The sequence below is a fragment of the Pezoporus wallicus genome, unplaced genomic scaffold (genome assembly GCF_028554395.1).
Source record: "Pezoporus wallicus isolate ANWC-B61680 ecotype Strahan unplaced genomic scaffold, APGP_CSIRO_Pwel_v1 scaffold_2584, whole genome shotgun sequence".
Lineage (NCBI taxonomy): Eukaryota > Metazoa > Chordata > Aves > Psittaciformes > Psittacidae > Pezoporus > Pezoporus wallicus.
Genome location: NW_026642851.1, coordinates 2,697,657 through 2,841,835, shown reverse-complemented (window position 1 = coordinate 2,841,835; position 144,179 = coordinate 2,697,657). Strand labels below are relative to the sequence as shown.

Genomic DNA, 144,179 nt, shown 5'->3' with positions numbered 1-144,179 from the left:
ATGAAGTTTAACCATGACAAGTGCACGGTCCTACACCTGGGTGGGAGCAATCCCAGGCACAGCTACAGGTTGGGCAGAGAAGAGATTCAGAGCAGCCCTGCAGAGAAGGACTTGGGGGTGTTGGTCGATGAGAAACTGAACATGAGCCGGCTTCAGTGTGTGCTTGCAGCCCAGAAAGCCAACCGTATCCTGGGCTGCATCAAAAGGAGCGTGACCAGCAGGTCAAAGGAGGTGATCCTGCCCCTCTACTCTGCTCTTGTGAGACCTCACTTGGAGTATTGTGTGCAGTTCTGGTGTCCTCAACATAAAAAGGACATGGAACTGTTGGACCAAGTCCAGAGGAGGGCCAAGAGGATGATCAGGGGACTGGAGCACCTCCCGTATGAAGACAGACTGAAGAAGGTGGGGCTGTTCAGCCTGGAGAAGAGAAGACTGCGTGGAGTCCCTGTGTGGGACTCTTCATTAGGGACTGTAGTGATAGGACAAGGGGTAACGGGTTAAAACTTGAATAGGGGAAGTTTAGATTGGATATAAGGAGGAAGTTCTTTACTGTGAGGATGGTGAAGCACTGGAATGGGTTGCCCAGGGAAGTTGGGAATGCTCCATCCCTGGCAGCATTCAAGGCCAGGTTGGACAGAGCCTTGGGTGACATGGTTTATTGTGAAGGTGTCCCTGCCTGAAGCAGGGGGGTTGGAACTAGATGATCTTAAGGTCCTTTCCAACCCTAACTATTCTATGTTTCTATGATTAACACAGGTGAAGTCCCCATGCCACAGTGGACCAGAAAGATAGCTTTCCATTTTTCTTCCTATATAGACAACATCTCCCAGACTTTGAAATCTCAGCTGGGATATACATGAAATAATGTTTTTCCCCTTGTGATTTCACTCAGGGCTCTGTTTCAGGCTCTCAGTAATGCACAGTACTTCAGCAAGTCACAGTGTATACAACTGAATAGAATGAAAGTCATGACATTACATGCAGTCTAAGAAAGTAAGATAGCATCTGTGTTACGAGTTGCTGGCCATTTCAAGCAACATAAGCTTCATAAGTAGTCCCAACATATACTGATAATGAGGTTTGTGTAGAAGTCATAAGGCAGAGGCAGAAACAAAAAAAAAGAATTATGTTGCTGCAGCTGCATGCAAGCTGAAATAGCTGTAGTATTTTCACTTCACTTTGAGCAAGCCTCACTCAGGACTGCTGCAGAGAAAGGATTCCAAGAACCCAAGCACCTGTTGGCAGAAGAAATGGGAAGTTTAGCTTGTCAACAGAGGATCTAGCTTGCTTTTTCTGTTCTTCTAGCATGCACTAGTGGAAGGACTTTGGCAGCACTGTGTATCAGTGTAAAACAGCACAGTACCTGACACTACACATTTACAACAACCTGTCTAGATGCTGTTTCCTTATCACTCCTGGCTAAAAAGCTTTGGACCTTTTAGATATATGTGTGGAGAAAATCATCATCACTTTGTCGCTGAATATCTGAAAAAAGGAAGAAAATTGTACTAGAAGTACAGGGTGAATGTAATTTGTTAGTGGCCAGGTTTTTAAACAACTTGTGAGCTGAAAATCAGACCTCATTATGGTAGTGCTGTTGCTCCAACCTGGAAAAAGTGAAGTTTTTTTCTGGCAAAAGTTTTTGATCCTCCAATTGAAAAAGCCCTACCAAAACAAAACAAAAACCCCTAACAACCAAAAACCCCACCAACCTAAATTCAGAGCAGAGGAAAGAAAAGGTGACAAACAAAAGGAGAAAAGAAAACTGAGGGAACAATCAAAGGACTTGAAGATATAACAATAAGAGGAGAAAGAAAAATAACTTCAGAAAAATTGAGTCAGAAGATAAGGAGGGGAATACTGAGCAAAGGGAACAGAGAAGAGAACAGAACCGAAAGTAATATAGCATTTGTGCAATTTAAATTTGCCTTTAAATCCAGAATCTATTTAAAACTTTGCCAGATCTAGAAATATAACAGAGAGAAATTTGTCTTTCTGAAAACAGTTTGAAAAAAATCCTGAACAACCTCAAGTAGATTTTTTGAACAAACAAGACTATAATACTGCAGAGGGTAAGTAACAGGCCTTCCAAAAAGCATTTTTTTCCCCTCTGACTACAGTTGTCTAGAAAGCACCCAGTACTTTATAAGAAAAGACATACTTCCTTCTCTCTTGATGTTTTTTTACTGCAAATTTTAAAATCTGCAACTGGGAAAATTAAGAAGTTTGATGGAAACAGTCCAGAAGTTACTAACCCTGGGAAAGAGACAAATTCTATTAAACTAAAATCAAAGCTCCAGTATGACCAGAGAGTTTCAAATATTTTGAATATCAATGTTTTGTCTTGGTATTATCATCTCAAGTAAGTTTCTTCTGTATCTAACCTTCACTTGCACTGGTGTGATAAATTTATATATACTCCCAGTTGACTAAATATTTCTTAATAGTAAAAAAATCTGTAAAGAAAACATAACCTTCAGACTGCACGTTACACACCACCTACTATCTATTTGAAAACGGGTGTAAAGTTCCTGATGCACAGTTGGCACTGATCACTTACTAAGTACAATTGCAAATGATTTCATGCAAATACCTTTACAGTGAGTCTGCAACGTACCTGCACCATCAATGGTAAGGTTTTCAAAGCCTTCAGTCGTTCAGTATCCCCACACTGGAATGACATCCCGAAAAAGCCAGTCTGATTGTACAAACCTGGATTTCCAAAGTGATTCTTCACCAGATACTTAGAAATCCCATTCCTTAACGCTATGCTATTTCACAATTTATCCCAACACTGTTCTGATGTATGCTGCATGTTCAAAAGCACGCATTCTTTTAATGCATGCTGTTTTCAGGGCAATCACACTGACACAGAAAGAAATGGAACCACTTAAAACATGGTGTTGACACTGAGGTAATCAACATTGTCTGGGATTTATTATTCTCGATACAAAAACAAACTAAAAGGCAGAAATCTTGTGAACATGACTTGATAAGCATTTTGCATGTAGAATTCCCTTTGAAAAGCACCCTCTGAAAGAGGGGCTCATCTTGTACCTTTGTGCATTAACTGGTGAAACATGTCAAAGGTGGTGACTCTCAATTAGAAATCAGTTACAAGACCACCTTAAAATTAATTGAAATATGCCTTCATGTGTAAAGAATTGCCTTGCTTTCTACAGACATCAATTGTAAAATTGCATTGAATGATCCAGTATTTCCTACAGCCATAAATTATGTGGACACTGTGTGCAAGCTGTGTAAGTGAGCCTGTAAGATTCCAGTTCAAATGCTGAAAAGAAAAGGACTCCCTGTGTTTGTGGAGGATCTCATGTAGCAACAGTCTGTATCTGACTTTCTCTCAAATGGAGAGTATCCAAAAGTTAAACCATCTGCTAGGGCCTATATTTAAGATTAAGCACTCAGCCTGTAAGCTAAGAGGCATGATTGATTCTTAGTTTTAGGACACAAAAATGCTAATGTGATATACATTTTTTGTTATGCTCTTGGTGAACATTTCCCCTTTTAACCTGAGCCCTCTTAGAACTAATGAAATCAGCATGGTTTGTTACACTTGAAGTACTTGTCCTGTCTGCAGGCATCTGAGACTGTTCTCCTCTATATGGCATGTTCAGAAAGAATCTTTGTGAAAAATGGAAAAATGGTGGGAATAGTATGTTTGCACAGAAGATAGAACTATCAAATAACATGCAAACCTGAGTTAGCTTCTTTTCAGGTGTAAACAGGTCCTTCTAGTGCAGCCTGACTAACATTTATGCACAGAGGCTATTACATACCTCTCAAAGATTGCCGCAGTATACTTTTCAGTTTTAGGAATATTAGGAAAATTCCACTTCTTAACCAGGCATACTATTAATCTTGTTTGCTTGGGAAACAAAACCTACATATCTAATCTTTCTGTAGAATAGTCAACACCCTGTTCTAGAAACAAGTGATTCTGCAATAATAAGGGCTTTCTGTCTCTACAGAGGTACTCAGGTCCTTATTATTGCTTTTGGATAATGGTCGCCTTCTGTTTGGATTTGCTGAATGCATTTATCCTGGCTGACAGGCCCTCTGATTCCCATAGAGTTGACTGCAGCATCGTGTGCATGAAAGCGCACACTGATTCTAACAGAACACCTTGTTTACATGGCCTGTCTCTAACCAGCAATGTGCTATTTTCTTTCTTTTGTTCAAACAATCACCACAATGAGCCATTAGACTAAACAACCTTACACTGCTGATAACAAACCGGCTGAAGGAGTATTGACCAGAAATACAAACCCTGATATTTGTCAGTCTCTGTGGAGCTTTCCAGAGCACGCTATTTCCTGCTACAGGAGTATCAGCTTTGCACTGATGTGACTGTGTGGAGCTGTGACTGACTCTCCCACAAGCCACCAACGACCTTGCCAAAGCCAGTGCTCAGACATCTGCTTATCACAGATTCGTGTTTTTCTTGTCATAAGCAAGAACTAGATGAGAGGAGAGGATTTAGAAGCTGATCACAGCAGGACCTTGACTGAAATGCATGTGTTGACTTCCCCTCTGAGGGAGCCTGTGTCTCTTCACTGCTCGCTAGGAAGCCCTGAGAGACCAGCCAAGTACCTAAGCAACTGGCGCTGGAGAATTTAAAGTCCAACCTCCCCATCATGAGTGAGGTGGAGTACTGGGTCCTCCATCCTGCCAGCTGATTTTTGTGGGAGACTCCTGAAAAATTACTAATATTTGTCACTGTGTATGGTGATCCTGTGTAACTGAGTTCTCTATAAAACACATTTTAAAGGTGTTTTGTGCAGTTAGAACTACCGCAGCCTACCTGTTACTAAAATAGCACTATAGTAATATAGGCCTCCCTGTAGGGACAGTGACTGAAGAAGAAAGCACTTCAGGCTGACTTACAGGATTAAGAAGCGATGAAGCATTTTGCATGAGAGCACAATGCAGTTTGTGTGTGTGTGTGTATTTGATTTTTTTTTCCCCACACCCCAAAAGGAATGTATAAAATTAGGTATCAAAGATATCTCTGCAAAGGCATGTTTTATATTCATTATTCTAAACACAGGCTACAGACTATTTTAAAATATGGTGTAAATTAACTTTCACCATTTACTTACACCTAAAACCAAGACCAGTCATAAGGATAGTTTCTAAAGATCTTTGATGTGGAAATCACTACAGATAGGTAGTGAAAGAATGCATGCCCTCTAAAGTTTTAGTTCGAAAGCTCAGTTACATATATAAATGCAGATATATGTATGTATCAGGTACATATATGCCTACATAAATATACAGAAAGAAATTATACGTTAAATAAAAAGTGGCAGTAAGGAGTTATTGAAAAGCCAGAACTCTTTAGGCAGTTTAATACAAAGATTGAGTTCTAAAATACAAGTAAAATTTTTGATGTGTGTTGCACAAAATGCAGAAATACTCAACAAATGTTTCTGTCCTATATCTGGAAAGAAGCTAGATCACACATTTCTCATGCACTGATGATGGAGATTAGTAACTACGGAGGATTTTCAACAACATCTACTACAAATAAACATTTTTAAATCAGCAAGCTAGATAATTAGCCTCCAAAAGTCCCTTAAAGAACTGGTTGAGGAAATGTCTGGTATGCCAATGCTGTTTGTTAGTAAAGCCTGGAATAGTGAGGAAAGTCCAGAAGAGCAGAAATGAGCTAACATTGATTCAATATTAAAAAGAAGGACATAAAGGAAGGCCTGAGTAATTATGCTGCTATGAGATTAGGCCCAGATAGAATAATAGGAAATAGGGCATGCAATTCAGTTAAGAGAGTGAATGGATGGGAATGGAATTCAAGTTTTTCAGTAAAGTTCTATGGTCTTTAAATTGAGGATTGTAAACTAAAGTGTTGTCATATTTAAATAAAATTCCAAGTTTGCTTGATGAAGGTAACTGGAGAGGTAAAACAGTATAATTCATAAGATGTTTAAGTCTCATCTAGAACTCTGTTGGGCATTGCCACTGCTCACACATTAAAAAGTATGAAAAAATTTGCCAAGAGTTTTAAAAAGTAATTGACAAATCAGATCATTTTTCCCTAGGGACTCATTCTGTCATTTTCAAGCCTCATGCTATTCAGCAGTTTTGCAAATGATCTGGGGGTAAATATGAAACTACTTGTGCTAAAGCTATCAGGCAAAGAAATGGTTGCTGGAATAACACAGAAGAAATAATCTGATCCCATTCCAGCAAGTCACATTTTAACACAGATAAATAGAGGACATACATGAAAGAAAAAGACACAATGACAACTTCTGACTGTGTAACAGAAAAGGTTACTTGAGTTGTCCTAATAAAAAGACAATACTTTTCCCTGTACCTTATCTTCCTCATATCCTTAACAAAATCAGGACTGCAAAACTACAGCACCTGTTCACACTGAAACACTCGAAGTTACAGGTCATGCTGCAGATGATATTTCTTATGTACACCTAGTGTGATATATACATACTTGGCTGTATTTATCTGGAGTACTGAGCAGCACAAGATGATGGCACCTCTGTGAATTGTGATGATGTGTCCAACATTACAGTACTACACACAGTCCTGCAATGGAATTTGTCTCACTTAATCACACACATTCACTGAGTAGACTTCTGCTTGTGTTAATCTCTAGATGGCTTTCATAATTAATGGAAACAAGTTTACTTAAGGAGATGCTCTTTTCATTGCAAAAGACGTAAAATAGCTTGGACATGGATGTCTGTGGCACACAGTAGGTGCCAGATACTTTAAAAATATCTGAGAAACAGGGAGAGCATGCAAAGTTATGCCAAGCTGCCTGAGAATCATGTACGAGAAGACCCCGCAATTGTTTTTGTTATAAGAAGTCTAAAAACTCCTTAGAATAAGGGAGAAACAGAATAATGAAAGTATAAATTGGTGGTAGGTAAACAGGGAGTAAAATACTAAAGGGAAATGGAAAAATCTTCTGTCTGAAGAACAATCGGGTATCTTAGAATACACGGTTTATCTGAAGACAAGATAAAGTGTAATAGCAGCGACGAACAAAAAGCAATTGCCTATGATGTATCAATTAGACTGGCTGATCTAAGGATTTCTTGCCATCTTAACCTTGATGAGACAATGAATTGTTCAGTTTAACTGCAGGAAGGATGACGTTCTGATGTAGAAATGCCCTCAGTATACAAGTGGAGGCATGCTTATCGGCAAATAAACTTAGTTAAGACAAGTTGCAAACCTGTGATTTAAAGTTTATTACATGTTAGTTAACAGCATTTTTCTTTCCCATAGAGTTAAATCTCACAGCTTTTTTGTTGTTCTGTTTGGTACTAAAGCTATGGCACAAACAGGGTTTTATTATGAGGTAGGGACCATATAGAAGAAAAATATATGAGTTTTTTAGAATGCAGGTGGAAGACAAGCAATAATAAAAGGCAGGTAATTCCCGCATTGGCCTGTTTTAAATAATTATGACTAGTAACCCCTTGCCTGCATTCTGGAAAAGTTTGATTAAAGGTAAGCAGTCTTTTTTGTTGCGAATGCATCAAATAATGTATTACCAAGGCACAGCTTTGTCAAGTGCCCCTAGACAGCTATAGCTGTACCTCTTCAGACTTGTCTTATGATGCAGGTCAGGATGTGTATGTCCATGCAGACCTCTATACTGGGCTGAAGTCCACTGCTGTTAGCTCTCTGACCTTACAATGGGGCAGTTCAATTGATTTGGTTGCTTTACTGCTTTAACCTCCTAAGGATCAGCTCTTTCTACAAAACTGCAGCTAGTACTATTCATACCACAGTGCTCATTAAAGTAGTAAGAAAACGTATGGTGGGTAGAAAAAAAGAGCAAACAAGATTTGTAGAAGTATGCTTGCCTTTGTTAACTTCATCACATATACATGCAGGGCCCTGTTAATGTCACAGATTAGGAAATGCATACAGAATATAGCATCAGCACAGAGTGAGCCACTTACCACTATCACTTCTTATAAATGAACAGAGCTCTGGTAATAGGGAATGAACATTTCAGCAGTCAGTACAAAGACCAGAAGAAAACACTGATTTACCCTTAACTTACTGCTGCTCCTCATGCACGTCTAGTCCAGAATTCACAGCACAAATCACAACTTTTTTTTTTTTTTTACTTCTACTAAATAGACCAATCCCACTCTAAAATATGCTTGAATGTTAATGAAAGTGTTAGTCAGAAAGGAAAAGTCTCCAAAAGCAAGTCACACTGTCCTTCAGCTTCTATGATTTTTTTCCCAGCCCTCAGTCTTCTACTCTTGATTTTCTTGAATGGAGTAAGTATGCACCATTGTTTTGCTAGCTTAAGTAAACCAGCTTCATTTCTTCATTTGGTTCTCCTTCAGACCATGCCAGTCCATCTCTGAAGCTATGCCATTCTTCTTTCATATGAAGGACCATGGCTCTACCCAGTATTCCTGATGATAAGCACTTACCAAATGGAGACCTGATCATGGGTATGATAGAGCTTACTAGCCAGGGGTGGATGATGTACACTGTGTAGATACACAAAGAGAGAAGCTCGTCTTCAAAGAGCTGACAATAGACAATATAGCTGAGATGGACATAAGGTGTGATGTTACCTCACTAGGGTGACATAAGAAGCTGAGGGCTGATATTAAAAAAAACCTTAAGGGTTTCAAGTAGATTTGTAGTAAGAGTTTCAACAATGATGTAGCTGACTAGGCACTTAAATCTTGCTGATTGCACTGGAAGCTGGGTTCCTTATCTGCCAATTGCAAATCCACAGATTTAGTTTAGCAGCAACCTAAGGTTGCCTGTCTGAGGTAGCAGAATAAAGCAGTGGATTCCTCACAGTTTCTACAATTTTTAAAAGCTGCCTTGTCTCACTAGCTTGGGTATGACACAGCATTAACAGCCATACATTATAAAACAGAGGTAAGTGTAATGACAAGTGAATTAAGTCCTTAAAACATGAGCTCCTTCCTGTGGGAAAACCTCCTGAAAGCCACCATGCTGTGATGGTGCAAACTGTTGGCAAAGAGCCAGGCTCTAGGCTAAATAGTTTATTTCCTAGGTACAAATACAAGGCATTTCTCTAGAGAGAGCTATCAATACCTCCTTTCTGATGGGGTCATCTCTCAACTCCAGCAATGTTAGTTTTAAAAAACTTTACAAACCATCAAGAGCTCTCCAGGATCAAGGATACTGCTCCAGAATTTTTAGGAAAAATTGTTGTGTGATCTGGCATTTCCAAACTCCTAGTCAGTTGGGTATATATTTGAACTAGCTAAAGTAGTTTGAAAGGGATGAGAGGAAGGAAACTTCACCTTATTAATACAATGCTAACTGTTAAAAAAAAAGTGAGCATGCCAACTGTTAATGCAACATTTACAGAAGTGTTTGCAGGTTTTGTCCAAGCTGTATCCCTGCCCAGCTAGCGAAAATGCTGTAACCTCCCATCCAAACATGCCCCTCTAACCCTTACTAATTCCCACATTTTTCTCATTCCTCTGCTGTAATGTTACATTGCTTACTAAAGTGTGGGTACCTAACTTGAGGTCCAGCTGCTACTATTTGTGAGCCAATCCATAGGACTGTGCATATTTTTGAAACACTGAGGCTGCTGTTTCCCTGTAGAAAGTAAAAGCATTTCCCTGATAATGCGCAACCAGCTGGCTGACCAGTTTTTGCATATGTACAGTCAAGGCCTATTGTTCTTCATTTTGCAGTGTTCTGAAAGATTCACCGCTGATTAGAGTCCCAAAAGAAAACTTACCATCTCTTAATTGATTCACTCACAATTCCCAGGAACCCTTAAATTCTTCTTGCTCATCAGATCTTAAAAGAAAACAAGAGTGAAAGATGTATTGCTGTCTCACCAAAAGGTAGTAAAGACACTTTATGCAGGATTTAAAGAACTGTTGATGAAGCAAGATAAACTTTGAAAACAGCAGCTTTATATGCTATAATAAATAACTATGGATAAACACTTAAGTAAAAATAAAAGTTATGAACCATGGTATGAAATGCTCCAGCTTTTGTTTAAGCTGAGTTTTAATGTCTTAAAAAGACATTTATGTTGTGGTATGTTTCCTGGACTGAACATCTATGTTATATAAAGGCCACTGACGTCCTCCCTTCCCCCTTCTGTTTATAGCCTTTTTAGTTTAGATCAGTTGCCATCCATCTGAACATGAACAGCCACTTCTGATACATTTCACTCAGTGCTTTCTCTATCAAAGCAATCAATAAAATAAATTAAAAAAAAAAAATAAAAAGAAGAAACCAATGAAATTTTATCAAGCATGAAATGGCGTTTTAACAAAACAGGGGGATTTGCTGAAGTAATGTTTCAGTAAGGAAGGAAATACCATTGACTTTATTACAGCTGCCTAATGTTTTCCACGAACTGCAGAAAATAATTCATTGTATCTTAGTGACCTACAATAACAGCTGACTGCTTGCACTTGATGGAAATGTGATTTGTGCCTACTAAAAATTAACTACTTAACTTCTCCATATTCTTCGCTCTAGCAACACATTAGTTTCCTTTTCATTCTGTTTTGAACTTCTTCCTGAGATGGGAACACCAGTAAACACAAACAGCAATTTCTATGCACTGTTCCTCCATGAAAGAAGAAAAATAAGGGCACACTGCATGTGTGAGCTGTAAAACTCATGCTGGGCTCTAAAAGACTGCACTTAGATGAGGCCCCTTCTTTTTAACAGTCATTTTAACTCAAAGGTCAACAACATAATAAATATAAAGGAACATTTCTGACAATTACACGTGTGCAGACACATGCAGATGCACACACACTCAGCAGATAGTTCCAGGGTGAGAATGTTAGAGAAGATGCAAAACCTACAGTAAAATTTCAGGGTTGGTCTGGGTGAAGTGACAACAAGAAAAGAAAAGTAATAATTTGTCTAAGTTGCATGAAGAAAAGTGAGTGGGGATGAGGCAGGAAAAACAGGAACAAAATTTTTGTCTATTGAGACATTAGATCTACTCTCACTGTTATTGCTGCCTCTGAGAAACAGGGGATGGATGCAAGCTATCCTGCTGCAACTGACTTTGCTGTAAGTTCAACAGATTTCCTATTTGCCATGTAATACCACCCCTTCACTTCACAACTTACACAATATGTTTTGTCTTCACTCACTAATAGCACCAAGATATTGTACACACACCTATGATGATAATACTGTACATATACATAGTATCTCTCCACAGAGTGTAAAACTGTATGTGGGTACATCACATATACAGTATCTATAAACATATACATTTTCACTGCATGCATATACAGCTGTTCGTGGACGTGCTGTTTACCAGGAAAGAAGAATTTGGCCAGGGATTGCAAGCAAATTTTACTTTAATAAAAGGTGACCTGGGATCCTTCATGTCCATTCAGAACAAACAAGGATGAACATTTCACCTTCAAATTTGACCAGTAGTGTACACCCCCATAATTTGTGTGAAAAACAGATATGAAAAAGAGATATACCTAATTTGATTTTTATTGTATACTTAAAAAGCAGCTGTATAACTTTGAAGTGTGCTGTCTTTTCTAGCCTTACTAGTTCAAATTAGGATAACTAGCATTAACCCAGGATACTTCCACTGAAGCGATGCAACTACAGACAGGTAACAGTAGCGCAGGGAGACCCTGGAATCTCCATTCTATGAATCCACATTGGTGGGATTTTGTTTCATTCTTTCAAATGGGTGAATGGAAGAACCACTTCACATTACTGAAATGAAACAAGATTGTGAGCAAGGAGGTGTTAAGATACCACTGGAATTGGAGATCAGCCCTTTTAAACTGGTTGAAGAACTGTTAAGATTATTGTAGAAGCCTAGACCTTCATTTTATATTCTAGTGAGAAAATGACATAGTGAACACTACAGTGGATCTCATCAGCAAAGAAACTGTTTTCCAACTCACTCATGCATGATGTCAGGGTACCACTCACTGAAACACGAATATCAGTTCCTTGGAAGATTATGTTTAATGTATTAAGCAGGCCTGCTTATGAGATGAGGGATCTTAATATCAGAAGGCAAGAAAACATGCCTGTTATTTAATCCTACCATTTCTCTATTTCTCCCACCTGCTGTTTAAAGTACTGGACCCACGTGTCAATTCCCTCTATGCACATCAAGATGTAACTGGGCTCAAAGAATAGCTGAAATATCTAAGTAAAAAGGAACCTGGGGTTGTCAAACCAGAACAAGCTTAAATACTGAAAAGTTTAACTCTCCTGTTACTACGATGTCATTCAAGAGAGTTCCCTGAGATTGTGCTGTGGGTTTTTTTTTTTTTTTTTTGGTCTTTTTATTTGTTTTATCTTTCCTGTCAAAGTGAAATGATTGGGTAATTAATTCTCAGAAGCTACAAGCAGACTTAAGGCCCCCATAAGTATCTTTATATTGAATTCACTTTTACCAGGCAAAAAGAAGCTTAGAGTCATATAGACCTACTTTTTTTCCTTTTTGGGGATTTAAATGAATGAACAGAAAACATTTAATGTAAACCTTGATAAACAGGTTCAGACTGATGATAGCCATATACTTAGATGTAGTGAAAATCGAATTCTACAGAAGGGGAACACTCATTGAGAGCTGTGCTCTAACAGGCCTTTCAGGTCAGTGCACGCCATAGCTAGCTTATGTGGTTCTTACAAACTGAAGGTGAGTGACAGACAGATTTCATCTTTCTTAACCTCACAGAAAACATCTATTTGATGCAAACAATTTTTTGAACGGTTTTATAAAAAGTACTGCAAAACTTTCTGTCTCAGTGGGTTTTCCAATAGCATGCTTTAGGCATTATGTAGAAAACATCACTCACTTATACTCATTCTTTGCTACTTATTTCACTGGATATACTTTCTGGGATATAAGAAGCAAAATACAGATGCCTAAATTGCTTTCTCTACACCACCATTTTCTACATTTCACCTTCCCTTCTAATATCTTTTCTCCCTAAACTAAATTGCCTCAATAAAATTTGGTCTGCCTTTTTGTTCAAATCTATCTCTGCTCTAGTAAGAATGAGTGAGAGACTAAAAATAAAGTTAAATTTACCATATTGTTTTTGAACTTGTGTGAACTTCACACTCAGGTTAGAGAGGTAAAACTGTTTCTACGTGGCAGTAAAATTTTACAGTAGTAGTCTCAATGTTTTTCTCAGAGTGACTTATTTTCTTGCTTGCTTTTCACTGAATGTTTAAAATGGGGCAGACTTTTTTTTTTTTTAAATAATACATAGGTTTTCCTATCTGATTTATAGCACATCAACATGCATAGTTTTGATTTCCTTGTCTTACCTACACTGAATTCTATATGTCATCATGTTTCTACATTTTGTTATCTTCCCTTGAAATTCTTCACTAGCCTTTTGCTGTTTTACCACAACTTTCCCCTATTCTACCAACACTGGTATAGATTCATAAGACTATTTTTTTTTCCTCCAAGTTAAACATCAGGAAAGGAACTCTCACTTACAGTAAGATCATAGATAGTCCTAATCAAGTAATACCACACTACAGAATTATATATTTTATTTATATTTATTTATATTATGTTATTATTTAGAAAATGTCTTACTGTAAAAAGAAGCAGTAAGAAATCTGCATAAAGATTACTTACACCACCAGTAGATAATAGCACTCCCAGCAGCACCAATGCCATTGGGAATGGCAGCACTGAAGTAAATACAGTTACATGACACAGCTGTATCAGTGCTAAGGCAGAAAAGAATCAGACCCGTAATCTTTGTTTAAATGTTTGCACAATATTATTTAAAGAGTGAAAAAGAATTTTATTTTTTTTTTCTAAAGGACACCTTCCAGATGAGCATGTAGTGATATCTTGTACACTTTTTCATTCCTCTGTGTGTATACTTTGTCCAAAAATGTATTTCCTGGATCTATTGTCTTCTACAGTCAATATAATTGTTCTTCAATACAACTCAGGAGATGAGATGTTTAACTGTGCTCTTTCTCAGGTTACAGCCATTCCTAAATACAACCTGGGAAGTTGAAAGATTATCCTTCAATGAATTTACCCTTGAGCACACCAAAGCAAGTAAAAGTAAGGCATGTAAAATTAACCCCCATAGCGTTGCAGACATTTGAATGCATTTCAGTCAATGGCTGCAATTCGTGGTGTTTCAGTATCTGATACATCAACATTTTCCTACTGTTGCTTCTTGACAGAAGCTGGGGATGTTTATCTACTGGAGTTAGATGCCTGTAACTGCAGCTGTCAATTACTGTATCATGGGCGTGTATCAAAACACACCTCCAGTGCTCTGCTTGGCATGCCTTTTACGAGCTGCCAGCTTTCCAGACAAATGTAAAAGTCCAGAGAGTACTGTAGCAGAGAAATCACAGTGGAATGCTACAACGAAAGAGTTAAGATCAGAAACCTTGCAAAGTATAAAACTTCAGTGAAACTAACTGATCTTCTGTGGAAGTACTAGTCTTCTCTCAAACTTGTTAAATATATCCAGACAATGAGACAGCTTGCTTGCCAGGTGAAATTGCTTTTCTTTTTTCTTTCTTTTTTTTTTTTTAATCTTGTGGAATAGTAGAGATAAATCCATGCCTAGATCACCACACTAATTGCTGAAGAGAATGATACAAGCTCATATAAGTGAAATATTTGGTGCTGAGACAGTATTATAAGGTTTTTCAGAGGCCTTAGCTAAAAGGAACTTGAAATAGATAATAAATTGGAGTCCCTTGCAGGTTTGCCTCTCTCTGAAGTTCAGTGGATGGTGGTTTGCATGTCTGACATCAAGAAGTACCTCTGAGTTGTGTCTGTCAGGTTTACTAGGGTGCTCTGACATTTTAGACCCCTGTCAATCCATGCACTTGGTCCTTCACAATGAATACAGGCAAGTGGGACATCTCTTTTTCACATGCTACAAGGATGAAAAGTATGTGAAAAAGATGCTTATGCATCTTGCTGCGAGCTGGTGCAGGCAAGCAGTTTCTGGGATGGTAAGACAGCTCATCTGTAAAGCGTTTCTGCTTCAGTTCCACAGCTGCAAAACCAGCAAGCACTAGAGCCATATGAGTCCAGAGAGGAGACTTTTGCTAAAGGCTGGCCAGGAAGCCAAGCCACAGGCAGAGACACTGGTACATAAAATGCATTCCAGTGGCTGGCATCTGGGCCCTGCAGCTGCCAAGCACACCCAGTGTGTGGCCATGGGTGTTGGCTTCAATACTAGAACATTTTGAGGAGGAGGCCAACAACCAGTAACCAGAGAAGACAGTGCCAAGTTACTACAGAAATTACATTCATGTGCCAATTCGCTTGCTATTTCAAAAGACAAAATTTTATCTCATAAGCATTGTTCTGAACATACCCACATGACAGTTAACAGAAATATGCTGATATTTGCTAGTGGGGGAAGGGGTAAAATACTTAAAATAAGTGAAAAGATGCTCCTTGGGGCACTGGTTAACAAAACAAAACCATACCCATTATACTATTCCTTAATTAATGCATGAGTTTCCTTAGATACCACAGCTCTGTTGGGGGACACAAGTCTGGTGTACTTCTTTTCAAGAGAGTGTGGGGAGAACTATATACAACAAAGATAGAGGTGAAATGAAAGATACACAACAAGGCTGAGCCAGTTTCAGCTCCAAAGACAGGCTTTGTGCACTATTAATTTGTGAGCAGAGCATCATGTGAAAACAGAAAGGTTGCATTAAACCTTTAGGACACAATAGAATTGAACACATGGCTTAGAGAATAGTATATCTAATAGGATGCATCTTACCCAGCTGCAAACTGTATCAAGCTGTATATCTGGAGCTCTTTTTGCTGGAGATTATGTCACAACGGATAATTGCATTTAATAATGTGTTCAGATATACGGTGGTGTCAATGTATAAGCAGAATCTTTGCCTCCCTCCTGGGAGAGTTACCTTTAAAAAATAAAAGCCCTTAGGTACTCAAAATACTTGAGCTGTGGCAGCAGAAACTTCATATAGGCTCATTTAGCAATCACATCCCATGTTAATTAGCCAAAGGGATTATTGTTTTAAACACAGCGTTCATTTTCCTTTGAATGAGGCATGAGCACATTGCTCCTGCATGATTTTGCAGTCCCTGTCTCCCCAAGCCTGAAAGTAATGCTGGGCTGCAGTGCTTCTCCAAAGGAGAGCTCTCTGAAAATGTGAGGGTAAGATCCCGTCTCAATGCCTCTCACAGACCTCCCACCAAATCTTCTCACTTCGCAGCATCTGCAAATTCAGTTAAGAATCTGAATGTCAATCAATGGTTTTCTCTGGCTCAGTAATCATTCACAATAATGATTTTGTTATTGAAACTTCAGCACCAGTGCTGTTGAAGATTTACAGGCCAGAATGGAATCCAGCTCTCTGGCCTTTAATTATCCTAGCTCTATAGTGCTAAAAAACCTAGAAAAAAAATATCAAAACCCACTGAATTAGGAAGATATAACTTTACAAGCTCTTGGGACATATTAATTGAGAAAGACAACATGGCAAATTGAAATAAAAAATTCTAAGTTTCTATCATATATGGACTTGAATAAATAAAAACAAAAGAAGAAACCCCAAATTGCACCAGAAACCTGTCAACAATCTACTCTAACAATTTTCATCTGAGATCTTGGCTTTTAAATGCCTATCTTATTCAGACTATAAATTAGTGGTGAACCCTTCAGCAGTTAAAATGGCAAGATGCAATAGTCATCCTAGTTAACAGGAATGTTTTCTTAACCCAGTTAAAGACTACAAAGTGAGAAACAAGCACCTTAAATCTTAGTTTAACTCAATAATTATTTTGCCTCTGAACACAGCTGCTGCATATTAAGTGCTTGATTTTAATCCCTTTGTTATAACTGAGAATTTACTCGCCAAATTGCCATGTTCATGTCAATATAAAAAATATTTTATGTGTATCACAGGAAAGCCTGTGAATTCAAATGGTAATGAGATCTTTTCTTTTCTGTTTCTGTGTTACTGGACTAGATTGTGCTGTACTGGGGCTTCTTAACAGTTTGATGTCTGTGGAACAGATGGCTGAACAGAATGAGTTACTGATGCAGATGCAAAGTTGACACAGAACCATCTCCAGGCAGTGATAATAGAGATGGATGGCTCTGGGAGGGAAAGTTCACACACCGGTGTGTCTTATCAGCACACTGTAGACCCTAAAGTCCTTGGCATTTTAGCTCATTCTCAAGAAAGATTATTTCTTTTTGCATTTATGCTCATTTTGTTTCTTTTGGTACTTGCCTGTTAATGACAATTGCAGGCTGAAGAAATTTTACCATAAAGATTATTTTCATTTTCCTGTTCTGTAGAAACCCTACTTGCAAGACTTCTTACAAACAGTTTAATGAGGCAATTTTGTTTCTCCTTTTAACAAGACTCTGATTCCTGCTCTCTCTCTCTGCTTTTCACTTGGCTTTTTTGGGGAGAGCAAGTCCATATACCAATATGTAACTCCTAAATGATCCCTGTGGCCATGCTGATCATCCATTATCTTGAAATCTCCTATTCACTGATGCTAATAGGAGTTTTACTAAGGACTTCAGCTGTTGTTTCATATGTTCCTCTGCTGTGCAGTCCACTGATCGGTCTATCATGAGGTGGTAACTCATGCAAGACTGCATCATTGTATTGAGCATGTCTGAGGTATATTTTCTAACTCTTCCTACGTTCTATTTTATTGGAGCATATGCATCCCATCATACGCATAAACTGGATCCATCTTGACTGCTTCAAATAAAACAGTTTGTGCTCTTTTCTCATTGCTGAGTTACAACATTTAAATACAGGAATTATCGCTGGGAAGCTAGCACGAGGACAGGTCTCATTTCTTCCCTTCTTTCTCACTTTTTCTCAATATTCTCATTAATTCATAACTGTATTCACCGGTATTGCAACTTTCTCCTCCAGTCTCCCACCTGCGATGAAGCACCTCCTATGAGTAGGAAAGTATGTGTTTTTCATTCTGAACTTTTAAGGAACATCCAGGAACAAGCAAGTGCCTACGAAGAGGAAGTCAAAAGTTGTCTTGTGACAAGCTACATAAACTGGAGTTTTGTGGTTAAAATAGGCAAAGGGAAACCAGAAAAAGCTTTCCGCAGCAAAGCGTCCTCAAGTTAAAGCAATGCAGAATTGTCACAGCCAACACTCCTCTTACTGGAGGGTGGGTTGTGCTTCTAGCTGTGATCAACTCAAAGTGAGAAACTCCCTGTGCTGGCTTTCCTTGGTCAATTTGGGCAAGGGTTAAGCCCCTCCAGCTGAGCCCAGCCAGCCACTCTCCTCCTGTCTTTTTCTCTCAAGATGCCTTAGCATTAAGTAAACCACAAGAAGGGTCACCTCTACATGAGGAAGAATTTCTTTTTGTTGAGGGTGGCAGAGCACTGAAACAGACTGCCCAGGGAGGTCATGGAGTCAATACCCTCTATGGAGATACCCAAAGCCCGCCTGGGTATGTTCCTGTATAAACTGCTCTACGTAGCCCTGCATTGGCAGGGGGGTTGGACTAGGTGATCTCCAGAGATCCCTTCCAAACCCAACTATTCTGCGATTCTGTGAACTCCTGCCGCCTGGATCAAGCCCTGTGGTTCGACAAAGTCCAGGTCACTCACTGCAGCTCCATCAGTCTCTGGTCCAGCATCCACCATAATGTATGGAAGCAGCGGAGAGGAACTGCTACTGCGCTGACACAGGTGACACTGTCAGGCAGGCCCACTCTCAGCCCCCTCACCATGACACTGCCCGTGGTTACCCTCGTGTGGGTTCACAATGGTGTGGGGAAGACCCTGTCCCACTCGAGGTGGATTTTGCTCATGATTATTCTTGTGCAGCTTTCTGAGGCAACTTCCCCGCAGCTGTGGGACCTCCTCGCCACGCCTGGATGTCGTTTTCCCTCTCACGCAGGACGAGTCCCTTCTTGCTAAGGCGACCGAAGCGCTGCCGACAGCAGGGGAGCGGCGCAGGGCGCCGGACTGCGGCGGTTCCACACGCGGCCCACGCACAGCGCCGCCGGGCACCGAGAGAGGGCGCAGGACCACGGGCGCGGAGCAAGAGCTCCGCCTGCTGGCCGCCGCGGGAAGCCTGAGGAATGGCGGGCAGCAGCTCACCCGGCGCTCCCGCCCTCCTGCCATTTTGTGTGTGGAGCTGGCGCAGGGGGGGAGTCCTCGTTTCTTTCCGCTTGTTCTCTACTTGGCTAAGAATTAAACACCGGTTGTCCTTTTAGTTATTTATTTATTGGTTGATGGACTGTGGTAATACGAGTCGTTGCACGTACCAAAAGCCCCGGGTTTCATCTCATCCAGCATTCATACAGGTGAAGTGTGTGGCGGCTGCTGGACGGGATCACCCTCCTCCTCAGGGCTTTCCTCCCGCAGCCTTCCCTGGGCCGGGGGCTGCGTTAGGTCTGGCCAGCACTGGGTTCTTTTCGGGCTTTCTCTGTTTCTGCATTTCTATGTGAATCCTCTCTGTTGATCCTGCCACACAGGGACAACTGCATCGTCACCTGCCTTGTGGTCCCTCACATAGGTAAACCCACCTCTCTTTTGTGAAAAAATTCCTCATGCCTTATTTCCCCATTCCACAGATATTTTAGTTTGTTTCAGCCCTGAGTGTTTTAGGTCTCATACACAATGGTGTGAGGAAAAAAAAACCAAGAACCCAGAAATAAATGGAAGTGTATTTGTTCTGTGGAAAGCCTCAGGCCGTGTTGTTTTGATTTGAAATTAAATTGTGAAGCATGAGTAATAGAGATACCGGTCCTTCCACCAGACCACCAGACAGAGGCGGGAGGAGGACCATGCAGCAGAAGTGTGAAATGTTAACGTACAAAGATTAAATTACTCTTACATGTTAACTCTGAGTGCATGTGAGTGTGTTCTGTTTTACAGATGGAAATACTGACATAAAATTACTCACCTGATGTCACATGGAGACTAAATGATATACCTGAGGTTTCAGTTCAGGCGTTACCAGATAATGTGTGGTACATGTGGCTGCCCACCTCAAATTTATGAAAACAGAGGGTTTCCTATTGAATATATGTTCGTTATAGAGAAATATCAATTAAAATAATAATATATTTTTACTCGTATCTTTCAGAGATATGCACCAATCTCAAAGTGGATAGCTGAAGTTAGGTGCTGACAAGACCATCACAATGGCCTTTAAGGAGGAAAGACATGCTCGTGCTATATACTTTGACATTGAATTAGATTGTGTAGGGTGAGAAGAGGAAGTCCTTTTGATAGACACATTCTTTGCATAGGCAAAGGAGGGGAGCGTGCCAATAAAGCTCCCTAATCTTTGTCTTTGGATATCTAGGGATGGGACTATGGCATCAGCAGGACTTGGCAGAATTGCAGAGAAGAGAACCACCAAAATAGTTTTCAGCTTTGCCTCTAAGGGGTGATTGGAATCTCCTTTGATGTTGAGCATCTAGGAGATGTCCTCTGTGGATGCTTTTCTGGTCTGTCTCAGTACATTACTTTTATTGATATCACCTTCCCTCCTCATCCCTCTCCCTGGTATAGTTTGAATCTTCCCTATGGTATGTTTTTACCCTCACATCTACCTTTTTTCTTCAAAGTAAATCCTTTTTAAATACCACACCAAAGAATTCCTGGTAGAGTTGTTTAACAAGGGCGACACATACTTATCTCTTGACCTCACACTTGGAAGCTACTGAGCACTTTGGCTTTGATCATCAGAAAATATGTCTGAGGCAGATATTTGGCATTGGAGACCTTAGTTTTCAAAATATGAGGCATAAAATATCATGGAAAATAGGAAACACTTGTAAAAAGTAATTCCGCCAGCTTTTGTGTGTGATATGTATCATCAAATGCAGTTCCACATTTAACTACTTAACATTTAACTACTGAGTGGGGTATTGAGAAACCAAGAAGAGAAACAATTAAGTAAAACACTTAAGAAAATGCCTTCTTTCCCTTCCAACTTCACTCCAACACCTTTCCTTCCTGCTTCCTAGCCTCAATTGCACTTCTTTTCACCTCTGCTCAGACCTTTCCAATCCCCCTGCTGAGGTGACAGGCCTGCAGTGGAGAAGGTTGCTCTCCGTGTGTAGTGGTTTACTTCTGCTGCTCCTTGCTTCTGATTATTCCTCTTCTCTGTTGTTCCATCCTTACTGTTTTCTCTGGCCCAGCGTGGGCCACTATGGCTGCAGTCCCTCAAGGGTGTCCCTGCCCTGGCACAGATCATCCATGCACTGCAAACCTCTGGTGGAGGTTTGGTGGGCAATAGGATGCTCACACTGGTGCTGGAGCTGGCAGGAGCTGGCTGTGATTGGACCAGGATGGTTCATAGCCTCCTGCCACAGGGCACCCCACAGCAACCCGCCACCACACCTTACCAGATGTGCCCAAAGCGCCACTTTATACAGGTCAGCTGAGCCTGAGCACGTAAAAATACTTGCAGATCTTAGGAGATGTGTCTGACTTAGACAAAACCTGAAGTCTTCAACTGCCATGAAGACACAGCAAATTATTTGCGGTAAATATTTATTTGGAAGGCTAAATACTTTAGTAATCAGTAAATTATATGGTGATATCATGAGGACTAACTAGGACAAATAATGAATTATCATGAAAAGTGACCCTAGAGCATCCTACCTGTAATAAAAGTATGCTGCTAGAAACAAAGTGGATACACATTAAAATGCAGTGTACATTCTCACCAAGAGAAATATATTTTGGCTAGAGTTAAAAAAGCAGTCTGGATTGTATAATAAAGCTCCTTATCCATCTTTACAACTAAAAGAAGAGCTGTACTAGAGCAGAATGGTCCGCCACTTTCCTCTTTTTCTTTTGTTGATTAGTTTTTACTAATCTGTTGAGATGTCACTTATTTTTGCCTCCTTGCCAAACAGAAAGAGCAAGAGTACTTGTAAGGTGATGAAAAAGCTGTCCTGCAGACCTCTTTCAGGCACTTAATTGCATTGAATCTTGGTAATTAAAATCACAATGACCAAGCTTTTAAGTGGTCAGTTACCTTATGAAAGATAACAGCAAAGAACAAGGCAAGTCAGGAGCAGTGAGAGCCATTTCATTATTACCTGTTAGACCGTTTGCATGCTTTGACTGACATTTCAGAGCACAGAAGAATATGCATACAATTTCAGCTGTTGTTTGCATAGATTTTGGTAACCTGCAAATGCATGTGTTCATACAAGTATGTGGTTTTACAGCACTTCCCACTCTTTGGTCTGCCCTGGGCTAGAAAGGATCTGAAGCAACCTCACAGAAAGCTGAGCAGATCTGATCTCTCTGTAGAGTAAGCTGACACAGTGCTTCAGAGTGCTTCAGTTCCTTGGACCAGCTCACACCACACAATCATACAGTGCAAGAGAAGAGGCCAGAAATGGGGGAAGGATGATACTGCTTCAAACCCCAATGAGATCACAAGCTGCCAGGAAATGTCAGGTTAAGAGACATCAAATGGAATGAAATCTTCTAACTGTCCTAGCCTGCTGTTTAGAATAGTGATCTGGAATAACTGGAATGTTTTGTACTTTAGATACAACTTACAGATGGGACTAAGCATGACAGGCTTAAAAGGCATGGGAAGTGCTTGAAAGCCAGGTTTTGAATTGAATATGATTTGATAAATATGTAAAATAAGCAAGGTGAATTTAAAGAGGAAAGTGTAGCTGTAAGGAAAACACATGAATGACATCCAACACAATTCTGGTTTTCTCCCAGGTAACCTTTGTTTTGAATTAGCAAAACAACTTTTTCCATTTACTATTAAGATGGAAAAAAGTTATATAGAGGTTACTTTTTAGAACTACAGGAAATATAAAAGATGTACCTTGATGAAAATCTCAGTGTTGACATTAGACAGTACATTTCTAACTGAGAATACATGTTCATTTTTCGTTGGGGTATGCTATGTTATAGAGGTGCTCTAGTTCAGAAGACCTGCCCTAACATTTCTAAATTAAATTTTATCTCAATTATGAGATCCACAGTGACCAGCAGCTTTGTACTTTGCCCTGGAATGCAGCACATAGCCTGAAGAGATACATACATATTATCTTTTTAGGTGGAGCAGGATTTCCAACACACTGGTATTTGCATTGCATGTTTAACTGAACTGTGATGCAAATTTATACTTGAATGGATTATTTAGATGTCAAATCTTTTATTTGTCTTCTATGCTCCTTGTTCATTGCTTATCTACCACAGATTCTAATCAGGATGTTCCTTTGGAATTTTTTTCCTTATTATTTTAACAACACATCACAACTGCAATTTTCCATCCCAAGCCTGCATCAGTTTCATTGCTTACAATGTGAGCCCATTGTGAGCCTGTGAAGTGTTTGGAAACTTGCTGTAGCTCTCTTACTCTCTGGAAAAGCCTTACAGCCTCCACAGCAAGGCAACGAGGGAGCAGGGCTTTTCCTCTGTAGAAGCTGGGCTCATTTTTATACACTCAGGAGTCTTTATGAAGAACTACCTGTTGAGCAAAATTTCTGTATCGGCTGACATGGACTGTTAAATTGTCAGCCAGTGATAAAGATTAGATCCTGCACTTTGATGTTTTCAAGGGGTGCTTATGAAGAACATCTGCAGTTTTTCATGTGTGAGTAGAGAATAGAGTCAAAAATACAGCATGAATGACTTTTCAAGGACATTCTAATACAATGGCATAAAAAAAAAAAAAAAAGTCTTTGCTTGGCTGCAAAAATATTCCTAATACAACCATTTAGTTACCTAAAAAGTAACTGTTGTAAATCAGGAAGCCTCTTACAGCAAAAATGATTGAGGAATCAATCCCCCTTCAAATGTACAAGTCAGCTGGGACATGTTCAATTTGCATGTCTGTCAGAAAAAGTTGGTGTTTGCTGCTATAAGCTCCTTTCCCTCCTCCTTGTTCCAAGCATAGTTACCCAGAACCTCCTGCCATCTCCTGTGAGAAGCTGTTGCCCTCTAGCTCCAAGAAAGATGTATGATACAGATGCATTGATAGGAGGGTGGTGACAGATTTCCAAAGGAATTGTGCTAACACTGAAGAAAGTCCATACAGAATATGTGACTGTATTTATCTAAGGCAAAAAGAAATGAAAAAATAATTAAGCTACTTCAACAAACAGGAAAGCTTTTTAACCTATGATTATAAAATAGTGAGCTCTTTCTTTTTCAAGGTTCATCTTTCTACAGATAAAACATGGAGGTACATGTGCAGTGCTGTGCTTGTATTTTGCCTTCATATCTAGCTTGTCTGGCCATTCATGTTTCAAGGTGTAATGGAAGCATACATTCATTCTTTTTACATTAACATGAACTCATTGTGCTACAACTGCTAGTGTTGCTCTTGCTGAGACTGCCTACTAAACATCTCCCTCCCTGTGCTCACAGAATCACAGCATGGCTGCGGCTGGAAAGCACCTCTGGAGATCATCTAGTCCAACTCCTGCTCAAAGCAGGGTGTTAGGAAAATCTCATTCCCTAACTATTATACCGGTTAATCTTTATAGTATAAAATGGTATCAATTTGCTTTTAGAAATACATGTAGTTTACATTGTATACTGAATATCCAGGCTTAAGAAAACTAAAGGACCCAGCTAAGGAGGACAAAGACAGCCTAGCCCCTGAGATAAGGACCTTACTTCTTGGAATCTTAAAAGCTGTCTGTGAAGGATAAAATATAGTCCTGGACAACCAAGATAACACTAGCATCCTAGCTCCTATAACCTGTCTTTGGAACCCTGACATTGTCTGTCATCATAGATAAGTAACTATAGCAAGACCAACTCCAGGACTGTCTGAACAACAGAAAAGCAGGTGACTCATGACACCATAGAAATACAGTTGCTTTGCAAAATTTTATTATGATTAGTAAACTGTAGTGTGTGTTTGTTAAGTAACAATTAATCAAATCATGTTGCACCTGGACACTTGAAATGCTTGTAGAACTACATTAAGGCTGCCCCAATTTGAATGGGACACCCTGGGAGCATGGATAAAAAAATTACTCTGTAATTCTGTGCTTTGCATCCTAGCCTCAATCCTTACTCAGTATAGATCAGTTGTGAATTTTCCTAACAAGGATCAGCTATAGCAGGTTGCCTATGACTATGTCCAGTTACAAAATCTCCAAAGACAGAGACTCCACAGCTTCTCTGGGCAGCCAGTTTCAGTGTATAACCACCTTGAAAATAAAAAGATTTTTCTTATATTCATACAGAATGTATTGTTTCAGTTTGTGCCCATTGCCTCTTGTCCTGTCACTGGGCACTACTGAAAAGAACCTGGGTCCAACTTCTTGGAACCCCCCTCTCAGATGTTCATAAACATTGATAAGATCCAACTGAATCTTCTCTTCTTCAAGCTGAACAGTCCCAGCTTTCTCAACTCACCATTGTATGTCAGATGATTCTTCATCATCGTTGTGGGTCTTTGCTGGATTTGCTCCAGTGTGTCAATGTCTTGTACTGAGGAGCCCAGAAAAGGACCCAGCACTCCAGGTGTATCTCACCAATGCTGAGTAGAGGGGAAGGGGTCACCGGCTGGAACACTTGCTAATGCTATTCAGCATACCATTGCCCTTCTTGATCTTGTAGTCTTAATAGGATTGTGGAATAAGATTGTAGTCTGTTGCCCTTTAAGGAGGGTTAATGTTTCAAAGCCATAATGAAGCCTAAGATAAAGCATTCTCATATGAACAGTAGTGAATGCCTAGTGACATTCCTCAGTGTTCTTATGGATTGCCTTTAAGCTACACAGTAAGAAAAGACCAAATACTACACACCACCTTGTTGTTCGGTACAAGTGCCTAGAGTTGCTCTGACTGCATTTGCTGTCCCTACACTCTGCTTCTGGTTATGGCTTAAATTCCCTACCCTAGATCTCAAGATCCATAGCCTCACTTCAACAAAAAAAAAAGCCATTCTTTATCTTCTTTGGGACAAATAAAGTGACAAAAGCCTCCCCTAAGAGAATGAGAACAAAACGTGACTGGACTCTTTCTAATTTTCTCCCACACACATTTCAAGATTTGAACATACTATATTCTCATTATCTCCACCTCAGATTTGAACAGCCTGATGTGTACATCATCTAGTTTAATGGACAAACTCTCTGTTGGATTTGGTAAGATTTGGAATAGGACTTATGTCAATAAATAAAAGCTTATAAATCTCTTGAATGTAGTAGTACCTCTGAGAAAAGGGCAAGAATCCAATATAAAAAGGTTTTCTTTCTTATCCATTAAATTTCTGTGACATTTCAGAGCTGTTTATTGTTTTTATACCTCCACCAAAAGTAGCTAAATGCACCATGCAAACTTTAGAAGAATACTAAATGAGTACAGTTTGAAGAGGAATTTAAACCACTAGAATGTTTTTGTTTAACAGCTAGTAATACCCAAGACATAGTGAAACAAAAATAGATGAGAACAGTATAATATAAGCAGAAGGAAACTTGGCTGTGTTTGCTCTCTGGCCCTTGGAATAACATATTGCTATTTGCAGAGCTGGTTCTGCTGCCACAGCTAGGAGGATTATTTAAGCCTGACAGTAGGCTTTTCTTCTTTCTATAGCACAATCAGTTTCATTACCATTTGAGTTTTTGTCCATAAATTTTGGTTGTATGTGAGGAATAGGAATATGGCTGCCATGACCTGCATACACAGTCATTTCTATAGAGAGGTTGTAGGCAGATGCTGAGAGGAGGCTGAGGGCAGTGGGGGCCACGGGGTACAGTGGGGCTGGGTGTGCTTTGGCTGAACCACTGTGTGGCAGGGGAAGGAAAAAGGCCTGCAGGGAACATCTTACTTGACCTTCCCCAAAGCAACAGGCAGATTTTTGTTCCTTATTTATAAACTTTATGGTATAGGTCCTTCCCAGTGAAAATGCATAGCCATACATAGCCCACAGAACTATCCCACATTACGTGCTGCATAAACACCATTATTTTATTAAAATATTGTAGAGGTATTTTGCAGAAGTTTATAAGACTATTAGCGTGGTTTTTTGTCTTAGATTGCTAAAGTCTTCTCACATTATTGACAAATGGCTTATTTGAAATGGCTTGTTATCGAGACATGAGCACAGATTCTAAAACAAAATGTTTCAGAAGTCGTAGAATCAACTAGGTTGGAAAAGATCTTTAAGAATATCAAGTCCAACCATTACCCCAGGACTGCAAAGTCAGCCACTAAACAATGTCACTAAGGGCCTCCTGTATCAATAAGGGAGCCTTATAATGCAGTTAGGCTCAGGCCAAATGTGTCTACAGTGAGTTTAAAAGAGCAAAAAAGAGAACTGATATTGAACTGATTCATTTTCCTTTGTCACAAAAATACATACTACTGGCAGTTTTAAATACAGAGGCTCCAGAGGTGAAAAAATAGTTATTTCTGTATAACCCATCTGCATTTTTTGCCATGTGGCTCTGCAGTGACATCAAGTGTGGTAAGATGCAATTGTGTCAAACACCTTAGAAATCTGTAGGCTTATTTCAGTGCAATTAAAAGATCCACTTCAGCAAGAAGAAGAGAAGAGGGCAAAAATCAGACTTTGCATGTGCCAAAGGGCCGTCCCAGTTTGAAACACACAAAAGAAGTCAGCTTTGGATGAATGATGGAGGAATTTGTGGGGATGCCCCCTGAACTTCTTGTCCCTTCAGGTAACTTCAGTACTTCAGAGTTCTGCCCCAAATGTTTCTATTTACAGCTTCTGCCTAATGCCGTCATGTCAGAGCATGTCTGTTATTTCCTAGGGAGCAAATCTGGTGCGTACGTTATCTTTGAGATCACCTCAGTAATTCTCTCAAATCTGGGCAGCACCAGCTGCCACTGTGAAGTGCCAAGTCCACTGTTCCTCATGTGCAACAGTGAAGTTGTACTTTTCCCATTTTTTTTTTTTTTTGCATGAGATCAGAATATTCACTGAAACCTGTTTTAGTATTTCTCCTTGTTGTTGAAAGGAGGAGGAGGGAAGAATGTTCAGTAAACAAGGATTAAGGAGATACTTTAAATAAGTGTAAATTATTTTTCATAATACAGAGTGCTTTAAATAATCCCATACAGCCTGTCTTTAAGGGTAGACACACTGTATGCTTTCTATAATGATTTTCTATACAATTAGCTGTTACAGAAGTAGCCTTTTTTTTTTCTTTCTCTTGTAGGTCATTCTGATTGAATTCCTAATTCCCTTTTTCCCAGGCTGCAGCTGACACTGCCCAATAGCTGACCCTGGTGAAATAATTGTGAATTTTCCTACAGGATTCAGACACCTGCCCACAGAAGCTTCTGAAAGAGCATTCCTCTGTTTACGAAGGGACTTGTAGCACACTTTCAGCAGAGTCAGACTGGTTTTATTTGCACTGGGGAATTACAACTTTTAAGCATAAATAACCTGAACATTCTGCAGCTTGCAGAATTTACTCAAATATTACTGGCTCTTCTAGTCAATAGTTAACAGGCTTTTTTATGGCAAATAGAAAACCAGTTTAAATGCAAAGGAAACAATTTAATGAGAACATACTATATTTGAATAATATACAAGTGTACATTTTAAAACTGTAACTGCCTGGCAGATCAGTTTCTATGTTTGTAAATTGAAAGATAATGTTACATTAAATGAATTAAAAGAATTACTCTATTTAAAATCCCAAATGTATTTTGCAATCTGATATATTGCATTTATTATGATTCCTTCTTGCCAGCTATGGAGACCTTCTCTTGTAAAACTCAACCCCAGTGAAAAACACCCATACACAATTTTTGCCATTTTTTAAATAAAACAAGCATGGGAAGTGTCTTGGGCCTGATTCCTCACTGTGCCTCCCACCCATTATTGTAATGAACCAAATAGGTTTTATACTGCAGTTTTTAAATTGTCTCTTTATCTTTTGTATTCACAAAAAGGAAACACATGTAAGGAATGAAAAACACCATATTTTTCAATAAACTATTCATTAACAGGAAACAAGCAAAGAAAAAATTAAAAATGGGTAATTTGGAGTACCCAAAGGAAAGGGATTATCAGTCTGAAGAGAAACTGCTGTTTGAAGAATAGCTGGCATAAGCCTTTGCCATTCTTGGAGTTGTTGGCATTTCGTTTCAATATATAATAAAGAAGTCACAGTCATATTTTCAGATGCTTTGATTTCCTGTTCCTGTATCTTCATACACGTCTAGGAAAGAACACATATATATGTATTTATATATATATAAATCAGTTGTCCACAATGATGTCTTTCTTTTCTTTAAAAAACACTATTGCAAACCTATAAACAAGCCAGCAGTTCTAAACACAAAAGTAGTTTTTCAGCCTGAATGACAGTTTTGGGGCATTTGACTGAATTTTTAGTATGTGTAAGAACTAGAGCTGTTACACATACTAGAGATCTTACGCATCTTGAAAAGATAGGATGGGTCTCAGCCATAAGTAATATAATGGCTAATATCCCACCCCACGCTGCTGCTTTTTCAGTACAGATATTTCAAGTTGCTCATATGTTATCAGCGATAATGTACCGGAGCACCTTCTATAGGGTAACGATAGGCTGAGTCAGTGTAATACGCACTACAAAGCCCGCGCTGAAATGCCTGGCAAAGGTTTGCATCCTCATTGCTCTTCAGCAGTTGGCAGAGCAGAAATTTCTGAAATGGTTAATGCTTGAACCGAGAGAAACAGCACATATGTGAGGAGAGGGAGATGATGTAAATTTATTTTCATATGATGTGAAAATGAAACCTAAGTTACAAGCAGTTTCTGCTCACAGAAGAGTTGTAAGCTGTCAGTGGTTACGTATAAAAGCTGCCTAAACTTCTTGCTCATTAACTCTTACGGCCATTTTCAGATTTCTTTCATATGTGAAAGAGCTTGTTGCCCAGTTGCTCGTTGGATTTATATTTAGCTGAAGAAATGTGCATTAAAAAACAGCTTAGAAGAGTGTGTTTAATTAAATGGTTGAGTATGTGACAGTCGTGTAACACTCTGTGACTGTTGAGCCCAAAGATGGAGCAGAACAGTTTCTTTAAAAGCTGATGTTGTGTTTTCCCTTTGATTATTTGGAAGAGCAGGGGAGGCACATCTGCAAAAGACTTTTGTGAACAGGGACTCATATCACCATGCAAATGTAAAAGCGCAAATCCAGCTATCATCTCAGCTCATTTTTTTTTTTACTGCAATTAGGGTATTAGTCTGTCAAAACCAAAGAGAGTTTAAAATAGCTTCCAGCGGTATTTTTACTTTATAGAAGCTGGGCCACATCTAAAAAGTTGTAATTATTCAGAGTGTCAGAGGCATATGTGCATGTGTGGATGAATGGATAAAAAGGTTGATAAAAACATAAGGGAAAGTTGAAAGGAAAAGCTATTTCCATAGTGCCAGGCATTCTCTAGTCTGTGAATTTCCTGGTACTGTCACCGGGATTTCTAACAGCAAGAGAGAGACCATTAGCTAACACTGCAGAAATTAGATTCAAAGAGAGGATCTGGAAGATTCTCAGACTTAAATCTGAGAAAGAAACTGTTTTTATTACTTTTCTTTGCACATTAATTCTAACATATTTATGACGCTAGAGCAGTTCCAGTTAGAACCACTGTGAATAAGAGTAAAGTGATCGCTTTACCAACAAACCTGTTTGGTGCCCATAATATCAATTCTTTTGGTGTTTACAAAGAGAAATTCCTGCCATAAGCAGAGTGCAGGCAAGTTCTTTATAAGTTTTCCCATGAATGTTGCTGATTACTGTACAGATGGCTGCATACCAAGCCTGTGGGATCCATCCATAAGCAATAATTACTTTGCACTATAGGAGTTTGGAATTACTTTCCCAGCTCAATTCTCAATTCTGTGGTGTTTTGTTTTTTCCTCATATGGAATGCTGAAGCATCCTGCTGCAAGTATCAGTATCGACTTAGCTGGCATTTATTTACTACTTAGAGTGCTCCTTTGTAGCACATCAGGAATTGGAAAATTCATGAAAGTGGTCTTTCTAATCTGAGAAGTTTACCCATTATCATGTCTAGCAGATTTTATTAGTGAAAATTTTGTTCTTACGTTTCTTTTTTTAACATCTTGATGTATGAAAAAAGCAGCAAAATGGGTTTATGCAAATGAGTCCTTCCCAACTACAGAATATGTTTTGCAAAGTTTGAGTCAAAATCCGAGCTGTCACAAAGTTCAAGCTACCTTTGCTTTGAATTTATTCCTTTTTTAAAGGCGTAATGTACTTGTGAGAAAGTTGAGAAAGAAGACATGTAGGAAGAAGAATAAGAAAAGTTTTACTTTATGAATGCTGTATTTTACATCTGGTTTAATAATCATCTTAAGTTTCAAAGTGAGGAACTCCAGAGCAAAAATGTCATTACTAATTCATTATTGCTTTCTCACTGATCAGTTTGCTTTTACAAGCATAGTTGCATGTTTGCACACATAATTTGGACACATAGTTGAAGATGAAACCTGCACAAAGTTTTTAATAGTGTAAATACTGAATGCTAATGCAGTCACATAAACATTATCATTATTCAGCCAACTGATTAATATATTGGTAAGAGTGTGTGTTTTCAACCACAAAAGAATGAGAACACATCATAAAAACATGGAAAATGTAATATAAAAGGCTTGTTACCAAATAGTCTTGTGTGCTGTTCTTGATTTGTAAGAAAGGCTGTCGATATTGACAACAGGTTTATGGCAGCTGTACTGCAATTACAGAAACTTTACAGTGTATTCACTCTTCTTATGCCAAGTGCTGTGAAGTAGGTGATTTGAACAAAACCAGGACTACCAGACACTAAATGCATAAGCACAACGTTCTGTGGTCTTTCTGGTATTTAACTCAGCAAAAGTGCTTCTGTGGAGTTCCCAGGCAGGGTACTGCAGAACAAGAATCCTTTTCCTCTAAACCATTAGTTAAGATACAAATGAAGACATCGCTCACTCAGGTGACTGAGCACTGTCCATTAGTATCTCAATGACCATTTTAACAACCAATGGTTACTGATCAGCTGGCCAGTTTCAGCACTACAAAAAAAGCCCTCTTACTCTACTTGGCACATGGCTGGCAGGCCTGGAAGCTGTACTGCTGATTAAGCTGCTTTGATTGATGATTTAACCTGCTCAGTGGAAAGTGCTTGATGTCTCAGTGCTGTGATATTGTAGCCTCTTAAAACATTTGGGAATTTTCATTTGAAATTGTCTGAAGATCTCAGCTTTTTTTTTTTTTTTTTTCACACATGATGAAACAACAGACTGGAGTATTAAGGAAAAAGTAGGGATTGAATAGGAAACAGTGGAGGAATTGATGTGGCTCACACCTGTTTTCCTTCTTCACTCTACTCTCACTGGAATCAAACACCAGCTACCAAAATGTAAATTGTTCTGGTTGCAAAAGTATTTTTCTTTGAGCTACCACATAAATGCACAGAGCCTCTAACTTACTGTTGACGGTCTTGTTTCAGCTGGTCTGGAATATGCTGAATAACTTCATAAACTGTACTAAGCATATCCTGGCCTGGAACAAAGTCAGAGCCATGAACAGTTTGACTTGAAACCTAGAAGTAGCAAAGAGTATTCCTACTGTAAGTACAAATGGGAAAAGAATCAACAGAATTTAAACTCATAACTGCCTTTTTTTTCTAACTTTTGCCTATGAATGCCTTGCGTATGGGTTTAACAGTTCATCTGCCAGTTTACATTTCATTTTGATTAAGTTGTCATCACGTTTATAGTAACACAAGCAATAGTTTTAAATTCAATCAGGATCTTAGATTTAGGATGCAGCTCTTGCATTTAATACAGTGAGTATTTCATATTAGTGTACCAAAAGTCAAGGAAGGAACATTTAACAGAGAGAAGCAAGAAAACAGATAATAAAAAGGAGAAAATATCCAGGGAAAGGGTTCAGCATGAAACTCCCACCAACATGTCAAAGAGAGGGAAATGAAAGGAATTTCCATAAATGAAGTAACATGGAAATGTCATTGTTCAGTATGTTAACTATACGAATCTGTTCTTATGTTAATATGAACCTCCAGTTCTTCATTATCTCCACTTATTAATTTTTTTTCCTTTTTCTGCTAACTGAAATGAATCAGTGGATCAATGCTGACTTTATCTGCAATGCTGTAAATCTGAGTAACAATGTAAATCAGTGGAGTTTCTCCCATTTCTTGCAATTTTACTGGATTTAATTGCTTGTGCAACCATTCTGTTGTCCTTGTTACTTTTTTGTCCCTCCTGACCTACTAATGGCCTGATTATGTAATAATGTGACTTTTTGATATGACCAGCCTAAGGGGTATCACAGTGTGTTTAAGGCTGTGATGATTTAGGGCCTGATCTCCATGCTCAGTAGGCCTTCTACGGTCACAAATTTTACAGATACAGTCCACCTCCTCTGTTTTCTTGAAGCCTTTTATTTCTGCTGCTGTACAAGTATGTCCTCTCCACTAACCTTTATGATAGCACTGCAGCCCTAGAAGTTTCTATTTCAATCATCTAACCCCAGCAAAGGGTTTATTAATCTATGACTATCTTTGCTAATACATCATGTATTATGCTAGCTAATCATAATAACAAAACAGGTAAGACTGCTAATGTGACCCTGTCTGATCATATTTTAAGACCTCTTCCTTACCTGACCATATGGATGTGCTCCAAAGGTCCAAGATTGTATTGCCAGAAATTTTTTCTAGCAGAGGGAAAGTGCTAAATTTTATGGCCCTGTTTCTCATTTTTTCTTTGTCCTTTTACACACCACATCAGAATGATCTCCAACTGCTATACAGTAATGTCAGCAAAGCCACAATGCAGAGAAGTAGCATATGTAGCAGGATTCTTCTGCTAGCAAAATTTGTGTGCTTAAATCCTCCCCCACAATACATGAAGCTAACAAAATAATTCTTCTGAAAAATAGCTAAGCTTTAGTTCACATGTTTTTAAAGTGAAAACTTTAAATACCCCCTTGAGGCTTTCCTCCACTGCCAGAGTTGTATGTTGCATGAGCAGCAACATTATGGTCAAGGGAGAAAATGGCATCAAAATATTTTATTTGCTTGTGTGACACAAGTGGTTCAGTGCTTCCTATCTACACAATACTACTAATATTCTTTTAATATAGGGTAGATGAAGTGAGATTGTTGTCTTTAGAGGGTTTTTTTGTTCCTTACTGTATGATGTTGATACAAGTACTAAACTAATAACACAGTAAAGAAAGAGTAAGTACTAGGTAAACAACAGCCATGAATACGGTGTAATAGAGACCAGCAAAAAGCAACAGAGCAAACTGACAGAAGGATTCTAGTACAGATATTTAGTACACCTTAAGAAAGAGAAATGAAACCATCAGTTTATGATGTAAAATCACCTACCCTAGAACCACTGGCAAGATCAGGAATAGCCACAAATTCATATATTCCAAAATCATCCAAAGCACTTTCATGTCCTAAAGTTAGAACAAACAAACATGAAAAAAGGTATTGAGGTGTAATATGAACGTGGAAAATCATGACTGGTAAAGCAACTTGGCCTAATTTTTGAAACATCCAAATATTAGGTGTTTGATCTGCTTTAAACCACTTCCCTGCCAAGCTCCAAAGCTGGCGTGGATAGATTCAGGACAGCTGCACAGCAGCATGCACAGTGCTTGGCACCTTGGGCCAAGTGAGGAGCCTCCTGTAACCTCAGTAACAGTTTGGTACAGCCGTTGGAACTCTCTTTGCTGGAAGGCTAAACAGACTGATTTACTTGTATTTCCCACAGAAAATAGGCATAATCCATAAACTCAGCACCGTAGTGAGGCAGTACCACCTGAATCTTTTATAATGCTGAGACTAAAAAAAGGGGAATGTGATACTAATAGGTGCTACATTATTAAGCCAGTTGACAAACTGTATCTGGGACTTCAGATACAACTTGTAGTGAGGGTGGGAGTCTCTTTCTCTACCCTCCAACTGTCCAGATCTGAGACTCTTAGCTGTCTCTTGGGCATCACTCCACAACAAAGGCTGCAACACTAAAGATGGTGCTGAGATTTACTCCTCCAATACCACTTGCTAGAGTCAAGGAGCCTCTGTGATCAAGTGAAATTTTTACGTACCTAAGCTTCGTATACTTCCCTACCCTCTTGTATGCAGCAGCTTATGGCCTGCTCTGATGCTTTGGTAGGAAGCAATGTGAGTAAAAGTGCTACCCTTAGAAAGGATGGCCAGGCTCCAGCCTCCTTGTGCAGGATCATGTGGGAAGGATTGTGGAGGGAAAAGAGGCAATGAAAAAAACACACTGGGTCCTGATAACATAGAGAAATGTAGTACTGAACATGGTAGAGGCTAAAATGTATATACTGTATGGTTATATTTTTATCTTACAATTTTGATATCAGTTGGTGCCATGAACATTTAGAATTGTGATCCTCCCATGCTGTATCACCTCTCACTATCCCATAGTAACACTAATTGACCTCATATTGGTGTGAAGAGTGGAATAGAAGTGATCCTAATACCAGAATAAGCAGCTAGATTTCAAGACAAACAGAGTATGTGCTGCTGTGAACTCCAGGCATGTACTAAACTCACAATGACCTGTTGCCATTTTGGTTTTATCTTAAGTAAGCTAGCACAGAAATATGCAACCCAAGTTAAAAACACACTTCCTTTTCTTTGCTTCTTGCTTTTTTATGTGGAGATGCCATTTTTCTGCAGGAATGGATTACGCTCATGCTTCTTTTATTAGCATTACCTGAAAATGTATGCGCCTTTCTGTAATCAGCCTCTGGCCTAGAAAACATAAACATGTTTTTCAGTTTGATGTCATAAGCCAAGGAAAGAAAATTAATATAAAAAAAATTGCAATTCTCTTGATAGAAATGACTTGACATAAGAATTATTTATTTTTTTACCTTCTCTGCAGCTTCTGTTGTATCACTGAAAAGAAGAAAAAAAGAACTATTATTCTTTTTGCCCTAATGGTCCAAAAGAAGAGCTGGAGCGTACTTAACTTTTACATACCTTTATGTGGCTGGTATCTTTTCCATATGAATAAAAAAGCCATAGCTAGGATCAAAAATAATGAAATTCCTGTTATTACTGCAAGAGATGACAGAGATTTTCCCTTCTGGGCCAGCTTTTCCAATCCTGTGACAAAGCAGATGAGTACTGTATTTAGTCTCTTGTTCTGTACAATGTGGTACAATGACACTGAAAAATACACCTTTTGAAATTCATCTGAACCTAGTAAACCTGCACAGAGATACAAAATAGATATACAATTTGGGTTTGTGTGAATTGGTAATATTTCCTCCCTCCCACCATATCTCCTGAACTGGAAGAGCAATGATACGCATATGAGTCCAGAACTGGTTGGCACGTAGAGCTAAATGAAGGTCAGTAAATGTAATTCACAAATTGCAGCATCGCAAAAAGGAGACGCATATTCTAATTTTAGGCATAGAGAAACTGAACTACCAAAAAATTAGGTGACACTTACGTGAGCAGTTTGTGCTAGATGGGAGAGAACTCCTCCTAGCTGTAGGAGCGGTAGAGTATCAGGGGATAACTGAACTACTGTGTTTTTTCTAAAGATTTTCAGATCACTGACAGTTTGGTTACTTATCAAATCCCATCAGAAGTCAATAAATTATGTTTATTTGTATTCATATCTAAATATATCCAAAGTATTTTTTTCCTCTGCTCAGATAGTTATGCATTAGCAGCAGTTTTCCAGCAGGATTTACTGACAGAACACAAGCACCATATGTATATAATTACATATACAAAAGCACGTGGAAAGCATTTGCGTAGAATTTGCAAATACAGCAATGTAAAAGTTAGGAAACACCAGACATATTTTCTTCTGCCCTCTCAGTTTCCTCCTTTAGCTCTGAATCATGCAGAAAACCATGTAATTAAAGGCCATGTCACAATCCATACAGGTAAATTAATGTTGTGTATTTGTCAGCAGCAGCTTTATTAATCAATTCAAATATGCATTATTTAGCTGGATATGTTTCCAGTACTTGGATGAACTTCTGTGCAGAGAGCTAGCATTGCTCACATCTACCTACACCTCTGTGTAATTCACCAGCAGTTTGCTGGCTGCATGTGCACCTGTTGTACCAAAGATTAAATATGTGGATTTTAAACCAGACACATCCCAAAGGTATGGGATTTCCTGATGATTTTTAGCATTAATTAGGCTGCTGTTTATAGCATGATATAAGTGACTTTCAGTTCCTTAGGTGGGGGAGCTGTGTAAGGTCTTCTGAAATACCAGAGTTCCTGTTGCTGCTGACAATGGGGTTTCCAGTATTTTGAAAGGCACAGTCCAGTCTCTATATCTAGGATTATGGGGACAGGGAAAAGGGCTCTGGAATAATACACATAGTCTTTGCATTTTCTTTCACCAATAACCACAATGCTTAGTTTTAAAGTACAGTTTTCTCAATGTAAAACTGTAACTCATCTTCCTTCGAGCATAGAGAAAGCCATGGATTTGTAATGAGTCCATTAAGTCAGCCTGAGTGATGGACATCTGCTCTCCTTGTTTACTTGACTAACAAATGGCTGAACTCTTTGTTCTGCACAAGTGAAATTGCTTTGTTAAATTTTATAAAAGGCAACATAGTCTATCTATCTTATTGAACATTAATAGCATACATTCCTTATCTGAAAATACTTGTATTGATCTGTATTAGCAAGAGGTAGCCGACTTCCTCCATATCTTGTTCTTTGATGTACGCTTCTGGAGGCTTCCTGTAAAACTGCTCTGTTGCTGTTTAACATGATCTGATACAGGAACTAATGTTATAATTCATGAGAAATAAAGGTGTTCGTTCAGTGGAACCTAGGAGTCAATTCATAGATTCATAAATACGACAGTGAAATAATTTTTATGAATAGATTGTAATAAAACTACTGCATTGTTATCATACACTAAAACTAAGGTTCTTGTAATACAGAACCATACTGGTAAAATATTAAAGACCTTCATTGCTGGTGAGTCTGCACCTGGTTATTTTAGTCAGTGATGTATGCTGAAACTATCCCGTGTACTGGCGAGCCCCAGGGCTCACAGCTCCTGAAAGCTGTGGGACTGCGAGCCTTGGACTAAATCTGCCCTGGGGAGGGAAGGCTTACCTCAGCATTCAGCAGATTTCCGTACCATCCTCTCCATTAATCTTCATCATTTTTAAAGGCAAAAAGTAAGAAAGAGAGTAAGAGACATACCATTCTGCCATGTTACTTGATCAGATAAGGTTTGCCTACCGAGAAAGTTTTTCTGCTCAAGGGATAAAGTTCCAAATGGCCAAATATATTTTAGTGTCAAACTCCCATAAAGCTTCAGCATCTTGGTGGGTCTTGTCCCAAGCCATGTCACATGGTAAGGAAAACCAAGATCCCACTGAAAGGCCAAAATCCCCTTTGCTACATTGTTGGCAAGACCTAACTTCTGATACATATTCTCTCTCTAAGAATTATTTCCTTTTTCTGGGCTTAATAGTTGCAGCAATGATTTAATGTTCTTACCTACAGAAGTAACAACAACTGTGAAATGAGTTTCATCTCGTTTTCCAGTCACATTGTTGAAAGCGCGGCACATGTAATCTATTGTCTTCTGGGCCACTTTATCGGATACAACTTCCAGGTGGGGCCCGTATTTGATGACATGAGTGGTATTGTCAGCCCTTTGAATCCATGAGTAAGTATTTGGTGGGTTTGAATCTGCTGAGCAGTCGAACAGTATAACTTCTCCCATGTCCACTGTAAACACTGCCCCTATATTCAGACCTTTATCTGATTTAACCCTAAGTCCATAAGGTCCATCTGCATTGAAAAAGGAAAGAAAAAAAAACATAAATAAAGAAAACACAGTGGAAAAAAATAAAATAAAAGCATATAATTTAACTTTAAATAAAAGCATATACCTAAACTTAGACTTTTTAAATTAGGCTGGCCTTTAGAATGTCTGGCATTGGATTCAAGCATTTCAATTAAAAGGCTTTCAGTTCAAGAACTTGATCTGTACTAGGTTTATGTCAGACTACACCCACTGAATACTGATCTAATCACTGTTTAGGGAAAAAGCACAGGTCTATGCATTGTTCAGTATGATAAAAAGAACAAAATCTGAAAACAGTTTGAAAAGCTGTGGAGTAAAGGAGCAGGTATTCTTCAGGGGCATATTTGACCCTTTCTATTTAAATGCCAAACTTATTGGTATAAGTAATTACTCTGCACATTTAAGTGAACAAATTAGCCTTGAAATATATAAATATTCACTGTAATACTTTGCAGTATAATAACTATTTGGGCAACTATCCTGCAGGTATCCTAGATTGCGGTGGGCCTTAGATAACTTCAGAAAAAGTTTTCTATGAATGCCTGCTAAAACAAACTTAAAACTTCCTGCCCACTTTAGTAGCCTTGTACTATTTTCAACATCTAGGTCATTTCAGATCACGGAGATTTTATATCTTTACATGTTAAAATCTATTTTTACAAGAATTTGATTATAGAAATTAATGTAGCAAATATAATAATCAAAATGTGCCTTATTAAATTGCCTTTTCCAGTCAAAAAAACTAATAATTTTAATGTTGCTTATTCCCTAAGGGCTTACATGCATAATTAAAAAAGCACAGACCTAATAATGACAGAAGCCAAAAGAAGAAAACATGCAGAACATCCTTTTGGTAGGATCCCTGAAGTTCAGTGAAGGGGCTGACAAATGCCTCACACAGAATGGCATTTCAAAAAGGTAAGTCAGTATTATGTCCATGGTACACAGTTCAATCAGGTAATATTTCCACCTTCCTACAGTTGTCTGGAAGCATTAAGATAATGTAGCTGAGTTGGGATGGGAAATTCCCTCCGACATGAAGTGGCACTGTAACATTTCAGGCTGTTTTTCATCAGGAAATTCAGGCTGATGTTAGACCTTCCTCTTAACATGCACACTTCTATTTATTGCCTGTCTTATTTTTATGAGACTGATTTATTCTTCAGGAACACATAGGCAAACAGCATGCAGCACAAAACAGGCGCTTTGTGTGTGCCTTTGGGACTTTTTTGTGAAGGCTTAGACAAGACAATGCAGACTATCACACCATGACCTCAGTTTAGTCCACCTTTAGCCAAATATCCACATTTCACAACCTAAACTTGTCAAACTTTTTTATTTTCTCTACTTACTTCTTAGCTGTAAGCTTTATGCAGTCTCATTTTAAGGAAGGCCTAACATCATACATAATATTTACTTGGGAAATGCAGTACGGAGTCACTTCAGCATGAATTACTGCTGCTCCCACCTACACTGTGGGGGCCATTCTGAAGAACTGAGGCATCTGGGCTCCTACTTCATAGGCTCTGCAGTTCCTGAGTTATTTGCTTTACTGTATCCAAGAGCCAGCTGACCCTGTAATGAGCATTTCTGGGAACTGCAGACCTATCACCACTACTTTGGCTTGGCAGACCTCACTCAGCTGCATGTTTCAGGGGACAGGAGCCCCTCTAGAACACCAGCTTCTCTCAGGAGCTTGCCTGTCACAGGTATTTACTTCCTTTTTTTCAGATGGGAAAGGAGAGGGATGTACTGAACTTCGACTATTTCATAACTGAAAGTAAAACCTCTCATGCACTATTTATAGGCAGAAACATGTTTTTTTTTTCTTTTCAGAGTAATTCAGTGGTTCCTCATATCCAACTTTTCTTTCTTAGAAGAATTAGCTTTTTTTTTTTTCTCACTGATAATACAACCCTTGATATAAGTGAAGAGAGATTAATGGTAAGAATAGCTGACTGGTCTCTGTGCCCTCTCACTATAGGGGAAATTTGCCCCAGCTTGCAAAAGAATCAGAACTAACTTCTGCTTTTTTATCAGTATCGTAACAGTGTAGTACAGATAACACTTAACACCATAACTACACTTCGTGTGAAAGCTCCAAATTGAAATAAATCATTCTAAAAACACTGAGGCACACTGGCTGGGAAAGTACATTTGAAACAAACAAACAAACAAAACAAGAGTTTTCTTAAGAAATAGTTAAATCTTAGCAAAGTCTGAAAAGTGGCATTCCTTGAGGAAATCAACACAAGCATTGGGTAAACCTTCTGCTTCGCCTGGATCTATCTTTTGCCTCTCCTGGGCATCACATACATTGGGATCCCTGACTGCTGGGTAGCTGAGGGACATACATGGCTTCAAGGATAATTCTAAAAGGCAGGTAATTAACCATTTCCTCTCTAGGACTGAATATATTCTATCTCTGAGAAGTCCCAAGGAAGGAAATCCCACTTAGTCTGCTAAATTCAACTCCATCAGCACAGTGCAACAGTTTCTGATGCAGCCTCCATGACAATAATTTGTTTCTGGGTCACGCTAATTTAATAGTCATGTTCTTGGGTGCATTATCACCACAGCTAGAGGGGAAGCAGAATAATATTAATGTGAAACGAAGAACAAAGCACTTTTGAGTCTCAGTCAAAACACAGTGACAGCCTTCATGGATCCCTTAGTTCTACTTCTCCTTTCTGGTATCATTCTCAACAGAAAGCTGCCTCTTGTCTCAGTAAAGCCAGTTAACTAAATGACTTGTAAAATAATAAATCATCTGTTCTGAGTAACAATTTACTGCTCTGTGGGAATATTTCCAATTGCTTCTATTGCCACGAGGCTGTTACTGTTTCCAAGCAGATGGCAGGTATTTACTGTGGTTGACCTTTTTTTTATCACCTCCAGTAACTCCCCCGCAGCAATGACATATGGTACATAGAGATCCCGGGGCCTGCTCTAGGTCATTATTGACAACTGGGAGCTGGGAGACAAACTACCCCTCAGGGAGAGGTTGCACTGTCTTACATGACCTCGTATAGCTCAGGAAGTAAGACTCCAACTCCCATCACCAGCTTGGATATGGACAGTAGCGCAAGAGTTGCAGTCTTTCAGCAGTGCATTGTTTTCTCTAAATTTTTTTTTTCCAAATTTTAAATTATGCACAAAGAAAATCCTCAGTTCTGATGAAATAAAAAGGATATTCTGAAAATGCAAATACTTTTAATGATATTTCCGCATGTGGAGAAAATCTGAGCCTCAAAGATTTTGGCACATACACAGACTTTCTGAGCTGGATATCACAATAATTCAAACAGCAAAAGGTTCCAGAAATGTGGACACTGAAGTAACTTTTAGATTTCAAAGTTCTGCTAAACAATGGCTCAAAAATAGGTTTTGAGTTTAGATCTTGGACAGATTTTTCAAATTTTCCAGAAAATGCATTCACTTGAGTGAGGGAGAAGGGAGGAAGCAGTACGGGAACCGCAGATGAAGGGCACGTACTTTGTCAGAGCAAGTGTCCCAGACAGCCATCTGTGGGGCCAGTCCTGTGTGGAACAGGACTGAAATGTGGATGTTGAACAGGCTGTGCCACAAACAAAAGGAGCAGTCTGAAAGGTAGCGAGAGCGGGAGATATTTTTCTAGCCTGACCTGATTTAGTTGCATTGTAAGAAGGCTGCCAGGTTGTGCTGGACAGAGTGTCCCCGAGTTTTGTGCAGGTATTCTTTGAAGAGAGAGGTGTACAAGGCCCAGTCATAGTTCAATAAAGTGAGAAAAGCAGTAGAGCCAGGGCATTCATAGACATGCAGCTTTCATTCTTAGCACTTTCAGCACCTAAGTGAGCTGAGATTGTGACTACAAAAGCAGGCATTTAAAACCCTGCTAACTTAATGTTTTGCTTTTTTTTTTTTTTTTTTTTTTTTCTTTTATTACTGCAGTAATGAAAAGTTAAAGCTCCATCAGTGCCGGTAATTTCCTTGTAGAGCATTTTTCATGATTCTTCTGTCTAATGTGATGGAAGCTCAGTTCACATCTGCCCTGTTCATGACTCTCTGCAGCAGCTTATTCACCTTCATGTCTGCATTGCCGTCAGTTATATAAGCTGCACCTAAGGGATAAGCTCTTGTCTATAAATATCCTTGTTAGCCTTTGCTAATTTAGGCAGTTTTTTCTCTTCTCCTGCTGCGGTGTAGAGACCCATACACACACTTCAAATGCAAGACACCCCCTTACCCAATTCTTACAAGTTGTAATTAAAAATAAGTAGCAGATGTATAATCAGAGATGAAAGGGGAAGGAGGAAAATATGACATAGTAAGAGGTGTAGATTCTGAGTATGCTAGTGGTGCAGTCACACATCTAAGGCATGGTCTCCCTATGAGCTGCCAGCTGCCAGGACCTGGCAAAAGCAGGAGTGAGCCCCAGCCCTTGGCTGGACAGGAATCCTGTTCTAGCCCTTGCACTGTTCCATCCACACTGTGCCATTGGGTAAACTGGTTATGTCTGAACAGGGCTGGTGGCAAAGTAGGTCTGACTTGTCTGATTCCAGCTCTCCTCTGAGAAGGCCAGTTTGACTTCTGAGGATTAGATTGTGGTAAGGTCATGTACATAGCATGTGCTATTTGCAAATCTTGGAGGCACTGAGAGCTGATGTTACAGGAGGGGTAAGGAAGAAAATGAGGGTGCCCTCTTTAAGATTAAAGTATTATTGTTGAATGCTGATTAAGCCAATCTTCTGTTTTCTCCAACTCATTTAATTCATTAACTCAATCTACATTCACAGTTTATCAGGTGCTTTCATTTCCTGTCAAAATATATGGCTAGCTTATGGCTTACTCTTCTGCCAACATTGGCCTTTATGCAACTCTTCTTGCTCCCTCATGTTTCCCATTTGATGTGGAGAGCAAATACTCCTTTAGGCTCTGATTTTGCTAAACCAGACTGAGTTCTACAGGTCTCTTCTCGATTCCTTTCTGTGCTGTTTCTTTCCAGTTTGAAATCTGTGCTCTGGGATGTGCAGGGACTGCACGCAGTATTCTACATGTGGCCTCATCTTCTGCATGCCATTTCCTTGTTGGAAGTATCTTGCCAACACGCCCTAAAGTTACCTATGTCTTTCTCATACCTTAATCACACTATCACTTAACAGACACCTTGTGACAGCTCGATCACCCAGGTTTACTACCTCAGTTATTTCCTAACATATCTCCATCTTACCAGCAGAAGTTCATGTTTTTTATTCTCTAAATGTGGATGCCCATTTATTTTTACTAAAAAATTTCATACCAGTCCTATTACAGAGTCATTCAGTCCTCCTAGTTTAATGTCACAGGTGACCTTCATTGAGATACTCCCAATCTTTATGCTGATGTCATTAATGAGGTATTAAAAAAGGCTGGACTCAAAATGATCTTGAGGAAAACCATTAATACCAGTCCTTCAGCCTGGTAATTCCTGTACTTAGCTTTTTGACATTCTTTCCTGTCTCCATTTTAAACAATATTTCCATGTATACCCATCTGATGATTATTTTTTTTTCCTTTGAGTCACATGTCCTCCAAATCTGAAGATATCTGTACTGTGGAATTCTTGAAGTTCCTGTTTGAATTCTGCAGTTCAGACTTTCTTCACAACTATGTAACAATTAAAGCTGTTACAAACAAGCTTAATTCGAATATAAGCTCACATATAATGTTGACTCAACTGTTTTCTTCCTGTTTCCACAGTTAGAGGCACTCTTTCCAGCCAGATCATTTATGCAAAGGTAATTATGAATATTTCATATACTCACAATATATGGTGGGTGCAATTATCTCACTTTCCATTGCACTGACAGGGTTAGATACCAGACAGCTGTAATTCCCAATGTCTTCTTTTACAACAGGAACAATTAGAAGTGTAGCATTGTTCGATGAAAAGGTGTAATTAGGGCCAGCATGGAGAGGCTTCCCATTTTTCATCCACTGGTAAACTACCCTTGTACCTTTAGCCATGGTACATTTTAAGGTAATATTCCCTACATACTCCACTACTCCTGAAGATGGTTCAGTATGTACAATTGGCTTTGTGACAGGAACTGTAAAATAAAGTGATACAGAGTTGTAAAAGTGACAAGCCAGTATATTACAGTTTTCCTTGTCAAGATGATATAAATAGCAGTCAACATTCTCCCCAGAAAGTACTTGCATTTCAAATTTTATTTATTAAATGTGGTTAAAAAAGAAGGCTGAATTCTCAGCTGGTAACTGTAAGAATTGTTCTGGAATATAAATATTATAAATATTATAAATTTATATAATATTATATATAAATATAAAGCTAGACTGTATATACTGGTACGAGGACAAGGGCTGCAGTCAGGTGTATAGTGACCTCTAGCTCCTACCTCATAAGCAAATCCCTGAGGCCACAGAAATGAAAAGAGTGCAAAGCATGACTGCCCACAGCTCACTGTGGCTGCCCACAGCTTTGCTGACACTGGGCACTGCTGAAATACACTGTCAGTCCAGATGTGAGGATGACTGCAAACTGGGATGGGTATGGGAGTTAAATGACAGCTACAACTTTGGCATGACACCATGCAATTCTTTTCATTATTCCAAGCCCAACAGTTTCAGGGCTCCCTCTGTATAATCCATAAACTACAGTAGCCTCCTGACATTCTTTTAGATCATTCTTTTTTATTCCTCCCCCTGCTTTTTTTTTTCCCTCATGATTGGGAGCACAGCAGAGCCTTATGAAACCTTATTTTTTATAAGTTTCTCTAATTTCACATTGATGGTTTCTCTACCTCTTTAATTTTTTACATATGACCCAGAGACATTAGTCAATACATTAATTTTGTTTAAAGTTGACATATTTTAGCATTCCCTCCAGCAGCACTAGACGACAACATAATTGTTAGTATTTATTAATGTATGGTTGCATCAAATTATCCAGTATTGTAACTGGATACTAAGAAACAGAACTTTAAAACTATTGCTATTTTATTTTCAAAATGAAGATACTACATTTTACTAACTTACCATCAACAGCTACTTGAATCTTTTGACTGGCAGTTATTGTCCCATTTCCACGGACATTGACTTTTACAATATAATTGCCCTCATCAGTGATACGCAATGGATGGATCATCAAAGATGCATTCGGTGGTATGAGAGTAAACTTGTGCTGGAATTCCAAGTCTGGCACTACTGTTTGATTTACAGAGCCAAGCAAGTATTTTGGATTACTTTGGGGTCCCTCAAAAAGCCAAATTATCTGTATTTCAGAAGCTGTAGCATTGAAATTGTAGTCAACAGTAAGATGGAGTGGTTGCCCCTCAATACCATGGACGGTATGAGATGGAACTGTCAACTTTAAGGCTGAACAAATACCTGCATAAGAATGAAAGAACAAACAAATAAGCAAACCCAAACCACAAATGGAAACCCTGGAAAACTCAAATGAGAAACTGTCACAAAGATTTGTAAATGACTGGTTAAAAAATCTGTCCGTATCCCTATTCTTTCTGCATGACATTGCTCAATTTTGGGGTTTATTTAGCTGTCAGTAAGCAATTGTGCTGTAGAACAAGAAGCCAGTAACAGCTGCAGTATAATCATAAAATATGTATAACAAATATTTCTCACAGATCTGTTTGTGCAGAAAATTAGCAAAAACAGAGCAGGAATAGCAAGCAGTAGGATTACTGGTACTACCAGTATAGAAGGTACCACCATCATAAAGTAAGATAAAGAGAACTGTAAACTTGATTTCTTCTCAGTTAAAAACTGTAATTAACTTTGTTCCATATGATTCATGGGGAAAAGTGGCTCCATGTAACAGCTTGGAAAGAGACTTTGTTCTGCAGTTAAGGAAATGCTTTCAGCAAAGACCAGAGGTGGTGAGGGCAGAACTAATTCTTTCCTCTGGAGTCTGTTCAGGAGTGGCTTTGGGCGACTGAAGTTTTTATCGCTTTATCTGGGTCTGCTGGGGTGATTTCGTAGGGTGCCATCAGCATGCAGGAGATCCTCCATGACATGCAGAGTGAGGGGCAAAGCAGACTGAGGCTTGAAGAAATTATTAGATAATGGTGCTCTGTCAAAGGCAAGGGTTTTACAGAAGATCTCTTGCTTTCACAGAGATCAAATCTTTTGCAGTCTGGAATGTTCTTCATCAGAAGGGTTATTCTTCACTGAAAGGGTTATCTTCTTCACTAAAAGTGAAGGTGCCCGGGGAAGTGGTGGAGTTACTACCTGTGGAGTTACTACCTGTGGAGGTATTTAAAAGATGTGTAGATGTGGCACTTAGGGACACGGTATAGTGGTGGACTTGGCAGTGCTGAGTGGACTTGATGATCTTAAGGGTCTTTTCAACCTAAACCTTGGTTCTATGATTCTCTTCTTCCCTAATTTTGATTTTTAATTAAAACTGAAGACTGTTGGGACTAATCTTTAATTTTAATGGTGAAATCAAGCCAATATGCCAAACTCTTACTTCATTCTCATCAGGCACAAATTAAATATAATTTAAGCCTACATCTATAGCTTTCCAAATATAATATACATTTTTCCAAGACAACAGAATTCTGAAAACTAGTTTTTGTATAATGACCATTAAAGGCTGCACCAAAATGACCTCCATTTGGAGCTCAGTGATCTTTTCTTTGCTTCCATTTTACTTTGCTATCACCAGTACTGGTAAGCAAAACAGTTGTTGTTGACATAAAACAATGGCTGCAGCTTTAGTTTAAATAAGAAACTATGACATAACTTTTGAGTTTATGGCATAAACTGAAACCTGCATAGCAAGGTTTTATCATTAATTTAACAAGATCTCCTTGTCAAAGTGAATTTGGCTTCTCAACTGCTTTTCACCAGTGTTCACTCAGCTCTTCAGCTCTTCCAAAACCCCAAACTTGGTGTAAAATGTTCTAGATCAGTGACAATAGTTTTTACAATTTTTGCAAGTATATTAATTTATGCAAAAAAACCCAGACATTATGGACCAGGGAGTCTGCAGTTTAAATACCCCTATTTATACTAGGTAAGACTGAGGCATGCTCTTACCCAGTTTGGGATTTTTGTCCAAGAAAATGTTCCACTGAGTTTTGTTATTGCACCTAATTTTAGCTTCTGAGATCAATGTCTTTGGTGGGCTTGTGTCATGCCTCCAAAGCATTGATTGTTGTCATGATATAAAGTACAAGCTGCACATTTCCCATACTAAGAAACATGCACATCTGAGTAAGGGTATACAACGAGAATTCCTGGTGAACAAACATGTACTCTAAAGCATTCTGCTTCTACAGTAGCATCTCTTGTAGGATTTTAATAACAAATGTCCAATAAAGTGTTAATGTAGATAAAGTGCATATTCACTGTGTTTTTTACCACCTGGGGGTTTAATTTTTAAAGTAATCCAATAATTTTTATATAAACCTGCAATTATTATGAAACCTAAACTCGTGATGAAGTATTTAGCTCAAAATCAAGGAAACTAGGTGACTGTATATGAAGTTCACAAAGAAGGTAAAAGAAAAATTGTCCTTACACATGAATGTATAGAGGATGCACTACTTCACAGAAACAATTAAATATAGAAAAAGTCAATTACAATAGTTTGTATAAATATGTTTATCTAACATTTGATCACAGGACATTCCTGTCAAAAACCTACACTTTATCAGCCGCAAGAATAACAAATACATAACTTAGGAAAACTGCACCCAGATACCAAACAAATGTGCTATTAATGGGAAGACATTCTTCAGTTGATTGAAAGCTTCATTTAGTATCATCCAAAGTACCTTTAAATGTTAACTATAAATGTTCTATATTAACTATAAGGCATCCCAATGAAGTGGAAAATAATGTTATCGGCACTGTCTCAACATAATACATTTTTAAAGAGATGTGTAACTGTTTCTATGTAAACTTTGGTTCAGAACCTGCCCAGCCTTACAAGAACACACAATGTATATATTACTCAGTAAAATGTGACAATATGTATGCCATCTATGCCCATGTTTTATAACCAGATTATGTATAGCATTCATCTTTGTCAGCTGCTAAAACTTTATAGCTCCACACATAAACTGAGGTGACACTATCTACTTAAAAGCTTTTAGGCTACTTTCTTGATATGAAACATCTGACTATACAACAGAAATATCTTGAAATTTATAAAGATAAATTTAAAAAAAACAATTTGCATTTTCACAATGACAATCAAATATATTTCATAATGTTTCTTACCTACAAGCAGAAAATACAGTTTGCATTGTAAGTCCCAAAAGAAATTGGCTAAAGGGCTCCATGAAAGCATCCTGTCCCAGACAAATGCCACCTTCTCAGCAGTGCTAAGCCAGGGGTTGGACCTGCAGCTGCTCGTTTATTTGCTAGGGAAATCAGCAATGAGTTAACAGGCCCTATCCTGTCCCCTGCCTTATGTGATTTGAATATGTGTATACAAAGAACAAAGGGAGTGGAGCACCTGTTAGATGAGCACCCATCTTCATTGCCTCTGACTTTATCGTAACCCTCCCCTGGCAGTCGTAGCAAATACAACACAGAGTATAATAAATGGGGCACAGAATACAAAGTACATTGAATTAACAAAAATAAGTGAATGCAGCCAGTGTACAGGTTATATAAACATCCTTATTAACATCCTTTAGTTACAGTTTCATAAAAAATACCATACTAGTAGATGGTTCTGCTTATTTCAAGCTAGAATTAGTAGTCAGAATTTTCATCTTTTCCAGTGACAGCCTCTCCTTTTCTCTTATAAAAAATATTAATCAGCTACTAAAGAAAGAGCCTTGCTTACATATTTTTCCAGCACTTTCAAGCCTGTAACTTTCCAGTATTTTTTTTTTTTTTCCTTAGCATAAGCATAACTCAGCACTGGTTTTGTTCCCTATCTCTTAAATAAGATGTAACATGAAGCGTCTATCAAGCATCTTCGAACAAAAAATCCTATGGCTGGAGTGGACAGCTTACTACAGTTGTTGAGTTAGCTGCTGATTACTGTTTATTCTGCATTAACTTACATTGGTTTAAATTAATACTAATGTATGATTTGGATGTTGTCCAAAGTTATCACCCACTATACAGATCAGCAGCAAACCAGGCAACCCTCCCAGTCGCATGTGCGGCAACAGTTTGCAACAGCAAATATTTGCAGCAACAGAGAGGGTTTCATTTTTTGCTATGCAACGTTCAGGCAGAGTATTATGGATTAACAAATGTCACGCTGCATCCTGCCTCATGCAGGTGGGACTGGTGGCAAGGAATTGCCTTCCCCCCTCACTGAGTGGTAGGAGCCGGGGTCCTGCAAAGCTCTAAGCCCCCACCAGAAGGGCTGAACACTCAATTTTTACTTAAGTTAGAGGAAGGTGAAAACACCTAGATCTATAAAGATCAAGTGTGAGAAGCATGAAGGTTATTTCAGGTTAACAGAAGTACAGTGGTCCCACCAGAAATGTCACCACCTGACACAAGACAGGAGATGAAGAGAGTATTTTGCGTATTTCCAAAAACTTCTTGCATGTACTGTCCTGCCCCTCCTGAATGCTGTTGTTTATAACCTTCTTAATCCACTTAGGTGTAGGGCAGATGCATCAAATTGCAACCTTTTGTAAAACCTGAGTTAGAAATTATTATCTGCTTGGTTTCAACACATAATAAAATATTGGTCATAGGTTCCAATTATTTTCTAACTGAATGACAGGAGCCTTCACATTGGGATAAAGCCTATGTGAGCACTTCTAATGTCGTATGTGGGTGAAGAAAGTAATAAAAAAGATTAGGGTAGTTATATTGTTTAAGTAACCGTGTCCTCTTATTTCCAGCATTTGCATATAAACTTGATGTCATTAATTTGCTGAAACTTTTTACACTGACTACCTCACACAGAGGAAGTGGATGCTAATAATTTGCATTCCTTTTCCCTCGGAATTCTAGCTTGTGCTGGTTGTTAAATGGCATTTGGACTCAATACAAATCAAACTTCACTCCTTCTTAATAAAAGCAACTTTATTTGCAGCATTAGTAATCTGAGCACTTTCAAGTATCTCTGAAAATGTTATTGCAAAGTAACTTTGTTATGTGCTAAACTTGTCAAAGGTTTTCCACAGAAATAATTACAGATTATCTTCCCAATGGTAGCCAGAAGTAATGAATTCCTGCTGAAGTATGCAGGGAAGGGACCGTCACTCCTGACCTTCCCTTTGCACTGTGTCAGTTCAAAGGAAGAGCAGCGTGCCTGCTTTACCTGACTACCCTGCAACAATGTAGAAGCCAGCTAGGAGGCTAAATAAAGCCAGGATTAGGAAAAACACGCTGAGGTGAACTATGGGCAGATTCTGGTAACACCAAAGGGAAAGGTAAAGTTTTCTCCAGGTACTGCTATGCCACAGTTGGAAGTGTTGGTAGCCCTATTACTGAATGTCATCTCCTGTGAAGCAAAGATTACAGTACAAATTCTTCCATTTCCTGTATGGATATAAAACAAATCTAAAACTCTAACAGCTTTTTTTTAGTTGAGATCTAACGGCCAAAGTACACAGACAAACAAGCCTGTTCTGCGGATGCAAGACTGCACATCCATGAACAGGCCAGATGCACTAGTGCGCAACACCTGAAATAACCCAAAGCAAACAGAAAATGGTCATGGTCCAAGTGTATTTTCCAGTCTGTCTCTTTAGACAAAGCCTCGGTTTGTCCTCTCAGATAACTGCTTTCAAACTCTAAACTACAGTGTTCAGACACGAACATTCCCCAAGCTCCACTCGAGGTATTCACGGACACAGCCGTAACGCAGAGGCCGAGCCCGAGCACGGGCTGTTCCGACATGCGTTCAGCACCGCTTCCCGACAGCGGGCTGCCAAACAGCGAGCTCCTGCACGGCTCCGGAGGGTGCTACGGCCGTACCTGGGCCCTGCCTCCCCCGGCTGACGCGCCTCCCGCAGCCAACACGGCACCCAAACTCCCACTTCCCCTCACGGCACACCCGGTCACCCCAACGCCGCTGGAGCGCTGCCGCCTGCGGGTTACGGCGGAAGGGGCGGTCCCACCGGCTGCCTCCCGGCCGGCCTGACGGGAGCTGTAGTTGGGCGCCGCCGCTTGAGGACTACTGGTCCCAGGGAACAGCGGGCGGGCGCTGTCAGGTGGCGTCCGATATGGCTTCCCTGTGCCTGCCGGGAAGGAAGTCTGCCGCCGAGCAGGGCTGCTGAGCGCTGACGGGGGTGGCGGCGGTAGCACGACCATGCAGAAGATCAAGTCGTTGATGACCCGCCAGGTGAGCGGCACCGGGGGTCCCCCGGGCTATTGGGGGTCCCCCGGGCTATTGGGGGTCCCCTGGGCTATTGGGGGTCCCGGGCTCTCCCCGGGGGGCGCCGCCCCTTGGCCCACGGCGAGGGGCCTGGGCGGGTGTGTGCAGCGGTGCCCCGGCACCTTGATGGGCCTCCGAGGCGCGGGCACCGCCCGCAGCCTGCTGTGGGCAGAGGGGAGTCGTGATGTGTATCAGATATCGGTGCGAGTGCATCCAGCTTTTTTTTTGCCTCTTTAAATAAAGAAACGGAAGCACGCGTAGGTGCCAGCAGGTGGATTGTGACAGACAAACCAGTGTGCAGGCTGACACGGTGGTCTGTGCAAATTTCCCTTTCCACGTATGATTTTGGGGCGCTGGGCCAAGGCACTGTGACATAGCGTTGTCTCTGGCAAAGCTCTTGCTCAAAAGGGAGGTGAGGCTGTGGAGTGGCTGGGGAGGTGTTTGGATGGCATATACTGAATGTGTCCAGGAGCACTCCATGTGTTTCTGTTAGCCCACTTCTTTGCACCAGTGGCCTCTAGGGTTATGTAGGTCTAGTCTGTGTTTGCCCTGGTATTTCTGAGGTTGTGAGCCTTTGTAAAGGAGTGGATTAGAAGAGCATTTGAGTCATTCGTGTAGACAAAGTACTTCTAAAATGAAGCCTATCTGCCTGTGTGTCTAAATTTGAGAACTTACAAAAACCCACTGGAGTAACACCCCCCCCCATATATTCTAGGTAGTTGTAGGAAATGATGGGAAAGTCAGAAATTGAAGTTTGGTTATTTTCCCTAATCTCTGTCCTCAGAGTTGAGATACTTATGCGGGAGGCAGGGCTTAAACAGGACACCAGCATGGAAGTTGAATTTCCAAAACTATGTTCTGCTCCCCTTCAGTGTAGGGGTAAAGATCAGGTTTTTGGCTTAACAAGAGACGTGGCAAACCTGCAGAGCGTGGAAATCGTGGTCTGAAAATGATGTGATTTATGCAGTTTTCAGCATTTGACAAGGATTAGGTCCCACTTAGCATTTGATAAGTGCAACATTTTACTGCTTCTGAAGGCAAGCTGCTAGTACTGTGGATTTTGAGAGGATGTGTGGAAGGTTTCCTGTGACGTATGAGGAATGGCAGCAGTTGCTTTGGTTGGTTGTTACTTTGAATGTCCAATGCATAGAGGTGAGTCATCTTTGGTGTTGGGAAGCGAGGATGTTTTGAGATGATGTGCAGGGGAATCAGAATCAAAACCCAAATGAAGAACTTTTGCATCTTAGGAAGATGAAACAATTGTAAAATGTAGTAGTTATCACAAAAGTGCGGAAATCATAAAACACTGTATCAAAGGATAAATGAACATTTCCACCATAAACTCACATAGTAATTGCATGGGTCCTTTTGTTTCAAAGAAAGGGTAGGTGCCCAGGGCCTGAAAGGGGCTTAGAAGCAGTACTTTTAGTGTCAACTGCAAGAGTAGAAGGGAAGTCTGCCTGGAACTCGTGGCTCACATGAACACATTGAGGTCTCAAGGGAAGCTCAAGTCAGAACCACGTCTGAAACTTGAATGTTTGGATTCACCTCTGCCTAGGAAGTGGATAGAAAACACGCTAAGCAGCATGTTCTATGGTGTTGTGTCATAACACTGTGAATATGTTGGATATTTGGCAAATACTGGGCTGGTTAATTGCTGCTTCGTGGACAAAGTTTCAGTCTACTAGAGCATATTCTGTTTCTGTGGCTACATGCTATTTAAAACTACATTTTGTTATTATAGAAAACATATAATGTGGATTATGCATCTTTTTCAGTTTGTTATACCATTAATGAAAACCAGTCCTAATAGTGTTATATGGTAAATAAGAGAAATATGCCAATCAAGCAAAAATAATGCTTGTTACAGAGTAACAAGCTTTGCACTTAACTTTAATTCATTTATTTGATTCCATTAAACCATGAAGGTAGTGGAATTAATTATGTAAGGGTCTGACTGAACCTTAGGAAGGGAATGTTAGTGAGCTGTACTGAAAAGGTACATAATGCAGCATTAAGTTGGAAATGTTTTGATGTTTGCGGAGCATAATTTATACACCAATGGTCTTGTTTAAATGTTTATAGAATAAGGTCTTAGCCTTCCAGCCTCATGTCAGTGTGATTTATTGAAGTTCTTGTGGGTGTATATTCAATACCAGGTAAGACTTGTGCAATCTGATCTCAAGATACATAAAGTAATCAATCTTAACTCAGTACTGAAATTCTCTTAAAGGGTCTAAGAAGTCCTCAGGAGAGTGTTCATGACCTCAGTCCTATTGAAAGCTTTCGGATTCCTAGTAAGGTATGGTGCACTGTCCCTTCACTCCCACTCCTTTCATTTTTAGTTTTTCATTTTACAATTAGATTACATTTGTTTCTTTTTCTTTTTTTCTTTTTGAAGACTAGGTTTGCTGTTGTTCTTTTTGACAGTTTTATTTCTTGCTGAAAATATTTTAAAATAGTGAAAGAATTAAGAGCTGTGAGGCAAAACAGTTCACTGACTCAGAATGAACTTGTGTTGAAATTTCTTTCTTGAAATTTTTGAGTTGTCACTGGATGCTGATCTTAATACTATCTAGGTTTCCTGCTGGAATGAACGAAAAAAAAAAAAAGAAGGAAAACCAAAAGCTCTTTTCTTTCTTATTTTACTTTGGAAACTAGACACTCTATGGTTGCTTGTATAGGTCTATCCTTGATATTTAGTCTCTTAATTGTTTTGGTAAAGCATATTTTGTAGTTTCATGGTTTTAATCTTCAGCATATAGAATTAACTGCATGTTCTACTTTCAGTGCTACAGATTTATAATAATAATAGTTTTCTGGCTTTTTTGGGGTCTTACTAGTTAAATGAATGCCAGCTCACTCTTGTCTCACAAATCATGCTGAATCATCTTGGTGTAAGGGAACAATTGTCACTGTATTTGACTGCTCCTTATATCCTGTTGATCTGAGTGGATGACTCACAAAACTTGCTGTAGATGTTGTTTATTATTTTCCCCTAATTTGTATTTTCCCTTTAACCAATGAGATATTTAAGTTAGTAACTTGAATTTGGATGCCTTATTTTACAGTAGTTTTAAGAAAACAAAACAATCACTCTTGGATTCTTTGTCTTTATACAAGTACTGTCTAATATGCTGCTTGTGCTGAGGCAGATCAGAAGATGTGTTACTGTGTATTTAAAAATCGAGGTACAGTCTCTGAATTAGTACACAGTACTCTCAAACAGTGGCCAATATGTTGTTTTCAAAGAGCAAAAGTATTCAGTTGCAGCAGTGTGAAAGAACTGTCTCATATCCAGAGCTTGGATTTCAAAATTGCAGATTCCTGCCACCCACAGAGCATACAGTTTCAAACTTTCTTGTTTTACTCTCCAGGTAAAAGTAGATGTAGGGTATTGTGGCTGGATTTCCATTCTATAATGGAAATTCTTGATGTTATGTGTGCTGGTAAACCTACATCTTGTATCAGCAACAATGGTAAGTCAAATACCTCTCAATAATTTGTATTTTTTTTCATACATTTATGTCAAACATTTGTAACATGAGAACATTTGTCTGCAACTGTTCTGCAGACAGAATCTCATTGCAGTTTTGAATTGTGTGCCCAAAAAGCCAAGACTGTGTCAACATTAGAACTTTTCACCTGATGACTTTTTTTGTAAAGTTGATAAAATCAATGTTATTCTCTCCTATGACATAGCATAAAACTTGGATATTTTTGTCTGTTAATATTATTTTTTCCTCCTTCCGAAATATTTTAGATGAGTAGATCTCAAAATAACTACTACATTAAGTATATACTCTGTACAGTAACAACATACATTCTGAGTTACTTCCATTAACTTTTGCCTTCTCAACAAGCTGTATTGAGTAAAACTCTTACGAATTTGCCTTGTTACCTGATTATCTGGATGATGCTTTTAGTAATATGATTTAGTTTTGGGTAGTCCTACAAGGAGCAGAGAGTTGGACTCAGTGATCCTTATGGGTCCCTTCAAGTGTAAGATTTTATGTGGTTTTAAGAGGGTGTTGAATAAAATTACTGTGGTTTGATCAGCTTAACTTCCTGGCTATGGTCCCAAGCCATTTGTCATGGTAACTTTATTTCTAGCCCTTTTCTTTTAGAGGAAGGATTTATATTGTCATGCCTCCTCAGCTTTGCTAAAACCTTGATTGTAGGTTTTTACTTTTCAGATGAAACGTTGGATGAGGCACAGTAATATGTCTCCTGTCACTGTGAGCATAGACTCAGATACGCTTGCTTGAAAACTAGAATTCTGGGAGGTGGAGAGAGAAGGTGATGTCTGTGTTTGTGGTATGAGTAACCGGTGAGGAGATTAGATTTCAGTACTGCACAGAAGTTGAAAGTCACTGAGCTTTTGAATATTGGTATTTGTTTTGAACTGACGCTGTATTCAATGCCATGGTGATGTACTGATGTCACAAACTGGAATTGTGTTATAATTACACGATCAAGAAGCTTTGCTGGGTATAAGCTGATGCACCTCAATAATTATTTTAATAAACAAGTTTGGTAATGGGAATTTGCTTTTGAGTGCAGAAGTGAAGACTAAAGAAAAGGTGCAGATTTTTAAAGGTGATGGGTAAAAGCATAACTTCAAACTGTTGCAAGCTATTTGAACACATACATTGTTCTCTGATGCCATGTTTTAATAACTGTTTTTGTTTACATCTTGAATAACACAATTTTCAAGCTCACCAGCCAAATACTGTTTTGATGATAGAATGGTTATGGTGCTTCACTTTCACCATCACACTTCTGCATTCACAGTAGTATCTCCAGATTCATTTAGGGCGAGCATTACTGAAAGTTTCAAAAGCTGAGTTAAAGCAATAGAGAGGTAAGCAGAACGAGAGAGAGGCTCCAGAGCCAGCATGGATTCCTGGAAAGGGCACAAGCCATTGGTAGATAATGCAACTCTGGGGGCAAAACCATGGTTTTGAAATGGGGGACTGTCACACTAGTTTGGAGGTCAAATGGGAAATATGGAGTTCAGGAAGCATATGTTGACATTGCATGCCCTGAGGGCAAACCCAGCAGAATTGTTTTGGGTCTTGATATATGAAAGCTGTTGATTTGCTGACTGGTGGCTTGCTGTCAAGTGTGTTAAAGTGATGACTGTTCTCCTCAATTTTTTATTTTTAACAATTATATTATTTGGTACCTTAATATTTTAATGAATACCTCTGAGTGTATGCACTCACATTAATCAGTACTCCCAACAAGTTCTGCAACTGTCTTGAAAAATTTCATTTTGATTCTGTCTTATAAGGGCAAGTCACCAGCAAATTTACTTTATTTTCTGTTATAATACGGACTTGTACTGCCAGCTCAGTCACAGAGAAATAATTGTAAAGTAGTTTAAGCCTAGGATATAGTCTGGAGACAAGGCAAATCTGAATTGCGAGTCTGTATTTCTAGAAGAGAAAATAGTCTGCAGAGGGATTTCATATCTTTTTTTTACTTCATCTGCATGCCCTGATCGCTCTGGGGAGCTGTATTCTTTCTGAACCATTCTGTTATTGTCAGCTTTGTTGTCTCCCAAGCTGATAACCGCTTTGGTTAGTAGATTCTATCACATAAGGGTGGCATAGGTATTTTGTTCCCTTGAATTCAAGTGTGTAGGGTTAATGATGAGTTGGCTTTGAATTAGGTTATGTTTATCTTGATGATAACAAGCTCATACACAATATACAAACACTAGTTGACTTTGTTGCTTATGGTGGCAAGCAATGCTGGAAGTTGGTTTTTTTTTTTAATAATGCTTTTCCTACAGATATAGAAGTGTGGTTTGCTTAAGAACGTGTGGCTTTCTGTTTCCCCAACAGTAGCTGAGTGCTTTTCAGGAGTGCATTAAGCAGTGGTGTCCATAATAATCTATTCTGTGGATCAGCTTTTGTTGTTCTCTCCACTAGGAGAATTGTTTTCATAATTTAATGTTTGTTTTGGTAGAGTGAGGGCTTTTTAATAAGTATATACCGAAGAAGGAAAGATCAAAAGAAGGTTGTGGGCATTTTGTGTGGAAGATAAGGGAATACAAACTTCCCTGTGGGACTGTCTTCCCTAAGTGTAGATTAACTGGCAGAGGGAAAGGGAAAAAAATGTTTTGAGGTGAGTTTATAGATATGGTTACACATACAAGACATATATAAATACATCTTCCTATGTAAATAAAAGATTGTATGTGTGTGTATATATATATTATATAAATAAAAGTACTCATACATTATTTACTTGATGGTGGTAGGATGTTGCAACATACCTCCTGATTGAATCTGTTGAGCAGGGCCTTCAACCTGGTATTTAGGATTAACTTTTAACATAGGTGTTATCCACATTCAGAATAGAGTGATATAAATCGACAGTGTGTGTTCATTGGTGTATTTCTGGCTCGTAACAAAACAAGAGAGCCTGTGTCCCAACAAGTACAAGAAGACTTGGCCCCTGGTACCTTCTGTATAGAGGTGCATAGACTATTGCTGATCTTCAGCTTCTAATTGGATTAGAAACTTTTTAGATTTTATTTTTCTCTGAGTACTAATAGTTAGCTGTTGTGGTTTTGGGGGTATTTTTTGTTGGTTTTTTTTTTTTTTTTTTTTTTTTTTCCCCCCAGTGTCATTGCTTCCCAAATCTTTTGGTTGGTAGTGACTGGGATGCAGAAGGTGTTTGCTTCAACTCTCTCAGTAATGCTTCATTCAACAGAGCGATACTGTTTTTTTTGTTATAGGCAGTGTAGAATATAAGGGAGAGTATGACGCACTGGGAAATAGCTGGGTAAGTCATCTAAAACTTGCTGAACTGCATTTCAAATGAGTCTGCAATGACATGACTCTTCCGAAAGACATTTCAAGGAATTGCCACACGATCCTAGGCAGGTAAACTTCTATTTCCATGGAATGGGAAGGCAAAATGAAGTCTGTGTGTAAAAATACTTTTTATTTAGCAGTGGCTTCTTCAAGTATGCAAATCTGTGAGACCGATAGTTGTGGGGTTTTGTTTATTTGTTTGTTTTCTTCCCCAGAAACTGTCTTTCACTCATCTATTTAGGTGGCATTATGAAGGAGGCACCTGCTGATTAGGGTTGCAGTAATTGTAACCTGAAAGGAAGTATGTTTGACGGGATAAATTGTCTTTCCAGGAAAATATGATCCAAAGTACTGACACACCCCCCCCCCCCAAACGCACATTTGGCACCACAAGTGATGCAAATTTTTTTAAAGGGATTTAAGTTGCAATAATGAGAGAAGTGTTGAGGTGGAAAAGTGCCTTGAGGAATTAAAAGGAGCTTCTCTCTGCCTCTGCAAAGTGTGAGTACTAGCTCCACAGCACTAAATCTGGCCTTCCCTGAGGCCCCTGAAACTATGGACTTCATATGTATGTAGTAAAATTTTGTTTGCATCTTTAGTTGATGGGATGAGGAAAATTGAATATCAACAAATAAACTTTTGCCAAGGATATTTGCTTCCTTCAGTGGTGAGTGCATATACTGGCCTTGAGCATGTTAATTATTTGAAACTAGTGGAGCATGATGTACTGGAAGTTCCAGTTTATCATGACATAAAGTGTGGTAGCAGATAGTGTAATTGATATGGGAGCTCAAGTTTATCCTGGAGTTGTTCTCACTAGACTTGTTTTTCTAGAAAGAATGAACAAGATAAAGAAAACCCCTGTCCATTTAATAGATATTTTTCTAGGTAGTCTTCTGGCAAGAAACACTGAGATGAACGATTTTTCTTAGACAGGATAAAACGGTTTCTTAGTAATTTTCCTAGCCACATCAACATCAGCTTTATTTTCATGCTGAAAACTGTGGTCTTCTACAGAGCCAAAAATGTCATTGGTTCAGCTTCATTGAAATGCTAATATTAAAACCAACACTCCCAATTTATAATCGGGTGGCCTAAATCCAGAGTACATGTCCACAGTGGCTTTCTTAACATCTTAAGGGTATGTCAGTCATCACTGACCTGTCGTTTCACCAAAATGACAAGGTGTCAGTAATGTAAAAATTCAAATGATCCTAAAGATTTCTTTCTGTAATTAGTTTTTCTTCTTTTTTTCTTTTAAGAAACAGCTGTGCTGGAACTTCTAGCCAATTATCAGATGATAAATTAGATGATTCCTTTTGCAGTGGTGCAGTGGACAAATTAAGCTGACCCCTTTGCCTGTCTGGTTAATAGGAGTGCATACCTCAGAGGTATTCAGTAGAACATCCAGGTACCAAATACTTTAATTGTTAAAAATAAAACATTGAGGAGCACAGTCCTCCGTGTCTTACAGTTATTTATTGTTGCTATAGTGTTATTTTTGTGTGTTATTTCTCTTACCCCTTTCGACGCCCTCTCCTCGCCGCTGCCCTCCCTTGCTCGGCCTCCTGCCCGGGCTGTGTACGGTTGGGAGGTGGGTTGGTGCGGTCACGCCGCGGTGCCCCGGAGGTTTGTCCGTCTCGCTGCATCTCAGCCAGCCCCCTCCGGGCAGCGCTGGCGGCAGCGGCTGAATGGGGCGTTTGCCGAAGGACCCTCTTTGGGGATGCGAGGCGCCCGGGGTCTCACGGAGAAGGAAGGCCGCTCTTCGACGGCTTTTCTCCGGTTACCACCCTAGCCACATGTCGGCTCGAAGCGCCTGTGCTCCAGCGGGTGGCGCCCGAGCTCCGCCCGGCAGCAGCAGGCTGCCATCGCCGTGCTCCCTCGTTCACCGAGGCGACAAGAAACCCGGTGGAAATCCGGTTTTCTCTGTATCGAAGCCACTGCTTTTTGCTCCGTCCCCGTCCTCGTCCTCCCTCGTTTGTTTTCCCTTTTCATTTTCTGATGCTCTTACAAACTTCTCTCTGTCATCGCTCGGCTGCCTCTGGTTGAGTAGAGAAACGGCACTTGCTTTGTATTTAAACTGTCGCTTTGCCTCCTAACATGTACACGTTGACCTTATTTCAGTTCACGTACAAAATAAGCAATTTAGTTGTTGTTTAGTCAGTCTAAAACCTGATGCCTTTACCCCATGAAAAAAGCCCTTGAGCTCCTGGTGGTGAAAATACTAACACTTTCTCCTACTGTAAGAACTTGTCGTTGTTGGGAGGCTTGGGGTCTTCAGGGGACATTCAGTCTGCTGGGTTGCTTCATCAGGAATAAATTCCAGTATTGAGCAATTTGATCCATGTCATGTTGATTTTTTGGTGAAAGAATATCTTGGCGCTTCTCCCTTTGAGTCCCTGACAAAGGACTTGGGTGGGAACAGACTCCAGAAAAGGGGGGCTAGTATAAGTTGAAATACCTGGTGTAGAAGGGGAAGAAGAGGGTCAGGCTCAGTCCTTGGCTTGTTGCAACCAGTGGAAGCAGCCTGGTTGTTGAGAAGACCTTCTAGGGGGGAACTTGACAGCAAGGAGGGGGTGCTTTTGAATGGTAACTTTCAGAAAGCTGGCAGTGCATTTCTGCTTAGACCACCCTGCTTGTCCAAGAAAATCTGAAATTTGTTAATTTTGGGTAAAGAAGGTAGATCTGCTCTGTTTTGCCTATAAAAAATTCAAGTGTTTAATGACATGATGACGTGACTTTTATTACAGTGAATTGTGAGGGCTGAACTGACAAGTTGTATGTTTGAGGTGACACTGTCTACCTTACGTTTGCAACGATGGTTCTTCTGGTTTAAAAAAATTCAGGTTTTATTGTTTATTTTTGTTTGTTTTGGGTTTTTTTCTTCTGGAGAAATAGCCTGCCAATTTGTTTTTAAGTTACTGTGAGAATTTCTTTTCAGGAGGAAAAAACTGTGGGCTCGACATGCATTCATGCCATGAGTGTATTGATGAAGAAGTGTTTAAGTGATCTGCAGCATCAGTCTTCACTGTGTGCTTTGAAAAGTTTTAAATATCTCACTGTTTGTAGTGAAAAGAACAAGCCAGTGTACTGATCATTCTGTTCTTTGCCATTGCTTCTTGCACTGGTGTTGGAAATGGCTTTTGAAAAATACTTGTTCTGGTAAAACATTGTCTGGTAGGATGAGATATTACATTATAGAAATCCTTTTTTGTTTTGTGAAGGAGGAGCTCAGAGAACTACGTGAAGAGCCAATTGACCCTCAAGCTCAGCAAGAAATAATTAACAGCATTGAAGAAGTTTATTTTTCCAGTGATTCCTTTGATATTGTGAAGTATGAGTTAGAGGTAAGCTGTCTTCTTACAAGACAAGACAGTGATGTAGCAAAAATAAGGGTAAAATGTATGCTTTTCAATAAGCTATTTTTTTGGTTTGTTTCTTGTAGCTTGTATTAACACAAACCTGCAGCCTTCTGCCTCATAGTGGAGCTTCTAGCATATAGTATTGGTATGGAGCCTCTTCTTTTAATGTGGTGGAATCAATACGTTGTTGGTTGTGTTAACAGGCACTTCACAATGTAAACCATAGTGAAAAAAAAACAAAACGGAGGGAAAAAGAAATGATTCTCTATTTTGGGTATTTTTTTAGCAAACTGACTGAGACAATGATTTTGGTGATTAAGGGGGTTCTGTGTGTGTATATATATATGGCTTAAAATAAGGTAACTTTGAGGTAATTATGATACTATATGATGCAATTATGATAATACATTGTTTATCTTAACACTGTTTTATTTCCATCATTTGAAATAATGGATCAATTCTGCAAATTAGATTACAGAAGCAATAAGAATGTTTCTTTAATGGAATTGATTAGTTAGTTCATACTACATGTCAGTTTAACATCCTTTAATTTCCCAATGGATATAATTTATTGTGTACATGCAGAGGCTTCCTCCAGTACTTAGTCTTCAAGAATTGGAAGAGTATAGAGACAAACTGAAACAACAACAAGCTGCTGTGAGTAAAGTTGTTTTATCCTGTATTCTCAGACATTTGGTTGCATTGTCTATAAGTCTAGCCAGAGGTGTAATTGAAAAAAGTTTTGATTTCTTAAACACATGAGCTACTAAGCATTTCTTCCCATAATATTATGTTGTGTGCTTTTATAGTGGAAATTGATCAATAAATAATATTCTAGGAAATTATGGAAGTAAAACTGGGTGATAAGTTATTGTTAAGAAAGAACAAATATGCTCACTATTTCTTTAGAAACTTGATTTGTTGAATGTTCAGCTTTTCCCATGTATTGCAAGAAAAGTAATGTTCAACACAGCGCTGAATAGTGTGGTAGTGGCATTTTTTTTTTTTTTTTGAGGGATTTCTGGCAATGTGGAAGGAGTTGCTTTTTTCTCTTCTTTTTCATTTGCCAATTTGTTAATCGCCCACAGGGGTTTGTAGTGAATATTGGCACAGTGTTATTATATAATAAACCAATGAAATGTAACTATGAGTAATAACTATAATTTATGGGGGGGAAATGTGGTTGCAGCTTCTAAAAAGGTACTTTAATTTCGGGCTTTTTTTTTTTTGCGTTCATAAATCATTGATTCATTGCTCTTTAAAAGATGAATAATATGGTACAGGAGATGAATACATTAACTGTGGCATTTGGAAAGTATCTGCAAGTAAAATAACAGTAATAATCCTAATTTATGTCTTTAAATGAATTAAATGTACAGGAGGAAAATATTGGATTGTTAACAATTCATGAAGAACAGATTGCTTTTGCCTAAGACTGCTTTTTCCAGAATAAACCTATGAAATTTTGTAAAGTATTAGTGAGCAGTTGACCAAATGATTATTCAGTGTTTCTGTCCTGTAGAAGGAAAGAAGTTGAAAGTGGGTAGGTTTTTTTGGTTCTGTGTTTTATTTTTCCTCTTTTTTTTTTTTTTTCCCTGTGGCAGTTTTATGTTTTTTGAGTTTAAGGGGATATCTGGTGGTGACTTAGCTTTGCAAGGAAATACTCAAGACTGAGAGACAACTTCATTGAGAGATGCTGGATAATTCTAGTACCTGTTACCAGTCTCTTGGCCATTTTGCCTGCATAGTGGGAACTGGCTGCAGCCAGAGAAGTAGTTTCAGTGCATGGCTGCTGCTAGAACATGCAAACTGGAAGGTGCATGCAGCTGATGCACTTGCAGTGTCCCATATTATTTCTGTTTTTTATTCTAGCATGTTTCTTAGCGAGCAGAGAGGTAAAGGATTAATTTAAAAATGCCCACTAGTTCCTAGATGCAACTGTAAACATTTTTCATATCTTGCTCCTAAGGAAAGCTGATTGTCATTTGTAGGACTATTTTACCTGGCTGTAGCATATTTTTTAATAAATTTGAAAACTACGGAACTAAATGATACAGAATCACAAAGTTGTAGGACTTTAGTATAGGGATGGCCTATTACATTGAGATTGTTATGTATTACATATAATATTCTTTTTTAAAGGTATCTAAGAAAGTTGCAGACTTGATTCTTGAAAAACAGCCTGCGTATGTTCAGGTAAGATAACTAACAATCACTGTTTAAGAGTAAACCACTCCATTTTGTGCTGTTATAATGCTGTACTTAGGGATTAAATCTAGTAATTTGTTAGTAGAGATGCTAGTGCCTGGTTGGACATACCTGTCTATATATGCTAATTCTGTATCTGCAGACTGAAAAAAACAAGGGCATATTGAGCTAGAGGCCCTTAGGATGATACAGATTTTGGCATATGATCATTTTCAGAAGCCTTACTGAAAACATTGTTTCACAGGCTTGACTAGTACCTGCAATACAGTTGAACAGTGTTTGTGTTTAGGAATGGTTTCACACCTTTTTCTGTAGGAGAAAACAGCAATGACCTTTTTAAGAGTGCTTAACTAGAAACCTGCCACTGATCTTAAGCACTCATGAGAAGAAAACTTCTGTGTCATACCAGTGATCATGACAATTTTAATTTTGGTCAAGAAGCTGGAGAGGTAGCTACTTCAGGAACAGGTTATTAGGAGAAGCAAAAATGCAGCTGGCTCTTTGTCTCCTGAACACCTTTCCACTGTGCAAAGAAAAGTGTGGGGAAGTCATGGTTTGCACCCCATTCCTTGTGTGAAAGACTAGTCTAACAGGCAGTACTGTGGGCTGAGAGGGGGATGGCACAGACACAAGGCAAGGTTTTTTTAATTTTCCCTTCTTCTTAGAAAGAAGAGCTTTAGGAGCAACTAATGTGTGGAAGATTGTCTTTGAGACGATTAAAAAATGTATTCAACCCTAAATGCTGGACAGAAGACTTCCTGTCTGGGGACTACTGGTTGCATGCTTTTCCTGTGCCTATCCATTCGGTCACGTTCAAAGGAGAGATTTTACAGAATCTTTGCAAGAGACAAGACTGGAATGGAGTTGCTTCTTCTTGTGTGTGTTCTCTTGTAAAAAAGGGAACAGTGACCTTTTAAATACTTCTGACATTTGCCAAATGTGTTTTTAGTGAGAAGTAGTTACTGAGGAAAGTAATGTTTGAATTCAGTTTCTTAGGATATTATGCATATCAGTAACTAAGCTGTCATTTTTTTCAAAACCAGTACTGGTATCATAAAGGAGGAGCTGGTTTGGTGAAGGATGTAGCTCAGTGGTTTGTCAGAATCGTATCTTTGAAGACTGACCAGGAGCTGATCTTAAAGTGAACCAAACTTTAAACTTGGTTTTGCTTGTTATGTCTTTAGAATAACACTAGTTTTCAAAGTGAAAATCTGACTTCTTCCCAGGGAGAACAATTTATATGTTTTGAAATGCTAAGCAGAATAGAAAAAAAAAAGTTGCTTTATTTTTATTTTGTTTTAATGTGGGGAGAGTGTTTTCTGCACTGCTGTTCCTAACAAAAGAAACCTTAGTAGTTATATTAACATTTTTACTTTTTTTTTAAAGGAGTTTAGATTATGCTAGGCACTTCATGAAGTCAAAATCAAACTAAAGTCAGGTCACCTGTGCTGAAGAGTTTTCAGTCAAAATTCAACAGGATACAATTAACGTTCATTGTGAAGTGACATCTATTGAATTGGTAGAACACAAGTGCTTCTAAAGAAGAAAATGCTGTATGAAACATGATTTTTTGTTGTTGTTATGCTGTTTCTTTTTAGTTGTTTTGCTGTTGTCTGGCATATTAATGTAGATTAAACCCTGTGCTTCTGTACCTGAAGCTTTGATCATTCTGCTGTGGTGCATTAATAATATAGAGATTCGTGGACTGCATGTAAATGTAGAGGGTCCTACTGCAATGAAAAAATGGATTTCAATGTCTTTCTTTGAAAGGGAATTGTATTATAAAAGATTGTTTAATGTTACATTCTAGTGGTTAGCATATATAAAATGATGAAACAAGTATTATATAAAATAAATCTACAAAGTCATTATAACACCTCAAGAGGAATGTGCTAATTACTAGTTTTTGCTGGTGTGTAGCAAACTTTAACTTATATATTCATTTAACCTGTTGTCTCTCTGCAGGAACTTGAACGTGTCACATCATTGCAGGCTGGCCTTCAATTAGCAGCTGTTATTTGCACAAATGGAAGAAGGTATCTTGCTTAAATAATGGCAGAGATTGAAAGGGGGAAAAAGTATTTAATAAATATGTAAACCCAGGAAGTTTGTTTGCTGATGATATTTCCTATTTATGTGCTGAATGGAATTAGTAATAGTAGTTAAAGATACTGAAACAAATACCAGCTTTCTCTCTAGGAGCTCTGACTTTTTCTGTTGGGAGTTCTCTTTAAAACAGGAACCTTTACAGATACACCATTGATCCTCAGACAAGTTCTGCAGACAGGAAAACATAACTTCTTAGTAGTTTATTGGCATTGTCTCAATTTCTGGATTTCCCTGACAATCTTATTTTCTAGCATATAGTCTGATGGACATGTTAGAATTTATTAGAAATCAGTTTTATTTTACGTATAGTTGAAGATTATGTTCATTTTTAATTCTTGCAGACACCTGAATATAGCAAAGGAAGGCTTCACACAAACTAGTTTGGGGCTTCTTGCAAATCAAAGAAAGAGACAGTTGCTTATTGGACTGCTAAAGTCTCTGAGAACAATAAAAACACTGGTATGTACAGTTGTTTTTCTTCAATGGCAAAATATTTTCTTCATTGCTGTGTAGTTATCACACTTTTATTTTTTTTAATTTTTCTTATTTTTAGCAAAGAACTGATGTACGCTTGAGTGAGATGTTGGAGGTAAGTCCCTGACGGACTATTACAATTTGAAGCTATTCTAAGTCTACTTTTGTCAGTCATCTAAATTTTGTCCCTTCTTTTCTTTCTCTTGCAAACAGGCTATGGGTGTGTGCATGTGCTGAAATTATATTGTAATTCTTTTTTTAAATGCTGTGGGAAATATTTCATATCAAATTAGATAGCTTCTGTGCCAGTGGGGAATATTTTCTGTCAAAAACTCAGTCCTACATTTAGATCTGGGCACTGAGACTTGAATTAGTTCAGGAAGAGTACGAAGTCTTCACTCCCCTCCCTACCCTCAACTTACACTTCTTTTCTGGCCCTAACTTGATATTTGGAAGAGAAAAGAAGGTGGGATTTAGCTGATTGTCGATATGCTCTGTTTGGATAAAGAACTTCTACTGGTATATTCCTGTACAAATTTATATACTTAATATTTTATTTGCAAGTATAGTAGCTTCTCTCTTTATTCATTGGGTTACCTTTTAATAGATGTAGAAAACATGGCAGCATGCAGACACTGAAAATTCTACTTAGACAAACTGCCAAAAAATGCAGTAGATACTGCAGAGAGTGAAAATAAGATCTTGTCTTAAGGTGATTAAAGTATGAAAGACAGCTTCAGGGTTTTATGAGCAAGTATATTTTAAGCATGTAGTGTAACAATTTTGACTTGCTAGTTTGCCAGATATTTCCAGCTAATACAGGATGTACCATCATTATGATCATTCGTTCTTAATACATTTGGAAATTGAGTCTTAATAATTGTAACTCTTAAGATTCTTTGAGTTTAATTCCACCTTGGGTAATACACCTTGTCTCAGCACACTTTCTTGTGAAGGACGAATATATTAATTTACAGGCTGTATAAACATTGTCTTTTGCTCAGTAAGCCCTGTACAAAGATGAGCTTTTAATTTCTCTGCTGTATTTTGTTGCACAGCAAATGAGCTCTTCACTGTCTAATGGTAGAAGTTGTTTTGAGACAGAGGAACGGGTGTTACATTTGCACACAGACCCTAATGTCTGATTATCATAATTTGCCAGTTATTTTTGAACATGAAGGGCTGGAACCGCTGTTTCTATTCTCAGTGTCTGCTCCCAGTAAGGTATTCCAGATATTGGCTAATTTATTGTCTTTAGTCCAAGAAGAAGTTAGCCGCTTGGAATGTGCATGGCCACATTTAGATACGGTTCCCAATTAAAAAGAAGACCAGACTTTTTCACCAGAAGCAGGGGTGAGCTGCTTCTGTAAAATATTGGCAATATTATGTTATGTAAGCAGGCTTTCTGATTTGAGCTCTGTTAGACTTAATGGAGCAAGTACCAGGTTTCCAATGGAGAAAGATTCAAGAGCTGTAAATGCAGCTATCATTTTAGACCAATGTGCTGATCTGTTTTCATCTACTGGATAATGCATGTGGCTTCTTTTGTGGTTTTAGTTAAACTTGATCTGCATTTGAATGCTGCTGATAAAGGAGTTTCTGAAATTAAATTTGTTTTATGATAATAGTTGAGTATAAATTGCCCCTGTGTTTTTACTCTTCAGTCAGTGACTTCAAAATTCCAGTAGCAGCTTTGAATTTGAGCTCTCTGAAGTACATAATACAGCCAATGTAGTTAGGACAAAAAATGGGAATCTCTTAGCTATTAAAGAGGGTTTTCCTTCCTCCAAGACCATTTCTGGCCTCATATCTAATAGAATACAAAATCAGTAATTATGCTTAAGGCACTGCCCGTGTTCTGTTGGCAAGTCCTCGACTTTCACATTGTTGTATGTTTTTGTTTCGGTTTTCTTCTGGCATCTTCATGTACTTTGTGATTGATCCTGATTGATACAATAGATCATATTGTATTAACAGAAGTTTGAAAGTTAACTGGGAAGATGTTAGTTGTTTTGTAATAAAAACTTTCTGATATGTTTTGTATGAATGCATTAGGAAACAAAACAGCAAGTCATTTGCATAAGGTAATGTAATACATTGTGTTTTCAGGTGTTGCTAACATGTTGTCTGTTCCTAATTCTAAACTGCTTGCACATTAAGTTTTGCAGTAGACCCTTACTCATTTCCTTTAACTTTACTGTATAGATGCAAGAGGCAACATATTTTGTTCTTAGTGTTTATACATAAGCATGCAAGCAAAAGTGGGTGTTGAAGCTTTTGCTTCAAAAGCCAAATTAGATTTCCATTATATTTTATCCTAAGGAAGAGGACTATCCAGGAGCTATTCAGCTGTGCTTGGAATGCCAGAAAGCTGCCAGCACTTTCAAACACTACAGCTGTATAAGGTAAGGTGACATTGTGCTGCTTTCACCTTCTTGTATGCTTTTATTTGTAAAATCATAGAATCACAGATGATTTGAGTTGGAAGGAGCCTCAAAGATCATCTGGTTCCAACCTCCCTGCTATAGGCAGGGACACCTTCCACTAGACCAGGTTGCTCAAGGCCTCATCCAGCCTGGCCTTGAACACTTCCAGAGAGAGGGCATGTAAGTAAAGTGAAACAGTGAACATTAATTCACATTCTCTAAAGCAGCTTTGATTTGAAATGTAATTTTCTGCTTAGAAAAGTAAACCTGAAGCACGTATAAAAGCATAAGCATCCTCAGTGGTTTCCCCCTTTCTGACCCACTACTAACCGGCCTTCACAATAGTAACACTGTATAATCTATGTTTGTACTATGTCATTGTTTTGTAACTATTGTAGTATGTTGGCAGGTATAGTTTCAAGTAAGACTGAATTATAACTGTGCTACAACCTGCAGCCTTGAGATACCTGAGCTACTTTTTAATAAGAAAGTTTATATTCTGGAATTAATTCACCTACAGCAAGATGGCTTTTGGAGGATAACTTACCCAGGTTGTTGGCAGTGGAATTAGCAAGTGCAGAGATTCATGCTGTCATGGAGAAACTGCTTTCAGAACTGAACTAAATTGAGTGTCTATCGTCCCTAGCATAGATGGACTTGATGTTACCACTGATTTTCAAAAAGAAAAGAAAAAAAAGAAAAAAAAAAGGGTAAACATGAAGTTCAAAGTCATAATAGATATGACAATAAAGGAATCGAGTAAATTTTCATGTTTCCTGCACTAAAATAATTAAATTAAATAGATTTTTTTTTTTTGGTGTTATTTTAAATTAGGATTTTCAACTTGCGGGTAAAATTCTGACATCGTTTGATCTCCTGTGAGAATGCTCTCTGATTTAGGGCCAAAATCTATGAAAGCACATGCTTTGCCTTCCTCTGTCCTCTAAATGTGTGCTTTGTTGCAACTTCAGAGTAATTACCCATAATCCTCGATTTTAGTTTAGGATCTGCTTTTGATCTGTAGCTGTTGCAGGATCCAAAGATGCACCAAAAATGTGTGTGAAGTTACAAATTGTACCTGTAAATAAGCCCCTCTCTATTCTGAAGTCAGATTTGAAAGCTGCTTTTTGCTTTTTTCTAGTTCCGTGAAACTTGTGTATGGATATAAAATGACTGTACAGACAACATTTGCCTACATATATTAAAGTTTTGAATCCCTTCCTTATATAAAAGTAAATGAAAACTATATTTATTTGAATGAGGAGAAATGACTGTGATTTCCTTCAGTCCTTGACAATTTAGTTGTTTAGAAGCAAGATGACTTCTGAACAACTTTTGCTCTGCTCAACTCTTCTGTAGAGAGATGGGTCCTGCAGTCTTCCGTACCCGTGTCTCATCTATATTGTTCAGTAAGCTCTCCTTAGTATTTATTGCTCTTTCAGAGGCTCTGTGGTTCCAAACATTAATCTGATATAATCTGCATATCTCTTGCTCCTTTTTCTTCTAGAGAAATGAGCAACATTTATTCACCTGGAAAAGGCAGCTTAATTTCTTTGAATCTTGCAGTGCTCATCTGTAAAACCTTGCTCTTTCAAGGTTTAGGTTAAATTACACCATTTCTTTGAGTTAAATTCTGTTTTGTAAATGATATGAAAGCTTCTGTTTAATTTTAAATAACTTCAAGCTTTTATTGCAGCTCCAAAGTTTATCTCCACTTACACTATGTCCAGTATAACAAAATTTGAAACATAAACTAATAGGTCATGTTTTTGCCATTTGGAATATTTAACTGCAAAAATCATACTATTTTAAATCTCATAACATACTGACAAGATATGTGATGAATAGCTGTGAAGATTTACTTTCTTGTTGCACTCAAAACAATATCCTTGCATGCAAGAAGACAGTTTCTTGAAACAAAGGATGGTGACAGAAAAAAATCAGCCCCGCTTCTTTATTCTGAGAGAGTTTTTTGAGCTTGTTTTTGTTTGCATTGGAAGAGCAGAAGGAATGCAAATCCCAGCCCCAGTGCTTACATTTCATTCTCTGTGCACAGTTTTACTTGCAGAAGTATCAGAGAATATTTATTGTATGGAATAATGTCTGCCTAGCAGGGTATTTGGCAAAATTAATGAATCTTTTGCATTTCTGTTTAGGATTGTAGTAAAAACCAGGTAGCTGAAAAAAAAAAAAAAGAGATGTAGTAGCTTTTATAACACGTGCTTGTATGAGGCATTGCCTCTGTGTCTTACCATGAAGTTTTCACATTATCCTTTTGCATTACCCACTGTCCACATGACAAGAATCGGTGCCTTCCTTTGTACAATAGTTCACATTTTTCTTGGGGATGGTGATGAATAACAATTGGGTGTAGCTCTCAGGGATTTAAACCTTCCTATGAAGCACATAATGTTTTTATTTTGGTATATTCATAATCTGAAGAGGCAAATATTTCAGCCTCCCTGCAAAGACTTGTTTTTCAAAGCTGCTCCTCATCCTCCTTTAAAATGATAGGCTGGATGTCTATGGTTTCTGTTTTCCATTATTTTCTTCCTAGGGAATGCTTCTATTATGTGATTAATTCTTGTTTAAAAATATAAATCAAAGACTTTTGCCTTTGATCGGTTCTGATGTGAGAAGACTCCCTTGAGAAATCTGTAGAAAATACATTGTCAGATAATAGGATGACTCTGTCTATTGCATTTGGGTCAAGATGTTACTTCTGTTAATTGCAGTAATGTGGTTCTAAAAATGTGCTCATTTAGATTTGTATGGATGTGGATTAAAAAAAAAAGAGACTTCTAATACTTTTTTTATGAATGATATTAATGCTTTGAATAAAATTCTCAATTATGGTAAATGGGCTTTCATAATAACCATGTAGTCATTATGTCCAAACACTACCTTTATAATTATGACTTAGAAAATACATGCAGATTTAGCTGGACACTACATTTCTTGATCAAAGTAACTTTTCTTGGAAAATTTTGTGATTGCACTTTCTTCTCCTAAATTAGTCAGCATAAATGTAAGCTGTGTTCTAGCAAAGACCTCCATGTATTATGGCTTGGTTGAATAAATAAACAATGAGCATGTGTATTTGAAATTGGTGCTTGAGTCCTTACTTGAATGGGAAGACACTGCTGTCACAGGAGTTGCATTAAATAGTAGGGGTAAGAAACACCAGGCAGTTTTACCTTGGTTGTGTTTCATATGGAACAAGATCTTGCTTGTCTTCCAAAAGAAAAGAAATGTACACCATTCGGTAATGGCCCTGATCTTGAAGCATTTGCTGGGAATGGTCTCATGAGGATTCAGAATGGTGGGCTGACCAAGCCTCCTGTCATCAGCTGACTGCAAGCTGAGACCTGACTGGCATTCAAAATAGTGAAAACAAGGAGCTAGTTTTTGTGAGGATCTCTGCTGGTGTACAGGTGAAATTAGTCAAATGTGATCACCTGCAGTAATCAACAAATGGTTTCTAGAGCCCAGGAAATTTCTCAGCCCTACATTGGAAGTAGTTGAGCAAATTCTTCATGTATGTGAGTATGTGTATTGCCTGGCTGAGGTGAAAAATCCGTGTGTGTTTCTGATTTAATTAGGAGAGGTGAAAAAACTTGGCCAGTAGGCACAACTAGGGCACCAGCATTTCATGACATTTGCTTGAAAGGAGTCATAGCCTTATGTTTATGTGCTATCTGCTACCATAGGGCTTGTTGAATTATCATAGGACCTGCAGTGGTACATTTGCTTAATTCGTTCAGTCTGTGCAGAGGCTACCTGTGTGTTGCATCATTTTTTACTAATGTCAGCAGCTTCTGTTTTTTAGACCAGTTAATTTCAACATGTAAATGAACTACATGCTTATATGCAGGGCAGGATGGTCTATGCTGTACATAGTTCTGAAACCTGAAAAAAGGAGTGATTCTGTGCAAGGTTCTTACTCTTGCTCTAATGTCTTCTTGCTAGCTAAAAAGACTGGAGTGACAGGAAATGCTTATCACCTGCAGCAGCAGATTTACTAACATTAAATTGTTATGGAGGCTTTTCTGTTTGAAGGCTTGTTGCATGTGTAGAAACCACTAAGAAAAGTGGCTACTCAATTCAGTGTCTAATTCCAGCTCTTTCTGATGTTTTTTTTTTTTTTTTTCTTTTGTATTTAAACCTTTCTTTGGGGGGTGTTGTATTCAGGTTATCTAACAGAACTGAAAAAGGGGAGATGATGGGCATATCATTTTAGTGGAGAGAACTAGTAAGGAAAGCTAGAATCTGTCTTTTGATAGTTGACAGTTAATGTAGGCCCCTTAAGAAAAGATATAGAGCATAGAAGTAAGTGGTGTAAAATCAGGTATGGTGATTATCCCATGAAAACTCTGTGCTTTCCATGTTTGAAATATCTTGCCTATTTTTTGGTTGCTTTGACCTTGCCAAACACAAACATAGTAGTCATACTTTGTGTCTTTCTGGCTGGTGTTCTTAAATTTTTAAAGCTGATTGTTGGAAAGGAGCAGTTGTGCCTTTCTTTGTCCTAAATAGTTTCTCTTATGGTAGCTGTTTTTGTTAATATTTCTATATGAAATAAAGCTCAGCGAAGTGAAATAATGGTCTTAAAAAGTCTTTCTGAGTGTAACTGTAAAGGGTTCCTGAACATCAAATGAAAGTTACTGTACCATAGTTTGCAAAGATTTGACAGCCCTGACCCTTCTGGATATGTTCTGCTGTAGACCACAGCGCCAAATCAAAACATTTACAGCAAGAGTTTCTTGAAGTTTGGGAATGTTGTTGAACGAATGCTTTGCTAAATCCTATCAGGATGGGATCTTGCCTGGGCCCTGTTAACACAGGTGCATTATAAACCTTGGATGGTGTGCTGCTGCAGAAGGTATTTTAATACGAAGTGTTAGGAGACTGCAAATGCCTGCATCAAGTGCCTTTCAGTAAAAACAAGAGTTGGGTGATCCTAGCCTGACACAGTAACAGCAGGTTAATGATTTATGATAAATTACTATATTGTGGCTTGGTAGTGGGCAAACGTGGGCTTTTTGGAAAAAAGAAACGTGGTGTGAAATTTTAGTAAGATAAGTAGTTTTTATTTTAAACATTTTTTTTCTTTTATTACTAGTGAGCTGAATTCAAAACTGCAAGACACCTTGGAACAAATAGAGGTAAGAACAAATGTATTGATGTTCAGCAACTGTTAGTATGTAATCTCTAGGTATTAGAGGTATCTAGTCTGATGTTGTTAGCAACTACAGAACATGCACATTTCTTTCAAATACTGTCTTTGGAATGCTATAGTCATTGCTATTCATGTGGATTTTTGTGCTGCAGTCAACCTAAATAACTGTATAATGTGTTCTCAAACTTATGAGCCTAGCTCAGTAATTGTGCCCATTGTAAGTGTTAAAGCAGTAACATGACGTACTGGAGCAAAGGTACACTTGCCGGATGATGAGGATGTACACTTTTAGAGCAAATTCTGTTCCTACTAAAATCGGGTAAAATATGCCAAGTCGGTTGGCAAAATCAATTCACGGCTACCTTAATGATCATATTCAGGATTTTTATTACTTGATAATTTATAGAAATATTTTTGACTAATTTACATCTGTGCATATGGGAGAAATGTAAGTCATCCTGGGGTTCATAGAGTGTTCTCTTTAAGTACATGCTCTAATGAATATAGACTCATATTCTGCTAATTAATATTTTAATAATTAGTCTTCTGAATAGTTGGGGACTTCAGCTTAAGTCCATTCCTTTTTTTTCTTTTCTTTCCCTTTCCTTGTAATTTAGGTTTTAACATTTGACTTTGCTTTTATATTCTGTTACAAATAAAATGCAAAGGGATATAATGGAAGGAGCCATGGAAAAAATATAGCTCAAAAGATTTATGTGCTCTGAGTTTAGGAGCTCTGCTCATGGGCAGTTTGACAGCCCTGTTTCTCCCTTTGTACAGCTGTTCTGCGTGAAATAAAAGAAAAATTATTTTCTTTTTTAATCAATATATGATTGAAATTCAGATTGCTGAGTAACCTTTTAAAGGAGTTTTTTAGCTTTAGGTTACTTGTACTTTTACGGTTTTGCTTAGGAAAAACCCCCACATATTTTCATATTTTCATAGAATCATAGAATACTTAGGGTTGGAAAGGACCTTAAGATCATCTAGTTCCAACCCCCCTGCCGTGGGCAGGGACACCTTATGCTAAATCATATCACCCAGGGCCTCGTTCAACCTGGTCTTGAACACTGCCAGGGATGGAGCATTCACAACCTCCCTGGGCAGCCCCCAGTGCCTCACCACTAACAGTAAAGAATTTCCTTCCTATATCCAATCTAAACTTCCCCTGTTTAAGTTTTAACCCGTTACCCCTTGTCTTGTCACTACAGTCTCTAATGAAGAGTCCCTCCCCAGCATCCCTATAGGCCCCCCTTTAGATACTGGAAGGCTGCTCTGAGGTCTCCACGCAGCCTTCTCTTCTCCAGGCTGAACAGCCCCAACTTCCTCAGTCCGTCTACATGCAGGTGGTGCTCCAGTCCCCTGATCATCCTCGTGGCCCTTCTCTGGACTTGTTCCAACAGTTCCATGTCCTTTTTATGTTGAGGACACCAGAACTGCACACAGTACTCCAGGTGAGGTCTCACAGGAGCAGAGTAGAGGGGCAGGATCACCTCCTTTGACCTGCTGGTCATGCTCCTTTTGATGCAGCCCAGGATACGGTTGGCTTTCTGGGCTGGGAGTGCACACTGAAGCCGGCTCATGTTCATTTTCTCATCACCAGCACCCCCAAGTCCTTCTCTTCAGGGCTGCTCTGAATCTCTTCTCTGCCCAACCTGTAGCTGTGCCTGGGATTGCTCCGACCCAGGTGTAGGACCTTGCACTTGGCATGGTTAAATTTCATGAGGTTGGCATCAGCCCACCTCACAAGCGTGTCAAGGTCCCTCTGGATGGCATTCCTTCCCTCCAGGGTATCAACTGAACCACACAGCTTGGTGTCATCAGCAAACTTGCTGAGGGCGCACTCAATCCCACTGTCCATGTCAGCGACAAAGATGTTGAACAAGACCGGTCCCAACACCGATCCCTGAGCGACACCACTCATTACTGGTCTCCAGCCGGACGTTGAGCCATTGACCACAACTCTTTGTGTGTGGCCATCCAGCCAGTTCTTTATGCACCGAGTGGTCCATCCATCAAATTGATGTCTCTCCAATTTAGAGACAAGGATGTCATGTGGGACAGTGTCGAACGCTTTGCACAGGTCCAGGTAGATGACATCAACTGCTCTACCCCTGTCCATCAGTTCCGTAGCCCCATCATAGAAGGCCACCAAATTGGTCAGGCAGGATTTCCCCTTAGTGAAGCCATGCTGGCTGTCACCAAGCACCTTGTTGATTTTCATGTGCCTTAGCATGCCTTGCAGGAGAATCTGCTCCAAGATTTTGCCAGGCACAGAGGGGAGACTGACTGGTCTGTAGTTCCCTGGGTCATCCATTTTCCCCTTCTTGAAAATGGGGGTTATATTTCCCTTTTTCCAGTCATCGGGAGCTTCACCTGACTGCCATGATTTCTCAAATATGATGGTCAGCGGCTTCACAACTTCATTCGCCAGCTCCTTCAGGACCCACGGATGGATCTCATCAGGACCCACGTACTTGTGCACATTCAGATTTTTAAGATGGCCTCGAACCAGTTCCTCTCCTACAGTGGGCGTAATTTTGATTGTATTCTCGTGTCCTTTTTTGTGCTTAAAGAAAATACTGAACCACTTAAACAACACAGTAACACTCCCCTCTCCTCACCCCAACTGCAACAGCTTGTTCCCCCAATATCTAGAGTTAAAATTCATAAATCTTTCGTGACTTACGAAATAATTCATGAAAATTTTCCAGTGGAGTAAGTAAAAGTATGTAGAGGCAAACCCACCATTTCCTCTGGTTTCTGTTTGCAAGAGCAAAGCTACACTGCAAGATCATTAAACAATAAGAATTGAAATGGCTTTAGTGACTAGCAAAGAGAAAAAAATACCTGCTAGCTGTCTATATTATCATATATTGTGTTTGCTTTTTCATGCATTTTTGATTAATAATAACTAGAATTAGGCTGTGTATCTCTGTATATATTATGGTGTCTAAGTGATAATTGTGCTCTTAAGTTACATGGTCAAATTCTTGGAAGCTTTATTGGTTACTCATTAAGTATATCATCCCATTTTAGTGTTTTTTCATTCAGCGCACATAATAGGGGAACTTCATTTATTACAAAGCTGTTCAGTGTGCTCAGACACAGCTCTGATGGCAGAACTAGTAATTCTGTATGTGTGCTTACTTTCTTTTTTCTCCTTTGGTACTGATCATTGTGCTGGTATAGTACTCCATAAATTACTTATTTCACAATGAACTTTAAAGTCAGGTAGTGTTTATTCCATTTAACAGATGGCAGTGAGAGGGTTGAGAAGTCTGTAATTGAATTGCTTGTGCTGAAACACCAGGGGAGTATTTTCTTTCTCTGCAGATCTGGGTTTTTCTTAGGAGTGGAACAGACAAAGTTAGAAATCCCAGCTCTCCCATAGTGGGGTGCTAGCCTTTTGCAAAATATACATCACTTCAGAGAAGTAGTGTAGCTTTTAGTGTGTTTGTTCTTGGAAATGGTAGAACTGTTTGGCTCACAGAAATACAAGACTGAAGTATTTTAGGCTGCAAGAAGTAACATTTGAGTGCCTCAAAATAGTCCAGTAATGTACGGTCTTGGGTATTTTACAAGCATAATTATCAGATTGTGTAAATAAACATATTTTCCTCACTTGCTGTTGTTTAAGTAATGTATTACTTGGCCAGTTTTTATTAAGTGTTTTATTAAGTGTAATAGTATACAACTAATATACTTATATAATAAGTTTTATTAAGTGTAAATTAAGTTTAATAAAGTGTTTTATTAAGTGTAATAGCTTTCTTTTTTTTTCTTGATTTATATAGGAACAGTTGGATGTAGCACTCTCCAAAATATGCAAGAACTTTGATATCAGTCACTATACAAAAGTTCAGCAAGCTTACAGGCTACTTGGAAAAACACAGGTTAGTACTTATCTCCTGAGTAAGACACATAGTGAGTTATAGAGAGAGGATGACAGGGGAAAATGATTTTGCTGGTAGTATCTGAACTCTTTTATGTTACCATACTGTAATATTATGTAGTCTTAGATATTTTTGAAACAAGGATTGGAGGTCATGTTTATAATCTCCTGTATTCAGTGCTGAAAAAGACTTGCATTAAAAGATGATGGCATATGACAAATTGAATTTTACTATTTGTTATTCCTTGTTGTTTTTTTTTCAGACTGCAATGGACCAATTACACATGCACTTCACTCAAGCCATTCACAACACTGTGTTTCAAGTAGTCCTTGGATATGTGGAGCTGTGCGCAGGAAACACAGACACAAAGTTCCAGAAGTTACAGTATAAAGACCTTTGTACAGTATGTATTCCTTGAATATATCTATAATTTTTAATCTGTTGTTAAGTGTACTTTATGTAAGTAGGGACTCAGTTATTAAAGTAACTCTGAAGCTACTATAGTTTCTTAATACAACTCATAGGCTAATTGAGAGATTGGATATTCACAACTTACTGCTGATTTTGATTGCATTAGATCTTAGCTCTTTGGCGTTAGTGTACATGCCATCTAAGTAAGTGTAAAGAAGTAAATTTTAGGATTCAAACAGGAGAATAACATTTCACAACCACCATGTCTTCAGTGTAATATGCTACTTTGGGACTACCACGTACTATGAATGCTGCTGTAACTTCCTTGAAATATACAGATTTTTTTCCTTTTAATATTTCATTACTCTCTTGGTAACAATCGGGTATTTAGGGACAGGCTGCAGATGCGAATTTTTGGTCTCTATTGCTGACCATGCTTGTCAGTGTTAGTTGTGAACTATTGCAGTACATTTGTGAAATCAGAGTGCTGAATAGGCAGGACTATCACAGCAATTCCATATCTAACTTCCCATAGAAAAAATACCAACAGATTTTAACCTCCTGCATTCAGTTGTCAGGGATTAATTTGGTTAAGACTAAAATATGAGCCTTCTTTTTCTGTCTAGTTCCAGTGAGAACCCTCTTCAATCTGTCTAAACTGTTAAGACAGGATGCTCTTAACGTATTAAGTGGTTATGGAGTACTCACTCTAATTAAACAATGGAAGTAATATAAAATCAGTGTTCCTTTTGGGGCAGATCTCCTGTTGTGTGTTTCTAAAAGTCTTTCTAAATGAAATCAGTCAGCTCTTTCCTATTTTCCTGGGGGAATATAAAGAGTTTTTCTTTGGTTTATTTTTTTGTGTCTTTTCTGGAAGTCAGGTACTGCATTTTATAATAATGTGGTGGGGTTTCTTTTGTGTGTGTGTGTTTTGGTGTTTTTTTTTTTTAAGAATAATGTTTTCAGTAATTCTTGGGTATTTATGTAGCTTATGTGCCTGTGCACTGTAAGTCACTGTTTCCTTGTTAAGGATTTCTTTTCCTAGCAACATGCCATGCTATTAACTCTTGCATCCTTTCACCTTTTGAATACTCTAGAGCAAGAAGGAGTTCAGCTGCTTCATCTTCAAGTTTTGATTTTCTTTCTTCTAATATAAGTTCAGAGAAATTCAGTTATTTCCGTGGTCTAAATGGAAGTAACTTGGTAAATACCAAGCAATCCTTTCATCCTGGCTACCTGGAAGCCAATATGTCTCTTCAAGTATAGTGATCTGCACAACTGAAGTTTGATTTTATACCTACTAAGCCCCTGAAATACAGTTAGAGTAACATTGCCTGATGAGTTGGCAGAGAAAATGGTTGAAACAGCAGTTGAAATGGCAGGACAACTTGCTGTTTAAATGCTAAACTTATTACCCTATTCTGTTCCATTGTCAGCAAAGATTTGTTGTACCTGAGATTAAAATGTCTCAAAAATGCAGTCTCTAATGTGTATCAACTCTCTAATTAGAGGGTGTGTTAGAAAAAAGTAGTGTTCTCAATTGTTACTTTTCTGTACAACTTGACCTTTTTTCTGTTTTTGTTAATTTGTCCAGGGTCTCTGATTTATATTCCTAAGGCAGTTCTGATTTGTTAGGTAACAGAACCATAGTAATGATTCATTAAAAAAAAAGGGCAAGCAAACTGAAAAGACATATTAATATGCAGCCCCCAGATACTTTTGCTAGTGACATCTATTAATGCTGAAGAATAGGTTTTTTGAGTTCTTAATTATAAGCAGAGTGTAGGAGAATATGGCTTAGATGGTATATGCTACTGACAGGATCATTATTTAAGCTTAGGAAGCCAGAGAACATGAATAAATAGAAAATAAAGGCATGCAGTTTATAATTTTTTTTAACCTGAAAGCTGAAAAATAGGAGGGATGTAAGTGATGCATGTGCATTTGCAAAGAAATCTGTCCAGTCTAATGTTATTCTCCAACAAATGTACTAGTTAAGCTTATTAAAGTTTTATTGCAATTTGTTGCTCAGGAAGGACATACGGTGTTTAGAACACTGCAGGTAACATCATTGGATGAGGATGCAATTCAGAGAGAATTGCTTGCTTTGATTAGGGTTTGCTCTCCAGAGAATCTGTGGTTGATAATTTTGGTGGCTATGTGGGCATCACTGTTGCAGAAGCTGTTACTGTTTTTAAAGAGTTTTGTTGTAACTCTAATGCCAAAGCTTTCGTATCATTTTGGATATTCATTTTTGGATTAGCAAGTAGTACCGCATGGTAAAAGCTAACTAGCCTTGCAGAAGTCAAATGTGGGTGCTGAAGCAGCAGTAGGAAATTGTGAACTGTTATCTACTACAGTGTTAGTTTGACATTCCAGACTTCTCTAAGAACCTTTAAATAATAATGTAATTGAAATCACACTTGCGCAGCTGGACTTTGCCCTTGTTTATAAACTGTGAGGCTGTGATTCTTCACAGTAGGTGAGATGAGGGTGACTTACCATTGCCACTCAGATAAGCAGTATATTTTAGGGTCTTTTCTTCATTCAGCAAAACCCTTTCTCAAATTCATCCCTTTACCTGACAACCTCATCACAGATATTTCTACTGCATATCTATCTCTCTGATATCTAATGAATATCTTAAATTACAGTTGGCTCTTTGGAGCAGGGTGGATTGTGGTGGTAGGACAGCTGCCATCTAAGTTTGTTTGTTTATTTTAAAACTGAATTATTTATACAGCATTCAATCCATGAGGCATCAGGCAGGATGGCTGCTATGTACTACTGAAGTACAAGTATATATACCATGGAACTGATACAGTGTCTGCATGTCACAGGGGTGGCTGCATTCCTCTTTGATAGTAAGAGGTACTCATCATTAGACAGTGTGGTGTTACTTCTGTGTCTGCCTTGCTGTTCCATAAATTTAAGATGTGGTTACCATGTAGGCTTATTGAAAAGGAAAAAAGAGAGAAAAAATAGTTGCTAATGAATAAACTTTGCACTTTTAGACAGCATTTGATCAGTTGACTAAAATCAGGCATCAGCTCTCAAATACTGTTGAAAATGAAGCCGATATGTCAGGCACCTCAGCTGTATGAATATGGAAGTTTTTGTTATTATTTTTTTTTATTATTTTGCAAAACAAGAATACAATTGTTAAGTTTCACAACATTATTTTGTTTTTCTGTAGCATATTACGTCAGATAGCTACATTCCGTGCCTTGCTGATCTCTGTAAAGCCCTCTGGGAAGTCATGCTCAGTTACTACCGAACGATGCAGTGGCATGAGAGTCATGACCAAGATGAGGTAGCAGCTGTATCATCTGGTAAGAAACTGTTCTGGATGTGAAACTTACAGTAATTGAAATAACTTTTCTTGTCTTGAGTTGTTAATTTGTATGTCAGTACCTTTGTGGTCTTGACTCAGTGCCTTCCACATTATTGCCTATAATGTGCAGTGAGGACTTAAATACTCGCTGGATTTTTGTAGTCTTCAGTGTAAGGTTAATTTTTAAATGAATATATGTATGTGGCATTATGCAGATATAAACAGTTTTATTTTAAATACTGCTTATTGTTGAGTGGAAGTCAGGTGTGGTAGATGACTACAAAATCTGAGGATTTTTTCCCTTTAATATAGAACCAAAGTGAAAGTCCAGATTTTTTGATCAATGTTGAAATTTTCACTGCATATTAAGTTTAGTAGATTAGGATACTGGATTGTGTACTAGGAAAGGTAACTGAAAAAACAGGAAATGAATCTGTTGCAAATCCGTTGTTGTGATTTTTAGGAATCACAGGATTTTTAGTGAATCCATTATAAGTTGCTGTCACAATTTCCTTGATACCCTTACAGGAAAAGGCAAATATTTTATCTTAGAGTATAATTTTGATTTATTATTGTTGTCCTAGTTGATATTTTTAGGACAGGAGCACTAAACCTTCATCTATTGTCTGCTGTCCCCACTAACCCAAGATGCTTGTGGCTGGCAGAGAGCAGAGTGTGAAATTTATAGTATTAAGATTTATGCAAAGCTCCCATTTATTGGAATCAGATAGGTCTGCTACTTTCAGCCGAAGGATGAAGGCTATGGGATTGCTGCTGAAGTTATTCATCCTTGCCTGATTTGCATAAAACTTGTACCCTTTATGTTAGATAATAAGAAGAAAGGGGAAAAGATAAGAAAAAAAGGGAAAACAATTGGAAATAGAAGTAAAGAATAGATAGTGGAACACTGCTTCCTACAATGTGTTGAAATCCAACATTTCTGTCACAATCAGATTTATTACAGAGCTTCAGTCTTAAAAAGAATGTAATTTATGCTCATTAACATTGTCTTCCTACTTTAAATTTGAAAAGTCAATGAAAGTATTTTCTTCAGTGTCCTTCCCATATTGTGTGTAATCTTAAAAAAATAAAAAAAGAGTGGATTTGTTGAAACTGATATTTGAGATGGAGCTTTTTATAAGTCTATCGGAATTAAAATTCAGAGTGGAAATATTTGATTTTAGGATGCACCATATGAAGGAAGATTCTGAGGTTTTGAGTGGATTGCTTATTCTCAGTAATATTTATTTTTAAATTTAAAATCATTTCAGATAATTGCATTTCATTCTCTTCATAATGTTGTGATCTTTGCATGTGTAAAATAAAGCAGGTTAAAGAAGGTATCATAAAGAATTTATTGCATGAAAACATTATCACAGTAGTAGACTACTTGCTCAGCTCCAGATGTAATTTTAAAAATAGGTCCCTTTGGTCTGGTTACTTGTGATATCCTGAAGAAAGAAAATCATTTGCACTGCAAAGTCATTTAAAGGAACCATTAAGCCTAATAAAGTGGTATGTTCAGACACATGAGTAGTTTTAAATGCATTGATTTTTAAATGCATGCCAGCGTATTTTGGTATGTTTACTACTAATCCAGTAAATCTTCTGTCACTCATTTTTTAAGTTTCTGGAAATGTGGCTTAGCTGTAATATACACCCAGAATATATTTGTGCTACTGAATCATTGTTTCAAATGCCTCAGTAATGATAAAGCACCCGAAAGGGAATTTCACAAGTATAATTTAATTTCAGAGGAGCTATAAATATCTGCCAGATACCTGTTTTTTCTAAAAGTCATTGCTTATGCTGTAATAATTATTAAACCTGTATATGGAAATATCATTTTATATTTATCAATTTAATAGCTTTTTAAAACCAAAGAGCAGAATTCCTGTAGAAAGGCAGGTATCTCAGAAGGAACCATGGATGCAGTTCAGAAGATTATGCTAAAATTGTTCCCTCAATTAAACCCCAGTATTTTTCTCTCATTGTGCCAGTTAATGTTAGCACCTTAGTACCTTAAATGGGGCAAGGGACTCTTGACCTTAGGGCACAAACCCAGCTGTAGAAGTAAGAAGCTGTGCCTAGGTGTGAGTTAGATAGCTCTATTTTAGTAGTGAAGCTTATCCAAAAGAAGTCCTGCATGGATTAAGAAAAGGAGGTTGCACTTCATCTAGATCGTGTGTTGTGTATTTGTGATTATTAATGCCTGTTACAGATGTTAAAATGTACTTTACATAATTGCTCTTCTCCGTTTCTGAGGAAAGGGGTGTGCCTGATTTATATTGTTAATTATTCTGTTTATTTGTTTTCTGGTTTGTTTTTTTTTCCCCTAGAATTGAGTTCAGAATTTGCAGTTGTTCTTTCAGATACAGTGTGGACTGGTATTTGGGGATTACTGTCATTTAAGTAAAAAAAAAAAACCCTTATTTGGAATAAACTAAATAGAGACAGATAACTAGATATAAATGTAATCCTAGAAATTTTTAAAGCGTGAGACAGTTTTTAGTACCTTTCATGAAATAGGAAATACTGATGAGATTAGTTTGCTGAAATGTTACAACAGAGGAGCAGTAAGATCACAGTGAAATGAATTGATAATTTTATGAATCATCAATAATAACACTTAACTAATTGCTCTAATATATCGCTGGGAAGATATAATTAAGTGTTCATATGTAGGACTTTTTTAGTCATACTTAAAATAAAATTAGTGAACTAAAAGTATCAACTCCATAGCATGAAATTAATTCTATGTCACATGTAGTGAGCTGCTACTTAGTGTGATTTTGGCGTTTGTATCTAAAACAGCAAATTACTGTGGTATGCGTTTTCATCCGTGAAAATAAATGGTTTACTGTAACATTTTCCCTCGCACTGTTGGTCATGGTCAAAGCATTGTTTCATCGTTTCTGTTTGTAGTGTAGAATCAAATTAAAAAATGAGTTTTCATGGACCTGTCGGGTCATTTTGTCTTCCCTGCTTAAAGCAAAGTGAACTTAAAAGTCACATTGGTTTGTGTGAGGCCCTATCTGGTTCAGCTGGATTTTCACGTACCATAAAATTTACTGTGATGTTAATGTAATTCACATGCACTCCTCAGACACTAACTTAACAGAAGAGCTGAAACTCAGCAGTAAAATGATCACTATAGCTTTTAAGTTTCTGATTTCAGTAGTGTAATTGTAGTGGTAGAAGTTTCTAACAACTGCAATAGCTGTAATAGATTCAATAAAAAACAAGAAGAAAATGATGCAAGATGTAAATTTAATTTCAACACTTTTAATTTTCAAAACATTCCATTTATAATACTGCATAAATTCTCTGAAGACCTGCTTGGTGTTCAAAGAATGAAGAAGATAGAGGACAGTGATTTGATTGATTTCTTTTTTCTTTTTTTTTTTTTTTTTTTTTTAATCTCTGCCTAGCAAGGATTAAACAAAAACCTTTTGTTGTGGCTGAAGGCTGATTTTATGACTTTTGGAGAAATACTAAGAAACCTGAAACATTACTGTATTTAAATTGGGCATCCAGAAGAATAACTTCTTATTTTTATGTGAAATTATGAGTATTTATCTATTTTGCTGCCTAATCCAAATTCTTCAGCCTGATTCTCAAGGAAATTAATTATCCTAAATTCTTACGTTTGCACTGGTGGTATCAGTGCAGTTCATTCAAAGACTCTGGAAACAAGACCTCTTAGTGTGACTGGCCATAAACCAGGAGCACCAGGAGATCGCCAGAGACAATACTGCATGGATTTTTATTGAGCACTAGCATCCATATGACTCTCTCCAACCATTCCTTCATAAACAGCAGTTCATGAAGACAAGGGCTATGGTCTTTATCTTGAGAATAGTTCAAAGGTTTATTAGGTGACTTGTTTAGGCTTGGCTTCACTCTGCAGCAGTACAGAAGAGAGGAGGTGGCAGAAACTCCTAAAGAGCGTGCAATTGTTAAGATAGCTGCTTTTGTTTACTTGTACAGTCAGAGAAAGGATACAGATCTGCTTAGTGTTTCCCTAGTTGAATTCTTATTTCTGTTTGTATTTTGTTTAATATTCCATGATAAATCACTTTTGACAATGCACTTGTGTTGTTAACAAAATTTTTTTGGCCCTGTCAAATGGGCTTCTTTATGGTTCTGGAGTTTTCCTTAGTAGATAGCAAAATTAGAAGCTATTTTTCTTCTCAGTAGCTGGTACAGTGCTGTTTTGGCTTTAGTCTGAGAACAATGCTGATAACACACCGATGTTTTAGTTGTTGCTAAGTAATGCTTACCCTGATCAAGGACTTCTCAGTTTCTCGTGCTCTGCCAGTGAGGAGGGACACAATGTTATAATTTCGTTGTTCTTTATGGTACTGGTTCATGACACGATAGAATCGCTGGTCGCGAAACAGATCTGGTGTGTGTGCTCAGCATTGTCGTCACCTCTGTACTTCGGGAGCCATCTAGAGGGAACTATTCATAATTACACCTTTTGCCATTTCTCCACCGGGGATGGGGTTTGGAGGTAAAGGGGGGGAAGAGTAAGCAAGCGGCTGCCTGGTACTTAGTTGCTGGCTAGGATTTAAAGTACAATAACATGAAAAATTGCTGCTGTCTCTGAGGAAAGCCAGGAGGCTTTTGGGGAAAAAAATATGAAGCTTAGTCATTAAGAACTGCCAAGGTCAGTCTGGGTTAGCTCTCTCAGTGGTCCTGGTACCATATTACCATCTAAGGAACACTGTTGTAATAGGGATTCAGTTTGCTGGTGACAGTTTTGCCCTTGCTCGTTTTGGGTGGCCATGTAAAATCCTGTCCCTGCGTTGATGAGATCGGCTCATGAATGAAAAGCTTCTGGAGATGCACCTGAGCCATCTGTCAGCATCACACAGATTAACAGCAGAATGTGTTTCACAGCCTTTGTGCTGTCTCCCTGGGTAGAAGCTGCGTGTGATCCCTCTGAGGCAGTTTGGTCCATGGCCTTGTATTGCTTCTGAATTCCTTGTTAATGCTAGGAAGATTCGCCCCCCCCCCCCCCCCCCCCCCCCAGTGTGTTCCACAAGTTAGTGCTGACCACGACACTACTGCTAGTCACTGAGGATTACTCTTTCTTTTACTTCCCTGTGTGCATTGTAGCACTGATGCACCTACCTGGTCATGAAGCCAACAGGTTAAAAAACAACCTAAGCCAACAATGTTAGACATGCCCTTTTTCTCTCCAGGTAGGCCCAAATTATAGATAGGGACTGTTTTTCTCATGATATCGTTAGCAACTGCTTTAATTTATTTGTTTATTTAGTTTTCTTTAAGTCCCTCTCTGTGTTCCTGGAGTATCTGGACTTTGTACTTCCTGTGACTTGCAGGCAGCTGTGGGGAGACTTCCTCACATGTGTGCAAAATGATAGTCTGGGCCTCAGGGAAGGTTTTGAAAGGAAATTTTGGGATCAGGAGTAAGGGAAAGAGATGGGTTTGAGTTCGGAGCCTGTGTGTGATAGAGAGATGAGACCAGATGGGCTAGGAACAAGGGAGTGAGTAGTCCACTAAAGTACTGAAAACTAGCTGAAGGTTTCAGAAGGGATGGAAAGACAGGTCTGAGCTGCATGGCAATGCTGGGATTCTAAAGACATTCTTGATTCTTCAGCAACCACTTGAACGATAGGGTGGAAGGAGGACTGTATGATTTGTAATACTCTGGTGTAATATTCTATGTGAATCTTTTGTGTAAAATCACTAGATGGTTTGGGCTTTAAAGGTCATGCATAGTTTTTCTTCTTGACAAAAGCAGCAGAGTTTTCTTATCATGGGGTAAGTTTGTATGTTTAGTCCGGGTAAGACAGAGCTCTCCTGTGATCAGTCGTTGGCCGTGAAGCAAATTGTGTGACAATGGGCCATGACAGACTGCAAGCATAACCACAACTGTATGCTCACAGACTGCATGTAGAAATGTTACCTTCTCTTTTTTTTTTTTTAAATGAAAATAAATATTTCCTCCACGGGGAGAGAAAGGGCCACATACAGAAGTTTACCGTGCATTACAGTGCTTTCTTGGAAAGTGGTTCACCACTGTGGGAATGAAGGTTTTGGAGTTAAATAATTGGGAGGAGTGAAAAACGCCTAATTATATGATTGACATTATTTTGTGCATAAACACAGATTAGTATGAGAGGAGAAAAAAAGAAAAACACATACTATGTTGTTTGCATAGCTCATGGGAAGGGTTTCAGTATTTTTCTTCCTGTTGCAGACAGAATTTACTGGGGCAGAAAGTTAAGAATCTTCTGAACTTTTCAAGTTCATGATTCTTGTCTACAAAGGTAGAATATCTTATGTTGTAGAGGGTGAACAGTGCTCACTTCAGCATTCAACTTTATCTTTTGTGTTTGAAATACCATTATCCGTTGCTCTGGGTTTTTTTAAAATTTTTATTAAATGGGGTATCTCATTTACATAAAAGCAGTCAGAAGCTCTTCTGGTCTGCATTTGCATGTACTATTTATATTGGCTTTATTTGTTTCCTCTCAAAAGTGTAAGGCATTGCAGCTCTCCTGGATTTTTACGTAATGGATGATACGAGAATAGCTAAGGCAGAAGTTTCATTAGGGGTAGAAAAGTAGGATACATTTCAAGGCTTTTGGAAATATTGACAGTACCTTTTACCTTCAGTTTCAGATGGTGACAATGTGGTTGGAACGGAAGAGAACAGTTTTGACCGCAGCTATGTAAAAAAGAAATTGGAACATGGCCTTTCACGAATATGGCAGGTATGTTTTGTGGGTTTTGATTTTTTTTTTTTTTTTTGTCCTCATCTCCCGTTTCCCCCCATAATATTTATCTCCCTGCCTCCCCCATATACAGTTGTATTTATAACATATAAATATATATATTACATGTATATATATAAATATGTAACATATAAGTATATATATTTATATAAATATACAGTTATATTTGTATTGATTTCTTAAAGAAATCTCTGCAGGGATTTTTATTTTTATGTGATTTGATTTGAGCTAAATATATCAAAACAATGGAAATATGATTTCCATGGCTCAGTAACTACTTAGTCTCTATGCTTACAAACTCAGTCAGGATGCTAAAACATAGTAACAGAATTTTCATGCTGATTACACTTCTCCCAGCCTGCGTGCTGCCTCACGATCTATTCTCTCCTAATGGGCTTTTCTCTGCTAGCACAGTCATACTGCTTTATGTTTCTGGTATAACCATAGCTGTGGAGAACCTGAAGTCTTGTGAACCTGCCTGCTTTCACAGTATTCCTCCTCTGACTGCTGGCTCAGTTTGATGTTCAGTGAGACCCCAAATGTATGATGAAAAAGCTGTAAACATGGCTGAGTTGTAATCTGGAGTTCTGTTTTTGCAATGAAAACAAAGCCTTTAGGATTGACCTCATGTTCAGAGTGTTAAAGAAACTGTTTATAATAATATTTTAGAAGATCAATGAGAAATCTTCCATGTTACAGAAAAATACAATTCTACTCTAAATGTCAAGAAGTTGTGACAAACAAAAAAGTTATAAGACAAACAAAAAGTTATAAGGCAAACAAAAAAGTGCTGATAAACCAGGCATCTGAGCCTTCACCTTTTGTCTTCAGTGTATTAAGTATACAAAAACTTGCTTGTGTTTTGTAGGATGTTCAACTGAAAGTGAAAACTTATCTTCTAGGAACGGATCTGTCTAACTTCAAATATGACGACTTCATATTTGTGCTTGATGTTATCAGCAGGTATACTGATGTGGTCATAAAAGCGCTTAATACATGTGCACAAATTTGAACTCTGATAAGTCAGCACAGTTAATTAAGGCAGATACTTAAATTCAGGTGCCAATTTTGTTCACATTTACTGATAGTTCTAAGAGCACTTCTTTATATGGGAGTTTATGAGGATGTCTTTGGGAGGAGTAGCATAGATTGCTGCTGAAATACTGCTTAAGTGTGGCATGATTTCAGTATTGTGCAGATTTGACAATTTTGATGGTGCTAAAAGCTTTTAAAGGGGTTTTGTCATGAGCAATAAAATACTGTAGTAGTACTGCTAACCTGTACAGTATTATAACCATCTGGTTTGATAATAAAACAATGGATTCAGATGGTGAGCTGTACAGCATTCCCAGCATAATGGGATCTCAAAAGATACTTATTTTGCTTGTGGCTCTTTGTGTGTATGGGACATTATGGTAGGATTTGGAAGCAAATGAGACATGGACTTTTGTGGAATGAATGAAGTGTTTGCAACTTAACATTGGTGCTCTGCTTCTAAGGAGAGAGATATATGCTCATGGTAATGATTGAGACTTGTAATTCACATTGAAACAGCAGTATTAATAAGTAAACATTTCTAAACTTTTATTGTTATAGGCTGATGCAAGTTGGAGAAGAATTTTGTGGCAGTAAGTCTGAAGTTTTGCAAGAATCTATCAGAAAGCAGAGTGTTAACTATTTCAAAACATATCACAGGTGAGACTACTAAGTGTGCACTGAATGAATCTAATGGCATCTTTTTTTGTTGTTGGTTTCAATTTTCAATACTTCATAAAGTAATTCCACTGCATAATGTTCCTGCACTGAGGTTAGCAGATTGTAGAATGTTACATGATGAGACTGGGGCTCTGGATCTGGAAAAAGGGAGAGGGTGGAGAAGCCTTTGCTTTCACTATGGTTGTGGAAAACTCTAGTTCTGCAGCAGGTAAGCCAGATAAAAATGAAAAACTTCTTATGTAAAATTTTAGTATTTTTTTCAGGCTACCTCTTAAGCTGTCTCCTGGGATCCTGAGGATGAATTCCTCTGAAGTCCATACTTCCTACCAAAATTGTTACTAGTTTTTCTATACCATTACATATAATGAGCTAATCATAGAATAGTTAAGGTTGGAAAGGACCTTAAGATCATATAGTTCCAGCCCCCCCTCCCATGGGCAGAGACATGTGGGCCTATGAAACTTTTTTTTAATACACAGTTTTATCTTGTATCAGATGAGGTGTTCAGAACTGAGTTCATCCTTTTGAGTTGTGTTTTCATGTTTTTTTTTCATTGGCATTGTCTAATTATGTTTCAGTCTACTATCATATCTGAGGCCAGTCATACATGCTGTCATGTGCAGACAGTCTCTGGCCTCAGATATGATATATGACTATGACAGCTTCAGGACTTCTCTGTCACTTTAATTGTCTTGATTTTCCAAATGTTTTGTTTTAGAGGGCTGACAGCTCTTTTATTCTAGTTATCTAGCATTCATCTTTTTTTCTGGGTGAAAAGATGGGAGATACGGGAAGAAATATAGTGTTCCTTGCGCTAAGAAATTCTTACTATCCCAGTCTTGATCTGTTAACCGTTTGTTGTATCGATAAAGTATAAACATTAAAACAGGAGAACATGAACAGTGTCTAAATTCAGAAGCTGAGAATGTGGTTTGGAATTTCTTCCAGCTTTGGTAGTTTGTAGCTGGGATTCCTTTTTGGACATCTGACGAAGACATCAGTTCCAGCTGTCTGAAAAGCTTGAGCCTAAATCAGATGCACGTTATGTCTTGTCAGGAGATATGTTGGTTAAGATGCCGCCCACCTGCCTTTAGCTGTTGAAAGCCTTTCTGATTCCTGATTTGGAAACTGACCTTGCAGCTCTAGGTTCAGAAGAGCTGTGTTGGTCTACCTAACCATTTTTTACTACACTGACTTAACTGCGTAACACTTTATTTGGTTAAGTAAATATTGTTTTGACCATCATGATTTTGCTTAATTAATCATAGACTAATTTTCTGAATTATCTTTGAGTAAAATAAAGGCTAAGAAACATTGATGGAATATATATAGAAATAATTTTTTTAAATAATTTGTGGTTTTATTAAAGTAATATTTCTTGGAATCTTGTGAAAAGAAAAGGAAATGTATGATTCAGATTATGGGAACCTTTTAATACTTTTTACATGTTTTATGCTGTGTGGTTATTGTAAAGATTAATTGGCTGATGTTTTTGTCCTCAGAAGGGAAAATACAAAAAACCCTCTCTCCCAGCTCTATCCCTTAGGCTGATTTACATAAAAGCTTTAAGCATCTTGCATTTTCAGATCAAGCTAATGTGGCTTTCAGTTCCCCTGTGTGTTTAATTGGGGGTGGTGGGGTGGGGGAAAGCTAGGGCTTTTAAAGATTCATTAGTACATAAAAGCTACCTAGAGCGGAAATGCTCAGAGCCCAGGAGTAATCAGTTCTTTGATCGTGTAATTTGACATGAGCTGCCATTCTGGAGGTATTTAAAAGACATGTAGATGTGGCACTTAGGGACATGGTTTAGTGGTGGACTTGGCAATGGTCAACATAATGGAACATAATTGGACTCTATGACCTTAAAGGTATTTTCCAGCCTAAACAATTCTGTGATTCTGTGATTCAGTGTGTGGTTTCCTGGGCAGCATGGTGTTTTAGAGAGCTAACACAGAGAAAGCATTCAAAGGAACTGGTTATGCCATTCAGAAAGCGTAGAAGAGAGTGCAATACTAGAGCATACATGAAGCCGTTCTTGAGTAAAAATTGATTACTTTGAACAATTAGAATGGGCTTTTGGCGGAGAACATCAGGAGACAATTTTTGGAATGCAGTTTACTTTTTGTGATGGTGCATTTGTAAAAAGGTGTGTCTGATCAAAGCTTCTCAGAGAACAAATGAGTGCATCAGATCTTCTGTGTGTGCTGCTTTCTAGTCTTGCATGCTTGTGAAAATGAAGATCATTTGTTCAAGTACTTTGTCAGAGCCTTGAATTCAGATTTGAAATGATAAAAAAAATGGTACTGTCTGGCTTTTAAATACTTCCTTTTCTAAAACTCTTTCTCTTCAGTCTTTCTCTAATCTTTCTTTAATCTGTATCAGTGGTTTTCACAGCATTCCTGTTATTGTTGGCTTTACTGTGAAATTTGCAACTACATGTATTCAGTGCGTTGAAAATAGCACTTGAGGTATGTTTGCATTTAACTGGCAAATTTTAATAGACACAGCAAACTGTGGCCATAATTCAACACATTACTCATCTCTTTGAGGCAAGAAAATTTTAATTGCAGTGGTGATTGTAGTTTGGTATTGAAATAGAGGTATTTCTAGACTATTTTACCACCTAATTAGAAACCCAGTGAATAATTTACAGACTGCTACTTATTAAGCAATAAAATATACCATATAGTAAGAAGAAAATATACAGCAATGTGACCTCAATAAGCGCTTGTTGCTGTCTTTTCCTATGAGTTCCTGCTTATAGGCAAAAAAATTTTCTTTATTAAAGGTAGTTCTGCTTATGTCTGAATGGTGGCTTTTCTAATTAAAAATATAACAGAAACCATGCAGAGATATAATAGCTTGATTATGGTTCTCTAATATGTTTTCTATATTAGCACCAAGGTAAAGTTAAGCTATAAAGAAAAATATAGTTTAGGAGATTAATAGCCATTCTTCTTCTCTGAAAAGTTGAGATGTCTGTAGAACATCAGTTCTTTCTACTTCCCTTTGCTACCTGTTGGCTTCAGTGTGTTTGAAAAGAAGCATCTGTCTTGAGTGGGCTCACAGATGCTTTTGTACTGCTACCAGAGTGTTTATGTATATATTACATTGTTTTCTACAGTATTCAATGAAGAAAAAAAGTCCAGTATTACTGCATAAAATCATAAATGTTCCTCTATACTCTTAAATTGTTTGACAAAAAAGTTTGTTTCCAAATTTTGGAGATTGGCATTCTTAGAGAATTTCTTCAGAAGTGTCATAAAATATACCCTGTATTAGTAACCACAGGTTTTAGGTGATCTGTCAGTTGAAAGAATGAGTTAAATATCTGTTTTCAAGTGTGACTTCTTATACAGAACACCTTCTTTGAAGGTGTTTTTCACTGAGTAAGTTAAATAATTGGCTGCTTCCTTTATTACTCTTGCTGTCAGTTAAGAGTGTTAATTTGTTGTATTTCAGAACTCGTCTTGAAGAATTAAGAATGTTTTTGGAGAATGAGACCTGGGAACTTTGTCCTGTTAAATCAAGCTTTAGTATTCTGCAGCTTCATGTACGTTCTATGAATAACACATAAAAATGTATTAATACTTTAATAGCTAAGAGTCTGGGTGTTCTGAGAAGTAGTAAGATCCATGAACCACTGTGGAAATGTTTTTAACAGCTGCTAAAACTCCCTGTATTTCACTTTATGCTGTTGGAAACTTAAGATTCAAATGGCATAGTTTCAGACAGGTGTAAATTTACAGAAGATGCTGGAGTTGTAAGCATAATATTACCCTTTATTTTTCATGTTTTAATGAGCTGTTATTGTGTCAGTTTTCCATTTCTGAATTATTTATCTGAGAGGAAGATGCAGAAACTAGTCATGATTATTTACTAGCTTGTACCAATTTTGGCATCTGTTTTGGGAAGCATGGGTCACACCGGCTCGTTCGGAATGGAAAAAAAAGTTAATTCTTCTGTGGTGAAGTGCATCTGAAAGCAAGTAATTGGTGTGTTCACCTGCTGTTCTAAACTGATTTTTATGAAGTTTAGCACATGGTGGGTGAATTCCACTTGTTTTGCCAAATGAAATGTGCGTGCCTATGATTAAATCTATCACTAAAATGCAAAGATGGATATAGCTGAGCAATCTCAAGCAAAGATAACTTACAGCTTCTGTAGAGTTAACTGCAAAAGTAAGCGGCTACCGGGGGAGTAATTGTATGGAGGGAAAAGGAAGGAGGACCTTTAGTAGCATCCAGAATCAAAAGAAATAAAATTTTTAATAGATAAATGTGATTATAAATCCATCCAGGTGGCTGCTCTCTTTTCCCAGGTAACAGGTGATGGGACAAGAGGTAACAGCCTCAAGCTGTGCCAGGGAAGGTTTAGACTGCGTAATAGGAAAAATTTCTTCACTGAAGGGGTGATCAGGTGTTAGAACAGGCTGCCCAAGAAAGTGGTGGAATCGCTGTCCCTGGAAGTGTTCAAAATCTGTGTAGAAAAGGCCCTCAGTGGTATGGTTTAGTGGTGGTCTTGGCAGTGCTGAAGTAATGGTTGGACTGGATAAACATTTTTTCCAACCTAGTTGATGCTGTGATTCTATACATACTATTCAAGGGACAGGAGCAGCAGAAAATGGTGGAAAGTAATATTCATTTAAACAAACAGAAACCTACACTGCTGTATACATTTTGATCTTTAAGCCTTTAGATAAATGATAGCATATATTTTGCCATTTATGAAGATCAGTAGCTAGAGTTTAATAGATAAAAACAGTACATCAGCTGAGAGAAGTCAAGGTTTTTAGAAAAAAAGGTATCTAAAATCATACCTTATGTGTTCAGTGTGTATATTTTCAAGTCTCTGCACTTACCCAGTCATCATTAACTTCATGTGCAGTGGGTTTGAGAAATAATATATTTTGAAAAGAACTTTGTAAAACTAAAATATTTAGAAAACAAATTCAGCTTTAGTAAATTACAAGGTAACTTGTGCAAAGAATACATTTTTTAATAGAATTTAGGACTTGTTTTATCTCCTAATTTTTGTGAAATAAAAACCCATGTAATTGGGGTTTTCGCCTTGTTTTAGACAGTGAATACTTTCAGATGCAGGAGGTGTATTGCATGCCATAGCCAAAAACTGCAAAAATTAGGAAGGTGAGCAGTGTAAGGTTGCCAGTTTCAAGGTTAACTTGAGCCAGCATGAAAAGCATGTTTAAATATACAGCAAGCTTTGGATAAAAGTTTTCCTGTCACAGTAGTTGCTCACAAAATTTGTTTTTATGCTCTGTTTTTATGGAACTGGAGTAATAATACTACAACTGTCTTGTTGGTGATTAAAATTGTACTTTATTTCTATTAATAGGAATTTAAGTTCATGGAGCAGTCACGTTCCCCCTCTGTGTCACCTAGCAAGCAGCCTGCTTCAGCAATTTCAACAGCAGTAACATTATTTGAGCAGTACTGTAATGGAGGAAACCCATTTGAAATCCAGGCTGACAGCAAGGATGATGAGACAGAAGATGTCTTAGCTTCCAATGGGGTATGAAGTATTTCAGGAAAAAAAAACAACAACAAAACAGAAAAGCAAATCTTGTGCTCAGTAAATGATTTCTTTTGTGTGTCAGTAATGGCAAAATGCCTTAGGACAAGGATCAGTTAACTGCAGTAATTTGTAAAATCTCAAGCCACTTTATTCCTGTAATTATGTAAGTTCTTTTGCTTTTAACAATGCTAGAAAGCCAGGTTTCCTGTTCAAAGTGTAGTTTGTTTTGCAGTGGATCAGTATTCTTTTTGCACTGAAGTCAAGTGTTGCTGAAGGCTAATAAGGCAAGTTCCACCTATATCAGTATTTTTCCATGGGTTTAAGTTTGTGGAAGTAATTTTGTCATTTTAGGACTGCCTTTCTGGCTTAGGAAAGAATCATTGTGGGTTGCTCCTTCTGTTATATTTGTTCACACCTACATGATTTGCCATGGACTATCTGATGTTTGTTAGGCAGTTTTTAATTGTAGTTTAAATGCTCAGAACCCTTGCTTTACAGTAGGATCTACTCGCCTGTGGTGTGGTCTACTATAAAACTGAATAATAACTTTGTGTTATTTGTTTTTCTTTTTTTTTCCTTTAAATTCAGAATTCTGTCCAAATCTAGCAGTGGTCAAATGTGTTTTAATGTAAAACATTGACCGTTGTCTTAAATGCTACAGTAGCATATTATTGGTAAAGCTTTTGGTAATTCCTTTTGATGAATAATGTTTTTGCAGGGTTTCGTTTTGTGATAAGGTTGTTGAGGTTATTTAATCCAGCCATCACACTAATGGCTTTCTGGTTTTCAGCTTTGTTTTTCTTGCTTTCTCTGTGGAACTTCAGTTGGAAAGCAGCTTGATTGATCTGTATCTCACACACCTGAGTGTGATATGCAGTCTTCTTCCCACTGTGTCACTTGAAGAGAAAGTACAATTGATTGACATAAAATATTGTTGCATTGTGCTTAAAGGAAGCTGCTGGAGAGCCGGTTACCTGGTGGTAGTTCTTCCCCTGTCATGAGTATATATCCTGCCTTTTTGTATCAGTAAACTGAGAAAAGTTGCATGGTTATTGCTGTTAGACCGATACACAGACTTCAAATAAGCGTATTAAGCAAAGATAAATACACTTCAGGGCATGCTGAAAACTGCAGAATTACATGGTATTTTGTAGAAGCACACTCAGAAATGAAGCTTTTTGGGAATCTGAGCAACCGGTTGATAGGTATGTGCTAAATGGTTCTTAATGAAATAAGGATTAATGATAATACCAATAGTACTTCTGAGGTTTTCAAAATGAAACCTCCCTCCACTTGGTGAGTTAATTTCCAATTTTTTTGCGTGCTTCTGAGTAGTTTTGCTTTTAAAATATTTTTGGGAAGAAAAAAGGACCAAAAAATTAACTTAAATTTGGGTTTGTTTTGTTTTTTTTTTTTTCTTCTGAAGGTTTGAGTCTGAAGCAAATAACAGATGTGTAGAGCCATCATGACCTGCACTGTGAACGCAGAAATCCATCTCAAAAACTGCAGGATATTTCTTGCCACCATTTGCATTTAGAATAATTAGGAAGGTGTGAAATTATTTTCCAAATATTATATTGTTTGAAGCTGCTGAGACTGGATAATATTTCAAGAACAAAAAAGAACAATTGTTGAAACGTGATTTCAATTTCTACTGATTCCTTGCAGGTCACTGCTTGCAAGTGAGTGCATACCCTGTCTGCACATTTTTGTTCAGTGGCTTGTAGGCAGTATACTCACACTTGTAGAAGGCTAGAGTTGTCTTCCATTTCTTACTGTAGATATGTTGAGGAATTTTTATCTTCACAGTCGTATGATATATGAAAACTTTGCACACAAGTTAAACAGCTGCTTTGTTCTTTCCAGTTCTAACATTTTCCCCTTCAGAATCTGTTTCTTAAGTAAAATTTAAATGACACAAAGCTCTGCACTAAACTTTTGCTTCTGTATCTGTGAAATCATTTGATGAAAAAATTAAGTAGCAAATGCTGGTGTGCATGTTGGAGATGCTGTTTAATTGGCTTTAGCCAGCCCGAAGTGTCTTACTGCTGCCAAGCAGGCTGCTATTAGTAATACCCTTCTGAATTGAGGCACAGGGTGGGTTAATTGACTTGTCAGTATTGTACAAGACATCTAACCTGCCTGGTATTAGAACCAGGGTTTCTTGTGACCCAAGTGAGTACAGTCTCCAGGTAACCATCCTACCTTCCCTTTTCACATTTTTCATCTCCTCCCTCCATTACTGGCTGGTCCACACCTGGAAAGAACTCTTATTTTAAAAAAGAAACTAAAAAAAAAAAAAGTTACATGTTTGGTTGTCCTTTACATAGAAATAACTTGCTTAGGTAACTGGGGATAAAATTTCTACAGAGGTTTTATGTTTCACATTTTTGACTGACCAGTTAAGGTGGAGGCGCATTCTAGCACTTAAAATTGAAAATACGTCAGATGGAGTTTGCGAAATTTTGTTTCCAGAGAATGCAGACATGTTTCCAGATATTTCAGGAAATAGCATCACAAGGATGTAAGCAGTTGATTTTCCTGTCAAATGGTCTGTAAGACGGTGAGAACTGTCAGGATTTCTTTTGAGAATTTTGAAGTCTTTTTAACTGCTTAGTTGTTGCAGTTCTGGACAAATGAAAACAGGCCTCAGGATCCAGTCACCTCTGCTCTGTATCTTGAGCTTCAGTGGGATGCTTTGTGTCACTTTTCTGTAGCTCCCTGAAATATCTTTGTTGCAATACAGTTAACTTAGTTTTGTAACGCTTTCCAACTCTGATGATCTTACCACTGTTCTATGGGTTTGTTTGGGCCAATTGCCTGAATGCTTGTGAACTGATTATTGCTGCAAGGTATCTGAATACTTTTCAGCGCTGCAAAATTTTACTGCAGACTGTGCATATTTAAATGGATTTATAAGGTCTCTTCAGGTTGAGGTCATGGTTTAATAGTTGTGAATTACTTAGTGCATACTTCAAAATGCAGATATTTTAATCTCATCAAATAATTTTTCAATCTCGTTTTTTTTCAACATTTGGTTGAGGGGACTTAATAAAATATTTTTCCATGTAAAAAAAATTTCTCAAAATGTTTTTTATCTGTGATGTTAAGACAGCTAATGTCATCCATCATATTCTTATGTCAGTATGAATTGTAATTAAAAATTTGTAGTCAATTCATCATTTTACTATCACTGGATTTTAATTGAATTGGCATGTCATTTATTATATATTAAAGCATAATAATTAGCGGTAATTCTCCATCCTACTATTCCAGCCAAGTTAGTTAAACTGTACCTCTCTTTGTTAATCAAGCAGGAACTCAGCTCATTTTTTAAATAAACTGAGCTGCTTTCATTATAGCTTTCCTTTTTCTGAAATGTTCATGAGGCAGAAATTTTGCCTCTCAATACTAATGATCAGGACAGTTCTTTTTAGTCTGTTTCAAACTACATTCTTCTTTCCATCTGAGCTGGTTTTGCTTTGAATTTGTACTGTGGGCTTCTTGCTTTTCTAACATAGTGCTTTCATAGTGCTAGGCTTTAAAAGCCTCCATAATCTGGAGCCTGGGCCAGGAATTGCCATGCACGACTGAAAAAATATATTACTTAATGTGTTTTGGACGATTGAGAGACTGTGTTTTGTTCTCTGGAGAGCAGTCATAACCTTTAAAACCCTGCCATTTCTTAAGGATCCTGAAACCACACTGTCTTTGTCATATGTGTCATTAATGATTCCGTGGATGAAATGCTTTCAGAGCAATGTACACATTAAGGTACTGTGTTCTCTCCTGAAGTGCAAGTGTATTCTGGAGCCTGATGGATATGCTTAATGTTATGTTAGCTGTGTAGGTGTTCAGGAAGAAGAATTGTTATTACAAAGTGTCAAGTATTTGTTTTCCTTTAATCTTTTAAGTGGAATGAAATAAGATTGCAAATTTCAGGTATTTAAAAAAAAATAAGCCTAATTTTACACTTTTAATATGTATGTGGTTTCATAATTATAAAAAGCATTTAGTATCTGTATTTGTGAATAGTATTTCTGCATATAACTCGCACCATATTACATGTCTACTGTGGAAAGCTCGTGTTGTATGTGCTGTAGCCTGTGTTGCTTATTTTTTTCCAGACATCACGTTAGACTTAAACCTTCCATACTTCAACTGAAAACAGTTACCTTGCCATCTTTGGAAAGTAATTCGACAGTTGAACAGTTTAAAAAACATTAGAAATGCAGTGTTTACAGGCAGTAGTTGTCTGTTACTACTTGAAGGAGCTTCTTATTTTCAAAAGATGGAATTAGCATTAGATGTTCCTCAGTATAAGAAACCTTGTCTCAAGGCAGGTGTACATGGTAAATTTATCCACGCATTCATGTTTTTTATAGGGTTATTCTGGAATAATTTGTGGCTGTTGTGACAGATGAAGCAAATGGTGCATGAGGCTTTCTTCCATCAAAGAGGAATTGTTTCACTGATAATTAGATAAATATTTCAAATATCAGGATCTTGTGCCTTTAGTTAGATAAAGGATTGTGTACGTTTCAAAACAAAGCCAAGAACCAGCACACAGAAATAATTACAAGCAAGACCCAAAGATTAATGGTTTATGTTGCCATTGTGTCTCATATGGAAAATAATGAAAATTTGTTTTTTTTTTTTTTTTGCTAACAGTATGAATCAGATGAACAAGAAAAAAGTGCGTATCAAGAGTATGATAGTGACAGTGATGTTCCTGAAGAGTTGAAAAGAGATTATGTGGATGAGCAGACGGGAGATGCCCCTGTGAAAAGGCAAGTAGACTGCGAGTCCTTGGCCTCATTTACATGCTTTTCACCTCAGTACTCTAATTAGTTCAATTTCTGTTTAATCTATAACCTGTGACAATGGAATAATAATCAGGTGATCTTTATGCTACCTGCACAGTTAGAAAGGCTTAGCACTTAGATCTCTCGAATGGGGAGGAATATTAAACTGCTCATCATTATTGCAGAAAGAAACTTTGGAAAGCAGGATTTTGAAGGAGGATAAAAGGCTCTGTGAAGCAGGTAGTGCAAAACTGATTAGCAAGAATTAGAAGGTAACTGAAGGTTCTTCTACAGCTGCTGTTGTGTATACATGTAATTTTGTTGTGTCAAAAGCAGTTGTTTGCAAACAAATGGGTTTGAGGCTTAGGCTTCTGCTTTTCAGAGCAACAGTAAACTTTTACAAATAAAAAAAAAAAAATTCTTCCACAGCTTGATGGCAGTCATTAGGAATTTTAAATTATTTTCTTAAGAATATTTACACACATACATATATATGTATAAATATACATTTTGATAAATATATGTGTATATATATGAATATTTTATTTATATATAGTCATACAAACAAAAGCCAAATATGTAGACTTTAAAAGAATTTATCTGTGGCATTTTCTATCTAGCCAAGATAGACAAATTGCTACCTAGGGCACAGTAGTACTTAGGTATCCATTCAGACTTTGTGAAGCAGGCTGACATTATTTCTATTTAGAGGATTACAAGAGAACTGATAAACCATCGCTTTGGTCAAAGCAGCGGAATGGTATTTTTACAAAATAGCTCTTTAGGACAAAATGATTTCATAAGGTACATCACATAAACTGCTTCATTTCAAAGAAGTGATGGTGATATCAATAAAAAAACTTATTAGAACACATCACAGTCATTGTGCTTTGTGCTGTGAAATTGAATTATTCTGAATTTTTAGAAGAATATAGTTTTGAGGTATGGTAGCTGGCATAGGCTTCTCATAGAGAATCATAGAATATCTCAAATTAGAAGGATCCATAATGATCATAGATTCCAACTCCCTGCTTCTTGCAAGACTACAGTTTATGAAAAATTTAATGCTTTCTAAGTTTCATCTTCCTCAAAATTGTTTCCATTTCCAGATAGCCTTTTTCTTAAGCTGTAGCTTACTGGGCCGCCCCTATTTTGTTGTGGCTTGCATTGTTTCCATTTTCTTTACTTCCTAAACTATCAGCTTGAGTCAGAGCTGTTAAAATGGTTACTGAGGCCAGACAGAGGGATGCAGAACCTAGGTCTTGGACTACAACTCAGAAACAGTTCTCTAGCACAATTTTATGTAAATTAGGCCAGGCTTCTCCCTTTAGATGTTAGAACAAACTGCACTGGAAGACATACTGTCATGAGAAAGAAGAGGGGTGGAAGGGTATCTTTTCTACTAAATTTGAATGTCATTAAATATAAGAGGGAGTGACATTTAATGTATTTTGTTTTGTTTTCTTTAAAGTGTTTCTCGAGAAACTCTGAGGAGCAGAAAGAGGTCAGATTATAATCTCAATAAAGTGAATGCACCTATCCTGACAAACACTACACTGAATGTAATAAGGCTTGTGGGTACGTAGAGCAATTGTAGGTTTGGTTTTTTTTTGTGATTTTTATTTTAATACAAATGTATGGATTATAGCAGATCTGTTAAATGAATTTTAAGGCTTTTAAAAATAGACCTAGTTGGGCTGTGTTTCCATTCTCTGAAAATGTTAATAAAATAGAACTGAAGCGCTAAACCCACGTATTGTTTAATTAAATAGAGAAATTGGTTATATCTTGTGAGTTATTTTCACTTTGAAAATGAATTTGCATGCATTTGATTTTAACCAATAGTGGTGGTTTATTTGTCTAAAATACTGAATGCACAAACCCAGTAGAGATCGAAAGGAAACAGATTAATGGTTTAGGTTGCCCATGTGTCTTGTATGTCTTGGTGGATTAAATGTTTCATTTTAAAGTAATATAGTTACAAAAGTAATAACTTAAACTTTTTTTTTTTTTCACTTTCATTACTCAAATTCCCACACCCAGAATAACTATTTTTACTACTTGGAGGAAACATAAAAAAACAAACAACCCTGCCCTCCCATGCTGGTAATTTCAGTAATTGGAATACATTCTAGTAATTCCCCGAGAATTTAGGGAATCTCTATCCTTGGAGGTGGTAAGATTGTGACTGGACAAGCCCCTGAGCAACCTCATGCCCTGAGGTATGCTCTGAGCAGCAGGTTGCAATACGCAACCTCAGGAGGCACTTTCTAGGTGAAAGTTTTCTGTGAAAACAGTCACTTCCAATTCTAGGTCTAACAAGACTGATGTTTTGTGATCATGACTTCCATTGGATTATCTAGATAACTGTGCAGTAACAATTTTTTCTGCTATTGACTTTCATTTAATTTATATAGAATGGGAAGTAACTACCTAAATTTATCAAATTAGGCAGAATAGACAGGAATTCTGTATGTGATATATTAATGAAGTTTGTTTTCAATGTTTATATGCTTGGAAATGATTGTGGCACTTCAGAGTAAGCTGTTTTTAAAAGAGGCTGCACTGACACTTGGTTAGTACCTTTTGCTTTCTTAGAGTGCAGCATATAAATCAGAAATTAATTTTCTAAACCCTTATTGCATCTTTTTCTCACTATTGGAGCATCTACAATACAAACCTGAAATAAGAATTGGGGTTATTCTGTCATAATTTTTCTGGTATTGGTCTGTGTTTTCCTCTAAGAAAATTTAGGGTTGAATCTAGAAGTCAAACATGGCACTTTGATGCTGGCCTGGTTTCAGCTATAACAGTTATTTTTCTTTGTAGTAGCTGGTACAGTGCTGTATTTCAGCTTCAGCCTGAGAACAATGCTGGTAATGCACCAATGTTTCAGTTGTTGCTAAGTAATGCTTACTCTGATCAAGAAACTTTCAGTCTGTCATGCTCTGCCAGTGAGGAGGGGTGGAAGGAGCTGGGAGGGAGCAGAAACATAGAAGACACCTGACCTGAACTAGCCCAAGGGGTATTCCATACCACAGCATGTCATGACCAGTATATAAACCGGGGGAGGTTACCCAGAAGGACTAATGGCTGCTCAGGTCGTGCTGGGTATCGATCAACAGGTGGTGAGCAATTGTGTTGTGCATCACTTATGTTTTCTGATCTTTCATTTTCTTATTGATATTTTTCTATTATCACTATATTTTACTTTTTATAATTGTAGTTACTGGGCTGTTCTTATCTCAGCTGGTGGGGTTTACATTCTTTCGATTCTTCTCTCCATCCCACCTGGAGAGGTGGGAAAAGGAGCGGTGAGTGAATAGCTGAGTGGTTCTGAGTTACTGGCTGGGTCTAAACCACGACAGATGCAACCTTCTCAGTCTTCCCCCAGCCTCTGCTTCTGGCCTCCCCGTGCCTTAATACAGTGTACAAGTGGTGGAGCTGTAGTTCTAGTTCTCCCATTTTACATAAGGAGTCTTTAAACTTGTGGATTCTTGCCATAACCCCCAAATTAAGCATTATTTTCAAAGCTTATGTATGTGCTTTTTTCCCCTGCCTGGAATAACATATAATTTTCATTTTCTCTGCTATTGGGGATGTTTTATATTGTTTCTTTAATGACCAATAATAGCACTTGTTCCCACCACTCTAATAGGAATTCTGTTCCAGAAGCTTTACCAACTTAATGGTTAAAATAAAGAAAAAAAGAAATTATCCACCTGTTTTCTCCCTGCTTGATCTTAGACTAAAATAAACTTTTATGTTTAACAGACTGTCTTGTTCTTTGCTGCATACTACTCTGCTGTTTTTACAGAAAGCAATCTTGTTTCTTCTCAGTCTTTGATTTGCTAAACAAAATGTACCAGGCTTTTTAGTATCCTCTGTATTTCTCTGCCAGAAGCTTAAGTCCCCTGCTTTCTTACCAGTTCTTTTTTTGCTCTTCTTACAGACTTAACCAAAATCATGTGCAGTACTTTGGATGAGATCTCGCTGCATTGTATCACTGTTATATCACAGCATCCTGGTCACAAGTGCCTCCCTTTTACACCTCTTTAGATTTTTCACAGCTTTTTTGTACTGGCAGTTCAGTCCATCTGTAATGAGCTTGTACAGCGAGCAGGTCCTCCACTTTTCCATTTCTTTCCAGGGGATGAGCTGCTACTTTATAGTAGAAAGATGCATGGTTTTAATTAATTGGTCTCTAAATGCTTTAAATTTTGCACTACTGAATTTCATCTGATTTTTATTATAGCAAGTCATCAAGGACCTCCAGTTCCTTTTGTATATTGTTTTGATGGTGCCTCCTTTTTCTTTTTCCATTATCACACTCTTATTTTTGTGCCAGAGTCATTCATGAAAATATTAAAGAGGCTGGTTGCTGGGAACTCCACTTGTAGCTTTTCCAGATACCTCCCTTTTCAACATGCTTCGTTCTATCTTCTCTTTCGTTAAACCCTTATTCATTTAAAAGACTAGCTTCATTTGTTTGCTGTGCAGTAGTGTTAAATTAATACTTCCACTAAATCCCAGATAGGTGAAATGTACTGTGTTTTTCCTCCAGAAAATCATCCAGGTTCCCTAGCAAGAATATGTATCTTAGGTTACAGTTCGCTTCTGGGAGATCCATGATTTACCTTAATTTTGCTTCTGTATTTCTGCTTCTGTCATTTCCATACTTTCTTCAAAACTTGATCTGAAGTTTTTTATTCTAAAAATTGAAACAATGGATCAATAATTGCTTCGATGACTATTTTTCCTCTTATTCAATACGCTTTTATTTGCCGCTTTTCAGTCATAGTGGTACAACCCATGCCTTGACCACTTATTGCACATACATGTTACTACACTGATTACCAGACTGGTGGTTTCATGGCCAATTTTGTTATGTCCTGATTCCATCACTCCTGTAACTTGTCTCTTTTAAGGTCTTTTCAGCTCGTTCTCGGTGTGGCTGAAAGTGGCCAGTTCAGTTCTAGTAGTCACCCTGTTTCCCTTTTCTGCACTTAGTGAAAACTAAGGCAAAACATTAATTCTTGCTTTTTTTGTTATCTTGTCTGGAGTTTCACACCTGTCACATCCCCCCAGTGTGGTCTTCTGTAACTGGAAAACTAATTTTTACTATCTCTGGAAATCTAGTTTTGGCAAGACTTTTGGTACTTCTAGCTCTTAATGTAACTTCCTGAGCAAATAGGTCTGTTTTCACCTTTGTCCTTGTCTTAGTAATTCTTTGCTTCTAGTGTGTTTGCAGTTTCTCATGTTTCTAATACACAATGACCTCACCTTACTTTTACCTTAATTTGTATCTCTTTTTGCAGAATACCAACCATTTGATACCATAAATGAAACAGGGTGTTTTGCACTGTGTTTCTGTTAGAGCTGTAATATGCAGTTTATGTCTACCACAGAAGCTGAAAATGCCTTCATCTCTTGGCATGAGTTTTGCCCTTAGCATAAAAATATGCCATTCACTTCTTCCAGGCAGCATCTCCAAGGGCATCAGATACATCTCTTTAATGGTTAGTGACTGTGGAAACAAGAAACAAATAAGATACCTCTATTTAGCCAGACTGGTTTTGATTTTTTTTTCTTTTTTTTTTTTTTTCTCCCTTGTCTCTTAAATTGTCCCTATTAAATGTGGAGATAAGCATGTGGTTGCTTGACAGATTTGGCTGGGTGTGATGCTAGGTTGTAGGAGATCTAGGCATAATCCAATCCCCTAGATTTTCCCCCTTCAGACAGGAATGCTGTGGAGTGCACCCATCTTTTGACAGCAGACTCTGCTAATGCCTTGAAAGGCTCCAGTTTGTCTCGCATTGTCTCAGATATTTGGCTAGGAAAATGCCATGGTACTTAACAGTAATTTCATGGTGTATAACTGAGATGGTTGTCAAGGATCCCTTCGCTATCACTGGAAAACTGTAGATAACTCCAGAAGATGATAGTTTATTGGTTGTCTTGGATGTCTGCCTGCGTGTCATTGCATAGATGTCTTAGCACTTGTTTTGCTTGCCCTCTGCACCGGAGATCGAGACAGCCAGTACAGAATAAAGGTCTAGTTTTTAGATGAAGTTGGACAAAGTGGATTACATATGCAAGACTAGTGATGTGGCACTTCAAAAAATAAGCGCTTTGCTACATTTTGTCAGCGATACTTCTACTTCCTGCATGTTGCATCAGAAGGACTTTTGGTAGATCTAAATCAGCTCCCCGATCTTAATTAAAAAGAAAAAAATAAAGGAAATTAGATTTAAAAAGGAAAGTCTGGAATTAGCTGTGGATTTAAATTGCTGAATCGAGGAACAGAAATTGTTGCATCACTTTTTAGGAATGTTATGCAAGTAGCAGTACTCACTGAATGAGTAAAACAGTGCTCAGAATCCATTTTGAATTATTTGAATGTGCTGTATGTGTTTATGGAGGCTAGATAAATAAAGTGAAGTGTATCTTAGTATTTATAAATGACATAAATAAATTGCTGTGTGTAACTGAAGTGGGAGCTGCTGTAATTTTGTTTGATTTGAATTTCAAGTGAACAGTTCAGTTTATCTTGTTTTCCCTCAAGTCAATAAACCAGGTAATTATTTCTCTGTTTCTAGTACAAAGTAACCACTAGATTAATTTATAAGGTTACATTTTTCCTATCAAGCTGTTGAATGGTGACTAAAATGTAAAAGAAGTATAAACCTGTGCTAAATTTATGTGGAATCTTTTGAGCTAGGTCCTATACATCAAAAAGAATAACTAATGACTGTGCCATTGGATTTATTTATTGTGTGAATCCTTATTTTAATTACTATCTTTCTGACTTAAGAAGTAGTTTAATGGGTGTTTGTCGAATTGGGCTTTTTAATGTCAGTCCTTATTTTTACTTTTGTTGCAAATGTTTTTGGGGAAGAAACTTAAATTTTGCTTCCTTTAAAACCCGTTAACTTTGAAGAAAGTAACAATGGTGTTGACAAATCTCACAGCAGAAATCTTGTAGCTGATACAAGTGATTTGTCACGTAGCATAGAACCTCATGGGACTTAAAACCCCCTAAATTATACAGTCTTTCAAAATGATATTGCAACAGGCTGTTCACTTTTTCCTTCAAAGTGGCGTTAGCTCCTAATGTATGTCGTGGGAAGCTGCATGTTTGGAATCATGAGACTCTGTAGGAAATAATTTTGCTAATGACCACATATATATGAAAACTCAAATGTATATTATTCAGGAGGCTTTGTGTTTATTTACTTTTTTGGTTTTAGTGTTCAGTTTTATATAGATTAGTTTGATAGACAGTACTCTCTACTTACTGTCTTTAAGGACAAAAGAAGTGCTGGAGAAATAATACTTCAAAAGAAATCTGACAAATGTTCTGCAGTTTTAGCTATTAACAGAGAGCCTCTAGAAAGTTGAGCTACTTTGAGTTGCTGAAACTCTTAAGTGGTGTTTTCAAGTATTTCTGGAAGTTTCTAGGATGGGGTAGGTTTGGGCTGTTGAGTGCTGTTGGGAAATGTTCTCAAGTATTTATTTTCCACCTAAAATAGGAACTTTAGTGCAAGTATGTAGCAATGTATAGAAGTTTAAAGTTGGCCTGTTAGAGAGAACAACTAGGAGGAAATGTTCTTGGAACATGTGTTGTGTTGAGATGCTCAGTGATGTAGTAATAGAGAAATGTTCTTGGCGTAGAGAGTTTTATAGGGACAACACTTGGGCAGCGTGTACAGTGTACAGCCCTTTAGAAAAGCATGAGATACTGCCTGAGAGATTACCTTGAATATTCATGCCAGCTGCACGGATATTTGGAAATCCAACTGCCCAGAATGTGACACATCATATGTGTATCATGTATGGGTTGCAGGAGAGTTTAAAAATGTGTTTATCACAGAATTAGTAGAAAAAATCAGTCTGTGACAATACAGAATATTCAGATAGCACACATGAAGGTGACAGCTGCTTTGATTAGAGTACCATTCTTTCCCAAAATTTCAATGTTGGGCTGCATGCGGTTTTCCCTTTTGGAAAACAAATAGAATTTAATTCTGCTTTTCAGTTTGTACATAATAATATGGGTAAAAGCATTAATAATTCAGCATAGAGTTAACAACTGGGCAAAACTGCCAAATATTAACTATTACAGCCTGCATTGAATCTGAAAAAATACCCAAATATGCTTGCATGTGTTAGCAAACTAGGGCACAGATGCATAATATTCAAGCAGGGAGTCTTGAGCTAGATAGAAACTTGGCAGTATCAGGTAATTGCTTGAGTCTTACCATAGTGCTCTATGATCTTACCAGGTATGTAGCCATGTCATGTATTTGTCAAGTTGATGTTATCTTTACTGAGCTACTCAAGTGATTGCTTGAACAAATTCAAATAACTTCCCCAATACTAAGAGATATTTTTGTTTCTTTGTACTCAATTTCTCTACTTATCATAGAATCACAGAATGGTTTGGGTTGGAAAGGACCTTAAGATCATCTAGTTCCAACCCCCCTGCTTAAAACATTTTCTGTATCAATTAGTAAATGACTTTGCAGGGCATACCATTAACATGAAAAACAGTGGTGTTAACTATAGGAAAAAATAAGTTAATTTAGCACCCTCATTTTTTTCCAACCTGTCAGATCAAAACATGTTTGGAATATGACAGTTTCTTAAATTGTCTGCTATATCGCATATGCCAGGTGGACTGCATTGATTTTGGTTCAGAAATTGCTGCCTAGTACTGTAATGACCCAAAGCTTATTATCTATTCTTTGTTTTCAAGATGTTAATACTGCAAGCAGTATGTCATTTTTGAGCTAGCCAGCAGGAAAGGTAGGGTCTCTGCAATATGAGGGTTTTCATGAAGTGCACATCTTGTATGGCCCTATAAAAAGCGCCATGCCCTGTGCTGGAAAACAAAATAACTAAAAACTATAGGCCCTGCGAACTAGACCTCTAGGCAAAACATCTTCCTGAGTTCAAATCCTCTGATCATTTTGATTCGGCTAACCTATAGATAGATGCAGGTCCTGAGTTGGTTTTTTTTTTGGTTGGTTGATTTTGGTTTGGGTTGGTTTTATTTTTTTTCCTTTTGTTTGTATTTTATTTAGTTTTATTTTCCCAAGTCAAACAACAGCAGAGAAGGAATTATTCTTCTCCTTGGATGTGCCACAGTCCCAGCATCCTTGTTTTCTGTCAGTCTCTCCTCCTAGAAACATTTCAAACACACATCCTGAAACTATTTGGGTTTCTTAACCCAGGATAAAAAGGAAGGAGAGCAGGAAATGATATGTCGCTGATGTGAAACACGTTATTTTGAGTGGGTGAGCATATTATTCCTAATTGGGCAAAATCCAATCTTGGCCATATTATTTTTATACTGTGCTTGTATATTGCTTGAAAAATAGCCGTGTGTGCATATATAAGTACACACTAATGCATAATATCTTCAGTGGCTCTATATATAATTTGCTAGAGACCTACTTTAGGGGATGATTTTTTTTTTTTTGGCTAAATGAAGCTGGAACTGGTAGAGGATCCAGAAAGTTGTATGTTTTGAATTTAATACCAGAAGGCCAAGAATGGTTCAAGACATTTTGATATGGATTAGCAGCCATATTTAGAGAAGTCTTGAGTCTTTGTGGTGTCTCAGTTATCATATTTAGCTTTATTTTTAAGCCTCCCAATCTCAAAAATATTACTAAGTTGTTCTTCATTAATCTTCTTAATTAATAACTATTCAGGGCTGGATAATAAACTTTGTAAAGCTGGTTTTGAGTTTGTCAAGCTTAACATTGTCTCTGTATCACTTATGTTGAGGAAACTGTTCTTCTCTATTTAATTTTTAAGGAAAATACATGCAGATGATGAATATTCTGAAACCAATTGCATTTGATGTGATCCACTTCATGTCCCAGCTCTTCGATTACTATTTGTATGCAGTCTATACGTTTTTTGGCCGAAATGACACGGTAGGTAGAAACACAATTCATTTCCAAGTAACATTGTGCACACAGAATGAGAATACAGAGGAGTTGTCTTTACCTAAAATACTACCTAATATGTAACCCGCAGAAAAAATTAGTGGCAGCAGAATATATTTGAAAGCAGGACTATGAAAAGGCTGATTAGATCAGCAATAAGGGGAGTAAGTACTGCGAGTGTCATTATCACTGGGATATGAATCTTATTATGTTTTGAATATATTCTGTACTCTTTATCCAGTAGTATTTTGAAAGGGAGGGAAGACAATGTGAAGTACCTAAAAGTAGTGGCTGAAAGTGGGGAGCAAAGAAGCAGTCTGCAGAAGGAGGGTTATGATTTGGAGCCTACAGAGTATGAGGTGTTTTAATTTTCCCACATGTATTTCTCTAACTTAGATAAGAATAGCAAAAGGAAGAGGAGAAGAAAGCCATGAAAGTTAAGTAGTAACTCAGGTTTAAGAGGTTTGAAATATACTTTTTCAGATCTAGTATTTCTTTCATCAAACTAATTGCATTAGTGAAAACAAGGGGTTTTGGGTGATCTTGTAGTTTAAATATATGCTTGTTTGGAATGTCTGTACATAGCATAGATCAAATTACAACAGAATTGTCTTAAAGCATTATGAAAAGCTGCATGTAAAAACAATCTTCTCTCTTGGCCCCTAAATTACTCCGCAAGTAATAATATCATGGGGTTCCAAATTCATCATCATCTGTTGGCAAATTGTAATGGATTTTCAGACTCAGCATATGGTTCTAAATGGTTTTGAGCTGTTCTCTTTGGCAGGACAAATGTATTTGCAATTTGTTTGTGTTTAGAAGAAGAGGTTTTTTTTTGTTTTGCTTTGTTTTTTGTTAACATAATTGATTTCCATAGGCTTAGTCAGCTGCTCTGCTATTCACATGGGTTTGCATTTGTTTTTATATTTTTGCACCTCCTGTTTTGTGTTTTTAAAGCCCATACCAAGTTCCTCACTCTCTGCTTCTAACAGAGAACAGCACAGTGCTAGGCAGGTAAACATTATAGCAGATGGATGGTGATGTTTTTGTAGTGTGCCTATTTTTTGTTTTGACAGGTGACTTTCCCTGGGAAATACAATGCTTACAAAGGGTCTGTGAATATAACAAACCCTTTTGCAATGCTGCTTAAATGTCTTCACTCTCCAAAGGGTTTATAAACCTTTAGAAAGCAGTGATGGGTGATGGTATGTGATTTAGACCACTGAGAGTGTTTCTGTTTTATTTTTATCCACAAAACAGCAACAGGTGGGATTCTTAAAACTATGCTTAAAAGTATAACTTCCTTAAATGGCTGAAACTCATTGTGAAAATTCTGCTTACCTCCTGTGTGAGAGTTAATACATAAGGAGAGTGATTAACTGTATGGAGTTCATTGGCACTTCAGTGAAAGCCAATGATTAAAAATACACATGTTGCACTCTGTGTCTCGTCATGATACTAAGTCATTGCTCTGTCCAGACCTCTTTAGAATCATTATTCTTTGTAGTCACCATTTGGCTTTTTTCATGACCAAAAGTTACACACCGTTGTAACTAGGATTGCTGTTTCAGAACCTTTAATTTGTGGGATGCAAGTTAAGGCTGCCTTTCCTCCTTGTCTCAAATTATGAAGAAACCTAAAATGAAATTATAATGAATTGCCTATATTTACTATCTACTTACTAAAGTGTATGGCATTCATAAACATGCCACTGAAAAATCTTCCTTAGCAGAATAAATCTGGAGTGAGTTTTAATTTTTTTAGCAAGACATTATGGTAATTTCTAAACCAAAGGCCATTTAACTATAAAGGGCTATGTAGAATTGGTGATGAGTAAAATTATTCTGTGTACTGTCTAATGCTCTGCTTGCTAGCCTTACTAGGCCATCAGCTTATGAAATTTAAATAGGTACCATTTTGCATATAGAAATAACATAGACTTTTGTGAAGCAGAGCAGTAATATTGAGGAGTGACATGTTCTGTGTGAAGTCATGAGGTTTTTTGGGTTGCTTGTTGGTTTTTTAACTCCCTCATATATATGGATGCACAGTTCTGACTTCAGGCTATAATTGGTTGCATGGTAAGTCTGGAGTTCCCCACATGTAATGTTTTATGTAAATTGAAGTTTATTTCTATTTTCAGATATGTTTCAAACGTGAAATTGCCATTTTTTAGAAAGAAAGATGTCATTATAGAATAAATAAGTGAAAGTTTCTGATGGCTATTGAAAGTTAGTAATTGAAAGGCAGAAAGAGAAGGAATTAGTGGTGGACTGTGTAATGTGTAGTTTTGATGGTGCAGGTGCAAATTTCCTAAAATGAAATTTAGTGGCTGAAACTTGCAAATACTTTTTTCCTTTAATATGTATATATTTTTCCATTTTTCTGTTTGTTCTTACCTTAACAGGGAGAGTAACCAGTCTTGAATTTGCAGTCCTTGTGGCCTTGAAAAATTGCTGTATGACATTAAGGAGGAAAAAAGATAGTTTGGAGAATTAAGGGTGTGTTTTTTAAGGGGAAAAAAGTTATTTTCTTTTTCACCCATATATCTGCAAAATACAGGCAGTTCAGAGCTGGTATTTCTATAGTAAAATGTGAAGAAAAATATAAGCTAATTTTGTAAAAAGGCTTACTTCACCTGCACAAAAGCAAGGGCATGAACACTTCTTTTTATCAAATGTAGACACTAGGATAGTGATTTATGATCAGGTTCTAGATCTCAGCAGAGTGTACTCCAATTGGAATTTGGCCCAGATGTAAATTTTCACTGAATATATAGGATTATTGAGGCAGATGGACATCTTAAGTCAGAATTGTTGGGTGCACTAAATGTGGACCTAGATTATACCATTTTGTGTTTAGAAGGAATGGAGGATATGTCACGAACTCAAGCACTTCCTTCCCTGGTTTAGTGCACTGAAAGGAAAGGAAGTCTAATAATACAGTCTACAACAGTGTTCCAAATATTGTTCAATAAATTGCCTTTTGGTGTGAATCACATACCAGAGCCATATTCAAATACATATTATTGATACAACGTGTGTTTGTGAGCTGTCCATTTCCACTTTCTTTGTTGTGTTAGTTTGTTCTTTGGTTTTGGTTTTGTTTTTTACTGAAAGTAGAAGGTAAGTAGGTACAATAACTATGCATGTCAAATCAGACCCTCAGCTGGTATAATTCATTGCATTTACTGGGAAATGGGTGTAGCTCTGTTGATTTATCCCAGCTGAACATCTGCTCCATAATACTTCCAAGCAGTGAACATGAAGATGGCACATTTCTCAGGTAGATCTTTATAAGCATTAAGTAATGAATGTTTTATAAATTGATATAATTTTATGATGTTTTAACAATTGATATAATTTTGCATATGCAATTTAGATATTTAATAAGGAATTACAAGAAATGTTATAGGTTGAGAAAGGTTAAGACCATTTGGCTTGGTTGTGTGTGCCTGCAAGTCTGGGGGCATTGTGGTGTGCCATTCTGGACTCATAGCCCCAGTGAGAAAATCTAGAGTCCTGCACCCAAATACAGAATTAGAACAATAAAGAATACTGGTTGCTTATTGGTATGAATGGTAAGCTGTCATCTTCATGAAGGATACTCGGGTCATTCTTCACACCAGTGCAATATTGAGTGCCTTGTCTTCTGTTGATTTTCTTTTTATTTTGTGTGGTTGTGATTATGTGCTAAAACCTTAATGTAAGTAAATTGTAGCCAGTCTTTACAAACCAAAGATCTGCTGTATCACTGCTGGATGCAGCAATTTAAACTGTAAGGTTTAAACCAAGGAGTTTTCACAACTTAAATAGTATTTATTTCTTCTAGTTTGAATCAACAGGACTGGGTCTCAGCAGCAACAGATTACGTACCACGCTGAACAGGATCCAGGAGAGTCTGATTGATCTGGTAAGTACTTAGATTTTGCTAATGTTCACTGGAATAGAGGTCTGTGTGGGAAATTAGGAATTGTATTTCATCATGGTTTTCTGATTTTTAACTCTCTTCACATTCAGTGTCTGTAATGAAAAAGGCTTAGTTTCATGGTGTATCATGATGTAGAAATCATTATTGTATGAAATCACTTGTCTCTATTATACAACAAAATTAGTTTAATAGCTTTTGCTAGCTCTATCAACAAAAAAGCTTATAATGTATTACAGTTTATCTAATAGAGGCATTCCAGTATTATCCTTATTAAAGGAGATGTTTCATTAAAAAGACCCCAAACCAACACAATAGATGACTCATTTTTCTTCAGTAAAAGAACAGCAAAACAGTAAACCATCCTGAATATCATTCACCTTACAGGATAGTAGAAGAGTATACTGAGTCCTTTGTTAAGTCATTTCTGAACTATGGGGAACTTTCCCTGATGTATTTTAGATTGTATCCTATTGGTCACTTTGTGAGTTATTTTCAAATTATGAAAAGTAAACGCAGTGCTCATGTCACACTGATAGTAGATTACTGTTCATGTCACAGTACAACAGAAGTCTTCAGGTAGATTGTGTGGTTTCAACTGAGCAGCAGAGTTGATAAAGAAATATTTCCAAGAGCTACGGAAAACATGGAAATTTGAAGTTCTTTTTTTTTCCATGTAAATATAAACTTCTTGAAACATTAGGAAGAACTTTTCTAAAAGTATCATAAATGCTTGTGTACAAGTAAATAAAAATAAATATCATGGATACTGGAGGAAGAATTTATTTTCTAAGGCTTCTTTCTTAGAAGGAAGTAGAAGACACGCATTCTATTCTGACTTTCACAAGGATTTTGCACTCCACAGAATTGTACTTTTTGACTTTTTTAATTCATTGCAGTATTATATCAAGTCCTAAATTGTTCTTTCAGAGAAGCATTTTACAGGATTTTCAGGCCATTTCTCATAGAGTCAGTAGAGGGAGCATACGATAACTAATAACGCAGACCTCTATAAAACGGAAGGTGGCGAGTCACACGGATACTCATCTCAAAGGCAGTGTATTGAGAAAGAAAAATTACTTCTGGGAAGGTCTTGCAAACAAATCAGTTCAAGATTATGAAAAACCAGCAAGTTATGGAATTAATTTTTTTTTTAACTTACTCAGTAGTCATAGTTCCAGACAGTGCTTTGCAGCCTTGATTTTTTTTTTTTTTTTTCATTACTCAAAATAATTTTTAGCAAATCTTTACTAGAAGTAAATTGGAAAAATAACTGCATTTCTTTTTCTTCCTTAGTCATTTAACAGTGCTGTTACAGATAACATTAGTGTCAGTTGAAATTAATAGCTATGTTCCAGGTATGCTTTGAAAGGAGGAAGAAATCTGAGCTAACTGCCATTAACTTAAGTGCATTCCATGAGGTTTATTAATATCTTATGAACTTATGCTGGTCTTATACTATAAATGGAAATTTTCCAGGTTTTGATTCATGAGGAAGAAAAAGTCTTCTGGATATTTTTATTGTTTGCTTATTTTTAAGAGTTTGTAAAAGTCAAGATTAATCTTTACTGTGTTGTAAAATGGGATTTTCTCATGATTGCATGGACTGTTCTGGACTGCTCTCAAAATTCTTCTCTCTTATCTTTAGATTATTGTAAATTGCTATCTGAAAATATCCATGTCTGTTGTGGGGTTCAGCCTCATGGCTTGTTGGGAATTTGGGGCCTTTTGCATAGTCTTCTATTCATGGTAACATTATTAAGGGCTATCATTTCTGCTGCCTTTCAGTTCATTTTATTTTAATGAAGATAATCTGAATCTGATAGTTCTGAATCTGTAACTAAGGTTTTGCCAGAATTGCATGTAGATCAGAATAGTTCCTCTAATCTATCAGTGCCTGTGGAGGTTAAGTTCTGTCATCTATGTCAAGACTCTTTGGTAATTTAGACTGGATGATTCTTAGCTTTCCTTTTGGACTTTGTCTATTCCTTTTTTGAGATACTAAGTGGATGAAGGCCTTTTACTCTATATTATTGTCAGGAGGTAGAGGAATAATTGAAGGATTTAGAGGCCGTCTCCTTTTTGTAGACTTTCTGTAGTTCTGTTTGGGATTGAATTAATGCTTGCTAATGCTTGCTAATGCTTTACACCAGATACCTTTTTAGGATACTGCTTTTATTATTGTTTAGCTGAATTGTATGTTTCCTTTGTGAAGGAGAAGGCAAAGTGGAAGGGGTGTTCCAGTTCTGGCAAGGTAAAGCTGAGCTGCAGTTAACATTCTTTCTTGCATTTTTGTAGCATCTTCAGTATGAAGAATATGGAGGTCAGTTGGAGGCATTCCATGTAGTTCCTCATGGAGTTCTCTATTCTAAGTTTATACTCCACAATTAGTACAGTGCAAGAAGTGTCTGTCCTTTTAATATACACTGTACTTACAGTATACTAAGCATACTTGATAAAGAAGTACTGTCCTGATTTTCATTTGGACCACTGAGAGGTAGAGTCAGGTTTCTTACAGCGTCTGAGCAAAAAGGATGCAGCAATTTAAAGAGCTTTGTCTCCTCTTCCCTGCATCCCTCCTCATGCATCACATACTCTCTGCTTCTGCTGGAGGGTCCTTGTCCCCTCTAAGTAGTACTCAGCTGTAGCTGAATCACTTCTCTGCTCTTTCACAATCTAATATTTCATAGCAAAGCAAACTTCATAAACTGCAGCAAGTCCACCTGCAGTTTAAATTAATGTTTTAGACTGTGAACAGGAAATAGCTGAGATATGAACATGTGTTCAGTTGTGTTAACTTCACCACAGGGCAGTTATGTGACACCTCAGCTGTGATACATATTATTCATGTCTCTGTGCTGCTCCTGCACTGATGTAATAGAAAACATTATAGTAAATAAAAAAGCCAAAACAATAAACAAACACCAAAGCTCACCACTTCAGTGGGAAGTAAATGTGGCACTGCTCCTTGTATTTCTGGTACAAAACCATGTTTGTAATTTGGATTACTTTTTTTTTTTAGTTTGGATGTTTTGTATGATGTAATCAAAATGACAATGATGAAGGGACTTTAAGATGAAAATAATGAAAGGGCTTAACTCTTTACAGGATTGAGCAAGCTTTTTCTTTAGGTACTACTGATTTAAATTTGTTTCCTATTTCAAACTTTTATAAATATTCCAGTAATGAGGTTTTGTCCAGCGATGGCTTTTGTTCATCTCTGCGCCACTAATATAGATACTAGTTTAAGTATGGTCTGAAACTTCTTTTAGAATCATAGAATAGTTAGGGTTGGAAAGGACCTTAAGATCATCTAGTTCCAACCCCCCTGCCATGGGCAGGGATACTTCACACTAAACCATCTCACCCAAGACTTTGTCCAACCTGGCCTTGAGCTCTGCCAGGGACTTCCTTGGGCAGCCCCTTCCAGTGCCTCACCACCATTACAGTAAAGAACTTCCTGCTTATATCCAGTCTAAACTTCTGCTGTTTAAATTTTAACCCATTACCTCTTGTCCTGTCACTACAGTCCCTGATGAAGAGTCCCTCCCCAGCATCCCTATAGGCCCCCTTCAGATACTGGAAGGCTGCTATGAGGTCTCCAAGCAGCCTTCTCTTCTCCAGGCTGAACAGCCCCAACTTTCTCAGCCTGTCTTCATACAGGAGGTGCTCCAGTCCCCTGATCATCCTTGTGGTCCTCCTCTGAACTTGTTCCAACAGTTCCATGTCCTTTTTATGTTGAGGACACCAGACCTGCACACAATACTCCAAGTGAGGTCTCAAGAGAGCAGAGTAGAGGGGCAAGATCACCTTCTTCAACCTGCTGGTCATGCTCCTTTTGATGCAGCCCAGGATACGGTTGGCTTTCTGGGCTGGGAGCGCACACTGAAGCCGGCTCATGTTCATTTTCTCATCGACCAACACCCCCAAGTCCTCCTCTGCAGGGCTGCTCTGAATCTCTTCTCTGCCCAGCCTGTAGCTGTGCCTGGGATTGCTTTGACCCAGGTGTAGGACCTTGCACTTGGCATGGTTAAACTTCATGAGGTTGGCATCAGCCCACCTCACAAGCGTGTCAAGGTCCCTCTGGATGGCATTCCTTCCCTCCAGCGTATCAACCGAACCACACAGCTTGGTGCCATCACCAAACTTGCTGAGGGCACACTCAGTCCCACTGTCCATGTTAGCAACAAAGATGTTGAACAAGACCAGTTCCAACACCGATCCTGAGGGACATCACTCGTTACTGGTCTCCAGCCAGACATTGAGCCATTGACCACAACTCTTTGTGTGAGGCCATCCAGCCAGTTCTTTATCCACCGAGTGGTCCATCCATCAAATTGATGTCTCTCCAATTTAGAGACAAGGGTGTCATGCAGGACAGTGTCGAACGCTTTGCACAAGTCCAGGTAGATGACATCAACTGCTCTACCCCTGTCCATCAGTTCTGTAGCCCCATCATAGAAGGCCACCAGATTGGTCAGGCAGGATTTCCCCTTAGTGAAGCCATGCTGGCTGTCGCCAAGCACCTTGTTGATTTTCATGTGCCTTAGCATGCCTTGCAGGAGAATCTGCTCCAAGATTTTGCCAGGAACAGAGGTGAGGCTGACAGCTCTGTAATTCCCTGGGTCATCCATTTTCCCCTTCTTGAAAATGGGGGTTATATTTCCCTTTTTCCAGTCATCGGGAACTTCACCTGACTGCCATGATTTTTCAAATATGATGGCCAGTGGCTTAGCAACTTCATTCGCCAGCTCCTTCAGGACCCACGGATGGATTTCATCAGGTCCCATGGACTTGTGCACATTCAGGTTCTTAAGATGGTCTCAATCCAGATCTTCTCCTGTGGTGGGCCTAAGGTCTTCATTCTCACAGTGCCTGCGTCTGCCTTCCAAGACTTGGTCAGTGTGGTCAGAGCACTTGCTGGGGAAGGCTGAGGCTAATAAGTCATTCAGAACCTCAGCCTTCTCCAAAACTGGGGTAGCCAGTTCTCCTGATAACTTCTGGAGAGGGCCCACGTTGTCCCTACTCTGTCTTTTATTTGTAATGTACCTATAGAATCCTTTCCTGTTATCTTTCACATCCCTAGCCAAATTTAATTCTAACTGGGCCTTAGCTTTCCTAACCTGGTCCCTGGGTTCCTGGAAGGAAGTTGTCTTCCACACCATTGAGGAACCTCCTGGATTGTTCATGCCGGGCTGTACCATCGCTCCAGCAGGTATCAGGGTGGTTGAAGTCCCCCATGAGAACAAGGGCCTGTGAGCATGAAGCTGTTCGTATCTGTCTATGGAGTGCTTCATCCGCAGGTTCTCCTTGATCAGGCGGTCTGTAACAGATCCCCACAGTAATGTCTCCCATAGCTATATTCCCTTTAACCCTGACCCACAAACTCTGTGGACTGCTCACCTGTCCCCAGACAGAGTTCCATACTCTCCAGCCTATCCCTAACATAAAGGGCAACTCCCCCTCCCCTCCTGCCAGGCCTGTCTTTTCTAAAGAGTCTGTAACCTTCCATTCCAACACTCCAGCCATGGGAGCCATCCCACCATGTTTCTGTGATGCCTATTATATCATACCCCTGTACACGTGCACACATCTCTAATTCCTCTTCTTTGTTCCCCATGCTATGGGCATTTGTATAGAGGCATCTGAGCCAAGCTCCAAATGAAGCCGGCTCATTGGCTGGAATATCTCTACGTTGTTCCAAGCATTTATTGTAGGTGCTGGCAACTGACTGGCAGTGTTGGGATGAATCGATGCCCCCCTCCCCCAACACATCTAGTTTAAAGCTTTCTTGACCAGTCTGGCAAGCCTCCTACCAAAACTCCTCTTCCCTTTCGTTCAGACTAGCTCCATTAGCCTCCAGTAGGCCTGGCCTCCCAAATTGAGTCCCATGTTCTAAATACCCAAACCCCTAACTATAGCACCATTTTTTATGTATAAATGAAATAGGTTTAGTTTAAAAAAAGTTAAAGGGTCCTACCAATTAGCTAAACTGTCTTTATTTGCTTTCTTATAGTTAAGTTATATTTACTTACACTGGAAGTGTGCTAGGAGCTTAGCGATTAACTAGTTTTCTGTGTCTAAGCTACTTGCCTTTGCCTTAACAAAATACTTGTAGGCTAACTCAAAAGGATAAAAAATACAAGCACTTTGAGTATTAAAGTGTGCAGTTTCATTTCTAAGAGCTAAGAGAACCATATGACTTTTAAAGATTTGTTTGGCTATGTTGTACTGAATTTCATATTGTATGTCTGAACTTCATATTCCGGCCTTTCCACAGCTAGTGCAAAATAGCTTCAGCACAGATTTCTCCTATGCAGCAGCTTCAGAGCTAATAATTTGGATCCAGAAATAGCATTCTGCAAGCTGTGTTTCATTCATACCAGTAGGATGTATTAAAAGGAAAACAGAAAGAGAAAAATGAAAAGGGGAGGAAGTGCTATATTTTCAGCCTCACTATAATGCTAAGGTGGGGTTTTGGTTAGGCAAAATACATCAAAACAAGTGCCTTTTTCTGAGCTGCCTACATCTCCTCACTGACAGTTCTGCTGACTGGGGTATGCAGAGATACCTACACACATTTGGTCTTTGTAATTTCTAACAGGAATGTGGTTTTGCAACAGTGATGTTTGTATTAGTCTGTTGAGACCAGTAAGCCCCAAAGTAGGTACAAGGCATCAATCAAATTTATGTGATCTAAGATAACTAGTGATTCGGAAGGGAAATTTCTACTTCTGATTCCTTGCTGTATCTGTCTCTAAGCAGCTTCCTTATCTTCACAAAATGTAACGTAGTCATGGTACTGCCGTTACCTAGATGTTTGTGAATGTCCTGTGTATGCAAATAACTGCCTTGAATGATACTGCTGCTTCCAAAAGTGAGATTTTTGGGCGGATAACCATGGAATACTCATAAATATTTCATTGCAAACTGGATTGATCAAGTAAAACTGAGATTTAAAATGAAGTTTTCAGAGTTACTGTGCCCTACAGCAGTAGAAAATAAATCACTGCAGTAAAATAGTATATAAGCATTGCAATGCAATGCATAGAAGAGTAGGAGGGAGGAATCACTGGTATGAAGAAGTATCAGTTAATGTATTTTAGGTTCTGCTTTTGCTTTAGCTTTTGGGCTTTTTCCCCCTTAAAGTATATATCTTTTGGCAGACAGTAGCTTAGAGATCTAAGGTGCAGACATGGAAAATGTAGATTTTTCATCTGTACAAATAAGATAAGGATTGAGAGGAAAGCTTTTTTTCTTCGTGCTTGTCTTTCCGGCCAGTTTTGGCTTTGACCTTTCAATGCTGTGGAACGGTATGGCTCAGTTACACTAATCCCAGTTCTGGAAACAAGCAATTTGGTTTTATTTAAAATGTCAGCACATAGTCCTGCGTGGACATATACCGTTTTATATCCTGGTTTAGCATCCCAATGGCAAGCTCTGAAGAGTCTTGGCTGTGGGATTCTTTACTCGACATGGCAGTGCCTAGTGCAGGACGCTGCTCCTAAATACATAACTAAGCTCCTCACTGAAATGGTAGCTGTGAGCTGTGATTCTTAGTGAGGTCTTGTTTAATCGAAGATAATTTCTCCAACTTTTACAGTCCTTGCTTGGTCTCCTGCTTCTTCAAAGAAAAAAGCCTGAAGGAAAAAGGACAATTTGTGATTTATTTATATATTTGTTTGTTTGTATTTCCCTAGAAAGATGTGTACAACATACATAATGACAATATGTTGTGTGAATTGCTTGTCAAGGAGTGAGAACTTTCTGTATACAAAAGGAAGTTCTGTCATGAAAAGCACTTTGAAAACATACTCGGACTTCTGCAACTGTTTTGCTTCTTCACATTATTAATTTAGAGCTCTTGATACAACTTCTTATTTATTTGCTTCACTGTATTACCCAAGTAGACTGGAATGATTTAGTGAAGCTTTCCAACTTACTTCCTTGAATAAGTTTTCTGGGCTTTGGCAATTGCTTTGTCTCTCTTTGGGCAATCATGGAGCCATCTCATTTTAGTCCCTTCAGGCTCTTCTTGCTGGGCACCCAAAGCTTGGGCTGATTCCTAGTCCCAGAGAACTGCAGGTGTTCACAGAGTTACAGTTGAGCGCCTGGGAATCATCATCAGCTCCTACTGAAAATCTTTCTTTGGATAAGAAAAATGCTGCAGTAAAAATGTGTGTGAATGTACCAGATTTGCTTACGTGAGTTTGTAAGGTAGTGGTTTGGGTTCCCATGGGTCTGAGAGCGTGTGTGCTTTTGTGCAGAGGCTTTTCTGATACTTATTTTCGGAGGCATAGTTAATAGCTTATTTCTAAGTTGTCTGTCAACACAGAGTGATTCCTGATAGAGGCCTTGTTGCATTAGGCTAGATGAGATAGCAATAAACTCACTAACCTTTGGTATTTTTTTATGCAGAAGTCTGCCACTTAATTTTGAATGCTAAGAAATGTATGAAATGCAAAGATCCAAGAAGTTTCTGCACAGATTTTATTGAATTCTGTTCCTGAAGTCAGTGGGACTGATCTAACTGAGGTTTTGGATGTGTTTTGTGACAAAAACCACATGGTCATTTAATAATTTCTATTAATGAAGGCTGGAGGAAAAAAAACACGTGCATTATGGAAGCCCCGTCAGAGTGATCTTGTGCTTTTCTTGGGGTTTGGCACACTGGCTATTTCCTTGGGTTTCATTTTTGCTATCAACATGCTTTTTCACCACTTTCTTATTGGAACAAACCAGGAGAATTAAATGCTTGTACTGTGTTTGGCCAGTAGATTTGAACTAGAGTTTGACTCCCTGGTTGAACCCTAGTATCCCTTTGACTTAGCCAGTTGTCTCATGCACGTTTTGTGTCTTCAGGTGCAACATGACTTCAGCATTTAAAAGGTTCACAAGGTATTGAGCTTCATAGGAAGCAGGGAGATAGAAAAGAAAAAGTTTAAAGTGTATCTCAATACTGAAGTGATGGGCAACTTTGGACTGCATAAATGCAAAATTAAGTCTTTGTAATATTTGGGTTTTACATAATTTGTAATTAGTCTTTGAAAGAAACAAAGATGCTTAAACCTTTACCACTGATACTGCTTCCCCTGCTCTGTGGCTGAACAGAGCTTTAGAACAGTCTCCTAAGACTAGAGAATTGGTTGATGGGCTGTAGGTTTTGGTGGGGTTTTTTTGATAATGTGTAAACAGTTCAAATCTTCTTTTTGTTTGTTTGTTAACTTTTTGAGAATGACTTGAAAAAGAGAAAGCAGATAAAGAGTGGGTTTTGATAGTTAAGAGTATCTTTGATTCAGTCAGGATTTTTAGAGAATTGACTGTTATGCCTGGATGGTTAGATTTTATTGCCTGTCTGCAGTCTGCTTGTGGATGTACTAGGTAGGTATCTTCAGAGCTGACTAGAAGAGGTTACATGAGTTTTAGCACATACCCAGGCCTTTTGGCTTGCAAAACCATTCTGATAGACTCAGCAGAATGCAAACTTCATGGTATTGTGAAATGTCAGGCCTGTTTAATTGCAGATTTATCTGGCTGAACCTGAACACAGATCAGAACAAAGAGAATTCATTTTTCAACTAACATAGTGATGTGGCTAGTCTTTTGTAATCATTCCCGTGCTCAGTGCAACTTATCTGATAGTATTTACTGTAAGCTTCTTTTAGAAGTCTTTTCTTCTGCTCCTTGATCTCTTTATGTGAGATCTTTTAGCGCTTCAAATGATGTGTTGATGGTATTGCTCAGTCATCAGCCTTTGGTTTTAATGTCAGAATTTCTGCGAAGATCCTTCAAGGCTCCCTGTTTATCTGTTTTCTGCTTCTGTAACCTATTATAGGGATGGGGTTTTTCTTAGAAGTCTGAAGATAACTTCTTCACCCTTGATAGTGAGAACTCTGCTTTCCCAGTCTGTGCTTTGTTCCATCTGCTGTACCCATTTTTATGTTTGTGTTTGAGATTTTTGGCAGACGCAGAACTGAAAGAGCCTTTCTGATTTAGGAAATCCACCTCTCTGTTGCCTCGGACTGTTATATGATAGGAGGTAACTGTCAACTAAAATTCAAGATAAAGTGGAACTTGTGATTATTTTTTTTTTTTGTTCCCCCACACTTCAAACCATTTTCAACAGCTTGGACACTGTTATCTTCCCCATTTGTCTTATATTCTTAATGTCACTTTTGGCTTGGTTTTCATCTAAGCAATAAACACATTCTGTTGCTGCTTTGTCTGTAGCAGCAAAGTGTTGATCTTTCTGCTCACTCTGTATCACTTAAATTCTCACCAAGTCTTTACACATTTTGACATAATCTGTTTTTGCCTGCCCTGCCTTTAATTGCTGCAGCATAATCACAATGGATCTGTCAGATATTTTGCTGCCAGAATAACCTCCCTATTGTTTTTTTGCTTTTCAGCTGGTCAGCTGTGCAGTACCTTTTCTCTTGGCTTTTCAAGATCTTCAATGCATATTTTTCCTTGTCTCAAGCCTGGTATTTAGAATGAGTTAGACAATGACTTAGTTCCATTGTTGTTTCTAATGCTCACTGATCTCCTTTTCTTCTTAGGCAAAACTGTCTAAAAAGCGTGAATAGAAATATTCTATTTCATGGCACTCCTCATAGTTGTTCACTGCTGTGAAGCCTGAAGAAACTGCTGGTGACTGTTGTGGTCAGCTTGAGTCTATTTTTCCTCCTCCTTCTTTAATTATGTCACTGCAATTAATTTCTATCTCCAACTGGAAAAAAAAAACCAACACCACCCCCCGCCCCGCAAAAAAAAAACAAAAAACCCACCCCCCCATAAAAAAACCCACCATAAACACCCAAACCCAAACTGTAAAGCTGCTATATTTATTATCATGTTTTTGACTTCGTCTTTGTCCAGTTTTACAGCAATCTGAGAATTATGCTAATTTGTTTTTTGAGTTGAACCATAAATGTCATATTAGGCATTATTGTTGTCATATTGGTTGTGTTCATATCTTATTTTATAGCAGACATGTTGTGCAGCTGATCTTGCTTTTGAAGAAATTATTTTTAGCACTACTTTGTCCCTATGTTACTACCCAAATTTGTTATGTATGTTATTTTTTATGTATTCTGGGTTCTATATCACCTTCATTTCATAGTATTTCTTATATTTTTATAGCCTTTGTGTAGGCAGTAAGCATGATATAAGTGATTAGTCTAAAGCCAGAACTACGTTTATGTTTTCATGTACTGATATGGTTTTGGTAAATAGCTAAGCTTCAGAGGGGTGTCTGTTTATAATCTACTTAGACCAATATGATAGCCCTGGGAATTTCTTCCTTCTGTGATTCCCCTTCTAGCTGTAACATGTACTTAATATTCCTCAAATGCAGAGGTGAGGCTTTTTTCACTTTGTCACCCCCCTCATTCCGCCCCCCTCCCCCCAGTTTTTTTTTCCCTGGTTTTTGGTTTGGGGTTTTGTTGTTTGGTTTTTAGTTTTACAACAGCTGTAACCTGTTTCTTATTACAGATTCTTTTCCTCTGCTATGAATATTTCCTTGCATTTTACATTTGAGATGTTTGCAGGATAGAAGTTTTTATGGAATGAGAACTTGTTTAGAAGCATCATTTGTATTTTACTCCAGTTAGCTGCAGCTCACATAAACAGTAAAGCTCATGTATAAGTAATACTCCTTTGATTTGTTGCCTTATTTGGTTGCTGTCAAATTGAAGATATGATTTCTGAGGGCGAGAAGTCAGTCTCCCAGTAGGCAGTTGGGCTAAAGCCTAAATGAGCAAGAAGGTGGAGTAAGAATTTTGTTCTGTGCCTTTTTTTCTTTCCCCTTAAATACTGACCTACATGAGATGATTTTTTTCCACCTGTTTAAACACCACACAGTTCAAATAGAAAATTCTTTTCATTCAGGCTTGATTAAAATTACAACTTAGAATTAGAACCATTCCTTCATCTGATCTGTCATCTGAAACTGCTCAGCTGGAGCCATTCTTGCCGTCTTTGTGGTTTTTCATTTGTTTAATTCTTTGTTTTAGGAGGTCTCTGCTGATCCCACAGGAACTCTCACAGCTGCTGAAGAGAGAAAGGAGAAGGTGCCAAGCCCACATCTCAGTCATCTTGTAATTTTGACATCTCGCAATTCGCTGTATGGTTTGGCAGAGAGAGTGGTGGCCACGGAATCTTTGTAGGTTATTTACTATACATTGCATTTTGTGGTCACTGGAAGCTATGGATTGTTTAAGAGATTGTGATTACAAGACAAAACATTCTCGAGAGGTCAAAAATTCCTGCGTCTCAATGTGATTTTAAATATGAGTGATAGAGGTAATTTCTTAATTAAAGGTAGTGGGGCCTAACCATCTGGTCTAACCACCTGCAAGCATGAGCAATGAAATTTTACTGCAGCTGGTCCAGTAATTTGTGACAGTACAAGGCCAAATCTAACAAGAGAAAAGTTTAATTTTAAAGAGGCTGATGGGAGTATTTAATGTGTATGGTTCATGTAAACCTTATATTAAGTCCTCAAATGGTGATGGCTGAGACTCAGAACTGATTAGTTCATATTGGTTTGGCTTGGATTGCAATGTTCTTTGCAATGTGTGGAAATGTACCTATGAAGAGGAGATTATAACTAGCAAGTAACACAAAACTCACAAAATAGGTTTTATTTGGTCAAGAATAGTTAGAATTTAGTTAGAAATTTATTTTTTGTTATGTTGTTATTAACCAATGCTACCCCTGAGAAAGAATGTGATCTCATATTCTATCTTTTAGGGATTCCCTTATATATATGTAATGAGGAACGCTATTTTCGAATTCTGACATAGATTTGTTAATATTGATACTGACTGCCCTACAGTATGGCAATTACGGGACACTTTTCCACTGACTTTACTATTTGGATCAGAGCTTTGCAGTGTATCCTGTGTAAAACAGAAATATGAATTGTTGGTATTCAAGCATTAGTGTCTTATTCATGCATTTTCTTGTTTGCAGTTATATTTTAAAATTGACAGAATTGAGGATACTTGCTGATATATTGTTATGGTTAGGACTAAATATTCCAAGGTTACATATCATTACTGGCAAATATGTCAACTGTAGAGTAAAAGTTGTACAGAGACATGCCAAATGTTGCATTTTCTTTGCTTTCAAAGGGTATTTCTGGCTGAGCAGTTTGAGTGTCTTCAGCCTCATCTTGATGCGGTGATGCCAGCTGCCAAGAAGCCTTTTCTTCAACAGTTCTATTCTCAGGTCAGAATTGTGTAATTCACAGCTGATTTTTAAACAAAAGGTTTGAAACTTTGTAGAAGCAGTTTCAAACTTGTACAATATGGTGCAAATACTTATACATTTGAGTTATATATTGCTTTTATTAGCCAGAAATTTACTGAATTGAATTTTATTTCTCTTCTGTTTCAGACAGTGTCAACTGCCAGTGAGCTACGTAAACCTGTTTATTGGATTGTTGCTGCTAAAGCAATTGATTATGAACAAATGCTGCTTCTCATGGCTAATGTGAAATGGGATGTGAAGGAAATCATGTCACAACACAATATATATGTAGATGCTCTTTTAAAGGTGAGTACTTTCTGGGAAACAGCGTGCAAGAGTTTATGTAAACATTAAATTGCTGTAATACTTCACTAAAACTGTGAAGGTAGCATGGTTAAAGCAATACAGCGTCCTGACAAATGGGAATTTGTTAAAAGCAGGTCAGTCCAGAATTTTTATTGTTCTTGCTGCTAGCAGATTGCTTCAGTGATGATTTGTTGACTACATGGTAGTTGAAAGTGACCATAAAAGTTTAATGAGTTTCCTGTCTTAGTCTTGAATGGTAGATGTATGTGTCATAACCAGAGCAGCAGTGAGGAAACTTCAGTGACCTGAGATACTGTTTTTTGTTTGGGTTTTTCTGTAGGGTAGGGATGGTTTGGGGTTTTTGGGAGGGGTTGGGGGATTGGTGGAAGATGGGTTTTGCTTGTTTGTTTGTGTTTTTTTTTTAACAAAGGCTATTTGCTGTTCTGCATAATGTTAGTGGTTATCTTTGAGATCATGGGGACTATAGGTCAGACCAGAACTGAGAATGACTGTGCACTATCCAATTGAAGTTGCTATATTCAGAAGTTAGCATTTGAAAAGGAAGGTAGAAGGGAAGTTGTTCACCCAGCTTCTTAATTGCATTCAGTAGAAGTGGCTTTACAGTTGCTGTGTCTTACACATACAGAACCTGTTCTTGGAAGAATCCCTCTCTCATCCTTTTCTATGTGCCTAAATGATGTTTCTAAAGGTCGTTAAAAGGAAGTTCTGGCAGTGGTAGAATTACACTAATTCTTACACAGAAGCTGAAAAAATATTTTAAGGTTGTGTGAAGTATATATCAGAGAAAAAGTTGTGAATCTGTGCTGAATAGTAAGTTTGATTACACCTTGGTACTTTGTAGCTGTTCTCTGCTTAAAATAAAACAATGCAAAGAAGGAAGAATCTGTTAGAGGATGTATTATTGCACTGAATTTGACTGAATCTTTGTGATTACCATTCTATATGCTGCCATGGCTTTTTGAAATCAGTTTGTGCTTAAAACATTTGGTCTTTGTAGTAGAACTTTCTCCTTTCATGGATGTGGAACTGCTGAAGAATTTGCTTCAGGACAGTCAGGGCTAATACCATTTAAAACCATTTCTGGCTTCTGCATTATATAGCTAATAATGGTTGCTACAGAAGGTTTGAGATTACTGCTGAGCAGTAAGTCATTTGCTGTGTACCCTGGAACTCCAGGAGTGTCAGATGTCAGCACAATGCTTAATTTAAAAACAAACTTATTTTAGCCATGTCTACAGTTACATGAGATTCTGTATTTAGAGCCATAATATGTATGGAAGCAAATGAAGTGGGGAAAGAGAATTGTTCAAGAAATTCATTAGCATGGAGTGTTAGGCACCTTCATCTTCAGAAAGGGGTTGCATACCAGTTAAAGCATGACATTGTGGTACCCTGCTTTCTCTTGCCAAATTCCTCTTTTAGAGAATTTGTGTTAAGCATCAATTATGTGGTCAGATACTAGGTTAAACTGATTGCTGAGATTCCTTCCTGATATTTTTCACATACTGGATTTTTGAGAGGCAGGGGGAGAGTGTTTGATACCTTTTTAAAATGGCAGAGGCATTAGTCACTTGCAGCAGACTTATTTCGCTTGATGTAAGTCACAAAATTACAGTAGCAGTAATTACGTTCAGTTGTGACTAGTGTATCACTCATTGTAACAGCTCAAATCTATCCAGGCTGTTGATGTTTCATGTGGAAACAGGTGCCTTCTCTCAACCTGAATTTTTATCTTGTGTTGCAGTATGCTTTTGAACAGTTAAGATTTGGACTCTTCAGTGGGTGCTCTCAGCTCCTTTTAAAGCACCAGGGAACTTATCTAATGTGAAAGGTTGAAGAATGAGAAGTGGTTACAGTATTTCTGAGCTTCTGTTTGAAAGCTGATGGGGGTGGGTATTTAGAAGGATAAAGAAGGATTTTCTTTAGTGGCTGTATATTGACTTTAAAAAAGTTAAAGATGAATTTAGGGAGTGAAGCAATGAAAATGGCATTTGAAGGATTAGCTACTGGGTTAATTTTCAGAGGTGTAACTTTCTGGGCAAACTGCACCTCTGGGGAACAGAGCAGTATTACTTGAGGTAATGTGAATGATATACTAGAAAGTGGTATGCTTTCTACTTCGTATGTTAAGCTTGTCTCTGCAGTCTGTGCCCATTAAGGTTCTCTGCTTTGTTCTTACTTTTCAGTATGCTCTTTCATGTGCATTTCTAATTCTTTGCTGTGGTTGTTAGGGATGTATAGAGTATGACCCCTTTTAAGCTAAAGGAATCTTTCATGTTTCATCAGGAGTTTGAAGAATTTAACAGAAGGTTGAACGAGGTGTCTAAGAGAGTCCGTATTCCTCTGCCAGTCTCCAACATCCTTTGGGAGCACTGCATACGCTTGGCCAATAGAACTCTTGTGGAAGGGTAAGCAGTTCATGAAACTCTTGCTTTTGGGTAAATATGTCCATAATGATAATGTCTATTTTATGCAATTGAAAGTTCTAATTTTGTAGTGCACTGGTAAGTTCTTGTGCTTTTGGAGGCCTAAAAAATACCAAGCTGTAGCATAGTCCTTAAGCAGTTGTTTCATGGAGTCTGGTACAGCATTAAGTTTAAAGGGAATGTTTAAAGTACCTGCATACTGATGAAGAATGACACCGAGTGTTTTACTGAAGCATTTGAAACAACGTATTTTTCTTTCAAAGAAACTTCTATATGAAAATTGTAATTTCCCGACAGAACAAAGAAGAATGTTGAAGTGTAATTGTCAGTATCTCTATGGTGATGCCATTTGTCTTTGCCAGGAAGAAGGATGGAGTTGTCAACCTGAACAGTTATTTTAGAATAGCCACAAAGCAGGATTTTTCCAAATTCACCAGAAGCAGAGAGGTGTCTTAGTTGGCTTGATCAATAGAGGCTCAAGCACCTTAATCAAGAACTGCTACACCTTGCCCATCCCTCCCTCCTTAATCAGTGACCCAGTCTTTTCAGAGTCAGTATTGGAGCCTGAGTATTGTAGTCTTTTCATCCACTGTATTTATTTTTGTGTCCTTGTCGCCTTGCTACATATGTCTGGGCTCTCATCGCAACTACTTCTGCATTATAGAATACATGCTGTCTTCCACTCCTTCTGCATATGTTTCCATATTTCTTTCTTGGTTATCTTTACCCTTTGCACTCCTTACTACCTATTTTACTACCTTCCATCCCACTCTCCTGCTGTCTGGTCTAATTTAGGACCTCAACAACATGCTGTTTCTCCAAATGTTAGCTGTCTGTTGAGGATCAACAGCTTCCACTGCTTCCATGAAATGATCATTTTTATACTCATGCCCATTTCTTTTTATGCCATCATCCTGTTGCAGTCTCTTAAGAGATCAATTTCATTTTCAGGGAGACTAAATCCAGCCATGAAACTCCCTCTGGCTTCTGGGTTCCCTTGTCTGACATGACCTATACAACTGTCTTCTCGTTTTGAAATTTTGTTTTCTGTTTATTGTGCCTCAAGTCAAAGTGGAACAAAAGCATCTTTCTTCACCCCCTGGCCCTTTTCCTTTCAAGTGGGTAGCACCATTAGTCACTATGCCCCAACCCTTGTGCCTGTTTTGGACTTGTTTCTTTTTCTTGACAATGTTACTCATCTTTCGTGACTGCATTGTTCACAAATCACTTAGGTCTTAGCTCCAAAGATCATCACTCATATGTCTTGCTCCACACTGCATTTTTGGTTCCTGCTTGTGACTAAGCATGAAACTTTCACCTTTTCTTTCACCTAAACATTTCACTGTCTGGTCAGAGTGGACTGGGAATACCTTTCTGATACGATTTGTCCTGTGCCTTTAAATTTTGCCCTGCCCTGTCTCCTAGTTCTGTGTTCTTTCCTGTTTTCCGTCTGGCTTCTTGAAGTACTTCAGTATGTCCTATTGAGAATCATTGTCCAGTGGTGGGCTGGATTAAGTCTATCAATACGCTGTGCCTCATACCAAAGCTTTTTTATTTCCTGTACAGAGTTGAAATTGGCACTGCTAAGGGCATTGCAGTGTCATTTCCTTTGATCTTTACAAATGCAATTTCTTATCCATTTAAAAACTGCAAAAATAATTTTCCTGATTTGCTGCCTAACACCCCATTGTAATCCTTCCTGGTGTTACCCTGCCCTAAGCTCATCTACTGTTTCTTCTTTGAGCTCAAACCTGTCACCAGTTTTCTGTCAATCTACTCTCATTAAAACATTAATCTTTCACAGAGATCAGCCAGTGCTGCCACCCTTTATCCTCTGGTTGTTCTGGGTGTTTTTGAACAAACAGCTTTGTGCCTTTCTCTGATGTTGTTCACTGTTGATTCAGTAAGCTCCTGGGGACCATTCTTAAAGCTGTGTGTTACGTTTCAGACTTCAGTGGACATTGATCACTTGACGCCACTGTCTAGTGCACTGATCAGCACTGATTTAATTTCCTTTAACCCACTTCTAGTAAGTTGTCCAATGTAGAATTTTTAGTGGCTTTTGGTGTGGGATGGTGGTGGTTTTTTTTTAAGTATCAATGGGTACAATGCGGCTCTAGTCTATGAGTGGGGCTAAAACATTGTACTAATGTAAATAAAACCCTTCATCGGGCATTCTGAGAGAAGTTCTTGTATGCTTTTAACTTAAAACCATAGTTATGTTCCTCCTCAATGCTTGAAATACTAAGTTAAACAACTTTGAGAAGTAACATTCATTTTTAATTCCTTTGAAGTTTTACTTTCCACTGTGTTTCTCTTTTCAGTTATGCCAATGTAAAGAAGTGCAGCAATGAAGGACGTGCCTTGATGCAACTGGACTTTCAACAATTCTTAATGAAACTAGAGAAGTTAACAGACATTAGACCTATTCCAGATAAAGAGTTTGTGGAGACCTACATTAAAGCGTACTACCTAACAGAAAATGACATGGAATGCTGGATAAAAGAACATAAAGTAAGAGTTAAATTTGCATTCTTTTACTGTCAAAAAATGTAGAGAAGTAGAGCAAAATTAAGTTTAAAACGTTTGTGTGCTGTTCGGAACATGCCAAAGTCCACCTCTTGATCATCAAAAAGTATGGTTTGAAACCACGCGAGGAAGTTTTACTTCACCTTTAGGAGCAGATTGCTTAAACTAAATTGTAAAGCACAATGGATAAGACCTTTTTTCTAGATAAGAGCTTATTCTTCCTTCACTTAATAATACTGCATAACATTGCTGTCCAAGATGAGACTGCATTTGTGTTTTGAATGCATTTAGCATGTTTTCATGATAGCATAACCTAACAATTATAACAGGACTGTATAAGTGATAGTCACATGCTGTTGGAGCTGCCCATTGTTGAAGTGAAAAGTCTTTTAAAATGGACCACTTTGAGATCCGTATTTTGGGATTACTTGAAATCATGTTAGAGATAGATGAATGAAATACATCTTTAATATAGTTTTCCTTGTTTTACCTGGAGCCACAAGAGAGCTTGTGAGCTGTTGTTTGGTGACCTGTGTGGAAAAACTCTTGTTTAAATCTACTGGTGGAAGCTATGTTTTTGATGGTGTTGTGTATAAAGGTAGTACTGCCAAATGTGGTGTTTTGTCAGGTGTTAAGAATTGTAGTCTTGACCTTTTTTGCCATTTTTTTCCTTTATCATGTACTGAAATTAACGTTGTTTGGAAAACCTGTAGACAGAAGTATTTAGAAGTTTATTGGAGCTGAGAAGTCAAAAAAAGATGATTAACTTTCATCACAGTTTGTTTAGAAAAATGTAAAAAGAGTAAAAAAATTTATCCTATTTGCATGCCTCTGTTAAGAAAGAAAGAAGGGTCATTGTAGTAGGGGATTCCCTTCTGAGAGGAACAGAGGGCCCGATATGCAGAGTTGACCCTCATCATAGGGAAGTGTGTAGTCTGCCTGGAGCCCGGATCAGGGATATCACCAGGGCGCTCCCCAACCTGGTGCACCCGACAGACTACTACCCGCTGCTGGTCTTCCAGACAGGTGGGGAGGAAGCTGCTTCCCGCAGTCTGAGGGGGATGAAGAAAGACTACAGGGCCTTGGGGCGGATGGTGAAAGAGTCTGGGGCTCAAGTGATCTTCTCCTCACTCCTTCCATCTTCCGCTGATGATGTGGGAAGGAATGGGAAGATTCAGTCCATAAACGATTGGCTTCGAGACTGGTGCTACAGGCAGGGCTTTGGATTCTTTGACAGCAGCTGGTTTTATAGGGCACCAGTCTGGACAATGACAAGTGAGAAAGGTTTGTCTCACCGAGGGAAAAGGATGCTGGGGCATGAATTAGCAGGGCTCATTTGGAGAGCTTTAAACTAGATTCGAAGGGGGATGGGGTTGTAGCTGGGCTTGCCCCAGTGGGGCAGCGCTCCAGAATTAATGAAGACTGGGAGGCCTCCTATAATCCTAGGGTGAAATCGGTGTGCTCAGCTCGCTCCCTGGAATGTCTGTACACCAATGCGCGCAGCATGGGAAATAAGCAGGAGGAGTTGGAAACCTGTGTTAAGTCAGGAGACTAGGATCTGGTGGCAATTACAGAGACGTGGTGGGACAGCTCACGTGACTGGAATATAGTCATGGAGGGCTATGTCCTTTTCAGGAAAGACAGGCCAGCCAGGAGGGGTGGTGGGGTTGCTCTTTATGTGCGGGAGCAACTACAATGCACCGAGTTCTGTCCAGGGACAGATGATGAGCGAGTTGAGAGTCTGTGGGTGAGAATTAAGGGGCAGGCTGGCAGGGGGGATACTGTTGTAGGTGTCTGTTACAGACCACCAGATCAGGGTGAGGAAGTTGACGAGGCCTTCTACAGGCAGCTGAGGGCGGCCTCACAGTCACAGGCTGTGGTCGTCGTGGGGGATTTTAACTTCCCTGATGTTTGCTGGAAGGACCACTCAGCAACCCAGCCGCAGTCCAGGAGGTTCCTCCAGTGTATGGATGATAACTTCCTCCTGCAAATGGTGGATGAGCCGACCAGGAGAGGAGCGCTGCTGGATCTCATCCTCACTAACAAGGAGGATCTGGTCGAAGCAGTAAGGGTTGAGGGCTGCCTTGGTTGCAGCGACCACAAGATGGTGGAGTTCAGGATCTTGTGTGGTAGGACTAGTAGAATACCAAGTAGAATTGCAACCCTGGACTTTAGCAGGGCAAACTTTGGCCTTTTCAAGCAATTGCTAGGGGAAATCCCATGGGCAAGGCTGCTTGAAGGTAAAGGGGCCCAAGATCGTTGGTTGACATTCAAGGATTGCTTTTTCCGTGCTCAAGATCAGAGCATCCCGACACGTAGGAAGTCAGGGAAGAGGGCCAAGAGACCTGCATGGCTAAATAGGAAATTGCTGGGTATGCTCAAGTGGAAGAGGAGAGTTTACAGGTCATGGAAGGAGGGGCTGGCCACTTGGGAGGAATATAAGGCTGCTGCTAGAGGATGTAGGAAGGCAGCTAGGAGGACTAAGGCATCCTTAGAATTAAACCTGGCGAGAGGGGTCAAGGACAGCAAAAAGAGCTTTTTCAAATACATGGCAGACAAAACTAACACCAGAGGCAATGTAGGCCCACTGATGAACGGGATGGGTGCCCTGGTGACAGAAGATACAGAGATGGCAGAGTTACTGAATGCCTTCTTTGTCTTTGTCTACTCTGCTGCAGGCAGTCCTGAAGAGCCCTGTACCCCTGAGACCTTAGATGAAGTCAGGTCGACGGAGCGGTTTGCCTTAGTCGATGAGGAATGGGTTAGAGATCAGTTGAGCAATCTGGACATCCATAAATCCATGGGTCCAGATGGGATGCACCTGCGGGTGCTGAGGGAACTGGCGGAAGTCATTGCTAGACCACTCTCCATCATCTTTACCAAGTCTTGGGAAACGGGAGAGGTGCCTGAGGACTGAAGGAAAGCAAATGTCACTCCAGTCTTCAAAAAGGGCAAGAAGGAGGACCCGGGTAACTATAGACCGGTCAGCCTCACCTCCATCCCTGGGAAAGTGATGGAACACCTTATCCTTGGTACCATCTTAAGGCATATCAAGGATAAGAGGGTTATGAGGGGCAGTCAACATGGCTTCACCAAGGGGAAATCATGTTTGACCAATCTCTTAGCCTTTTATGAGGAAATAACACGGTGGATGGATGATGGCAGAGCGGTGGATGTGGTCTACCTTGACTTCAGCAAAGCATTTGACACAGTCTCCCACAGCATCCTCGCAGCTAAATTGAGGAAGTGTGGACTGGATGATCAGGTAGTGAGGTGGACTGCGAACTGGCTGAAGGAGAGAAGCCAGAGAGTTGTAGTCTATGGGGCTGAGTCTAGTTGGAGGCCTGTAACTAGTGGAGTGCCTCAAGGGTCAGTACTGGGACCGGTATTATTTAATATATTCATCAATGATTTAGATGAGGGAATTGAGTGTACTATCAGCAAGTTTGCTGATGACACTAAGCTGGGAGGAGTGGCTGACACGCCAGAAGGCTGCGCTGCCATCCAGCGAGACCTGGACAGGCTGGAGAGTTGGGCAGGGAATAACTTGATGAAATATAACAAGGGAAATTGTAGAGTCCTGCATCTGGGCAGGAACAACCCCAGGTTCCAGTATAGGTTGGGGAATGACCTGTTAGAGAGCAGTGTAGGGGAGAGGGACCTGGGGGTCCTAGTGGACGACAGGATGACCATGAGCCAACACTGTGCCCTTGTGGCTAAGAAGGCCAATGGCATCCTGGGGTGTATTAGAAGGGCGGTGGTTAGTAGGTTGAGAGAGGTCCTCCTTCCCCTCTACTCTGCCCTGGTGAGACCGCATCTGGAGTATTGTGTCCAGTTCTGGGCCCCTCAGTTCAAGAAGGACAGGGAGCTGCTGGAGGGAGTCCAGCGCAGGGCAACAAAGATGATTAAGGGAGTGGAGCATCTCCCTTATGAGGAAAGACTGAGGGAGCTGGGTCTCTATGGTTTGGAGAAGAGGAGACTGAGGGGTGACCTTATAAGTGTCTATAAATATATAAAGGGGGAGTGTCACGAGGACGGAGCCAGGCTCTACTCAGTGGCAAACAATGATAGGACAAGGGGTAATGGGTACAAACTGGAACACAAGAGGTTCCACTTAAACATGAGAAGAAACTTCTTCTCAGTGAGGGTGACGGAACACTGGAACAGGCTGCCCAGGGAGGTTGTGGAGTCTCCTTCCCTGGAGACATTCAAAACCCGCCTGGACACATTCCTGTGTAACCTTATCTAGGTGTTCCTGCTCTGGCAGGGGGATTGGACTAGATGATCTTTCAAGGTCCCTTCCAATCTCTAGCATACTGTGATACTGTGATGTATTTCCCACCATTCTGCCCAAAGCATCGAAAATACATTAAAACTTGATTTATATACATATGTATTCACAGAATTACTTTCTGTGAACTCAGTCCAGCACTATTAAAGTTGTAAGCGTTTTCTGTTATAATCCCCCATATAGCAAAATACAGTTTTGTCCTCTGCCTCCACTGTGTAAACTGTCCAGACTTGACTTAAATACCACTTTAAATCTCCGTTGCATACTGACTGCTTCTATCAGCTGAAAATCCATAGTTTTATGCCTGAGGTTAATTTTCAATGTTCGTCTCATGTTTTATTCTGCCATAACATGATTTGCTTTCATTTGCCAGGAATATTCCACTAAGCAGTTGACCAATCTGGTGAATGTCTGTCTGGGCTCCCACATCAACAAAAAGGCAAGACAGAAGCTGCTAGCCACTATTGATGACATAGACAGGCCTAAAAGATAACTGGAGAAAGCTACCTTTCCCTGTGGCTTGTACCTTTTTCTGTTCATGTGAAGCATGCAGACAAATCTCTCATGGACTAATGACAACATTCTCTTAAAATGCATTATGCATGACCTTTTTTACCAGCATTGGAGGCACGCTGAAGTGGCATAATGTTCTAAAATATGACTTTTCTAATCTGTAGAATTATTTTCTGTTGTATTTCTTCCTTTTTTTCTTTTCTTTTGTTACATGCCCTTAATAAAGGGCCACTTGTTTGTGTATCATTGGTGAGCTGTATATTTTGCAGAGATGTATACTGTAAGTAATATCAAAGTCAGAGAGAAATACATTGGCTTAATATATAGATGTTGCCCTTTTTTAATAAAAGGGCTACTTGAAAAACTTACTTCTTTTCTCCCTGCTTTCACCCTCAGAATTTGTGCTTAATAATGGACCGGTGTAACATGTAAGGAACTGTACAATATTTGATCAGTGTATCTTGCATGTAGATTAAGAGTGCAGATCAACTAAATACTCTTCTGTTAAAGCCTCTTTTCTTCATATGTATTTAAAAATATCTGTTTATTTGAGAATTAGTCATATCAAAATGATTGACTTCAGATTAATAGAAGGTAATAAATACTGTACACTAATATGATTTCTTTGTGAGACTTTGTTTTCCTACTTCAACAATGCAAAATGTCATTTGCAGTAGAAGTTTGTACTCTTCCTTTCATAGTGCTTCCCTTTTGACCTTCTGCCAGTTTTCCCTGTTCCAAAGCAATAATGCCATGGAACAGGAATAATCAGGGCTGGGTTTTTTTTTGTTTTTTTTTTTTTGTTTTTTTTTGTTTGTTTGTTTTTATGAAGGTTTCAATTGATATTAAAATAATTTTACTATTTCCTGTTCATCCTAAGCAAAGCAACATTGCTTGACTGCAGTTTTGTCCTAGAAATCAGTTTGTCAGAGCATCACAGTCTCCACTGAAGTTTTCGGGTTTGCCTTTGGTTTTCAGTACATAAGATTTTAGACTTTTAATTTTTTTATTATTACATAATAAGCTTTTTGCAGTACTCTCAGGCCTGTTAAAAGGAGACATGCAACCGTTGAGCTAATAAGTGAAATTGTTTACATAATCTATAATCCACTGATGCATACAAGTTGTAAATTCTCAGTTTGGGTTCATACTTGCTTTGTACTTTGAATTCAGTCGTGGGAGAACCAGGATTTACTGAATGACATCAGTTAAGGCAGAAAATTGCCCTGTTGGGATCACTGTAATTAACTCTTTTCTGCAGCTTAATTTCCTCTTCAGAAGTCAACTGAGCATCATTGTGTGAGTTCAGTTAAAGCCTGTGTACAGTTCTAGAAGAATGATAGAATTTACATTTTAAATATTGCTTGTGTAGTATTCAGCTCCCTTATTCATCTGTATTTTAAAGGATGTAAGATTTAAACCCAAACTTCACACCATTCTTGGACCATGTTGTCATGCTGAGGTCTATTTAAAACTTGTTTAGTGCCGTGTCAATGTATGTGGTGAAGCTGAATCACTTTTACCCTCATTAAAAAGGTGGTTCAGAAAGAGAAGAGTGTACTTCAGTTTGAAAGTGTGGACTTCCACGTCAGATCCTGAACAAGAGTTCTCAGATTAAATACAAAGGTATTGGAGATGATTAGTGTAAAATCTGTTTCCATATTCTTCTCCCGGATGAAATATGACTTTTAAATATCTTTACTAGAGCTTTGTGAGCTGAATACATGGTTAATGTCTCCTGAACTATAACTGTAATTTGATCGCTTACCAAAAGGTAGGAGTATAAACACTGATTGGAATGTAGAGTCAAGGAAGGAGGTGAGCATGAATCGTAGTCAGGAGTAATTTTTTTGTAGTGTATCTGTAGTTTGCTATGTTATTTTTAAGTAAGCCCCCAAATAAAAGAATGTGTAAGATGGAGCGTTAAGCCTGTGTCTGATCTTCATTCACATTTGTCTCAAAAAGTGATTGTTTTCCAGAGGAACCTCCCTTGCTGCCCAGGATTGATGCTAAGGGAGAAGCTACGTAGCTCAATGGCCTAAATACACCCTTAGATATATGATTTAACTTTCAGGTTGCCCTGTGTGGAGTCAGGAGTCGGACTCAATGATCCCTATGGGTTCCTTCAAACTCAGGATGTTCTTCTATATTACTAAAGGTCTGTTTGGTAGTTTCCACCCTCTGCTGTGCAAATTCTTTACAAACCATTTATTTGTTTACATCTTCATTCTCTTAGGGAATAAGAAGCCTCTTATACTGCTTCTTCTGCAATGGAGAATAGGTTTAAATATCCTTTATGTTTTAGAGGAGTGTTTTGGAATACTCTAATAAATAGAAGATTATTTCCTTCAGTCTCCAAAGAGAATGACCACTGTTGTGAGGTGGGCAATGCATCTGTTGGTCTTTTAGCCTAATGAAGAATCTAAATCCTGTTACCCAGACAATGAATACTCTGATATTTGCCAAACTCAGCTGGAGTATAGATGACCAGTTTTCAAGCCTGAGGTTAGGCAAAGCCTATGAGTGCTCTGATGAGCATACAGCTGGCTTTTCTACAGTTAGCTTCTCTCAGCCTCACCTAGTGGTGATGCCGTTTTCCAAAGAAGTAACTACTGGGGCAAAAAAGGGGGAAGCCAACCGAGGGGTTGCTGTGATCGTGGTGTAAGATTCAAGTCCTTGCTTTGGTGTAGGTTTAATTATTCAAAGCAGAGTGGCCTTGATGGGAAAGATGGTCTTGGATCAGCAGTACTTCAGCTGATGGCTTGAATGTAAAAGCTATGGATGTGAGTTGTGCTTTTGGCTTGTCCTTGTGCCACAGAGCACACAAAATTATAAAGATCCTTTTCTCTTACCATGAAGTGATATATTTGGTGCCTTTCCCCCTTCAGACCTTGCTCATGGTTAGTGTTTATAAAGTTTCTGTATTGCTGTACAATAAAAAGCTGTACTTTGGTAGCTCAAGTTTTGAATAAAACCTATGTTTAAAAAAAACCCAAAACTCAAAACCACCCACCCAAGAAAACCCTTCCTCTGCTTAAATTGATAAATAGTTCTGTCTCTTACCAAAATCCTCAAAAGGCCAAATGTCAGCAGGCACCTGCCATATTATAAATGTTGCAAACAGAGATGGACTAACAAATGTAGATTTATTGTGTGTGGCTGATGGTATCTATTTTATTTATAACCACTGCTTGAAACACCACAGCATAAAGACTAAACATTGCACCAGACACTAGGATTATGGTGCAAGTATGGAAACGGCAGTTTCCATGCTTGCTGGCTATTTAAGGGTATTTGTGAGTGTGTTGTTTTTGCAGTGTGAGAGCTGGTTTTCATCACAGCAGGGACATGGTTTTAAGGATCTCCTGCTCTTCTTAGTGATCTTGAAGTATGATGTGGAGCAGGGTCTTTAAATCATGCTAAAGATTTCACAAATCTGTGTTTGGTTACTTTATTTTTATAAATAGGTATTAAGTCATTAACATGGCGTATGATAAAAGTACACAGCTGAGAACCTAAAGAGATGAGTGGCGTCTTTTGTTATGTGGTGGATCCACTGCTCAGTTTTAATTCAGTGAAGTATTCTGTCCAGTCCCAGAGAGTTTACGTGTATAAGCTAAACTAAAAATAGTTGGATGTAAACTGAACTCGAATCTACTTGGCTGTTCTGTTAAAGAAAGTACCCTAGTACCCCTGAGCTCTGCTGGATCAGTCTGAAACTTTTTATCTGAATGTATATGTGAAAGAAAAACAACTTTCAGAACAGAGATATATAGATCTTTGTGTTACATGATGATCATCATGCACAGATTTCAGTATTACCAGATTTAAAACCGGCAAACAATTGCCTAAACGTGTGTTGATCTTTGAAACACAAAATGCATGAGCAAGCTGAAGATCTAGAAGAGATGCAGTGAAGTGCCTCTTTTCACTAAGCACAAAATTAATGGATGATCGGATGTGCAAAAGGCCTGCAGGTATTTCTGAAGATCCTGTTTACAATAAAACCCCAGGTTTGTACTTGTATGCATTTCCTGTTCTGTATCCCTAGTAATTTCTATTCATAAGTGCCACTATTCATAAATAAGTCTACATATTAATTCTGTTTTGGTAAAGAATAAAATAGAACTGTCACCTCAGCCTTAAAATAAAAAGGATCCTTGTACAGAAAAGAAATTACCCTGTGGCTGCTCTCTGATAGTTGTAGGGAGGCCATGTAGAATATGCACCATAAAACTGTTCCTTTTGAAATTCATCCATATGTTATAGTGTAAATATATGCACACACACAGAGCTTTGTGTGCAGTGTAATTCAGCACTGGGGACCACAAAAAAGAATGGCAAAATTCAGCAACAAGCAACACATTATTGGCTTCTCCACTATCACTTATGTTAATAACTTGTGGGTTGGAGAATGAGCATAATCGAGCTGAAAGGCAGTGGTATGTCAGCATGGTGAACATGCAGCTCAGTCTGGGGCATCTCACTGTTCTCTTGGAACCTGAAACCTCAATAAACATGGGAATTGTCATTGCCTGATGCAGTGGTTAGCACAATACAAGCACCTCTGCATTTTCAGGACTGTTTATTACTTAAAGTGTAGGAAAATATCATTGATGTAAATGGGTTTGACCAGGGGCTGCTTCCTGGCCCTGAGCTACCAACATCTGTCTCCTTCAGAGCAGTTAGAATATTTAAGCAGCCAAATGCTCCAACCAGCTGAGGGTTCATGGATGGTTTATAATGTGCTATATTTCAACTAGACAAAATCGTTGCTGTGAATAGTAATGCCTCATAGCTGTAGTGCTGTTAGCCCTTCCTTCCCCTTTGTGTTCAGAAAGCCAGCAAGTTTTGCTGGTGTCTCTGCTGTTCCACAGGCACTTCCTTCTCTGAGCTTACTGAGCCTTTAAGCTGACATATATTTCTTTTTAGTCAGATGTTTACTGCTGCTTATTGCTCAGAATCTCTACAGTAAGGTGCAGGGCAATGCATGTGTGTTTTGCCAGGATGCAAAAAGAAAGCTCTTGCTGTTTGTGGCTGCCCTAGCTGCTGTTCTGGGGGGAAGGAGCTCTGCATGTGTGATACATTTGGTAACACTTAGAGATGCTGCATACCTCAACAGCCAGGTCATGGACATGTCTTGAGCTTTGATTTAGGTTCTGCTCTGTCTCAGTGCCTGGTGTTTGTTTTATTTTCCTATACTTTACTCCCCTAGCCAAAAAAGAAATGACGTTACCTACCATGCTTTATAAAGTGCTGTCAGGCTATGGTTCTTTAGTCATGAGCTGTATTTTAATGGCCATTAGTGAATTAACCCCAGAGAAGCTGAAATGTGAACTCTCTGTGGAGAAAACAACACATTAGGAAGGTCCCTTCCCTGTGTCTCAGTCTTTTTAGGTGCTGTTCCATTTGCCTTAGGGCAGAACCCAGTAGTCTCACACGTTCTTTCTCCTGGTGCTACGCTTCAAATAGCACCAAGCTGTTTGTTTTGTAGGGCTGTTGCCTGTGTAGCAGACACCCTGCTATGGACCAGAAAACATGGATGGGAGTCTTCTAAGATGTACCTATGCATTGATTTTCTACTGCCAGAAATAATAACCAGACAGATTAGATAGGGAAGACTGGGGAGAAAATTAAAGGGAGATTTATCTTTATTTTTAAATGAAAATATGAAAGGATATTGAGAATACATACACATGCATCCTGATGGCTGCCCTTCTGTACACTGTTATTAAAAGCTCAT

At 38.3% G+C, this 144,179-nt stretch overlaps 2 protein-coding genes across 5 annotated transcripts; one reads left to right on the top strand and one right to left on the bottom strand.

Moving 5' to 3' along the window:
- Window positions 1-28,718: 28,718 nt before the first annotated feature.
- Window positions 28,719-49,468, bottom strand: HEPACAM2 (HEPACAM family member 2). Of its 3 annotated transcripts, XM_057432775.1 has the most exons (10): window positions 49,077-49,468; window positions 45,864-46,214; window positions 44,630-44,914; window positions 38,534-38,830; window positions 36,017-36,142; window positions 35,908-35,932; window positions 35,748-35,785; window positions 34,382-34,455; window positions 32,451-32,563; window positions 28,719-29,190 (listed from the first exon to the last, which is right to left on the bottom strand). In XM_057432775.1, exons 1-10 carry the CDS (start codon window positions 49,144-49,146, stop codon window positions 29,181-29,183), a joined length of 1,389 nt encoding a protein of 462 aa, XP_057288758.1. In that variant the 5' UTR covers window positions 49,147-49,468; the 3' UTR covers window positions 28,719-29,180. The 3 variants fall into 3 exon arrangements, 2 of the variants coding, with proteins under 2 accessions (XP_057288758.1, XP_057288759.1); XM_057432776.1 differs by lacking the exon at window positions 28,719-29,190 and having other exon boundaries at window positions 32,447-32,563; XR_008975292.1 differs by lacking the exons at window positions 28,719-29,190; window positions 35,748-35,785 and having other exon boundaries at window positions 32,489-32,563.
- A 2,553-nt stretch (window positions 49,469-52,021) lies between these two features.
- On the top strand, window positions 52,022-139,056 carry VPS50 (VPS50 subunit of EARP/GARPII complex). 2 transcript variants are annotated; one of them, XM_057432436.1, is made up of 29 exons: window positions 52,022-52,122; window positions 54,389-54,457; window positions 62,210-62,332; window positions 62,933-63,004; window positions 64,490-64,543; window positions 66,521-66,591; window positions 67,006-67,123; window positions 67,218-67,253; window positions 69,461-69,543; window positions 74,687-74,729; window positions 78,541-78,639; window positions 78,902-79,042; window positions 82,247-82,382; window positions 89,036-89,133; window positions 90,023-90,117; window positions 90,751-90,849; window positions 94,333-94,423; window positions 96,226-96,402; window positions 101,077-101,195; window positions 102,682-102,788; window positions 111,036-111,157; window positions 112,127-112,183; window positions 115,001-115,081; window positions 127,111-127,259; window positions 128,233-128,329; window positions 128,498-128,656; window positions 130,964-131,085; window positions 133,428-133,617; window positions 138,297-139,056. In XM_057432436.1, the coding sequence occupies exons 1-29, from the start codon at window positions 52,090-52,092 to the stop codon at window positions 138,414-138,416; spliced, it is 2,961 nt and encodes a 986-aa protein (XP_057288419.1). In that variant the 5' UTR covers window positions 52,022-52,089; the 3' UTR covers window positions 138,417-139,056. The 2 variants fall into 2 exon arrangements, with proteins under 2 accessions (XP_057288419.1, XP_057288418.1); XM_057432435.1 differs by lacking the exon at window positions 112,127-112,183 and having other exon boundaries at window positions 52,041-52,122.
- Window positions 139,057-144,179: the final 5,123 nt, after the last annotated feature.

Excerpts from the sequence above, each read along its gene's own strand:
- HEPACAM2 (XM_057432775.1), bottom strand. The coding sequence starts at position 49,146 with ATGCTTTCATGGAGCCCTTTAGCCAATTTCTTTTGGGACTTACAATGC. Across the intron at positions 44,915-45,863 it reads GATTCAAGTAGCTGTTGATG|TTCCTGTCACAAAGCCAATT; the intron begins GTAAGTTAGTAA and ends TTTATTTTACAG. Across the intron at positions 34,456-35,747 it reads AAAGGCGCATACATTTTCAG|GACATGAAAGTGCTTTGGAT; the intron begins GTAATGCTAATA and ends TTCTAACTTTAG.
- VPS50 (XM_057432436.1), top strand. The coding sequence starts at position 52,090 with ATGCAGAAGATCAAGTCGTTGATGACCCGCCAG. Across the intron at positions 96,403-101,076 it reads ATGTCTTAGCTTCCAATGGG|TATGAATCAGATGAACAAGA; the intron begins GTATGAAGTATT and ends TTTTGCTAACAG. Across the intron at positions 101,196-102,681 it reads GGAGATGCCCCTGTGAAAAG|TGTTTCTCGAGAAACTCTGA; the intron begins GCAAGTAGACTG and ends TTTTCTTTAAAG.